The sequence below is a fragment of the Oncorhynchus kisutch genome, linkage group LG23 (assembly GCF_002021735.2).
Source record: "Oncorhynchus kisutch isolate 150728-3 linkage group LG23, Okis_V2, whole genome shotgun sequence".
NCBI lineage: Eukaryota > Metazoa > Chordata > Actinopteri > Salmoniformes > Salmonidae > Oncorhynchus > Oncorhynchus kisutch.
This window is the reverse complement of record NC_034196.2, coordinates 33,512,355-33,634,250: the sequence shown is the minus strand read 5'-3', so window position 1 is coordinate 33,634,250 and position 121,896 is coordinate 33,512,355. Positions and strand designations below refer to the sequence as shown.

At 44.0% G+C, this 121,896-nt stretch overlaps 3 protein-coding genes and 1 long non-coding RNA gene across 23 annotated transcripts in view; 2 read left to right on the top strand and 2 right to left on the bottom strand.

The window, feature by feature from the left end:
* Nucleotides 1-1,645: 1,645 nt before the first annotated feature.
* Nucleotides 1,646-22,673, top strand: pargl (poly (ADP-ribose) glycohydrolase, like). The gene is made up of 16 exons (XM_020457816.2): nucleotides 1,646-1,994; nucleotides 3,049-3,449; nucleotides 3,595-3,708; nucleotides 3,850-3,942; nucleotides 4,384-4,455; nucleotides 6,759-6,845; nucleotides 7,317-7,477; nucleotides 7,593-7,672; nucleotides 7,873-7,945; nucleotides 8,052-8,127; nucleotides 8,254-8,401; nucleotides 8,498-8,576; nucleotides 8,668-8,776; nucleotides 8,903-9,011; nucleotides 9,273-9,401; nucleotides 22,116-22,673. The coding sequence occupies exons 1-16, from the start codon at nucleotides 1,793-1,795 to the stop codon at nucleotides 22,226-22,228; spliced, it is 2,046 nt and encodes a 681-aa protein (XP_020313405.2). The 5' UTR covers nucleotides 1,646-1,792; the 3' UTR covers nucleotides 22,229-22,673.
* A 316-nt stretch (nucleotides 22,674-22,989) lies between these two features.
* On the top strand, nucleotides 22,990-25,696 carry LOC116356636 (uncharacterized). The gene is made up of 2 exons (XR_004205062.1): nucleotides 22,990-23,608; nucleotides 23,764-25,696. It is a non-coding gene; the product is annotated as an uncharacterized LOC116356636 (long non-coding RNA).
* Nucleotides 24,746-76,131, bottom strand: LOC109868250 (2-oxoglutarate dehydrogenase, mitochondrial). 7 transcript variants are annotated; one of them, XM_031803243.1, is made up of 23 exons: nucleotides 75,869-76,100; nucleotides 74,283-74,819; nucleotides 48,060-48,248; nucleotides 47,883-47,976; nucleotides 38,885-39,000; nucleotides 38,570-38,724; nucleotides 37,323-37,469; nucleotides 36,964-37,054; nucleotides 35,316-35,495; nucleotides 35,113-35,241; nucleotides 34,158-34,337; nucleotides 32,646-32,798; nucleotides 30,516-30,618; nucleotides 30,163-30,291; nucleotides 29,316-29,466; nucleotides 28,872-28,999; nucleotides 27,553-27,731; nucleotides 27,287-27,358; nucleotides 27,066-27,194; nucleotides 26,895-26,967; nucleotides 26,615-26,763; nucleotides 26,365-26,519; nucleotides 24,746-26,234 (listed from the first exon to the last, which is right to left on the bottom strand). In XM_031803243.1, the coding sequence occupies exons 2-23, from the start codon at nucleotides 74,514-74,516 to the stop codon at nucleotides 26,114-26,116; spliced, it is 3,057 nt and encodes a 1,018-aa protein (XP_031659103.1). In that variant the 5' UTR covers nucleotides 74,517-74,819; nucleotides 75,869-76,100; the 3' UTR covers nucleotides 24,746-26,113. The 7 variants fall into 7 exon arrangements, 4 of the variants coding, with proteins under 4 accessions (XP_031659103.1, XP_031659102.1, XP_031659104.1 ...); XM_031803242.1 differs by having other exon boundaries at nucleotides 26,600-26,763; nucleotides 75,869-76,093; XR_004205061.1 differs by lacking the exon at nucleotides 29,316-29,466 and having other exon boundaries at nucleotides 26,600-26,763; nucleotides 34,158-35,241; nucleotides 75,869-76,131.
* A 10,098-nt stretch (nucleotides 76,132-86,229) lies between these two features.
* The window catches only part of camk2b2 (calcium/calmodulin-dependent protein kinase (CaM kinase) II beta 2), a 62,563-nt gene continuing 26,896 nt past the window's right edge, over nucleotides 86,230-121,896 (bottom strand). Inside the window, exons 12-21 of one of the 14 annotated variants that reach the window (XM_031803230.1) lie at nucleotides 115,814-115,862; nucleotides 114,758-114,829; nucleotides 113,199-113,233; nucleotides 98,978-99,037; nucleotides 98,114-98,152; nucleotides 97,536-97,581; nucleotides 87,700-87,775; nucleotides 87,226-87,320; nucleotides 86,741-86,980; nucleotides 86,230-86,404 (exon numbers count right to left, since the gene is read on the bottom strand). In XM_031803230.1, coding sequence (XP_031659090.1) covers nucleotides 86,745-86,980; nucleotides 87,226-87,320; nucleotides 87,700-87,775; nucleotides 97,536-97,581; nucleotides 98,114-98,152; nucleotides 98,978-99,037; nucleotides 113,199-113,233; nucleotides 114,758-114,829; nucleotides 115,814-115,862 — 708 coding nt within the window. In that variant the 3' untranslated portion in view covers nucleotides 86,230-86,404; nucleotides 86,741-86,744. Of the gene's footprint in view, nucleotides 86,981-87,225; nucleotides 87,321-87,699; nucleotides 87,776-97,535; nucleotides 97,582-98,113; nucleotides 98,153-98,977; nucleotides 99,038-108,246; nucleotides 108,351-113,198; nucleotides 113,234-114,757; nucleotides 114,830-115,813; nucleotides 115,863-121,896 lie in introns of those variants that run through there. The other 13 variants (XM_031803229.1, XM_020457693.2, XR_004205058.1 and 10 more) reach the window with 13 other exon arrangements.

The window sequence follows — 121,896 nt, the reverse complement described above, 5'->3', positions numbered from 1 at the left end:
TTCATTTCCATTCACTTTAAGCTACAAGCGCCCGCACTGTTGATTCTGAAGGCCCGAGGGCAGATATTAGATCCCTGGCAACACATGATTGCTGAATATGATTGGATAAAAGATCTAACATAAAGACCAGCCTTCCAAATTGTTGGGACTAGTCTAGGTGTTTTTATGTCTATGGTTGCCTAGATTGGTTCTCAATCAGAGGCAGCTGTTTATTGTTGTCTCTGATTGGGGACCATATTTAGGTAGCCATATTCCTTGGGTATTTTGTGGGTTATTGTCTATGTATAGTTGCTTGTGTCAGCAACAGTCGTTATAGCGTCACGTTTGTTTTGTTTAAGTGGTCTTCCTTTAATAAAGAGGAATGTATTCTAGTCACGCTGCGCCTTGGTCTCCTCGTTACAACGAACGTGACAGTGTGTGTGTGCCGCATTAATTTACCACTTTATAGTGTAGGCAAGGCTAATCTCACCAGCACTGAAGTGGTAGCGTCCAATTGATCCACAGATTTAAGAAATAACCGTGTTCCCAGCCACACCAATATTTCATTTTTAATTTTCGAACAAATAAAGGTAAATTCGAAAATTTGAAAAACATTATAAAATCTAAATTTTAATGGGTTGAAAAATTCGACAGTTTCGACAAAATTCGAAAATTTCTATTATTCAATTTGAACGAGTAGTCAGAAAATTGAGAAATTGAAACTAATATTCTATTTAATTTCATCAAGTGTATTAGACCATTTGACTGATAAGCGTTACATGGAACTGAGTGCCATCTTCTGATGGTTATATTTATCAAAGTGTCAATGTGACAACATGATTATATACATTAGTCTGCGTTCATTTTGGTGTTATTTCAAAGACAAACAAACTAAATGGTCCATTTTCGTGGAACAGTAATTTCAATAATAACGTTTTAGTTTTTCAAAGTCATTGACTCGTGGTTAATTATAAAAATCTGAAGTAAAATGATAATGTAAAAGTAAAAATTCATCAAGAGCATTTGCCTCTGTCATGGACACATTGATACATTGTGGTCCATTAGTGGCTAAATAAATGAAAGCATAGAAGGCCATTGCAGCAGTATGCCTATAACTTCCATCATCAAATAAGTAAAAGGCCTAAAGCAGACAAATAAAAACAGTAGAAAATATGATACATTCATCTCTCTTCTCTGCCTGTCTGCCTCCCTTTCGGTCTGTTTTGACTTGAGCTATTGCTAGTGAAGTTCAACATTGTATCAAATCATCACATTATATCAACTAGGCTATTCCGGGCCCTCAAAGTTTCCTGTGTCAGTGAGCTTGGAACAGAAAGCTGTTTTTATGACGTTTCCACTGGATATATGGATATCAGATCATGATATTTTGCTCTATCACACCGAGGCTTGGTGATTATCATTTGCACTGGATATTAAAAAGACAGACCTTTTTGACTAACGTGAGGCGAATACATTTTTGAGGGGGTATGGTGCATTCTGAAAGTATTCAGACCCCTTTTCCCTCATTTTGTTACGTTACATCCTTATTCTAAAATGGATTGAATTGTTTGTTTTCCTCATCAATCTATGCACAATACCCCATAATGACAAAGATTTTTTTTGAAATAGAATTGTTAGTTTCTCCCATTCTTCTCTGCAGATCCTCTCAAGCTCTGTCAGGTTGGATGGGGAGAGTCGCTGCACAGCTATTTTCCGGTCTCTCCAGAGATGCTTGATCGTGTTCAAAGTCCGGGCTTTGGCTGGGCCACTCGAGGACATTGAGACTTGTCCCGAAGACAACGCAGGAGTGGCTATGTTCTTAGGGTCGTTGTCCTGTTGGAAGGTTAACCTTCGCCCCCAGTCTGAGGTCCTGAGCGCTTTGGATCAGGTTTTGATCAAGATCGCTTTGTACTTTGCTCCGTTCATCTTTCCCTTGATCCTGACTAGTCTCCCAGTCCCTGCCGCTGAAAAACATCCCCACAGCGTGATGCTGCCACCACCATGCTTCACCGTAGGTATGGTGCCAGTTTTCCTCCAGATGTCACGCATAGAGACAGAAAAATGGTTTCATTTGTTTATTGCAACAGCACAAATTCTTGCAGATTTTTTTATTGCTGCACCCCAACATCTTGAGGTTATGAGAAAGTGCAGTTGTCTTAGGTCTGATATCTTTTTAAAATTGTATTATTATTATTTTTTATTTTACCCCTTTTTTCTCCCCAATTTCATGGTATCCAATTGTTGTAGTGGCTACTATCTTGTCTCATCGCTACAACTCCCGTACGGGCTCGGGAGAGACGAAGGTTGAAAGTCATGCGTCCTCCGATACACAACCCAACCAGCCGTACTGCTTCTTAACACAGCGCTCATCCAACCCGGAAGCCAGCCGCACCAATGTGTCAGAGGGTACACCGTGCACCTGGCAACCTCGGTTAGCGCGCACTGCGCCCGGCCCGCCACAGGAGTCGCTGGTGCGCGATGAGACAAGGACATCCCTACCGACCAAGCCCTCCCTAACCCGGACGACGCTAGGCCAATTGTGCGTCGCCCCATGGACCTCCCGGTCGCGGCCGGTTACGACAGAGCCTGGGCGCGAACCCAGGGACTCTGATGGCACAGCTGGCGCTGCAGTACAGCGCCCTTAACCACTGCGCCACCCGGGAGGCCCTAGGTCTGATATCTGATTGGAGGTTAACTTTACAGTAATGCCATTGGTCATCAACTTAGATGTTGAATCCAAACAACTCAGATGTTATAAAATGGTCTCAGATTCATTGTCCTTTATCTTTGTTCCTGACCAGCTGTGGTCACACTCTCTCTCTCTCTCTCTCTCTCTCTCTCTCTCTCTCTCTCTCCTCCCCCCTTGAATGCCTTGTATGTAAATCCTTTCATTTTATAATGAGTCATAAACATTTTAGTAGACTTTGCATACAAATGACGTAGTCTTATCATAGGTCACGTGTGAGGTATATTTAATATAATCTACAGTATATGTTGATATGATAAATATCACCCAGCATCAGGAGCAGACAGTATAACTCCTACTCCTGTCTCTCTGTCTATCTCCAGGTATGGCCGTTCGTAACAACAGTTCCCAAATGAAAGCTGTCATGCAGCATGACGCCGCCATGCAGAACAATAACAGGGATCAGGGGGTTAAACGCAACCCAAACGGAGAGGTCCCTGTTGGAAACCTGGTCGACATTGACAAAACTTCGGTCACCAAATCACTGCACAGAGACAGTGAGAGAGAAAGGGATGGAGAAAGAGAGAAAGAGGGGGATGGAAAGGCGGGTGGAGGAGAGGACACAAATAGCGGGAAGGATAGAGGAAGGAAAAGAGACACAGAGGGAGCGAGGGGTGAGGAGGAGAAGAGGTCATGCTGCTCTCAGAAGCTGAAGAAAGTCCCTCAGTGTCACGTGGAACTGGGGCAGCTGTCCTTCAGCAGAACTCACAACGTCCTCATAGATGTAAGAGAGATAATTAAACCAGTGCAGATCAATAAAAAAGTTTGCATCTAAAGTAACAGAGTGAACTGGAACGTTTACACAAAACAATTACTACAAAGAGTGTCTCTCACTGTTCATTCATGTCTCTGTCTACCTCCCTATTCAGGTGAATGAGTTCCGCCATAAAAGGATATTAAAACCTCATTCTGGACGTCATGTGTGGCACAGTGACTTTGTTAAGATGCCCTGCTCACCAGAAAGCCTCATCAAGACTGGACGGGTGTGTTCATTGATTCATTAATTTACTGATGATCGATACATTATTTGTCAATTGATTGGTTCAATGAACATTTGGTTGATTGATTTATTTGTTTGTTGGCTAATTTATTGATTGGTAATTTGGTTGATTGACTTTTCCCAGGTAACCAGCTCTGAGCAAAGTCGGTGGAAGGTGGTCTCTAAACAGCTGCAGAGTCTGGCCAATAAGACCACTGCATCAGTGGGTGACGTAGAGGTACGACACACACACACACGCCTCCATTATCCTAACATTTCCTAACACCTCCATTATCATAACACCTCCATTATCATAACATTTCCTAACACCTCCATTATCCTAACACACCTAATTATCCTAACATTTCCTAACATGCCTCCATTATCCTAACATTTCCTAACACTCCTAATTATCCAAACATTTCCTAACATGAATCCATTATCCTAACATTTCCTAACATGAATCCATTATCCTAACATTTCCTAACATGAATCCATTATCCTAACATTTCCTAACATGCCTCCATTATCCTAACATTTCCTAACATGCCTCCATTATCCTAACATTTCCTAACATGCCCCCTCAGGTTAACCTGGGTTTGGGGTAACAGTTAAGGTAGGGGTTAGCATGTTTGACCAGTACTGTTTAACAATGATCTACATGTTTCTCTCCACTTAGAAAGCCATAAAGAAATACAACCCAAAGTATGAAGATCAATGGTCCTTTGATGCCCTGCATACCTTTGTTCAGGTCAGTTACCACTTCACTGTGAATGGTCAACTTGCCCTCCAAATACACCTCCGCTGTTTTCAATCAGGATCTCAGCGATCACTGCCTCACTGCCTGTATCCGCTATGGGTCCGCGGTCAAACGACCACCCCTCATCACTGTCAAACGCTCCCTAAAACACTTCTGCGAGCAGGCCTTTCTAATCGACCTGACCCGGGTATCCTGGAAGGATATTGACCTCATCCCGTCAGTCGAGGATGCCTGGTCATTCTTTAAAAGTAATTTCCTCACCAGCTTAGATAAGCATGCCTGTTAAAAAAATGCAGAACTAAGAACAGATAAAGCCCTTGGTTCACTCCAGACCTGACTGCCCTTGACCAGCACAAACATCATGTGGCAGACTCCAATAGCATCGAATAGTCCCCGCGATATGCAACTGTTCAGGGAAATCAGGAACCAATACACGCAGTCAGTCAGGAAAGCAAAGGCTAGCTTTTTCAAGCAGAAATTCGCATCCTGTAGCTCTAACTTCAAAAAGTTTTGGGACACTGTAAAGTTAGTACCTCAGCCACGCTCAAGGTACTAAACGATATCATAACCGCCATCGATAAAAGACAGTACTATGCAGCCGTCTTCATTGACCTGGACAAGGCTTTCAACTCTGTCAATCACCGTCTTCTTATCGGCAACTCAATAGCCTTGGTTTTTCTAATGACTGCCTCGCCTTGTTCACCAACTACTTTGCAGACAGAGTTCAGTGTGTCAAATCGGAGGGCATGTTGTCTGGACCTCTGGCAGTCTCTATGGGGGTACCACAGGGTTCAATTCTCGGGCCGACTCTTTTCTCTGTATATATCAATGATGTCGCTCTTGCTGCGGGCGATTCCCTGATCCACCTCTATGCAGACGACACCATTCTGTATACTTCTGGCCCTTCCTTGGACACTGTGCTAACTAACCTCCAAACGAGCTTCAATGCCATACATTACTCCTTCCGTGGCCTCCAACTGCTCTTAAACGTTAGTAAAACCAAATGCATGCTTTTCAACCGTTCGCTGCCCGCACCCACCCACCCACCCGACTAGCATCACCACTCTGTACAGTTCCGAGCTAGAATATGTGGACAACTATAAATACCTAGGTGTCTGGTTAGACTGTAAACTCTCCTTCCAGAGTCATATTAAACATCTCCAATCCAAAATCAAATCTAGAATCGGCTTCCTATTTCGCAACAAAGTCTCCTTTACTCACGCTGCCAAACTTACCCTTGTAAAACTGACTATCCTACCGATCCTCGATTTCAACGATGTCATCTACAAAATAGCTTCCAAAACTCTACTCAGCAAACTGGATGCAGTCTATCACAGTGCCATCTGTTTTTTTACCAAATCACCTTATACCACCCACCACTGCGTCCTGTATGCTCTAGTCGGCTGGCCCTCGCTACATATTCGTTGCCACACCCACTGGCTCCAGGTCATCTAAGTCTATGCTAGGTAAAGCTCCGCCTTATCTCAGTTCACTTGTCACGATAACAACACCCACCTGTAGCACACGTTCCAGTAGGTATATCTCACTGATCATCCACAAAGCCAACACCTAATTTGGCCGCCTTTCCTTCCAGTTCTCTGCTGCCAGTGACTGGAACGAATTGTAAAAATTGCTGAAGTTGGAGACTTTTATTTCCCTCACCAACTTTAAACATCAACTATCTGAGCAGCTAACCGATCACTGCAGCTGTACATAGTCCATCTGTAAATAGCCTACCCAATCTACCTACCTCATCCCCATACTGTTTTTATTTTATTTACTTTTCTGCTCTTTTGCACACCAGTATCTCTACTTACTTCATCACCTGCTCATTTATCACTCCAGTGTTAATCTACTAAATTGTATTTTTTTTATTTAATTTTTTTATTTTTTACCTTTATTTTACTAGGCAAGTCAGTTAAGAACAAATTCTTATTTTCAATGACGGCCTAGGAACAGTGGGTTAACTGCCTGTTCAGGGGCAGAACGACATAAATAGGCCATATTCGCTCCTATGGCCTATTTATTGCCTATCTCATACCTTTTGCACACAATGTATATAGACTTTATTTTTTCTACTGTGTCATGTACTTGTTTATTGTGTTGTCTTGTTTATTGTTTACTCCATGTGTAACTCGGTGTTGTTGTCTGTGTCACACTGCTTTGCTTTATCTTGGCCAGGTCACAGTTGTAAATGAGAACTTGTTCTCAACTAGCCTACCTGGATAAATAAAGGTGATTTTTTTTAAAATATTTTATTTTGTTACATATATTCTCCTTTCTCTCTTCTCTAGAAATCACCCAAAGAAGAGAAATACTACATGTCTGTTTTTCCTAAGATAGCAGAGCTGGCCTCCAGCCTGCCTCACGATATCAAGAAGGTAACAACATAGGAACTGAATGATGTACTATGGTACAGAGGTAGTGTACTATGTAGTGTGGCAGACCAGGTCGTTTGGTCAAGACGTTTACACAGATCAGACACGGACAGAGTAGGATTAGCTCGGTTTCAAGGGTGTTTATTTAAATAATGAATCAAATTAAGAAAAGGATAGGTCTCCCCCATGAGACCCTACAGCGGTAGTGGACTATGTAGGGCACAGAGTTAGTGGACTATGTAGGGCACAGAGTTAGTGGACTATGTAGGGCACAGAGTTAGTGGACTATGTAGGGCACAGAGTTAGTGGACTATGTAGGGCACAGAGGTAGTGGACTATGTAGGGCACAGAGGTAGTGGACTATGTAGGGTACAGATTGTAGAGGTACTGAATGTGTGTTCTCTACTCAGTCTGATAAATGTGTGTGTGTGTGTGTGTGTGTGTGTGTGTGTGTGTGTGTGTGTGTGTGTGTAGGCTATCCCTCTACTCAAGAAGGGCCAGACTCAGTCCATCACGTTGTCCCAGAGACAGATAGCTTGTCTGCTGGCCAACGCCTTCTACTGCACCTTCCCCCACCGCAACTCTCCCAACCCCAGAGCAGAGTACCACAACTACCCCACCATCAACTTTAACAGGTCAGAACACACACAACAAACTCCACTGAGGACCCACACACATAGAGACAAACACGAAGTATTCCAACTTCAACAGATGATAACATGTGACCACTCGATCTCTCTGTGTTGTCAGTCTGTTTGAAAAGTGGTCTGAGAGGAAGAGAGAGAAGCTGAGAGCCCTCCTTCATTACTTCCACACTGTCACAGACCCAGGTACGTTACTACCACACACTACTATAGTCACTATAATGACTGGAATACAAGTGCTGTAGTGTACTGTAGGGTACAGAATGCAGGTTACAGGAACCTATTTAAGACCGTCTGATGAGTGTCGATGAGGAATACCCTCTGATAATAGTTGCTGTGGGAACCAGGTTTACCTGTCTGAACTTTGACCCTTGTTGCCATGACAGCGACCAGGCTCAATGGACTGGTGACCTTTGAGAGGCGCTACATCAGAGACAAAGACATGCCCTACTGGGGGAGGTACACACACACACACTCACTCACTCACTCACTCACTCACTCACTCACTCACTCACTCACTCACTCACTCCTAATATGTCCCCTCTTGTCTTTCTCTGTGTGTCAGTTGTAAGGAAACTGTTCCTAAACTCCACGTCACCTCAGCAGGCTGCATAGAGGAACAGCGAGCAGGGATGTTACAGGTTGGTGACATCTAATGGCTTGTGTGTGTAACACTGTATAAGTGTGTGTGTGTGTGTAACACTGTATGTGTGTGTGTTTGTGAATTTTTGAGTGTGTAATGCTAAGAGTGTGTGTGTGTGTTGCAGGTGGACTTTGCCTGTAACATGATAGGAGGTGGAGTGTTGGGCTCAGGTCTGGTTCAGGAGGAGATTCTGTTCCTGATGAACCCTGAACTCATCGTATCTCGACTCTTCACTGAGAAACTAGGAGACAATGAGTGTCTCTTCATCACAGGTGTGTGTGTGCGTGTGTGATCACAGGTTATATCATCTCTCCTCCTCTCCCTTTCTCTCCGTTACATTTTCTCTCTCTCTCTCTCTCTCTCTGTAGGTTCTCAACAGTTCAGTCAGTACAGTGGCTACAGTGACACTTTTAAGTGGGAAGGGCCTCACAGAGACGACTTTGAGAGGTGAACACACACACTCACACACTCACTCACTCACTCACTCACACACAAACTCACACACTAAAGTCCCTGATTGCTCTGCCTGTGTTTGCAGGGATGAGTGGCAGAGGCTACACAGACAGATTGTGGCCATGGATGCTCTCCACTTCAGACACCAGAGAGAACAGTACAACATGAAACAGGTCACCAGGGAACTCAACAAGGTGAGAGCCAACCCTCCTCTCCTGTAGGGGCCAGATTACAGCTGATTAGTAGAATCAGGTGTGCTAGCTAGAGCAGGGCTGGAGATAAATCTGATGTCGGTGGTGTCCTGTAATATCCTCCCTCAGGCGTACTGTGGCTTTAAGGCAGGTGACAACACTTACCCAGACTTCCTTCCTGACATCGCCACGGGAAACTGGGGCTGCGGAGCCTTCAATGGAGACCCCAAACTTAAAGGTACCCCTAACTGTTAACCCCTTACTTAAAGGTACCCCTAACTGTTAACCCCTTACTTAAGTTAATGGTACCCCTAACTGTTAACCCCTTACTTAAAGGTACTGTTAACCCCAAACTTAAAGGTACCACTAACTGTTGACCCTGGCTCCTAACTCCCCAAACAATAACTCAACTCTACCCACAGGATATTCCACATAGACCCACTCTGAAAATTCACTGAAAATTATACTGTGATCTGATTGGTTGTTTTTCCCCTCCCAGCTCTGGTCCAGCTGATGGCTGCAGCCAGGGCCAAGAGGGGCGTGTCCTTCTTCACATTCAATAACTTCATCTTGGAGAGAGAGCTGCAGGACATGCACCACCTACTGGACACACACAGAACTACAGTGGGTGAGTTAGTATGCACAGAACTACAGTGGGTGAGTTAGTACACACAGAACTACAGTGGGTGAGTTAGTACACACATAACTACAGTGGGTGAGTTAGTACACACAGAACTACAGTGGGCGAGTTAGTACACACAGAACTACAGAGGGCGAGTTAGTACACACAGAACTACAGAGGGTGAGTTAGTACACACAGAACTACAGTGGGTGAGTTAGTACACACAGAACTACAGTGGGTGAGTTAGTACACACAGAACTACAGAGGGTGAGTTAGTACACACAGAACTACAGTGGGTGAGTTAGTACACACAGAACTACAGAGGGTGAGTTAGTACACACAGAACTACAGTGGGTGAGTTGGTACACACAGAACTACAGTGGGTGAGTTAGTACACACAGAACTACAGTGGGTGAGTTAGTACACACAGAACTACAGTGGGTGAGTTAGTACACACAGAACTACAGTGGGTGAGTTAGTACACACAGAATTACTACACTCCAGAGTATGTGATCTGAGTTGAGTGGTCAGGAATCGCGCTCATTGCTCCTGGAGCACTGCTCTGGCGTTCCACCTCCTTTCCAACCGCTCCGCTAAAAAAACACTCTGCACTCAAAAAATACAAATAAATGCCGCTCTTAATTCGCTCCATTCATTAAAATCACAATTGAACCAAAACCCATCTATTGTAACTACCTGGACCTACAGTACCATTTGGTTTTGAAGGATTGAAACCAAACCATTTGATTTGAATGAAAAGTATTTTAATACAAAGAAATACATTGTGAAGCATTTGCAAGTGCGACACAATTGGCAGGTAGGGACATAAAGTGTTCAACATTTAAACAACATTTTGATGTATTAAATCATTATAGTCTATACATTGCACATATAGGCTGTGACTTACTTACAATTAAATACAAATTAAACGAAAAATGCCTTATTAGTCTACAGTGCCTTTGAATTCATTTTTAGAAACACAAGTTTGGCCAGTCTGCGGCTTCAGGCTCATGTGATGGTGCCTGGAGTCCAGAAGCACAGAGTATCCTCGCTGCACTTGCAGAGCCGCTGGGGATGCTAACACCCTTTTGGCCACTCTTGCCATCCTGGGCAGAGATGCAGAGTTGTTGTTTTTTTCTCTCTCTAAGTAGTCCTAAAGGTTTTTAGGCAAGATAACCCAATCAAAAGGGAAGCTCTTTGAAATTGGGAATATGCCAGGCCTATTGGGCCAAAATCAATGATGGCCTATTGTATAGATAATAGAACAAAAATGACCTAAACTTTTAAGAGATCAGATTTTTTGTTTATAAATACTTCGCTACAATGACACAGTTATCTACGCACCTCTTTCTTTCTGCATTTGAGATGTGTCCTTAGAGATTCCACAATGATTATTTAGTTGTGGACACCACATCACTCCCTCTCTTGCTCTTGGTCCTCATCTTTGTAAGTCACCTTGATTTTGCACCTGTGTGTTTTATCAGTTTCTTTATGACAATATTTATTAGCTAAAGCAAGTGGCTCTAGCAGCACACAAGTAGACTACAAATGCATGCTGGGCCGGGGGCGTGCCCTGAGCTCCTGAAGTGAGCGAAATTGGAGCGGGCGAGAAGGCTGACGCTCCAGCCTTTGGGAATCTCGCTCCGTGCTCCAGTCAAATTGGGCAGCCTCCGCTCTTCACTCCGCTCCAGCTCCACTCTGCTCACTTACAGTTGAAGTTACACTTACAGTTACATACACCTTAGCCAAATACATTTAAACTCAGTTTTTCACAATTCCTGACATTTAATCAGAGTAAAAATTTGCTGTCTAAGGTCAGTTAGGATCACCACTTTATTTTAAGAATAAAGAATGTGAAATGTCAGAATAATAGTAGAGAGAATGATTTATTTCAGGTTTAATTTCTTTCATCACATTCCCAGTGGGTCAAAAGTTTACATACACTCAATTAGTATTTGGTATCATTGCCTTTAAATTGTTTAACTTGGTTCAAATGTTTCGAGTAGCCTTCAACAAGCTTCCAACAATAAGTTGGGTGAATTTTGGCCCATTCCTCCTGACAGTTGGTGAAACTGAGTCAGGTTTGTAGGCCTCCTTGATCGCACATGCTTTTGTAATGGCCACTCCAATAATTTGACTTTGTTGTCCTTAAGGCATTTTGCCACAACTTTGGAAATATGCTTGGGGTAATTGTCCATTTGGAAGACCCATTTGCGACAAAGCCTTAACTTCCTGACTGATGTCTTGAAATCTTGCTTCAATATATCCACATAATTTTCCTTCCTTGTGATGCTGTCTATTTTGTGAAGTGCACCAGTCCCTCCTGCAGCAAAGCACCCCCACAACATGATGCTGCCACCCTCGTGCTTCACGGTTGGGATGGTGTTCTTCGCTTGCAAGCCTCCCCCTTTTTCCTCCAAACATAATGGCCAAACAATTCGATTTTTGTTTCATCAGACGAGAGGATATTTCTTCAAAAAGTACAATCTTTGTCCCCATGTGCAGTTGCAAACTGTAGTCTGGCTTTTTTATGGCTGTTATGGAGCAGTGGCATCTTCCTTGCTGAGCGGCCTTTCAGGTTATGTCGATATAGGACTCATTTTACTGTGGATATAGTTACTTTTGTACCTGTTTTCTTCAGCATCTTCACAAGGTCCTTTGCTGTTGTTCTGGGATTGATTTGCACTTTTCGCACCAAAGTACGCTCATCTCTAGGAGACAGAACGCATCTCCTTCCTGAGCGGTATGACGGCTGCGTGGTCCCATGGTATTTATACTTGCATACTATTGTTTGTACAGATGAACGTGGTACCTTCAGGCGTGTGGAAATTGCTCCCAATGATGAACCAGACTTGTGGAGGTCTACACATTTTTTTCTGAGGTCTTGGCTGATTTCTTTTGATTTACCATGATGTCAAGCAAAGAGGAACTGAGTTTGAAGGTAGGCCTTGAAACACATCCACAGGTACAGGTACACCTCCAATTGACTCAAATGACTATCAGAAGCTTCTAAAGCCATGACATAATTTTCTGGAATTTTCCAAGCTGTTTAAAGGCACAGTCAACTTAGTGTATGTAAACGTTTGACCCACTGGATTTATGATACAGTGAAATAATCTGTCTGTAAACAATTGTTGGAAAAATTACTTGTGTCATGCAGAATGTAGATGTCCTAACCGACTTGCCAAAACTATAGTTTGTTAACAAGAAATTTGTGGAGTGGTTGAAAGGCGAGTTTTAATGACCCCAACATAAGTGTATGTAAACTTCCGACTTCAATAGTGCTCTGATACACACAGACCTACAGAGGGTGAGTTAGTACACACAGAACTACAGTGGGTGAGTTACCATAGTACAGACTCAGATCTACAGTAGGTGAGTTACCATAATACAGACTCAGATCTACAGTGGGTGAGTTACCATAGTACAGACTCAGATCTACAGTGGGTGAGTTACCATAGTACAGACTCAGATCTACAGTGGGTGAGTTACCATAGTACAGACTCAGATCTACAGTGGGTGAGTTCCCATAGTACAGACTCAGATCTACAGTGGGTGAGTTACCATAGTACAGACTCAGATCTACAGTGGGTGAGTTACCATAGTACAGACTCAGATCTACAGTGGGTGAGTTACCATAGTACAGACTCAGATCTACAGTGGGTGAGTTCCCATAGTACAGACTCAGATCTACAGTGGGTGAGTTACCATAGATAGTAGACACTAGGAACTACAGCGGGTGAGTAACTATAGTAACTACACTGAACAAAAATATAAACGATACATGCAACAATTTCAAAGATTTTACTAAGTCACAGTTCATAAAGTGAAATCAGTCAATTGAAATACATTCATTAGGCCCTAATCTATTGATTTCACATGACTGGGAATACAAATATGCATCTGTTGGTCTCAGATACAGTTGTGTACAGATCTTTGCGACATGGGGGGTGCATTATCATGCTGAAACATGAGGTGATGGCGGCACAACAATGGGCCTCAAGATCTCATCCGTGAATGGCTCACTTCTCCAGCGTGCCAGTGACCATCGAAGGTGAGCATTTGCCCACTGAAGTTGGTTACAACGCCGAACTGCAGTCAGGTCAAGACCCTGGTCAGGACAACGAGCACGCAGATGAGCTCCCCTGAGGCGGTTTCTGACAGGTTGTACAGATATTCTTCGGTTGTGCAAACCCAGAGTTTCATCAGCTGTCCGGGTGGCTGGTCTCAGACGATCCCGCTGGTGAAGAAGCCGGATGTGGAGGTCCTGGGCTGGCGTGGTTACATGTGGCCTGCGATATTGAGGCCTGTTGGACGTACTGCCAAATTCTCTAAAACGACGTTAGAGGCGGCTTATGGTTGAGAAATTACCATTAAATGATCTGGCAACAGCTCTGGTAGACATTCCTGCAGTCAGCATGCAATTGCACACTCCCTCAACTTGAGACATCTGTGGCATTGTGTTGTGTGACAAAACTGCACATTTTAGAGTTGGCTTTTATTGTCCTCAGCACAAGATGCACCTGTGTAATGATCATGCTGTTTAATCAGCTTCTTGATATCAAATCAAAATTAAATCAAATGTATTTGCCACATACACATGGTTAGCAGATGTTAATGCTAGTAAGGCTAGTTTCCTGAATTTCCTTTGCCTGTCACACTCAACAAACAACAAAACAAATTCTAACCATAACCCTAACCCTAACCCAAATGTTATTTGTCACATACACATGGTTAGCAGATGTTAATGCGAGTGTAGCGAAATGCTTGTGCTTCTAGTTCCGACAATGCAGTAATAACCAACGAGTAATCTAACCTAACAATTCCATAACTACTAACTTATACACACAAGTGTAAAGGGATAAAGAATATGTACATAAAGATATATGAATGAGTGATGGTACAGAACGGCATAGGCAAGATGCAGTAGATGGTATCGAGTACAGTATATACATATGAGATGAGTAATTTAGGGTATGTAAACAAAGTAGCATAGTTTAAAGTGGCTAGTGATACATGTATTACATAAAAATGCAGTTGATGATATAGGGTACAGTATATACATATACAGTGCCTTGCGAAAGTATTCGGCCCCTGTTACGGTTTTCTAGTGGTGAAGGAGAGTCAGTCCAAAATGCGGCGTGGCTATTGAGATTCATGTTTAATAAAAATAAAGTAAACACGAATCAATACAAAAACAATAAACGTAATGAAAACCGAAACAGCCTAAACTGGTGCAAACTAACACTAGACAGTTACAAGGACACTAAGGACAATCACCCACACCAAACTCAAAGAATATGGCTGCCTAAATATGGTTCCCAATCAGAGACAACGATAAACACCTGCCTCTGATTGAGAACCACTCCAGACAGCCATAGACTTAGCTAGATACCCCACTAAGCTACAATCCCAATACCAACACCAAAACCCCAAGACAAAACACACCACAATACAAAAACCCCATGCCACACCCTGGCCTGACCAAATACATAAAGATAAACACAAAATACTTCGACCAGGGCGTGACAGCCCCCTTGAACTTTGCGACCTTTTGCCACATTTCAGGCTTCAAACATAAAGATATAAAACTGTATTTTTTTTGTGAAGAATCAACAACAAGTGGGACACAATCATGAAGTGGAACGACATTTATTGGATATTTCAAACTTTTTTAACAAATCAAAAACTGAAAAATTGGGCGTGCAAAATTATTCAGCCCCCTTAAGTTAATACTTTATATCGCCACCTTTTGCTGCGATTACAGCTGTAAGTCACTTGGGGTATGTCTCTCAGTTTTGCACATCGAGAGACCGAATTTTTTTCCCATTCCTCCTTGCAAAACAGCTCGAGCTCAGTGAGGTTTGATGGAGAGCCTTTGTGAACAGCAGTTTTCAGTTCTTTCCACAGATTCTCGATTGGATTCAGGTCTGGACTTTGACTTGGCCATTCTAACACCTGGATATGTTTATTTTTGAACCATTCCATTGTAGATTTTGCTTTATGTTTTGGATCATTGTCTTGTTGGAAGACAAATCTCCGTCCCAGTCTCAGGTCTTTTGCAGACTCCATCAGGTTTTCTTCCAGAATGGTCCTGTATTTGGCTCCATCCATCTTCCCATCAATTTTAACCATCTTCCCTGTCCCTGCTGAAGAAAAGCAGGCCCAAACCATGATGCTGCCACCACCATGTTTGACAGTGGGGATGGTGTGTTCAGGGTGATGTGCTGTGTTGCTTTTACGCCAAACATAACGTTTTGCATTGTTGCCAAAAAGTTCAATTTTGGTTTCATCTGACCAGAGCACCTTCTTCCACATGTTTGGTGTGTCTCCCAGGTGGCTTGTGGCAAACTTTAAACAACACTTTTTATGGATATCTTTAAGAAATGGCTTTCTTCTTGCCACTCTTCCATAAAGGCCAGATTTGTGCAATATACGACTGATTGTTGTCCTATGGACAGAGTCTCCCACCTCAGCTGTAGATCTCTGCAGTTCATCCAGAGTGATCATGGGCCTCTTGGCTGCATCTCTGATCAGTATTCTCCTTGTATGAGCTGAAAGTTTAGAGGGACGGCCAGGTCTTGGTAGATTTGCAGTGGTCTGATACTCCTTCCATTTCAATATTATCGCTTGCACAGTGCTCCTTGGGATGTTTAAAGCTTGGGAAATCTTTTTGTATCCAAATCCGGCTTTAAACTTCTTCACAACAGTATCTCGTGCCTGCCTGGTGTGCTCCTTGTTCTTCATGATGCTCTCTGCGCTTTTAATGGACCTCTGAGACTATCACAGTGCAGGTGCATTTATACGGAGACTTGATTACACACAGGTGGATTGTATTTATCATCATTAGTCATTTAGGTCAACATTGGATCATTCAGAGATCCTCACTGAACTTCTGGAGAGAGTTTGCTGCACTGAAAGTAAAGGGGCTGAATAATTTTGCACACCCAATTTTTCAGTTTTTGATTTGTTAAAAAAGTTTGAAATATCCAATAAATGTCGTTCCACTTCATGATTGTGTCCCACTTGTTGTTGATTCTTCACAACAAAATACAGTTTTATATCTTAATGTTTGAAGCCTGAAATGTGGCAAAAGGTCGCAAAGTTCAAGGGGGCCGAATACTTTCGCAAGGCACTGTACATATGAGATGAGTAATGTAGGGTATGTAAACATTATATTAAGTAGCATTGTTTAAAGTGGCTAGTGATATATTTTTACGTCAATTTCCATCAATTCCCATTATTAAATGACTGGAGTTGAGTCAGTGTGTTGGCAGCAGCCACTCAATGTTAGTGATGGCTGTTTAACAGTCTGATGGCCTTGAGATAGAAGCTGTTTTTCAGTCTCTCGGTCCCTGCTTTGATGCACCTGTACTGACCTCGCCTTCTGGATGATAGCAGGGTGAACAGGCAGTGGCTCGGGTGGTTGTTGTCCTTGATGATCTTTATGGCCTTCCTGTGACATCTGGTAGGTCAACTGGAGGTGTCCTGGAGGGCAGGTAGTTTGTCCCCGGTGATGCGTTGTGCAGACCTCACTACCCTCTGGAGAGCCTTACGGTTGTGGGCGGAGCAGTTGCCGTACCAGGCGGTGATACAGCCCAACAGGATGCTCTCGATTGTGCATCTGTAGAAGTTTGTGAGTGCTTTTGGTGACAAGCCGAATTTCTTCAACCTCCTGAGGTTGAAGAGGCGCTGCTGCGCCTTCTTCACGACGCTGTCTGTGTGGGTGGACCAATTCAGTTTGTCCGTGATGTGTACGCCGAGGAACTTAAAACTTACTACCCTCTCCACTACTGTCCCATCGATGTGGATAGGGGGGTGCTCCCTCTGCTGTTTCCTGAAGTCCACAATCATCTCCTTTGTTTTGTTGACATTGAGTGTGAGGTTATTTTCCTGACACCACACTCCGAGGGCCCTCACCTCCTCCCTGTAGGCCGTCTCGTCGTTGTTGGTAATCAAGCTTACCACTGTAGTGTCGTCCGCAAACTTGATGATTGAGTTGGAGGCGTGCATGGCCACGCAGTCATGGGTGAACAGGGAGTACAGGAGTAGGCTCAGAACGCACCCTTGTGGGGCCCCAATGTTGAGGATCAGCGGGGTGGAGATGTTGTTACCTACCCTCACCACCTGGGGGCGGCCCGTCAGGAAGTCCAGGACCCAGTTGTACAGGGCGGGGTCGAGACTCAGGGTCTCGAGCTTGATGACGAGTTTGGAGGGTACTATGGTGTTAAATGCCGAGCTGTAGTCGATGAACAGCATTCTCACATAGGTATTCCTCTTGTCCAGATGGGTTAGGGCAGTGTGCAGTGTGGTTGAGATTGCGTCGTCTGTGGACCTATTTGGGCGGTAAGCAAATTGGAGTGGGTCTAGGGTGTCAGGTAGGGTGGAGGTGATATGGTCCTTGACTTGTCTCTCAAAGCACTTCATGATGACGGAAGTGAGTGCTATGGGGCGGTAGTCATTTAGCTCAGTTACCTTAGCTTTCTTGGGAAAAGGGACAATTCTGGCCCTCTTGATGCATGTGGGAACAACAGACTGGGATAAGGATTGATTGAATATGTCCGTAAACACACCAGCCAGCTGGTCTGCGCATGCTCTGAGGACGCGGCTGGGGATGACGTCTGGGCCTGCTGCCTTGCGAGGGTTAACACGTTTAAATGTTTTCCTCACGTCGGCTGCAGTGAAGGAGAGTCCGCAGGTTTTGGTTGCGGGCTGTGTCAGTGGCATTGTATTGTCCTCAAAGCGGGCAAAAAAGTTATTTAGTCTGCCTGGGAGCAGGCCGTGACGGGGCTGGTTTTCTTTTTGTAATCCGTTATTGACTGTAGACCCTGCCACATACCTCTTGTGTCTGAGCCGTTGAATTGTGACTCTACTTTGTCTCTATACTGACGCTTAGCTTGTTTGATTGCCTTGCGGGTGGAATAGCTACACTGTTTGTATTTGGTCATGTTTCCGGTCACCTTTCCCTGATTAAAAGCAGTGGTTCGCGCTTTCAGTTTCACGCGAATGCTGCCATCAATCCACGGTTTCTGGTTTGGGAATGTTTTAATTGTTGCTATGGGAACGACATCATCAATGCACTTTCTAATGAACTCGCTCACCGAATCAGCGTATTCGTCAATGTTGTTGTTGGACGCAATGCGGAACATATCCCAATCCACGTGATCGAAGCGGTTTTGAAGTGTGGAATCAGATTGGTCGGACCAGCGTTTAACAGACCTGAGCACGGGAGCTTCTTGTTTTAGTTTCTGTCTGTAGGCAGGAAGCAACCAAATTGAGTCGTGGTCAGCTTTTCCGAAAGGAGGGCGGGGGAGGGCCTTATATGCGTCGCGGAAGTTAGAATAGCAATGGTCTATGGTTTTACCAGCCCTAGTTGCGCAATCGATATGCTGATACAATTTAGGGAGTCTTGTTTTCAGATTAGCCTTGTTAAAATCCCCAGCTACAATGAATGCAGCCTCAGGATATGTGGTTACCAGTTTGCAAAGAGTCAAATAAAGTTAGTTCAGGGCCATCGATGTGTCTGCTTGGGGGGGAATATATACGGCTGTGATTATAATCGAAGAGAATTCCCTTGGTAGATAATGCAGACGACATTTGATTGAGGAATTCTATGTCAGGTGAACAGAGGGACTTGAGTTCCTGTATGTTGTTGTGGTCACACCACATCTCGTTAATCATAAGGCATACGCCCCCGCCCCTCTTCTTACCAGAAAGATGCTGTCGGCGCGATGCGTGAAGAAACCAGCTGGCTGCACTGACTCCGTTAGCGTGTCTCGAGTGAGCCATGTTTCCGTGAAGCAAATAACGTTAATAATGCTACCCTTGCTCGGATTTCATCAACCTTGTTGTCAAGAGACTGGACATTGGCGAGTAGTATGCTAGGGAGTGGTGCACGATGTGCCCATCTCCGGAGCCTGACCAGAAGACCGCTACGTTTCAATCTTTTACGACGTCTTTGTTTTGGGTCGCAGCCTGGGATCCATTCCGTTGTCCTGGGTGAAAGACAGAACACAGGATCCGCTTCGGGAAAGTCATATTCCTGGTCGTACTGATGGTGAGTTGACGTTGCTCTTATATTCAGTAGTTCTTCCCAACTGTATGTAATGAAACCTAAGATGACCTGGGGTACCAATGTAAGAAATAACACATAAAAAAAACAAAAAAGTGCATAGTTTCCTAGGAACGCGAAGCGAGGCGGACATCTCCGTCGGCGCCGGAAGCTGTCAGGTGGATGGATTATCTTGGCAAAGGAGAAATGCTCCCTAACAGGGATGTAAGCAAATTTGTGCACACAATTTGAGAGAACTAAGCTTTTTGTCCATATGAAACATTTCAGGGAGCTTTTATTTCAGCTCATGAAACATGGGACCAACACTTTACATGTTGCTTTTATATTTTTGTTCAGTGTATTCAAACCAAGGTGGCATTGACTTGCACTATGCTTTTTAGCTCTTGATGGTTGCTAGGCTGCACCCATTACTTCTATCCTCCTGGCAGTTGTAAACTTTGTGAGGCATGTCACTTCACTCATCTCTGCATATAGCCCACCACATGCACTGTTTTCTTAACCACAACACGATGGATCCATAAAGAATTACTGTGGGAATAAATAACGAAAATATGGGAATAAAGTAGGCTAATGCAATTGAAGGCATAAGATTGTTGCTTAATGAAACTCCAATAGCATGAGCCTACCTGTGTGTTGTCAACTATTTCAGCACTGTTTTCAGACAACGTGGAACTCTTGACAAATCAAGGTTGCCATCCAATTGGTGACAGATTTCCTTGTGAATATTCTAAAAACCGCATAAAGGAAATATGCACATTTTCCCACCAGTGTGTTTCCACCAAATGGACTTGTTGTGGAAAAGAAATCAGTCTTGATGACATAGTGCACACAAAAAGTAATGAATGTACCAAATTCAATGTGTACAACAGTGAGAATATATTTGTTTGTCAGACAGCAGTCACGCATCGATCATCATGTCACCAGAATAAGAGCCTCTAAATTTATTGGAAAGAAGCATCAAGATCATCACCGTGCACTTTCACCACACTGTGAAATTCATCATAACTTATTTCATCTGTAGCCTAATAAACTGCATGCTTTCCTGACGAGTTGTAGTGGGAGGACCACACATGTCATCGCGTGACTCCATGTTCATAGGATGGTTATTGTATCAATATTTGCGTATAAGCGTTTCCACCAACATTTCTCATGTAATTAATTTAATTAGACACAAAAATCTCCCACCTTGTCTAGTGTATTTTGTTTTGTCGACATTTGGAAAGTTAATGCTAATCCTTTACACATGAACGCTCACTCATTCGGGAACAATTGCAATCAATCAATATATTTACGCTCAGTGTGTCGTCTTGATCGCTGGTGTAAAGTTTGTCTTTCGTAGAATTCTCCGTCTCTCTCCCTCTCTCTCTCTGTCTTGGTTAGAGGGGATAGTTCAAAGTGACATGCATTATAGAATGGATGTTTCGGCGGTACTCGTTCAATGATACCGAATTCCTCGCTGTAGACTAGTAATTAGTATCAAAGACTTGTTCTCATTCTGTCGGTATCGATAGTCTAAGAGTTTAACCACGTGGTATGGTTAAAAGATTCAGCAATGGTCTACAACCTTTGTCCTCCCCTAATGGAGAAAAACATGGTGATAATTTCTCAAAGTTGGGTTTTATTCGGAATGGCAGAAAAGGGCTGTCCCAGGATGTCTGACCCTCACTGGGCTCAGGGGCGGTCCTCTGATTTAGTTAACTCCAATCCCCTTTTTGAGTTTTCCTTCATTAAACAGTCCAAAATCACATTGTAAAATTGTGTAAACAGTATCATACTCACTCATTCATCTTATACAACAATTAGATGTAAACATTATATCTGGGGCTATTATATAAACAACGTTATGGTAATGTGGCCACACCGTCTCCCATGACCTTCCCAAGTTGTGACAAACGGACCAGTTTGTAGCTGGATTCTTCACCGATCTTTTACACTTTCTCTGGAATATGAACTTTGTTCGTACCTCAAGTTCTGTAAGGTGGAAGGATTTCCTTTGTCTCCATGAAAAACTACTCTCTCTATACTGTGTGTCCATGAGTTCTTCTCAGGACTTTACGACCTCTGACCACAGCAGCCTAGTTGAAGGAGGAAAGGCGGAGGCAGGGAGAGGGGGATGGGGTTGCTATACTCAAAGAGGCCAACGTCATGACACCCTAGACAATACAAAAACTACACAAACCACCCTACACGTCCCACCCTGACCTAACCAAAATAATAAAGAAAACTAAGATAACTAAGGTCGGGGCGTGACATATTTGTTTTCTCATCTATCACTGATCAGAAACATTTGGCATTCAAGAATATAGCCTAAATCAAGAGTAGGTATATTATTTTGCTTGAGTGCGTATAGTCAACTCCAAAAGCTTGAGGAGGTTGTGATTTTTTAAAAATAGATTGTTATTATTTTCTATTGATATGATGAAGATTCTCTCAATGTAAGACCCTACACCTGCACCCTGTCAAAGCGGACTGAGGATAGAAAAAACATGGGCTTGCCTTGGACGAGGTTTTTTATATGACAGCGGTTCCACACGTTGCCGTGATGTAAAAAAGTCCTCCTTCCCTTCACTGTGTTTAGTCAAACATCATATCCTCCTGGTTGCCGTGTAAATCAAGTTTGATTGATTGATTCCTCTCCCCTGTCTCAGGTGAGCTGTATGAGTTGCTGGTTGACTACTGTGCTGTGATACAGTTGGCTCACACACATGCGGACCTGTTTGACTGGATCAGGAATACCCTGAAACACAGGAGTCAGCTGTGAGGACACATCTACATACTCTGAAGGAGCTTCCTTTCCTTGTCTCCTTTCCTTTTTTTCACATTATTGAGATGCACCCCAGAGATAGTGGCTCTATGAATGATCTGTGGATAGAAACATGGTACAATTCCAAGTAATGGTTGATTATGAATGTGTTTGTCTTTTCAATAGTTACACTGTTTCTAAATCAAACTGATACATTTGTAACTACTGCATACTGAACTATTTAGAAAACGACTAAATGTGATGATAAAACGAAGCTAATGAAATGATGTCAACAAAATCAGGGTTACTGCTTTTTGATTTGTCCCTTGATGATAGCCAACAACTTAACCATCACCAGACATATATATATATATATATATATATATACATGCAGTGTTCTGTAAAATACTCTAAAATTATAAAAAAAATTCTTTAAACATTTTGAATAAATTCCTCTTTATAATCTAGTGACTTCACTGTTTGTTTATTGGTAAAATGAGTATTGTGGCTGTATTGTGGCTGACAGACATACGCACCAGTGGCGGCTGGTGGGACGAGCTATAGGAGGACTGGCTCATTGCAATGGCTGGAACGGTGTAAATGGAACAGTATCAAACACATCAAACATGGAAAACACTTTTGACTGTGTTGCATTAATTCCATTCCAGTCATTACAATGAGCCAGTCCTCCTATAGCTCCTCCCACCAGTCTCCACTGACACACACGTCTCTCTCTTGTTTCTCTGTCTCTCTCACTCACACACACACACACACACACACCCTTTGGCAGAACCAGGAAGTCCCTCCCACAAACTCTCTTCGGTGGAAACTAACCTGATCCGAGTCTCTCTGTCGTCTGTCTGTGTGTGAGTGAACAACAACAGTCTAAATGGCTCAGCAGGGAGTTCTACTGGACCAGGACTAGTTATGTTGTTCTGTCTGTCTGGATCTACTAAAGGAGCCGGTGGCTATTCCTTGTTGACACAGTTACTGTAGAAGTTGTATTGAGGGCTACTGGGATCAGGACGAACAGGGCATCTACAGCTGTCCTCAGTGCAATCAGACCTTCACTCCAAGGCCTACTCTGAGGAAAAATAACATGTTGGCTGAGGTGGTGGAGACACTGAAGAAGACAGGACTCCAGGCTGCTCCCCCTCCTCTGTGCTATGCTGGACCTGGAGATGTGGCGTGTGATTTCTGCACTGGGACCAGAAAGCCCTCATGTCCTGTCTGGTGTCTTACTGTGAGACTCACCTCCAACCTCACTCCAGGACTAAAGAAACACAAGCTGGTCAACTGTGTGCTGTGGTGAATGTTTGGTAACAATCAACAACATAGTCCAGGAGAGAGAGAGAGAAGGTGCGGAAGGAGCACCAACAGGCTGTGGAGTCTCTTAAGGTGAGAGAGAGAGACTCTCCAGTCCCATTGTAGGAAACAGGCTGTCTGGGTTCCCAGTTAGAGTGGGAATATACGTTTTCACAAGGAGCCTCTCTCTCTCTCTCTCTCTCTCTCTCTCTCTCTCTCTCTCTCTCTCTCTCTCTCTCTCCTAACAGCGTTCTGCAAATGCAGCAGTGGATGACAGTGAGAGGATCTTTACTGAACTGATCCGCTCCATGGAGGAAAGACGCTCTGAGGTGAGGGAGCTGATCAGAGCTCAGGAGAAGGCTGAAGTGAGTCGTGCTGAAGGTCTACTGGAGCCACTGAAACAGGAGCTAGTTGATCTGAGGAGGAGAGATGCTGAGCTGGAGAAACTCACAAACAGGATCACATCCATTTCCTTCAGGCGACTATACTGTCTTGTTACATTATGAAATGTAATATCTTATTACAGGTTACACTGAATTAGAGCTAGAAGTGACCCTTCTTATAATCCAGTGATGAGCTAGAAGTGACCCTTCTTATAATCCAGTGATGAGCTAGAAGTGACCCTCCTTATAAATCAGTGATGAGCTAGAAGTGACCCTCCTTATAATTCAGTGATGAGCTAGAAGTGACCCTTCTTATAATCCAGTGATGAGCTAGAAGTGACCCTTCTTATAATCCAGTGATGAGCTAGAAGTGACCCTTCTTATAATCCAGTGATGAGCTAGAAGTGACCCTTTTTATAATCCAGTGATGAGCTAGAAGTGACCCTTCTTATAATCCAGTGATGAGCTAGAAGTGACCCTCCTTATAATTGAGTGATGAGCTAGAAGTGACCCTTCTTATAATCCAGTGATGAGCTAGAAGTGACCCTCCTTATAATTGAGTGATGAGCTAGAAGTGACCCTCCTTATAATCCAGTGATGAGCTAGAAGTGACCCTTCTTATAATCCAGTGATGAGCTAGAAGTGACCCTTCTTATAATCCAGTGATGAGCTAGAAGTGACCCTTCTTATAATCCAGTGATGTCAATCTTTGCTTATTGGTAAACTAAACTGAGCATTGTGGAGCCCTGTATTGTGGCTGAGCGCTGACACACACAAGATATGTTTTTAATACGTTATTAATAATATCAAATATTACATTAGATTCCTAAAAAGCATTCTCAGGCCCTCACGTTGAAAACAGACAATGTCATGTCTTTATTGAATGAATAAATTATAAAAGGACAAACATAAAACACTATACTAACATAAATAAATCCTTTATTTAGTTCCAAAGAGATCCCCACCAGACCAGTAGACATTTTCACCTCGTCTCTTCATAAGTTACTACTGTATCTTATACAATGTTTGATATAATATAATAATATAATAGTATAATAATGTAATAGTATAATAATATACTAGTCATTTCTCATCCAGTAATCTCTTAACAGCTTGTTTACATTTGGCACAGGAGGTGGAAGAGAGGGAGGAGAAGAGAGGAGGAGAAAACAGAGGGAGAGAGTGATTGGTCAAGAGGAGAGAAAAAAGAGAAGGGGATGAGTGGGGAGAATAAAGGAAGGAGGGTGAAAAGACCGATGAATAGAGGGATGGAGAAGAAAGAGAATGAGAAGGGAGAGATGGAGAGAGAGAAAAATGTACAAAAGTATTTGTATGGTTGATAAAATGGGTCCATTGTTTGTCTGACTCCATGGACATTTCCCCCATGATTCAACAGTTCAAGAGGACCTATGGTTAGTCAGTGTGCGTATCGCGGAAGTCTTCTATAGCAGACGATCCAGTGTATGCTGGTTTAGGGATAAGGGTTAGGGTGTAGGGTTTAAGTGAGTGTCACACCCTGACCTTAGAGAGACTTTTTTTATTTCTCTATTTGGTTAGGTCAGGGTGTGATTTGGGTGGGCATTCTAGTTTGTATATATCTTTGTTGGCCGGGTATGGTTCCCAATCAGAGGCAGCGGTCTATTGTTGTCTCTGATTGGGGATCATACTTAGGCAGCCCTTTTTCCCACCTTGTTGTGGGATCTTGTCTTTGTTTATGCATGACTAGCTTTACGTTCGGTTTGTGTGCATTGTTTTTTCCCGGTGTTATGTTTTCAAATAAAGAGAGAATGTACGCCTACCACGCTGCACCTTGGTCCGGTCATTTATCATCCGACGACGAGCGTAACGGTGAGCTAAAACTCAAGTGTATGCATCCAGGTGAACCTGACTAAAAAGCAGTGTAACTTCAGCAGAGTGAGGTAAGGGTAGGGTGTAGCCAGGGTCTAGGGATCAGGATATCCCTGTGTTAAGACTTTCAAGTATATGCATCTAGTTAAAAAGCGTATAACTCCAGCAGGTAGAGTGGAGTGGAGGCCTAGGGTATAAGGGTGTATTGAGTAGGGTGTAGTACATTGGGTGTAGGGTATCAGTCTTCTAAGACTTTCAAGTGTAAGTGTCCAGGTTAAAAGCTGTATCTAGGAAGTGTTGTAACTCCACCAGGTGAGGTAAGGTTAAGGTGTAGGGTATTGGGGTTAGGGTGTAGTGTATAAGTGTGTTAGGACTGTTCAGTAAATGCGTCCAGGTTAAAAGCTGTATCTAGGAAGCGTTGTAATTCCACCAGGTGAGCTGCTTTGTTCCCTGTAGCTGGAGCTGCTGCTGGCCCACGACCAGCATACCTACATATACACACAAAAGAATGAAGCACACAATTAATACAAAACACAAGTCTATTCCCCCTGCGTTTCATCAAATCATTCAATGATCTCTTTCCCAGAGCTGGTATGAGTGAAGGAGGGTGGGTTGTACCAAACGGGGCGGGTGCGGTCAACGGTGGTTCGTAGGCGGGGTTTGACATAGTCATAGTAACCCTGGTTCTTGTGTTCTTCCTGGCACCACACCAGGTCAGCATTAGGATAACGATCTGTCTCCACTTTCACCTGGTCAAACGGAAACGGAGAGAGCTGGAGGAAGAGAGAGAGATGGAGAGAGAGGTGAGATTGTGTGTGTGTGTGTGTGTGTGTGTGTGTGTGTGTGTGTGTACCTGCTCTATGCGCACAATGGCCACAGTATCATCATTGCCTCTGTTGTTGCGTTCTCGGGTCAGTTCATAGTAGACCTTCCCAGTACAGAACACAATCCTCTTCACCGCCTCTGGGTTCTCACACACAGGACCACTGTCTGGGATCAGACGCTGGAAGTGGGTACCTGAAACACACACGCGTCAGAGACACTGGGGCTCTTTCTCAAATCATCTTTCCTTGAGTCCTCACATCCTCTCGCCTCCTCAAAACCCAATGAGCCCCACTCTTCTCCCATTCCATCCCTCCATCCCTCACCTGGCAGCATGTCATCAAAGCTTGACTTGGCCTCTGGGTGGCGCAGCAGAGACTTGGGGGTAATGACTATCAGCTGGAGGACAGAGAGAATCAATAAAAAGAGGAGAGGTTAGAGTGTGTGTGTGTGTGTGTGTGTGTGTGTGTGTGTGTGTGTGTGTGTCTGACACTCACAGGCTTCCTGAAGGCCTGTAGTATTTGTCTACGGAGGACGTGGAAGTAGTTAGCCGGTGTAGAGCAGTTGACTATGATCCAGTTACAGTCATACAGCTGACGCACTGCAAACTCCTCAGCAGAGAATATCTGTGGACGGGACAGGTCATACACAAACAAGTTTAGAGACTCCCTCTCTCTCGCTGTCTCTCAGACATACACAAACACACACACACACTTACAGGGTAGGTATCTGGGTCTTCGTTACACATCTGCAGGAACCTCTCTGGTCGGGCCGAGGAGTGCTCTGGTCCCTGAGTGAAGAATCATTGGATACGTCGTTTATCGTCCATTTGTGTCAAAAGATATTTTCCCAAACGGACACCGACATTTAGAGAGACAGAGATAAAGCGATAGGAGCTGCAGTACTATTCTGTTCTCAGTGACTATGGCAGGCAGGCAGACAGACATGCAGACAGACAACGAACCCATATATAGTAGTCCCTACCATTCCCTCCATGCCGTGGGGCAGCAGCAGGACTATTCCGTTCTGTCTGCCCCACTTGGCCTGTCCTGGGCAGATGAACTGGTCTATAATACACTGGGCTGTGTTGTGGAAGTCTCCAAACTGGGCCTCCCATAGAACCAATGCATTGGGACTAGCCAAGGCAAAACCCAGCTCAAATCCTAGAGATTAAAGGGGGACAGAGGCAGAGTGAGGGACAGAGGCAGAGTGAGGGAGAGGGACAGAGGCAGAGTGAGGGAGAGGGACAGAGGCAGAGTGAGGGAGAGGGACAGAGGCAGAGTGAGGGAGAGGGACAGAGGCAGAGTGAGGGAGGGGGACAGAGGCAGAGAGGGGGGGGGGGGATGTTCAGGTCAGAAGGAATGAGGGTAGTAACTAACAAAAACAGACAAACCCCCATAATGCTGTGGCCAGACAACCCCCCATAATGCTGTGGCCAGACAACCCCCCCCCCCCATAATGCTGTGGCCAGACAACCCCCCCCATAATGCTGTGGCCAGACAACCGACCCAATAATGCTGTGGCCAGACAACCCCCCATAATGCTGTGGCCAGACAACCCCCCCATAATGCTGTGGCCAGACAACCCCCCCATAATGCTGTGGCCAGACAACCCCCCCATAATGCTGTGGCCAGACAACCCCCCATAATGCTGTTGCCAGACAACCCCCCCCATAATGCTGTGGCCAGACAACCCCCCCCCCATAATGCTGTGGCCAGACAACCCCCCCATAATGCTGTGGTGTAAAGCGCAAAATAATAGACTGCATCTGTATGTATATGAATGTGTGCATATACTGTATGTACGTACTGTGTGTGTACATGTTCCCATAAGAATAGTAAACAAAAATGTTTACTGAACACATTTTGCCAGTCTCCACAAGTAAAAAGTATATTTCTAGGGGTTATAGGGTTAGAATTAGTGTCAGGGTTAGAATAAGGGTTAAAGGTTAGAAGTTAGGGTTAGGTTTAAGGTTATAGGGTTAGGTTTAAGGTTAGGTTTAAGGTTATGGGGTTAGGGTAAGGTTTAGGGTTAGGGTTAGGTTTAAGATTATAGAGTTACGTTTAGGATTAAGGTTAGATTTAAGGTTATAGGGTTAGGTTGAAGGGTGAGGGTAAGGTTTAGGGTTAGGTTTAAGGTTATAGGGTAAGGGTTAGGTTGAAGGGTGAGGGTAAGGTTTAGGGAAAATAGGATTTTGAATCAGAATCAATTGTGTGCCCCCAGAAGGTTATTAAAACCAGACTGTGCGTGTGTCCGTGTGCGTGCATCCGTGCGTGTGTGCGTGCGTCCGTGTGCGTGCTAACCCAGTACGCCATACTCCGACAGAGAGCTGTTACAGACGGTGTATGGAGCCTGGTTAGGAGAGATGTGGTTCATGGGGATACAGATCCTCCTATCAATCTTCTGGTCATGCAGGACATGGTGCCTGTGACTGTGCAGAGAGGAGAGAGATGGAGGGAGAGAGAGAGAAAGGAAAGAAAGAAAGAGGCAAATATAGAGAGGGATGTGTAGAGAAAAAGAGAGGGAGAGGGATAAAGAGAAGTTAAAACACCACCATATTGTTACTGTATTGCTTGAGCTACATGTTGATTAAACTGACATAACATCCAGTTATGAACGTAACCCTGGTTTCCTGAAAGACACCTTCCTATAGAATACTCAAACTACACAACACTGTCAAGCAAGTGACTTACGCACGACATAGTCATAACAGTGACATAGACAGTCCTTAAGGGTGACATTAATACCTGAAGGTTCCTCTCTCTACATCCTGTCCACTGAGACGTATGTGTGTCCCCTCCTTGAGCAGCGAACCAAAGGCCATGTACTCTCCTAGAGCCCAGTCACACACACGCTGGCCTACCATCGCCGCACGACCCTTTAGTATACGACTCAGACCTAAACCACACACACACACACACACACACACACACACACACACACATAGATGGATGAGGATATGTACTCTCCTAGAGCCCAGTCACACACACGCTGGCCTACCATCGCCGCACGACCCTTTAGTATACTACTCAGACCTGAACCACACACACACACACACACACACACACACACACACACACACATAGATGGATGAGGATATGTACTCTCCTAGAGCCCAGTCACACACACGCTGGCCTACCATCGCCGCACGACCCTTTAGTATACGACTCAAACCTGAACCACACACACACACAGATGGATGAGGATATGTACTTGTCTTCCACAGGGTGTGTGTGTGTGTGTGTGTGTGTGTGTTTATCAGTACCACTGTGTATGGTGAAGTCTTCCATAGGTATTGTGTGTGTGTGTTTCAGTACCCCTGTGTATGGTGAAGTCTTCCACAGGTATTGTGTGTGTGTGTGTGTGTGTGTTTTATCAGTACCTCTGTGTATGGTGAAGTCTTCCACAGGTATTGTGTGTGTGTTTTATCAGTACCTCTGTGTATGGTGAAGTCTTCCACAGGTATTGTGTGTGTGCTTTATCAGTACCTCTGTGTATTGTGAAGTCTTCCACAGGTATTGTGTGTGTGTTTTATCAGTACCTCTGTGTATTGTGAAGTCTTCCACAGGTATTGTGTGTGTGTTTTATCAGTACCTCTGTGTATGGTGAAGTCTTCCACAGGGACAGATGAAGCGATGTATCCTATGTGTACCAGCTCCTCCTCAGGCAGGCCTGTAGACAGACTGGTCATACTCTTAGGCTGGCCGTCCACGTTGAAGAAACCTACACACACACACACACACACACACACACACACACACACACACACACACACACACACACACACACACACACACACAAAGATACATGTTGTCAGTGTCTGTCTACACGTTATAGATTTTAACATATATGCCCTTAACCTGTTTTACAATATATAGTTTCTATATAGTTTCTCACGCACAAAGGCATACAGACACGCACACACACACACACACACAGACACTGACCGGGCCAGGGAGAGTCCAGCCAGTGTTTGATGTGTAGAATCTTCTCGTCTTTAGAGCGAGCGTGAGCCTCCTCACAGATCTTGTCATACTTGGCTATCTCCTCCTACAGACGGGAAGAGTTCATATCTATTTAATGTTGAATGATGTTATACTCAACACCAGACGGGAAGGGTTCATATCTATTTAATGTTGAATGATGTTATACTCAACACCAGATGGGAAGGGTTCATATCTATTTAATGTTGAATGATGTTATACTCAACACCAGATGGGAAGGGTTCATATCTATTTAATGTTGAATGATGTTATACTCAACACCCCCTTGCCACCTCATGTCAATCAGCAAGTACATTCTATTTCATTCATTCAGGATAGTATTTTATGTAAAGACAGAGGGCAGAATAGGATATCTAAGTACAAGTTTGTACGGTTTGCAAGGGTTGTGTGACTCAGTTGGTAGAGCATGGCACTTGCAACGCCTAGGGTTTTGGGTTCGATTCCCAAAGGGGACCAGTACGAACAAATATGAAAATGTATGCACTCATTACTGTAAGTCGCTCTGGATAAGAGCGTCTGCTAAATGACCTAAATGCAACATGTTGTTTATGATTTATATGGCCATATACAGTGGGGCCAAAAAGTTTAGTCAGACACCAATTGTGCAAGTTCTCCCACTTAAAAAGATGAGAGAGGCCTGTAATTTTCATCAAAGGTACACTTCAACTATGACAGACAAAATGAGGGAAAAAAATCCAGAAAATCACATTGTAGGATTTTTAATGAATTTATTTGCAAATTATGGTGGAAAATAAGTATTTGGTCAATAACAAAAGTTTATCTCAATACTTTGTTATATACCCTTTGTTGGCAATGACAGAGGCCAAACTTTTTCTGTAAGTCTTCAAAAGGTTTTCACACACTGTTGCTGGTATTTTGGCCCATTCCTCCATGCAGATCTCCTCTAGAGCAGTGAGTGTGTTTGGGATCGGGCGGTGTGTTTGGGATCATTGTCATGCTGAAAGACCCAGCCACGTTTCATCTTCAATGCCCTTGCTGATGGAAGGAGGTTTTCACTCAAAATATCACGATACATGGCCCCATTCATTCTTTCCTTTACACGGATCAGTCGTCCTGGTCCCTTTGCAGAAAAACATCCCCAAAGCATGTTTCCACCCCCATGCTTCACAGTAGGTATGGTGTTCTTTGGATGCAACTCAGCATTCTTTGTCCTCCAAACACGACGAGTTGAGGTTTTACCAAAAAGTTATATTTTGGTTTCATCTGACCATATGACATTCTCCCAATCTTCTTCTGGATCATCCAAATGCTCTCTAGCAAACTTCAGACGGGCCTGGACATGTACTGGCTTAAGCAGGGGGACACGTCTGGCACTGCAGGATTTGAGTCCCTGGCGGCGTAGTGTGTTACTGATGGTAGGCTTTGTTACTTTGGTCCCAGCTCTCTGCAGGTCATTCACTAGGTCCCCCAGTGTGGTTCTGGGATTTCTGCTCACCGTTCTTGTGATCATTTTGACCCCACGGGGTGAGATCTTGCGTGGAGCCCCAGATCGAGGGAGATTATCAGTGGTCTTGTATGTCTTCCATTTCCTAATAATTGATCCCACAGTTGATTTCTTCAAACCAAGCTGCTTACCTATTGCAGATTCAGTCTTCCCAGCCTGGTGCAGGTCTACAATTTTGTTTCTGGTGTCCTTTGACAGCTCTTTGGTCTTAGAGTTTGGAGTGTGACTGTTTGAGGTTGTGGACAGGTGTCTTTTATACTGATAACAAGTTCAAACAGGTGCCATTAATACAGGTAACGAGTGGAGGACAGAGGAGCCTCTTAAAGAAGAAGTTACAGGTCTGTGAGAGCCAGAAATCTTGCTTGTTTGTAGGTGACCAAATACTTATTTTCCACCATAATTTGCAAATAAATTCATAAAAAATCCTACAATGTGATTTTCTGGATAAAAAAATAAAAAATGGTCTGTCATAGTTGAAGTGTACCTATGATGAAAATTACAGGCCTCTCATCTTTTTAAGTGGGAGAACTTGCACAATTGGTGGCTGACTAAATACTTTTTTGCCCCACTGTATATGGGTATATAGTATAAATGGCAGAATGTGTTACCTCATAGTCCTGTCTGCTGACTGCTCCCTCTGCTAGGAGTTTCTCAGAGTATTTCTGGAGGACTCCTTTCTGCTTCTTGATCTGCTTGTACATCAGAGGCTGAGTGAACAAGGGCTCGTCCATCTCATTGTGGCCGTTACGCCTGTAACACACCTGGAGGGTACACACACACACACACACACACATACATACATATATACACACACACACACACACACACATACATACATACATACATACACATATATATACATACACACACACACAGATTAGAAGGGTGTGTAAACATTGGCTCAGTCATCTGATTAAGACCATTACACTTTAGCAACACACCTTGGTGACGGTCAGTGGGGCACGAGACAGAAAACGTTATTTAGAGCTGACAGGCGTTTTGCATCAGTGGGGCACGAGACAGAAAACGTTATTTAGAGCTGACAGGCGTTTTGCACCGTTTCACTGTGGCTTTAGTCATCAACCAGCAAGAGGTCAATATTTTATTGACGTAGTAGTGTTTCCCCACCCAGAAAGCTATGATCTTTCACCTGGAATAGTTTATGTATGTCTGAGAGAACAACACTTTTCAACCCATACGATCTAGTACACAATAAAAGTAATAAAACTTATACAAATATGATCAAATAAAACATGTTTTGTGAATGAATGAGCCTTTTCATACTTTATGTCCATATATAGTTATCTGTTTTAGGGACATCTACCCAAAATATTTCACTTTCTTTATTACTTTACCAAACATATCATGACATTAGTGATAGTCAAAATCTGTTGCATTTGTGAACATCTAAGTCAACATTTGGGCCATTTAAACAGCTTGCATCCGTCCTATAGATGATTTAATACAAATGTGTCACTTTTACACAAAATTACTTATTTTACATTTAAGGAAGTGTGTAGGTTGCATTCTTTATCGTAGAGCTAGGAATGTTATGTATTTAGATCCACCTGCTCGAGACAAATTCATCTATTGTTTTGCCATGTCTGTGCTGTGAAGCAGTCGAGCTGGATAAATGGTTTTTCTAAGGAATGCAGCTGACCACCAGAGGGAGGCAATTTGACCAAGGATGTTTACATGGTCCTAGGAAGGTCTGGATTTTAATTTTTTTAAATTTAATTTTACCTTTATTTAACTAGGCATGTCAGTTAAGGTCCAATTCTTATTTTCAATGATGGCCTAGGAACAGTGGGTTAACTGCCTGTTCACAGGCAGAACGACATATTAGTACCATGTCAGCTCGGGGGTTTGAACTTGCAACCTTCCGGTTACTAGTCCAACACTCTAACCACTAGGCTACCCTGCCACCCCCTGCTGTTTTCTGACTTATAAAACGGTGGGAAATCAATCAAATAAGTAATGTAAACATATTGTTTTAAGTAATTCTATTGCCCCATTTCGGGGACTGTCAGCTTAAGAGGTAAACAAACAACGAAAATCGTGTTTGTCAGTGCTCTTCCGTTTGCCTAATGAACACCACCCTGATCAGGAAACACACTCACCAAGTCTACCACCACGTCCTTGTGAAAGGTGGCTCTCCACTCGGCGGCGACGTTACACACGTACATGACGGCCTCGGGGTCATCAGCGTTGACGTGGAAGATGGGGGCATTGACCACCTTGGCCACGTCTGTAGGGTAGGATGATGACCTCGCCACCCTGGGGTCGGTGGTGAAACCAACCTACAGGGAAAAGAGACAGGTGGTTAGAGGGTGTGTGGGTGCGGGGGTGTAACAGGGTTGTTCTTCTGTGAATGTGACAGTGATGTAGGAGGTTTTGTGTGTGTGTTTGTGTAGGGTATAGAGAACAACAGGCCATTCATGGGGCAGTTAAGGTGTGTTTGTTACCTGGTAGTTAATCTCAGAACCCAGAACCAAATGTTGTGTACACTAGCTAACTCTATTTACGGAAGTAAGCCCCTCTCCATGACAGAAACACCCCAAATTTCCAGTAAAACACCCCCCTCCACTTCAAGCATCACCTCCACAAAATCAGGATTTGTCAAAGAGTCAGTGACACGATACACCAAATGAAGATCATCAGAAGAACTTGGACAGTGGTGTGTTTGGTGTTGCAGGATGTGTTACCTGGTTGTTGACCACCACATGGACAGTGGTGTGTTTGGTGTTGCAGGATGTGTTACCTGGTTGTTGACCACCACATGGACAGTGGTGTGTTTGGTGTTGCAGGATGTGTTACCTGGTTGTTGACCACCACATGGACAGTGCCGTGGGTGGTGTTGCAGGATGTGTTACCTGGTTGTTGACCACCACATGGACAGTGGTGTGTTACCTGGTTGTTGACCACCACATGGACAGTGGTGTGTTTGGTGTTGCAGGATGTGTTACCTGGTTGTTGACCACCACATGGACAGTGGTGTGTTTGGTGTTGCAGGATGTGTTACCTGGTTGTTGACCACCACATGGACAGTGCCGTGGGTGGTGTAGGATGTGTTACCTGGTTGTTGACCACCACATGGACAGTGCCGTGGGTGGTGTAGGAGGGCAGGTCAGAGAGGTGGAAGGTCTCGTAGACAACCCCCTGGCCTGCAAACGCTGCATCACCATGAAGCAGGATGGACATCACCTGGAACACACACAGAGAAATATAAATGCACACACACACAGAAAAAAACGGTGTGCATTTGTGTGTGTACATACTCTTTTTCCCTCTGTGTCTCCACAGTAGAACTGCTCAGCCTTGGTCTTGCCCTGCACCACGGGGTCCACAGCCTCCAGATGGGAGGGGTTAGCCATGAGTGACAGCGTGATGTTCCTATCAGTGACCCGGTTGATCCTACGGTGCCACATCCCCAAATGGTACTTCACATCTCCAGAACCCTGATGGGGAGAGAGAGATAGAGGGGGAGGGATAAAGAAAGGGCATGTTCAGAAGTGAAATGGAGGTAAACATGAGGAAACATTTTTCATTTTCTTTTGCTTCTGATAGGACTTTTCCCATGTTATTCACTTTCCACCTTGTGTTACCGGGAGTTTCCAATGTGTTAGCAGGGGAGTTTCCACATTGTATTGCCAGGAGTTTCCAATGTGTTAGCAGGGGAGTTTCCACATTGTATTGCCAGGAGTTTCCAATGTGTTAGCAGGGGAGTTTCCACCTTGTGTTACCGGGAGTTTCCAATGTGTTAGCAGGGGAGTTTCCACCTTGTGTTACCGGGAGTTTCCAATGTGTTAGCAGGGGAGTTTCCACATTGTATTGCCAGGAGTTTCCAATGTGTTAGCAGGGGAGTTTCCACATTGTATTGCCAGGAGTTTCCAATGTGTTAGCAGGGGAGTTTCCACATTGTATTGCCAGGAGTTTCCAATGTGTTAGCAGGGGAGTTTCCACATTGTATTGCCAGGAGTTTCCAATGTGTTAGCAGGGGAGTTTCCACATTGTATTGCCAGGAGTTTCCAATGTGTTAGCAGGGGAGTTTCCACATTGTATTGCCAGGAGTTTCCAATGTGTTAGCAGGGGAGTTTCCACATTGTATTGCCAGGCGTTTCCAATGTGTTAGCAGGGGAGTTTCCACATTGTATTACCAGGAGGTTCCATTGTGTTACCAGGAGAGTTTCCACATTGTGTCACCAGGAGAGTTTCCACATTGTGTCACCAGGAGAGTTTCCACATTGTGTCACCAGGAGAGTTTCCACATTGTGTCACCAGGAGAGTTTCCACATTGTGTCACCAGGAGAGTTTCCAAATTGTGTCACCAGGAGAGTTTCCACATTGTGTCACCAGGAGAGTTTCCACATTGTGTCACCAGGAGAGTTTCCAAATTGTGTCACCAGGAGAGTTTCCACATTGTGTCACCAGGACTAACAGGTCTGTGAGAGCCGGAATTACTGGTTGGTTGGTGATCAAATACTTATGTCATCCAATAAAATGCAAATTAATTACTTAAAAATCATACGATGTGATTTTCTGGATTTTTGTTTTAGATTCCGTCTCTCACAGTTTAAGTGTAACTATGATAAAAAATTACAGACCTCTACATGCTTTGTAAGTAGGAAAACCTGCAAAATCGGCAGTGTATCAAATACTTGTTCTCCCCACTGTATATACTGTACTCTATACCATCTACTGCATCTTGCCTATGTCGTTCGGCCATCGCTCATTCATATATATTTATGTACATATTCTTATTCATTTACACTTGTGTGTAAGGTAGTTGTTGTGAAATTGTTATTTCTGCATGGTCGGAACTAGAAGCACAAGCATTTCGCTACACTCGCATTAACATCTGCTAACCATGTGTATGTGACAAATAAAATTTGATTTGATTTGCTCTCTACTGGCTGTATAATTTACCTCATCAGCAGCTTCCAGGTTGGAGTCAAACTGACAGAAGATCTGATCCAGCTCCTTATGGATCACATTGGCCAACACATTCAACCTCCCCCTGGGGAGAGAGAAACTACGATAGACTTTTAGCTTTCATGTACAGTATAGTAAATGTTACAGGTCTAATGAACAATCTATCTGGGTTTTCCAGTAAAGAACATGTTAAACAGCATGTAAGTACAGTAGTTGTAATGGAAACTGTGAATATTCCCGGGAACCTAGCAGCCAGGAGAGCTACAACAGTAGGTTGAGACCGGTGTCTAGTACTACCGTAGCGACGCTACGTGTGGGGCAGCCTGTGATTGGCATTTCCATGGTAACAGTACCTGTGGGGCATGCCCATGATGATGCTCTCTACTCCGTTCATGCTGGACTTGTCGATGATGGTCTTCAGGGCCGGGATGAGAGACTCACAGCCCTCCAGACCAAAACGCTTCTCTGATGACCACTTCCTCTGGAGGAACTCCTCGAACCTGACCAACAGGAAGTCATACAAGGTTAGGCCCCGCCCACTCCTCATTTTACCCAGTCCAGAATCCAGTCATAGAGTTATACAGTAAAGTCCAGAATGATTGGATCCCTTGACAAAGAGCAAAAAAGACTGTATAAAATAATACAAATACTGATCTATTTTGTATGTAAAAAAATAAAAAACATTAAAATTATATTATTTTATACTAATACAGAAAAATAGACAAATAATAATTTAAAAAATCTCAAAATGATGAAGGTGGATCCCCTGTTTTCAATACTCCATCACCCTCTTGCGAGGATAACGACACAGCCTTTTTCGAAAATGTTTTATGAAAAATGGTGAACATATTTGGAGTGATCTTAGGGGCTCCCGAGTGGTGCAGCAGCCTAAGTCTCAGTGCTAGAGGTATCATTACAGACCCTAGTTTGATTCCAGGCTGTATCACAACAGGCCGTGATTGGGAGTCCCACGGGGCTGCGCACAATTGGCCCAGCATCGCCCGGGATTGACCGGGGTAGGCCGTCATTGTAAATAACTATTCGTTCTTATCTGACTTGCCTAGTTAAATGAAGGTTACATAAAAAATTCAAAACAATAGACCATTCCTCCATACATAATCAATCCTTGATAACCTTTGTCTGCACTTATGGACTGCCCTCTTCAATTCAAACCATGGGTTTTCAATGGGGTTCAAGTCCAGAGACTGCAGAGATGGCCATTGCAAAATGTTGATTTTGTGGTTAAGTAACAATTTGTTTGTGGATGTTGATGTGTGTGGGGGGTTATTGTCTTGATGGAAGATCCACTTGCGGCCAAGTTTCAGCCTCCTGGTAGAGGCAATCAGGTTTCTGGCTAAAATGCCCTGCTACTGGGTAAAGCTCATGATGCTGTTGACCTTAACAAGGAGTTAAGTGGAAGCAAAATAGCCCCATAATATCAAAGATGTACCACCATATTTTACAGTAGGGAAGAGGTATTTTCTGCATTTGCATTGTTCTTTTGAAGGCCAAACCCACCACTGGTGTGCGTGGCCAAAGACCTCTATTTTTGTGTCATATGACCATACTTACAGACACACAGACAGACACACAGACATACTTGGTGGATCGAACCATTCTGGTCAGCAAGGTCCTCTTCTCCTCCAGGGTAAACTGCATGACACCTGGCCTCTCAAACTTCTGTCTGATCCACTGGCACTGCTCCAGGTCATTAATGAACATGAACTCTACCCCAATAGACTGACAGTATGCCATCTACAGGACAGGAAAAGAGAGGTGAGGTCAGTGTGTGTGTGTGTGTGTGTGTGTGTGTGTGTGTGTGTGTGTGTGTGTGTGTGTGTGTGTGTACTATTTTTGTTAGTAATGATTGTTACTACTAGTGTGTGTTGTATACGATGCGGCGGATCTACTTTACCTCGAGGCGGCTTATGATCTCTCTGAGGGGCAGAACGCTCTCGCTGCCCCCAATGAAGGTGGTGGTGGGGAGCCGGAACACCTTGTCCAGGTCAGACTCATCCAGACCATAAAACCCTGCCATCATCACCATGGAGACAGAGGATAGGGGTGAAGAAACAAAATATAATGTCAGGAGAGAGGAAGTGGTGATCCGAGGAAGAAAGAGGGAGGGAGAGTGAGGGGGGGCATGGAGATGGAAGACAAATATAAACATCAAACCTACTTGATATCTAGAGAAACAATTTATTCGAGTCTAAGTTAAACATACAGCCAAAAAACTCAGCATTGAGTGGTTAAAAGCTAATAGAGGCACAGCATTAGTTTGATGGACAAAAACAGGTTTATTGCATGACACAAGAGAGATGGGAGGGATAGGATCAGGTGACAGAGAGTGGAAGAGAAAGAGGGGGAAGAGACAATACCAATGTTAAAATGGAGAAAGGTGTTGGAGAGAGAGGTGACAAAAATGTAATTCCGCTTCTAGAATACTGTACCTTTTAGATTCTAGAAATTCTATTATAGAGTGGTATAGCAACAGGAGAGAGGGATGATGTCCTGTCTAGAATGAAAGGGTGAGTGATGATGCAAATACAAAATGGAGGCAGGCAATGGCGTGCACTTGATAGGATGTCCCAGAGAATCCTAACATATGGAATTGTTTTAAGATGGTCAAACTGAGGATCACTTAACTATTTGATTTAGAATTTTAGAACCCCTTTAAGTATAAAAAAAAGTATTTAAAAAAGTGTTTGATGAAACACTGAATTTGACATTTCTGCTATATATATATATATATATATATATATATATATTTTTTTTTTTAAATGGACACTAAACTATCTCCATATATACTTCCATTCGTTTTTTTTTTACTGGTACGGCTACCCTCAGACTAGTCTCGTGAGGCTTGTGGGCGTCCTAGAGAAAAACATCTCATCTTTCCATAGGGGCTCATATTAGTGTGTAGAACAAACTAATCAGATGCTACAGATGTTTTCGTGAGAAGACCGATTTTTGGGATGTCTCATGGTCTGACAAACACCGCTGTAGCTCGGCCACCTTCCACCGCAGATGTGGAAGGCTACATTTGGTGGATGCGGTGGATTGATACACAGCCCATGCAAAACAACATATCTCTAGTTTAAACAGACGTATTTTGTCATTCTTTTGTTACTGCTTATTAGATTTTCGTGGGGGCACGGACATCGCCTCTAGAGGTTTAAACAATATGGTCATTTTCAGATATACAGGGTAAAGTTGATAATTTCATAACGAGGACAGCAAACATTTTTGCAAGGCGCACTGCATGCCCGAAGCGGGAGGAGAAAACAAGAACTCCATAAAAACATCCAACATCCGATTTAGAGATGGGGGTGAAATCCTTTATAGTTGTGCTATATATTCATTGGCTATGTCATAGCTAAATGATAAATATTGATACATTAGTAGCTCAAACACTTAATCTGCAAAAATGACAAGTTCATTTGCGGGTGATGGTGATTTCAGAACCAAAGTGGAGGGACAAAAAACAGGCTGCATTGCCCCCTAATCTGATAGCGGTAATGAGATGGTAAATGCCTAGTCTCCTTTATGGGTCAACTCAGGTGCCTACATTGTTACGCTCGTCGTCGGATGATAAATGACCTGACCAAGGTGTAGCGTGGTAGGCGTACATTCTCTCTTTATTTGAAAACGTAATACCGGGGAAAAACAATGAACACAAACCGAACGTCATGCATAAAGCAACAAACAAAGACAAGATCCCACAAAACCCAAAAGGAAACTGACAATTTATATCTGATTCCCAATCAGAGACAACGATAGACAGCTGCCTCCGATTGGGAATCAAACACACCAACATAGAAACAGAAAACATAGAATGCCCACCCTAATCACACCCTGACCTAACCAAATAGAGAAATAAAAAGGCTCTCTAAGGTCAGGGCGTGACAGTACCCCCTGTAGCGTAACGTTATGACTGTAGCGTAATGTTATGACTGTAGAGTAGCGCTATTACTGTAGCGTAATGTTATGACTGAAGTGTAGAGCTATGACTGCAGCGTAATGCTATGACTGTAGTGTAGCGCTATTACTGTAGCGTAACGTTATGACTAGTGTAATTTTATGACTGTAGTGTAGCGCTATTACTGTAGCGTAACGTTATGACTGTAGCATTATGACCATAGTGTAGTGTTATGACTGCAGAGTAGCGCTTTTACTGTAGTGTAACATTGTGACTGTAGCGTAACGTTATGACTGTAGCGTACCTTTATGACTGTAGAGTAGCGTTATGACTGTAGCGTAGCGTTATGACTGTAGTGTAACGTTATGACTGTAGCGTACCTTTATGACTGTAGCGTAGCGTTATGACTGTAGCGTAACGTTATGACTGTAGCGTAGCGTTATGACTGTAGCGTAACGTTATGACTGTAGCGTACCTTTATGACTGTAGCGTAGCGTTATGACTGTAGCGTAGCGTTATGACTGTAGCGTAGCGTTAGGACTGTAGTGTAACGTTATGACTGTAGCGTACCTTTATGACTGTAGCGTAGCGTTATGACTGTAGCGTAACGTTATGACTGTAGCGTAGCCTTATGACTGTAGCGTAGCGTTATGACTGTAGCGTAGCGTTATGACTGTAGCTTAACGTTATGACTGTAGCGTAACGTTATGACTGTAGCTTAACGTTATGACTGTAGCGTAGCGTTATGACTGTAGCGTAGCGTTATGACTGTAGCATAACGTTATGACTGTAGCGTAATGTTATGACTGTAGCGTAATGTTATGATTGTAGTGTAATGTTATGACTGTAGAGTAGCGCTATGACTGCAGCGTAACGTTATGACTGTAGCGTAATGTTATGACTGTAGAGTAGCGCTATTACTGTAGCGTAATGTTATGACTGAAGTGTAGAGCTATGACTGCAGCGTAATGCTATGACTGTAGTGTAGCGCTATTACTGTAGCGTAACGTTATGACTAGTGTAATTTTATGACTGTAGTGTAGCGCTATTACTGTAGCGTAACGTTATGACTGTAGCATTATGACCATAGTGTAGTGTTATGACTGCAGAGTAGCGCTTTTACTGTAGTGTAACATTGTGACTGTAGCGTAACGTTATGACTGTAGCGTACCTTTATGACTGTAGAGTAGCGTTATGACTGTAGCGTAGCGTTATGACTGTAGTGTAACGTTATGACTGTAGCGTACCTTTATGACTGTAGCGTAGCGTTATGACTGTAGCGTAACGTTATGACTGTAGCGTAGCGTTATGACTGTAGCGTAACGTTATGACTGTAGCGTACCTTTATGACTGTAGCGTAGCGTTATGACTGTAGCGTAGCGTTATGACTGTAGCGTAGCGTTAGGACTGTAGTGTAACGTTATGACTGTAGCGTACCTTTATGACTGTAGCGTAGCGTTATGACTGTAGCGTAACGTTATGACTGTAGCGTAGCCTTATGACTGTAGCGTAGCGTTATGACTGTAGCGTAGCGTTATGACTGTAGCGTAGCGTTATGACTGTAGCGTAGCGTTATGACTGTAGCGTAACGTTATGACTGTAGCGTAGCGTTATGACTGTAGCGTAGTGATATGACTGTAGCGTAACGTTATGACTGTAGCGTAGCGTTATGACTGTAGCGTAATGTTATGACTGTAGCATAACGTTATGACTGTAGCGTAATGTTATGACTGTAGCGTAGCGTTATGACTGTAGCGTAATGTTACGACTGTAGCTTAACATTATGACTGTAGCGTAACGTTATGACTGTAGCGTAATGTAATGACTGTAGCGTACCTTTATGACTGGAGCGTTATGACTGTAGCGTACCTTTATGACTGTAGCGTAGCGTTATGACTGTAGCGTAGCGTTATGACTGTAGCGTAGCGTTATGACTGTAGCGTAACGTTATGACTGTAGCGTAGCGTTATGACTGTAGCGTAACGTTATGACTGTAGCGTAGCGTTATGACTGTAGCGTAGCGTTATGACTGTAGCGTAACGTTATGACTGTAGCGTAGCGTTATGACTGTAGCGTTATGACTGTAGCGTAACGTTATGACTGTAGCGTAGCGTTATGACTGTAGCGTAACGTTATGACTGTAGCGTAGCGTTATGACTGTAGCGTAACGTTATGACTGTAGCGTAGCGTTATGACTGTAGCATAACGTTATGACTGTAGTGTAGAGCTATGACTGTCGCGTAATGTTATGACTATAGGTTAGGGTTATGACTATAGCATAGCGTTATGACTATAGCGTAATGTTATGACTATAACTATGGTTCCCTAAAGGAGGGAAACGAGGTACAACATACTATGGGGAGCCGCACTATCGCAATCTACATTCACACTTGACAAGGTTAATAAAATCCCCACCTTGCTGGAAGCCCCGCCATCCACAGATGATAAGTGTGAGGCTCGGATTCATTCCTTCAATTTAATACCACTCTTCATCGAGCCCAGGACCTGGTGGTGCGGGGCCAAACAGGTGTTGTACCTCGTTCCCTCCTTCAGGGAACAGTAGTTATAGTCATAACGCTACGTTCCCTTTCAGTCAGTCAACTTCGGTATAACATACTATGGGGAAATATAATCACGCCCCAAGCCGACCCCAACGGATACTAAATGAAAACGTCCCATGACAGACTACCCAGTTCTGACCCCGCCAGATGCAGCTGTCTGGGTATTGTGCACACGGCACTCTGCTTAGTGACCTGTCCCAGCCGTAAGAATCCTGTGGGCCTCTCTATCTGAGAGTGTAGTCTTAGGGATACAGTCAACCAGTACGTAGGGAATTGGTGACAGTTTGGAATCAGGCTGCAGCAGTATGGGGGCTAGTGGAGCAAGAGGAATTATAGGATCCTGGGTATAGTAGTCTAGGAGGTGTGTCCACACCTCCAGCTGTGAGATCATACAGTCGCTCTTTTCCCCAGAGATGTCTGGGGGACACAGAGAGAGACACACACACATACGTGTTAGTGAAATGTACACACACATGGGTTAGTGACACACGTGCGCACATGCTCACACACAGACAAGACACATTCTGGTGCACACCCACAGATGTCTCTTAAACACACATACAAACCAGGATATTGCTTCAGATTTTCACATTAGCATTTTCTCAAAGGTGTTGAGTGTCCTGTCAGCTAAAAGTGACAGCCAGTCAACCAGCCAGTCAACCAGCCAGTCAAACAGTCCATCTACTGAAGCTCAACAATAACAGTTTTGAGCCACACAGAACCATAGGGCTGAAGAGAACTCGTTGACCCTAACACCACATAGGCTATCTATCTGTACATTCTATGTCATCACTCTTTTTTGAACTCTGTAACCCTTTCAGTGCACACTCACATGCACGCATACGCATATGCAGACAGTACACACACACACACACACACACACACACACACACACACACATTCACTGCCTTCCCTATCGTTTGTGTGAATGTCACTAGAATAGCGTGCTGACAATGACGGGTTGTTTTACGTGAAGGCCTTGTGAGAAAGCAAGGTGGCACAATAAGACCAGTCCCCAACGTCATCATGATATTGTCACACCTTTAAACCCCCAGTCCCCCATGCAGTTAACCCTACATGGGTTGTGGGGGTGGGGAAACACATTTCCATGTGGAACGTTCTGACAGATTGCATGATGGCATCAATGTGGGAATTCCAGAAGAGAATTCCAGAAAAGAACCCTTATGTTTGATTCTCTTATCTCTAGCATGTACATGGATACTATGGAATATTAGTATTTTACAAATGTGGGATCTTAATTTGATCACTCTTTTGTTGCTGAGAATTTACCTACGTAAATTTAGGTTAGATTATTGTATAATTTTGCACACCCAATCTTTCAGTTTTTGATTTGTTAAAAAAAGTTTGAAATATCCAATAAATGTCGTTCCACTTCATGATTGTGTCCCACTTGTTGTTGATTCTTCACAAAAAAATACAGTTTTATATCTTTATGTTTGAAGCCTGAAATGTGGCAAAAGGTCGCAAAGTTCAAGGGGGCCAAATACTTTCGCAAGGCACTGTATATATAGTTTGGCTAGCTGCTATAAGTAGCAGCATGTACAGTTGAAGTCGGAAGTTTACATACACTTAGGTTGGAGTCATTAAAACTAATTTTTCAACCACTCCACAAATGTCTTGTTAACAAACTATAGTTTTGGCAAGTCGGTTAGGATATCAACTTTGTGCATGACACAAGTCATTTTTCCAACAATTGTTTACAGACAGATTATTTAACTTATAATTCACTGTATCACCATTCCAGTGGGTCAGAAGTTTACATACACTAAGTTGACTGTGCCTTTAAACAGCTTGGAAAATTCCAGAAAATTATATCATGGCTTTAGAAACTTCTGATAGGCTAATTGACATCAATTGGAGGTGTACCTGTGGATGTATTTCAAGGCCTACCTTCAAACTCAGTGCCTCTTTGCTTGACATCATGGAAAAATCAAAAGAACTCAGCCAAGCCCTCAGAAAACAAATAGTAGACTTTCACAAGTCTGGTTCATCCTTGGGAGCAATTTCCAAACGCCTGAAGGTACCCCGTTCATCTGTACAAACAATAGTACGCAAGTATAAACACCATGGGACCACGCACCCGTCATACCACTCAGGAAGGAGACGCGTTCTCTAGAGATGAACGTACTTTGATGCGAAAAGTGCAAATCAATCTCAGAACAACAGCAAAGGACCTTGAGAAGATGCTGGAGGAAACAGGTACAAAAGTATCTATATCCACAGTAAAACTAGTCCTATATCGACATAACCTGAAAGGTCGCTCAACAAGGAAGAAGCCACTGCTCCAAAACCGCCATAAAAAATCCAGACTACAGTTTGCAACTGCACATGGGGACAAAGATCGTACTTTTTTGAGAAATGTCCTCTGGTCTGATGAAACAAAAATGGAACTGTTTGGCCATAATAACCATCGTTATGTTTGGAGGAAAAAGGGGGAGGCTTGCAAGCCGAAGAACACCATCCCATCCCAAGCACAGGGGTGGCAGCATCATGTTGTGTGGGTGCTTTGCTGCACTTCACAAAATAGATGGCAACATGAGGAGGCAAAATTATGTGGATATATTGAAGCAACATCTCAAGACATCAGCCAGGAAGTTAATGTAACGGCAGATTTCCTCCTCTTCGTCTGAAGAGGAGTAAGGATCGGACCAAGATGCGGCGTGGTAAGTGTTCATGACGATTTTAATAAGAAAAGCCTGAACACTGTGAAATACAAAACAATAAACAATAAACCAAACCGAAACAGTCCCGTGTGGCACAAACACTTACACAGGAAACAAACACCCACAAACCAACATTGAAACCCAGGCTACCTAAATATGGTTCTCAATCAGGGACAACGATAAACAGCTGCCTCTGATTGAGAACCATATCAGGCCAAACATAGAAATGGAAAAACATAGAAAAACACACATAGACTACCCACCCCAACTCACGCCCTGACCAAATAAATAAAGACAAACGTGGTCTGAACGTGACAGTTAAAGCTTGGTCGCAAATGGGTCTTCCAAATGGACAATGACCCCAAGCACATTTCCAAAGTTGTGGCAAAATGGCTTAAGGACAACAAAGTCAAGGTATTGGAGTGGCTATCACAAAGCCCTGACCTCAATCCTACAGAACATTTGTGGGCAGAACTGAAAAAGCATGTGCGATCAAGGAGGCCTACAAACCTACTCAGTTACACCAGCTCTGTCAGGAGGAATAGGCCATAATTCACCCAACATATTGTGGGAAGCTTGTGGAAGGCTACCAAAAACGTTTGACCCAAGTTGAACAATTTAAAGGCAATGCTACCAAATACTAATTGAGTGTATGTAAACTTCTGACCCACTGGGAATGTGATGAAATAAATAAAAGCTGAAATAAATCATTCTCTCTATTATTCTGACATTTCCCATTCTTAAAATAAAGTGGTGATCCTAACTGACCTAAGACAGGGAATTGTTATTAGGATTAAATGTCAGGAATTGTGAAAAACAGAGTTTAAATGTATTTGGCTAAGGTGTATGTAAAATGACGACTTCAACTGTATGCTATAGTAGAGGCTATTGTTGGGTGACAGGTGGATTTAACCATGTGGAGGGTGAGGATGGGAGTGTAGGGTTAGGGTTAGAGATGTGGTGACAGACCATATTTGAGGCCTAAATCCTGTAAGTCTCCATTACCCCCTTAACCCCTCCCCTCCTCTCCTCACCCAATTTGTCACTGGAGGTGATGATGTCAGAGGAGGGAGGACCAGCTAAGATGCCCAGAGGGTCCAGGGTAACGTCCGTCGTTAAATGAAGACCAAGGTGCAGGGTGGTAGGCGTACATTTTCTGTCATTTTAAATGTTCCACCAAAAAAACTATAAACAACTCAACTAACGTAAAGCTAGGAGTGCAACACATGCAACACACAAAGACAAGATCCCACAACTGAAGGTGGGAAAAAGGGCTGGCTAAGTATGATCCCCAATCAGAGACAACGATAGACAGCTGCCTCTAATTGGGAACCATACTCGACCAACAAAGAAATATAAAAATTGATTTCCCACCCTAGTCACAACCTGACCTACCAAACAGAGAATTTAAAGGATCTCTAAGGTCAGGATGTAACATCCGGCTGCGCCACGTGGTGACTCCGAATCTACAGGGGGCAGGAGGGGCAGGTCCGAGAGAAGGGGGGAGCAACAAATTGAATAAATAAATAAATAAACAAACAAAACAGAGAAAGAGAGCAGAGGGGAGGGAGGAAACAGAGAGGCGAAAGACAAAATATATAAACAAAGTAGAAGCAAAAAATATATATATTTTTTTTTAAGAAAGGAAGGGAGAAGACAGAGGAAGAAGAAAGAAAGACAATCATTCAGAAAGATGAATCAGAGTTGGCGCCACACAGCAGCGAGATGAGGCAGGCGCACATTTCTCACCAACTTTCTTCAAGCCCAGCATTACTGGGGACTCATCAAAGTCTATCACACCGATGTCCAGAGGGTCCAGCTTGGCTATGTGGTGCCCCCGCACCTAGACACATACAGGGCAACCACACTCAGTGTGTGTGTGTGTGTGTGTGTGTGTGTGTGTGTGTGTGTGTGTGTGTACAGTACCTGGTACGCTCGTACGAGTGACTGTACAGCCAGATGGTCCTCCACTAACTTCTCCATGTTAGGTTGAGCTCCAACCATCGCCTGGGCGTTGGCCAATCCCAGAGCAGCACCACCCAGAGAAGGAGGGCTCTGATAGGCTGCGCCTGGTGACACCCCAGCGTTGGCATTCCGGAAGATAATATCCCACGACTACAGAGAGAGAACAAATAGAAGAGGGAGGGCAGAGAGGGGGTGGAGGAGAAGGAGGGAGAAACATACTTCAGCTTGGTTAGAAATCTATCAATCCAGGTATGCCAGGTATTCACCAAGATATGACATGGTCAAATGGTATTTACACAGTAACCTATGAATTACTGTTGTTCCTTTTGGAATGAATTTAAAAACAAAACACCACTACAAGACACCATTTAGTACCAGGTAGTTAGTTAGTTAACAATTGCATTGCCTAATAATATCTACTAAACTTAGGTCACCAAAGTTAAAGTCATTTAGCCCTGTCAGTCACAGTGAGTGCTACAGAAAAGGTTTTGCAACATGTGGAAGTGTTGCTGAACAGTAGTGTTGAGGGGTTGGTTCTTAGCTCAGTAATCTATGTTAAGCGTTGGTTGACCAGATCAGGCATTACTAAATAAAAGAGGGCCAGCCAGGAGCTAGATAGATTATGGGTTGCAGTATCACACACCATGTCACATCTAGGGTTCTTGTGTTATATAAGCTAGAAAAAACTGTTAGAAAAGCTGTGATATGCACAACCATACACACACACACACACACACACACACACACACACACACACACACACACACACACACACACACACACACACACACACAAATTATACACATGCATGCAGGTAAAAACCATGCTTGCATGTGTGTGCACAACCACCGGCCTTCTTTGCTCACTTTGAGGACAATACAGTGCCACTGACACGACCCGCTACCAAAACCTGCAGGCTTTCCTTCACTGCAGCCAACGTGAGTAAAACATTTAAACGTGTTAACCCTCGCAAGGCTGCAGGCCCAGACGGCATCCCCAGCGTCCTCAGAGCATGCGCAGACCAGCTGGCTGATGTGTTTACGGACATATTCAATCAATCCTTATCCTAGTCTGCTGTTCAAGAGGGCCACCATTGTTCTTGTTCCCAAGAAAGCAAAGGTTACTGAGCTAAATGACTATCGCCCCGTAGCACTCACTTCCGTCATCATGATGTGCTTTGCGAGACTAGTCAAGGACCATATCACCTCCACCCTACCTGACACCCTAGACCCACTCCAATTTGCTTACCGCCCCAATAGGTCCACAGACGACGCAATCGCAATCACACTGCACACTGCCCTAACCCATCTGGACAAGAGGAATACCTATGTAAGAATGCTGTTCATCGACTACAGCTCAGCATTTAACACCATAGTACCCTCCAAACTCTTCATTACCCTGGGTCTCGACCCCGCCCTGTGCAAATGGGTCCTGGACTTCCTGACGGGACGCCCCCAGGTGGTGAGGGTAGGTAACAACATCTCCACCCCACTGATCCTCAACACTGGGGCCCCACAAGGGTACATTCTCAGCCCTCTCCTGTACTCCCTGTTCACCCACGACTGCGTGGCCATGCACACCTCCAACTCAATCATCATGTTTGCAGACGTCACTACAGTGGTAGGCTTGATTACCAACAACGACGAGACGGCCTACAGGGAGGAGAGGAGGGCCCTCGGAGTGTGGTGTCAGGAAAATAACCTCACACTCAACGTCAACAAAACAAAGGAGATGATTGTGGACTTCAGCTACTGCTCCGCCCACCACCGTAAGGCTCTCCAGAGGGTAGTGAGGTCTGCACAACGCATCCCCGGGGGCAAACTACCTGCCCTCCAGGACAACAACCACCCGAGCCACTACCTGTTCACCCCGCTATCATCCACAAGGCGAGGTCAGTACAGGTGCATCAAAGCGGGGACAGAGAGACTGAAAAACAGCTTCTATCTCAAGGCCATCAGACTGTTAAACAGATATCACTAACTGGCTGCTGCCAACATACTGACTCATCTCTAGCTACTTTCATAATGAAAAATGATGTAATACATGTAGCACTAGCCACTTTAAACTATGCCACTTTGTTTACATACCCTACATACTCATCTCATATGTATATACTGCACTCGATACCATCTACTGCATCTTGCCTATGCCGTTCCGTACCATCACTCATTCATATATCTTTATGTACATATTCTTTATCCCATTACACGTGTGTGTATAAGGTAGTAGTTTTGGAATTGTTAGGTTAGATTACCCGTTGGTTATTACTGCATTGTCGGAACTAGAAGCACAAGCATTTCGCTACACTCGCATTAACATCTGCTAACCATGTGTATGTGACAAATAACATTTGGGTTAGGGTTAGGGTTATGGTTAGGGTTAGAATTTGTTTTGTTGACGTTGAGTGTGACAGGCGGAAATTCAGGAAACTAGCCTTACTCGCAGAGAGGTTAATAGCTTCTACTCCCAGGCAAAAAGACTGCTGAACACTTAATAACATGGCTACCCGGCCTACTTGCCTTGATCCCCCCTGTTTTTACACTGCTGCTACTTGCTGTTTATTATCTATGCATAGTCACTTTACCCCTACCTACATGTACATATTACCTCAATTACCTCAACTAACCTGTTTATTATCTATGCATAGTCACTTTACCCCTACCTACATGTACATATTACCTCAATTACCTCAACTAACCTGTTTATTATCTTGCATTAGTCACTTTACCCCTACCTACATGTACATATTACCTCAATTACCTCAACTAACCTGTTTATTATCTTGCATTAGTCACTTTACCCCTACCTACATGTACATATTACGTCAATTACCTCAACTAACCTGTACTCCCGCATATTGACTTGGTACCGGTATCCCCTGTTTATAGCCTCGTTATTGTTATTTTATTGTGTTATACTTTTTACTTTATTTTATTTAGTAAATATTTTCTTAACACTTGTGTAGTCTTAACATTATGTATAATCTCCTTGTCCTAAGGGTAAAAAATGACCCACCTTACTAAACCCCTAAAATAAAGCAGCTTAATTGAGTTTTAAACCCAAAATCTATTTTGCATGAAGAAACAACCTGTCTTTCATCACAAACTTTGTGAATATCTGGGTTTTCCCTCTTCACAGTGCAGAAATACTGTATTTAATCAGTGGACACCACTCATTTTTATTATGACACACCTGTCATAATTGTTTTCTTTTACTAAAGTAGAGGTTTATTATTATTGTTATTATTATTGCTAACGGTACTGCATAGGTGTAAAAATATTTTTTAGCAAGAGATTACTTGTATAGACTAAGAAAGTGGCAGAAATGTGCAGAAAGTAGTTTTGAATTAATTTTATTGAAGGAAAACAATAACAGTCTTGGACTTTTTTGGCAACATAGTGATATATTCTTATGTACTGTACAATGAGGAATTCTACTACAAAATACTAGTCCTCCCATTTTTTAGCCATTGTCTCCACCCACAAGGTGTTTAAACAAACAACAATACATAATAATAAAATAAGATAATAGATACAAAACAAAAATGTGAAGAACATAAATCAATCAACTCTAATTAGCACATAGTATGCAAGTGTGTGTGCATGGACTTTGCAGATGGATTTCTCACATGTGCAGCACATAGTATTTGTTTTACAGTCCTTCTTTGGGGGGCATAATTGGCATCTCCTCCTCTTGCCTGCCCCAGCTACAGCCTCAGGTGGATCAGGACAAGATTCAGCCCCCTGAACAGCTTTCACAAGCGCTGCAGAGGCTGCTTTGCGGTGGATGCGCTCCCTTCTTTGAAAGTGCCTTTCCCAGCTGCTTCAGGAACCCCCTCCTATTGTTCCTCTTATCAGGCATCCATGTAGGGTTGATATTCTACAATATCACAAAGGCATTGTATGAGGACACATCAATGATGTTATGGAAGATAACCAGGGGCCAGCGGGCAGTCATCCTCCTGCAGCTGTAAGTTCCAATCACCTTGTTCATATTGTCCACGCCTCCTTTGTTGTGGTTGTAGTCCAGGATGATGGCTGGCTTCCTGTCCTCACGATCACTAATCTCAGCCATTTTGTGCAGTGTGCTTAGGAGGACCACATTCTTGTTCCTCTTTGGGAGGTAAGAAACTAGAATGGTGGTGGGGGTGAAGGCAAACTTTGATGAGAAGGCATCTCTCCCACTTGTTGCGAGGAGTGCAGGGGGAGCTCAAGCTTGTTCTTTCTGTGCCAACCATAGTGATCTTCCTCTTCAGGAGCTGCTGGCTAAGTTCATAAGAGGTGAAGAAATTGTCACATGTGACATTGTGCCCCCTCAGTCCATCTGTCACATCAGGCACAACCCGCGTCCCCTGGTTCTTCTCCGGGCCTACATCGGTAGGCTTCCCTGTGTATATTTGCATCTTCCAAGCGTAGCTGGATTGTGCGTCACAGGCCACCCATATCTTGATGCCATACTTTGCTGGGTTGCAGGGCTTATACTGCCGGAAAGGACAGCGAGCTGTTACTCAGGCCCAGGGATGTAGAGGTATGGCAGACGCCCCACCCACTTCTCCTAGACCTCTCTTATGGCTCCACCCACTTCTCCCAGACCTCTCTTACGGCCGCCAGTTTGTCTCTCACATGTCTTGCAGGTCTTGACTCACGGTTCTCAAACCGTAGCATTCTTGAGAAAGTGGAAAATACTTTTCAGTGGCATTGTGGCATATGGAAAATCGCCCTTTCACTCTCTGCATCCCACAGACTACATGTAGCCTCGCCTCGGGACCTATACACACCCGCTAAGATTAGTAGCCCTATATAGGCATGCAGGTCAATCTCATCCATCCTTTTACAGTTGTCTCCATATTTACAGAAACCCTCCAAATTTGTCATCTCCAGGAGGATTTTTTCGATGGCTGGTGTGATGAACATGTAGAATGTTGAGGAGATGTCCTGGGCATGGGAACTTCATGTCTTGTGGGCCCTGGGGTCATCCTTATGACATTTTGTGCTGCCATCCTGCCCTGGTTGTCATATGGTGACAAGGACCATGTTATTTTGCTGTTCTTTGGCAAAAATGTCTCTTTCAGTTTGGGGGATTTCTTCTTCATCTGAAGATGATGCATCGTGCTCTGGGTTGTATTCTTCTTCATCTGAAGATGATGCATCGTGCTCTGGGTTGTAATTCTTCTTCATCTGAAGATGATGCATCGTGCTCTGGGTTGTAATTCTTCTTCATCTGAAGATGATGCATCGTGCTCTGGGTTGTAATTCTTCTTCATCTGAAGATGATGCATCGTGCTCTGGGTTGTATTCTTCTTCATCTGAAGATGATGCATCGTGCTCTGGGTTGTAATTCTTCTTCATCTGAAGATGATGCATAGTGCTCTGGGTTGTATTCTTCTTCATCTGAAGATGATGCATCGTGCTCTGGGTTGTAAATTCTTCTTCATCTGAAGATGATGCATCGTGCTCTGGGTTGTATTCTTCTTCATCTGAAGATGATGCATCGTGCTCTGGGTTATATTCTTCTTCATCTGAAGATGATGCATCGTGCTCTGGGTTGTAATTCTTCTTCATCTGAAGATGATGCATCGTGCTCTGGGTTGTATTCTTCTTCATCTGAAGATGATGCATCGTGCTCTGGGTTGTAATTCTTCTTCATCTGAAGATGATGCATCGTGCTCTGGGTTGTAAATTCTTCTTCATCTGAAGATGATGCATCGTGCTCTGGGTTGTATTCTTCTTCATCTGAAGATGATGCATCGTGCTCTGGGTTATATTCTTCTTCATCTGAAGATGATGCATCGTGCTCTGGGTTGTAATTCTTCTTCATCTGAAGATGATGCATCGTGCTCTGGGTTGTATTCTTCTTCATCTGAAGATGATGCATCATGCTCTGGGTTGTATTCTTCTTCATCTGAAGATGATGCATCGTGCTCTGGGTTGTAATTCTTCTTCATCTGAAGATGATGCATCGTGCTCTGGGTTGTATTCTTCTTCATCTGAAGATGATGCATCGTGCTCTGGGTTGTATTCTTCCCCATCTTCTTCTTCAGATACCTCCTTCTCTTCTAAATCATCATTCTCTTGTTCCTCCTGGACATCTGAAAAAGTCAGATCTACGACCTGTTGGGCACTGAAACGTGCACTCATGGCTTCAGCAAAGAGAGAACTGGGGGGACTGTCATCTATAGCACCTTTATAACCTCTGACTGCATTCCTCATTAGTAAACAATGCTTTCAATAAATGTTTATTTTGTCTGAAATGTTGTTTACTATGTCTGTGAACTTGAGTCATGTGAGGTCGTGGAGGGGAGATGCTGCACCTGCACAATAAAGTTTTTTAGTTTTGTCTGAGTTCAATCAGTACCACACATAATCTACATTTCTCAGTGTGTGTGTGTGTTTGTGTGTGTCTTTATGGTTTTTGTGGTGTGTAAATTATTTTATAACTGCCGGGTGAAAAATGACCCTAAGACAATCTTTGTACCCTGCTGGTGTACAGCTTTCATGGAAACATGAACAAAGGCGATGTTTCACTTTTTCTATTGTTGGGGTCACTCTATGAAAAGTAATCCAATTTTAAGTTGAAAAAATATAATTTAGGGGCTTTTCTCTGTTAAACATAGTGGCGGGTCATTTTTTACCCTTAAGACAATACAAGGGTTAACTCTTGAAACTGTAATGTTGGTTAAGGGCTTGTAAGTAAGCATTTCACAGTAAGGTCTACTACACCTTTTTCAGCATGTGACAAATGCAATTTAATTAGATTTTAGACACCACAATGACTCCAATACTGTACCTCATTTTCAGTGTGTGTGTGTGTGTGTGTGTGTGTGTGTGTGTGTGTGTGTGTGTGTGTGTGTGTGTGTGTGAACCAATATTGCAACTCTCAACACACACTCACTATCTCTCTCTTACACACACACCAACAACAATGCCCTTTAACCAACAGACAATGGCTGGAGGGGAGGACTGGACATTCCAGATGAACGAGAGAGCGAGAGAAAGAATGAGGGAGAGAATGAGAGAGAAAATTAGAGTAAGCGTGATGGAGAGAGACAGAATAATGTGCTCAGAGGCAATGTTCCCTCTAAACTGTGTGCGTGCGGGACTGCCACACAGAAGAAATAACAGCCCACAGAGAGAAGCGCGAGATTGAACTTCACTCAACTTTCTAGAGCAGTGGTCACCAACTGGTCGATCGCAATGTACTGGTCGATCTCCAAACATTTCTGTAAAAAACCCACCTATAAAGCCTTTTTATTTGTCTCGGGCTGTTGGCGGTAAGTGTACCCCATTCAACTGCCCTGCGCACCATTTTGAACCATTTCATGTGTTTGAAGGTACAAACTCTGCTTTCCCTGCGGGCCCTGAGAACAAATCAAGTGCACTATAAGTTTACCGCTGGCCAATCGTATGGCTCATATTTCAGGGCACGTTCTAATAGCCTCAGCCAACGGTTCGATGGCGAGGGCAAAGAGGTAGGGGCTAATTGGGCAACCTTGTCTGTTCCCCCTATAAAGAGGGAAAGAGGAGGAAGTAATCCCATTGGTATCAATCCTAGCTTTAGGAGATTTGTAGAGTAATTTTATCACATTTACAAACACGTTACCTAAACCGAACTTTTCCAAGACGCGAAAGAGGTATGGCCATTCAACCCTATCAAAGGCCTTTTCAGCGTCGAGGGAGACTGCGACACTAGGAATTTTGTTTTTGTTAGCAAGGTGAATTATATCAAAGAACCTTCTGAGATTATTGGAGGACAATCTATTAATTATGAAGCCAGTCTGATCTGGGTTGACCAACAGGGGAAGACACCAGTCTCTTAGATAGCATCTTTGTGACCAGTTTACAATATGTGTTAAGGAGAGAGATTGGTCTATAGGAGGCGCACAAGTTTTTCCCTTTCTTGTGGATTACAGTAATCACTGCTTGAGAGGAGGACTCTGGAAAGCAGTTGTCTTCTCTGGCTTTTTTAAGTACCTCCATAAGGACCAACAGCTCCCTACAGGAGATTTATTAGAAGGTAAGGCTTTAATGGCTTCCAACAATTCAGGAACTGAGAAGTGTTCACTCAGGCGCTCGCTGTCTTCCCCTGTCAGGCATGGGAGGTTGAGAGAGGAGAGAAAGGAGTCGATCTCTGATAGATCATGGCTTGATTGGGAAGTGTAGAGGTCTTCATAGTATTTCTTAAAAGTATTATTAATTTCAGTAGGGTCGAAAGATCTCATTAGTAAGAGTTTCTATGGCATTAATTGTCCTCTTACTTTCCTCTGCTTTCAGTTGCCATGCCAATACTTTGTGAGCTTTCTCTCCAAGCTCGTAATAACGCTGTTTTGATTTAGTGATGGCCCTCTCAGCTTGATATGTGTTCAGAATATTATATTTAAGTTTTTTATTTACCAAAAGCCTGTATAGATCTTTAGTCGGGCCTCTTCAGAAGGTTTTCTCTACATCGGAGATTTCAGATTCAAGGGCACTCAGTTCCGCACCGTGTTTTCTCTTCAGCCCTTTAGTATAGGAAATAATCTGTACCCTCAGATAGGCCTTCAATGTGTCCCAAAGAATGAAGCTGTCAGGAGCAGAGGGTTTGTTTGTCAAAGTAAAAATATTGATCTGCTCTTTGATGAATGCACAAAATTCAGGTTGCTTTAGGAGTGTAGAATTTAGTCTCCATCTATATGCTCCATTTACCTTGGTAGGAATGGAGATTGATAATACCAGAGGAGAATGGTCACTAAGCAATCTGGGGAGATACTTGACATCTAACACTCTATGAAACAGTTGTGTCGAAAGTAAAAAGTTATCTATGCGTGTGTGTGTCTTGTGTGGGTGTGAATAAAAAGAGTAGTTTCTTGTAAAAACACAATGTCAGCCTTTAATTTCTTAAGGTATGTATAGACTCTTTTCCTTTTAATTGGGCTGTTAAGACCTTTTACGTTGAATGTGACATATTTTAGTGGATTAAGCATAGGTTGGGTTTCAAATATGTAATGGAATAGAAATCTATCATATGCAGATAATTAGGAAATGTTTGGTTTGAGCACAAACGTGACCTGTGTGCCTCTTTAGGAAGGAAACAATAAACATAGAAAAAAGGAAGAAAAAAATAATAAAAATCCCACCCACCCCGATTGTCAGACTAAAACAACAATCCCAACAATCAAACATGAATACACTTGTAGAGATACGTTGCTGCTCGCTTTCCATCTTGCTCTTACTAGCTAAACCTTGGCGGAAACTAAAACCTGCGAGCTCTCTAAGTTGAAAACAAACGTTGTAAATAGATATTTATGGCTGAATATTTACTGCCCACGGTAAGGGCTGCTTGAGTCTCTTTTCGAAAGATTTACATAAATGAGGGGGAAAGTGGCCTAAGCCCACTTATTGCTTCGCCCAGTAGATATGGACTAAACCAAAATATACTTTCCTGTAAATGTAATAGAACTCACCCCGGAAAGATACGGTTAGTTGAAAATGTACAAATCAATTATAGTGACCGGGAGATACCAGCAGTTCATTTAGCTTTAGTAAGAGAAAACAAACAAACTGCATTTTATCCCCCAGAGAGACCGTCCTGGCTCAGACGTTGCTCAGTTCTTTGAGAAAAGTGTGCACTTCTCCCGGTGTGTTGAAGAGATGGCTTCGGCCTTTGTACTGAACTTTCATCCGCGCAGGGTGGATGAGGTAGCCGGTGATGTTCTTCTCCTTCAGTGCTTTGGCGGCTGGTCTGAACTGCTTGCGACGTCTGGCGAGATCTGTGGGCGCGTTCGATTTCCAGCGGCTTGGTGAAGTGGATTATGCCTAGGACCTCCGGGATCCATTGAGTGAAGAAACGGACCGGGTCACGGCCCTCGCTGTCCTCTTTCAATCTCACCACACGGACATTACTACGTCTACTCTGGTTCTCCATCTGATCTACCTTGTTTTTGAGGTAGGCATTGTTCTTTTGCAGTTGTATCAAGACCTGGTCATGTCTAGCGATAGTATCTTCAACTGTGCTAATGCGCAACTCTGCCTCAGTCGTTCTCAAAAGGAGATCATTCATGGAGGATTTCAGGTCGTCAATGGAAGAATGGAGTTCAGACGATTTCTTATCAATTTTCATAGAAAGACCTCTGTTACCATCCTGAATTTCCCGGAGGAGAGTAACCAGCATGTCGGCAGGCTCGCAAGAGACTGCTGAGAGCAACAGTCTGGAACTGCCGTCTGAGTTATGAGGGCTAATGCTAATCTTGCTAGCTGTAGCATTATCGTTATCTTGGGAATCAACAACGTTTTGGTCGTCCTTCTTGCCTCTCGGTCGGAGGTCCATGGCTCTTTGGGAAGATTTATCAGCCGATGTTAGAATATTGTTTCAGGGGATCACGTGACCCTTGGACGAGATGGCCGCATGAACTAAGAGCTCCGCACAAGTAGTTTCCAATTCCTAATCTTACCTCCACTCCAAGTTCAAACTCATTTAGCTTTAGTAAGAAAAAGTCATGGCGGCTACAAAAGGCGACACTACAGGTGACATTTTTACCCGGACTCGAGTATTAGCGACGGAAAAAGCCTCCAAGAAGAAGCTAGCTTCAGAAAAAACTAGCGCCATTAGCCAGGAGCAAGAGAACCCGCTCCCCCACGAGGCACAACGAATGCCAACCTCGCACTCTGTCGAAGACATCCTTTCTGAGTTGAGATCCCAACGTACAGAACTAAACACTAAATTAGATGCCATTAACTCTCAGCTCAGTGCGATAGGGGGCAAGGTGACAATCCTGGAAAACGCTTTGCCTGACATCAACAACAAGATAACCATAAACGCGAGGAGCCTGGACGAGGCAGAGGGGCGAATCCTATCCATGGAAAACTTATTGACAGATGCCATGGAAACAATAGCATATGCTAAAAAGAAAATCGAGCATCTGGAAGAGAAAACAGAGGACCTGGAAAACAGGGGGCGAAGGAATAATTGTGTTCTATTCAATCTGGGCGAAAAAGTAGAGGGAAACATGCCACTGATCCGCTACCTGCAAGACAAACTTCCCGAGTGGCTCCACATGTCCACCGACAGGCCCATAGATCTCACCGAGCACTGAGGCCCCCACCAGCAGCCAGACAACCACCGCGCCCAATCACCATACGTTTCCTGAGATTCACCGACAAGGAACGAGTCCTACAGGCAGCGAAAAACAACACCATCACAGTGGGAAACGCCAAACTCACTTTACACCAGGACCTGTCAGCTGGAATACGCCGAAAGCGCCGAGAATTTGACGAAGTGAAGAAATACTCCAAACGAGCTCAGGATTCTTCACCAAGGAGCCTTGCGACACTTCAAAACTCCCGAAGAGGCAAAACGTTTTTTGAAAGACAATCCTGGCCAATGAGAAACAGACCAATGACTAAATGCGATTAATGCCATTACTAAAGGAGGTAAGACGACATATAGCCGATATCCAGAGACCCACCCCCTAAAGGTCATTATAGCCGTCCAATTTATATTTATTTTCCTTTAACTGAGAGGGATGGGCTGTATAGCCTAACCTAGGCCTACTAATGTTTCAGCCTACTTTTATTTCCCTGTTTTTGTTGTTGTTGCTATTATTACTTGGGGTTCTCTATGTCCCTTGGGGGAGGTATATGTAGGCTTGGCTATTGATTTTATTTTTCTCCCCTCTTTTACTGTGGTCTGGACGAGGGCAACTGTGTTATTTACTCAATGCGGGGTGGAGAGGATGAGGCATTTCTTTGGTGGGGAGAGGGAGACATTGTGCGTTGCTAACTGTTCCCGGTTTTTGTTTTATTCGGAACACAGTATTGAGACTGAGCGGGGGGTAATAGATCCAACGGGATGTGTCGAGTTGTTTGGGAACTCGGCTGGGGGGTTCAGAGATTATTATTTTATGTACACCATTTATTTTCCTTTTATGTGAACGCAGCTGTAACTACTATCCACTTTTACCCAGCGATGACTTGCACTAAAGTTCGATTACTGCTCGATGACGATGACTAGTACCTTAAATCTATTGACATGGAACTGCCATGGTCTAGGGCATGCAATAAAACGAAAAAAGATACTATGTGCTCTAAAAAAGGAAAAAGCAGACATCGCGCTATTACAAGAGACACACCTCTGTGATGCTAAACATGCCAAACTCTGTAGAGCTTGGGTGGGACAGGTGTATTTCTCATCTTTCAAATTAAACAGTAGAGGCACAGCCATACTTATCCATAAAAATGTTCCATTCATAATTGACAAAAACATATCTGATCCGGAGGGGAGATTTATTTTGATAACTGGGTCACTATATGGTCAACCAATTACTATATTAAACATATACAACCCTAACACAGATACTCCTGCCTTCATGTCAAAAATGATAACCCTGTTCAATGAGCATTGTGTCTCCTTTGGCGTGGTGGCCGGAGATTTTAATTGTACCCTTAACCCAACCCTAGACAAATCATCTCAAGTCCCCACCACAAATCCTAGATCTGCAAAGATGTTGAACTCTCTTACTAAAGAGATGGGACTGATAGATATCTGGAGAGAGACTAATAGCTCATCTATGGACTATACATACTACTCTAATGTCCATAACACCTACTCCCGTATAGATTACATTTTTATCCCAAAGAGTTATAAAAATAAATTCAGCCACTTGTACAATCGGACCCATAGCACTTTCAGATCACGCCTTTGTCCACCTCCGCTTTGACCTCTGCAAAAACATCCCGAGGTCAAAGAGCTGGAAATTCAACACCTCCATGCTATCAAACGAAGCGTTCTATACATTGGTAACTACATGGATAGACAACTACACACAAGACAATAAAGAGTCTCCTGTTTCTCTGGCCACAATGTGGGACGCTGCTAAAGCCACACTAAGAGGTCATCTAATTGCATATGCTTCCTCTAAGAAAAAAGCAATGGAAGCACACAGACTAGATCTTGAGAGGGAGCTGGAATGCTGTGAAAAAATACATAAACAATCCCTAGACAGCACCTCCTGGAGTCATCTTAAAGCAGCCAAAGCCAAACTGAATTTGGACTACACTCGGGAGATAAAAAAAAGAAGTTTTCTTTACTAAACAGAAATACCATGAGTATAGCAATAGGCCCAGTAGATTGCTTGCTTACCAATTAAAAAAGGAGCAGTCAGAGCGTACAATCCTGGCTATCCAAACAGCAGAGGACGAGGTCACATATGACCCAAAAATATCAATTTAACTTTTCATGATTTTTACTGCAAACTATATACCTCTGAGAGAAAACACACGGAGGCAGAACTCCACTCTTTCCTAGAGGGAATCTCGCTACCTAAACTATCAGAGACCGACCAAGAAGATCTCAACTCCCCCTTCACTCCTGAGGAGATCCTGGAGGCAATTACCTCCATGCCACCTAATAACTCCCCTGGCCCAGATGGATTCCCCAGAGAGTTCTACAAGGCTTTTTGGCCCCAGCTCCGCCCTATCTTCATGCCAATGCTGGAGGATTTTTGCAAAAACGGAGTTCTCCCAGACTCAATGCACACAGCCCGCATTACAGTGTTGCTAAAAAAGGACAAGGACCCCCTATCCTGCTCGTCCTTCCGGCCCATAAGCTTGTTGGATTTCGACTATAAAATAATTACCAAATTGCTCGCCAAAAGACTAAACACTCTTCTTCCCAAAATAATAAAAGCGGACCAAACTGGATTTATTAGAGACAGATACTCTTCTGATAACATTCGCCGTCTTTTTGATATTATTGATCAAGTAAACGCACAGAAGACCCCTGTCCTGCTGGCTTCACTGGATGCTGAGAAGGCGTTTGACAGGATGGAGTGGAGCTTTCTGTTTTCAGTCTTAGAAAAGTTCAATATGGGCCCAAATTTTATTAAATGGATCAAATCACTATACTCTCATCCAAATGCCATGGTGACTACTAATGGACTGAACTCTGACAGATTCCCTCTGGAAAGGGGCACAAGACAAGGGTGCTCGCTGTCCCCGCTGCTCTACTTGTTGGGGGCCTCTGGCAGAGCTGATAAGGAGCAATCCAAGTATTATGGGTGTTTCTGCAGGCGGCCTGCAGCACAAGATTTCGCTTTACGCGGATGATGTCTTGCTCTACATATCCAACCCTGAGAAATCCCTCCCTCTCATTTTAGACACAATTGCTCAGTATGGCAAGTTTTCAGGTTATAAGATCAATTTGAACAAATCCACTGTCTGCCCTCTCAATATTACACTCACCAGCTCTATGAAGACACTTTGTCCTTTCCAATGGAAAACACAGGGGTTTCAATACCTCGGGATCTTCATAACACCAGATCTGAATAGCCTTTTTAAGGAAAATTATCTTCCACTCCTGGATCGAATCAAGAACGATCTCCAAACCTGGATCTCCCTCACAATTAGCTTAGTAGGAAGAATTCATGTAATCCGTATGAACGTCCTCCCTAGACTGAACTACTTATTTCAGATGCTCCCATGCTATCTCCCAGTTTCCTTCTTCAAAACAACTAACCAAAGCATCACCAAATTTATATGGGGCAATACAAAACCTAGGATCAAGTTTTCCACTCTATCGAAACCTGAATCTAAGGGTGGTCTTGCCCTTCCCTCCCTTCAATTGTACTACTGGTCTGCCCAAATCCGCAACATGCTAACATGGATCACAAACAGACAAGAGTCAACGTGGATTCAGATAGAAGCCCAATCCTGTGGTTCATTGCCCTTAAGCTCAATTATATTCATTAATAACTTTAGTGAAGTGGGCAACATAGCCAAAACCTTTGTGATTTACAGCACCCTACTAGTGTGGAGGGACTGTAAGAAATACCTGGGCATTTCCTCCCAAATATGTTCTCACTCGCCTATGGTAGGCAACCCAGACTTGCCAAAAGCCCTGAGGGATGCCAACTTTAATCTTTGGCATACTCTAGGAATCAGGACCTTTTCAGACCTATCTCATCAGAAAACCACTACACTGAAATCCTTTCAAGAGCTCTGCAGTGAATTCGATGTGCCAAGATCCCATTTTTTTTATATCTTCAAATTAGACATGTAATTTCCTCATTTACCTCCAAGAGGCGGTTTAGAACTCAGTTGAATGAAGTTGAAACCCTTCTTGTCACAGCACAATCCATTAAAGGCTAAATATCTTACATCTATAGACTCCTTTCTGAGAAAGGAAGCTCCTCCTTTACTCCTTTGAAAATAATCTGGGAAAAGGACCTTAGTCTGACTATCAGTGATGAGTTATGGGCGGAGGTTTGCGACAGGGTATACTACTCCTCTACCAGTGTAAAAAGTTTTAATTACACATTTTTGTACAAATTTGATTATACTCCTTTGAGACTCCATAGAATGAAAACAGATATGTCTCCTAACTGTAAAAGATGTACCTCTGAAAGTGGAACCTATATGCATGTATTTTGGAGCTGTAGGGAGATTGCCAGATTCTAGCAATCTGTACATACTGCTGCACAGAAAATACTAGAGGTACAGTTTGATATGACCCCGTGTATCTATCTTCTTAATGCCCAGCAGGAATTTGTTCTTGATCCTGACAGAGAAAATTTGCTTATGACTATTACATACTTTGCTAAGAAATGTATTCTTCTATTGTGGGCCTCTAATACCCTGTGACAATACAGAGGCAGATGCAAGATGCAAGCAACGATGGTTTAATGAATACAGTTTACAGCAGCAACAGGACAGACTGACTGTACTCAGACGGAATCTGACCCAGGGACTAGGGCGCATCTTCCGATGATAGCGTGCTGAGAAATCCAGGGGAGTGTGTCCGGATGTGTAGGAGGGAGCACAGCAGATAATCCACACAAGGGCGGTGAGAGATGAGCACGGACACACGACACAAACTCAGAGAAGTAACAACGATCTGACAACAAGAAACACTGGTTACAGAACATATAAAGGGAAGATAAGTGATTCCAGCTGGCACAGACAATCAGGCCGAGATTGGGAACCACGCCCACACAAACACGGGAGAGAGAGAGAGAGAGAGAGAGAGAAAGTGGATTCATGAACCGTGACAATAGGCGAATTTACCTGTCGATTGAAATCATCGATAAGGGAGTGATCCAGAATGTCCCTAGCAGGTACCCAACTTCTCTCCTCCGGGCCGTAACCCTCCCAGTCCACCAGGTACTGGAATCCGCGTCCCCTCCTTCTAGAGTCCAAAATACGATTGACAGAAAAGGTGGGTTCCCCATCATCAAGTCGTGGCGGCGGGGGAACCGGGACCGGCGGGTTAATGCGTGCCTGAAACACAGGTTTTATTTTAGACACATGAAAGGTAGGATGAATTCTCCTATACGCCGGAGGAAGCTTGAGCCGGACCGCCACCGGACTAATGATCCTGGTGACTTTGAACGGGCCGATAAATTTGGGGGCAAGCTTGTTCGAAACGGATCGGAGTGGAATGTTCTTAGTAGAAAGCCACACTCTTTGGCCAACGACGTATACCGGAGGCTTCGACCGGTGGCGATCGGCCTTAGCCTTGGTGCGCGCCCCCACCCGGAGAAGAGTCTCACGGGCTCTGCTCCATGCGTGACGGCACCTCTGGATGAAAGCGTGAGCGGAGGGAACAGTGACCTCGGACTCCGTACTGGGAAAGATAGGTGGCTGGTAACCTAAACTACACTCAAACGGAGAGAGACCCGTGGCTGCCACTGGCAACGAATTGTGAGCGTACTCAACCATAGAGAGTTGTTGACTCCAGGAAGAGGGATTCTTAGAAACCAAACATCGCAACACTCTCTCCAAATCTTGGTTGGCCCTCTCCGTTTGACCGTTGCTCTGGGGATGAAACCCTGAAGACAGGCTGACACTCGCTCCCAGTAACCTACAAAACTCTTGCCAAAACTTGGACACAAATTGGGGCCCCCTGTCAGAAACTACGTCCATCAGCAGGCCATGTAAGCGAAAGACGTGATCCACGACAGCTACCGCTGTCTCCTTGGCAGATGGTAATTTAGGCAAGGGAATAAAATGAGCTGCCTTCGAGAACCGGTCCACCACGGTCAAAACAACCGTCTTGCCCTGGGAGGGCGGGAGGGCGGTAACAAAATCTAGCGCGATGTGGGACCAGGGTCTCGAAGGGACCGACAGCGGTTGGAGTAACCCATCTGGGGGTCGATTAGAAGTCTTCCCAGTGGCACAAACCGAGCAAGCCAAGACAAAACTGTGAATGTCACGAGCCATCAGTGGCCACCAAAAGCGTTGCTTAACCAAAAAGCTAGTGCGGCTGACTCCTGGATGACACGCTACGTTGGAGCAATGCCCCCACCGAATAACATCGGACCGACACCCCTCCGGCACAAACAACCGATTAGGCGGGCAACCGGGCGGAGGCGTTACCCCTTCTAAGGCCGTTTTGACCCTCGATTCAACCTCCCATGTGAGTGTGGAGACCACTAGGGTCCCGGGTAGGATGCACTCGGGAGTGGATGGGCGTTCGGAATGGTCAAAAATGCGAGAAAGGGAATCGGGTTTGACATTCTTGGAACCCGGGCGATACGAGAGAGAGAAGTCAAAACGTCCGAAAAAGAGTGCCCACCGCGCCTGCCTGGAGTTGAGTCGCTTGGCGGTTCTGATATATTCTAAATTCTTGTGATCGGTCCAAACTATAAAAGGTACCCCCGAACCCTCTAACCAATGGCGCCACTCCTCCAGTGCTAACTTCACTGCCAACAACTCTCTGTTGCCAATGTCGTAGTTGCGTTCCGCAGGTGATAACCGATGGGAAAGGAACGCGCAAGGGTGCATCTTGTCATCAGAAGAGGAACGTTGGGAAAGTACCGCACCTACCCCCACCTCTGAAGCGTCCACCTCCACCACGAACTGACGCGAGGGATCGGGAGCTATGAGGATGGGAGCCGGCTCTTGAGCGGCTCTTGAGTTTGGTGAATGCAGCCTCGGCTGTATCGGACCACCTGTACGTCACTCTGGGGGAGGTTAAGGCGGTAAGAGGAGCGACTATCTGGCTAAAGTTGCGAACGAAACGCCGGTAGAAATTGGCGAATCCCAGAAACCTCTGTAGGGCCTTACGGGAATCTGGGCTTGGCCAATCCACCACAGCCTTAACCTTGTCAGGATCCATGCGAATACCTTCAGTCGAGACGATGTAACCTAGGAATGGAACGGATTGTGCATGAAAAATGCATTTCTCCGCCTTGACAAAAAGTCCATTCTCCAACAACCTCTGAAGCACTCGTCTGACGTGCTGAACGTGTTCCTGGAGAGAAGAAGAAAAAATCAGTATGTCATCCAGGTAAACATATATGAACTGATCAATCATATCTCTCAGCACGTCATTGACGAGTGCCTGGAAAACCGCTGGGGAGTTGGATAGCCCAAAAGGCATGACCAAATATTCGAAGTGCCCTCTGGGGGTGTTAAACGCGGTCTTCCATTCGTCCCCCCCCCTTATGCGAACCAAATTATATGCATTCCGTAAATCCAACTTAGTGAACACGGATGCTCCCTGTAACCTTTCAAAGGCTGAGGACATCAACGGTAAGGGATAGGTATTCTTCACTGTGATGTTATTCAACCCACGGTAATCAATGCAAGGACGCAGAGAACCGTCCTTCTTCCCCACAAAGAAGAACCCCGCCCCCGCTGGAGAAGAGGAAGGACGAATGAATCCAGATGCCAGAGAATCAGAGATGTATCTCTCCATAGCCTCCCTCTCAGGAACAGAGAGTGAATATTACTTGCCTTTAGGCGGAGACTCACCTGGCAATAATTCTATTGCACAGTCATAGGGACGATGCGGAGGAAGAGAAGCAGCACGGGACTTACTGAACACCTCCTTCAGGTCGAGGTATTCAACGGGCACGTTAGACAAATCCACTGCCTCCTCTAGAAACACAGAATCAGACACAGACGAACAAGCAGACACCAAACAGGACTCAAGGCACTTGTTACTCCACATGGATATAGAGTTATGACCCCAGTCAACTCTGGGGTTGTGTTGGGTGAGCCAAGGGTGGCCGAGAACTAATGGTGCAAGGGGTGAGTCCATGAGTAGAAATGATAGTGTCTCAGTGTGATTGCCAGAAGTGATGAGTGTGATAGGTTCAGTGGTGTGAGAAATGTTGGGGAGTTCTTGACCATTGAGAGCGTTGACGGATATCTTGTGCGAGAGTGAGGTGATAGGAATCTGGAGTTTGTGAGCGAGCTTGAAGTCCATGAAATTACCCTCTGCTCCTGAGTCCAGTAAGGCTTGGGTGTCGTGCGTGTGGGTGGCCCATCTTAGTCTTACCGGGAGGAGAGTAGATGATGAGGTCTTCTCTGTGGTGACACCACCCGATAGTAGCCTCATGCTTACTACCGGGCCTGATCTTTTACCGGGCAGGAGTGGATAAAGTGGCCCGCTCTACCACAGTAGAGACAGAGTCCTTGGGATCTCCGCCTCTCCCTCTCTTCCCGGGAGAGGCGAGCTCTCCCCAGCTGCATGGGTTCGTGAGCGGAGGCTGAACTGGCCGTGTTCCCGCCGCTGGCATGCCAGCCCTCCGTGTCGTTATACGGTCTGTTAGGGCATGCTCGGCGGCCAATACGACTCAGACGAGCGTCGACCCTCAAGGCTAGTTCCACTAGTCCATTTAAATTCCTGGGAAGGTCCAGAACATAAATCTCCTTCTGGATCCGGTCCTCCAGCCCATGCAGGAACATGTCCCACTGCGCCTCCTCGTTCCACTGACACTCTGCGGCCAGAGTGCGGAATTGGATGGAGTATTCCGATACTGAACGGTCTCCTTGGCGAAGGTCAGCGAGTAGTCTGGCCGCCTCCCTACCCGCCACGGCCCGATCGAAGACCCTTCTCATCTCCTCGGAGAGTGTCTGGAAAGAGGTGCAGCATGGGTCCTGGTTCGCCCACACCGCCGTTCCCCAAAGAGCCGCTTTGCCTGATAGCAGTGTGAGTACGAATGCTACCTTAGACTGTTCACGGTTGAAGGTCCGTGGCTGCAACGAGAATTGCATGGAACATCTCGTAAGAAAAGCTCTGCAATAGTCAGGATCACCTGAATAACCCTCTGGTGTCGGTAGCCGTGGCTCTAGCTGGGAATCCGGCTCTGGCGGGGCGGGTTGAACTGCCGGTGTAGGTGGCGCAGCGAGACCCCTCAGATGTCGTAATTGTTGGGTCAGCTGGGATACCTGCGTCACAAGGGCTTGTACTGCCCGACCTGTGCTGGAGATGTTCTCCTCTTGTTGATCCATTCTCGTGATACTGCGGGAAATGAATTCGGTCAGACTCGTTGAACTCGCTGCATCCATGGTCTGGTCAGATCGTTCTGTGACAATACAGAGGCGGATGCAAGATGCAAGCAACGATGGTTTAATGAATACAGTTTACAGCAGCAACAGGACAGACTGACTGTACTCAGACGGAATCCGACCCAGGGACTAGGGCGCATCTTCCGATGATAGCGTGCTGAGAAATCCAGGGGCGTGTGTCCGGATGTGTAGGAGGGAGCACAGCAGATAATCCACACAAGGGCGGTGAGAGATGAGCACGGACACACGACACAAACTCAGAGAAGTAACAACGATCTGACAACAAGAAACACTGGTTACAGAACATATAAAGGGAAGATAAGTGATTCCAGCTGGCACAGACAATCAGGCCGAGATTGGGAACCACGCCCACACAAACACGGGAGAGAGAGAGAGAGAGAGAGAGAGAGAGAGAGAGAGAGAGAGAGAGAGAGAGAGAGAGAGAAAGAGAAAAAGAAAGAGAGAGGGAGGCAGTGGATTCATGAACCGTGACATACCCCTCCTACATTTAAAATGTGGATTGACCAGATTGTTGACTTTCTTCCTCTTGAAAAGCTCACTTATGACCTCCACAAGAGACAGCCCAAGTTTGATAGACTCTGGTCTCCACTATTCAACTATATTTCAAACTGGACAGAGTGAACGGGGTGACTAGGGAAATGCGCAGATACATGTTGTGTAAGGTACTATAAAACCTAAAAACGAATTATTGGCCCGTCGTCTCAGCGAATGCTTGAAATAGCTGATAAGAACCTTGATAGTGCTGCTGCAAGTGGTATATGTTTTTGTGTGTTTTTATTTTAATTTAGTTTTTGAGTACGTGTGCGTATGTACGTGTGTGTGTGTGTGTGTGTGTGTGTGTGTGAGTGTGTGTGTGTGTGTGTGTGTGTGTGTGTGTGTGTGTGTGTGTGTGTGTGTGTGTGTGTGTGTGTGTGTGTGTGTGTGTGTGTGTGTGTGTATGTATGTGTGTATGTATGTACGTATGTATGTATGTATGTATATATATATATATGCACCAAGGAAAATAAATAGATTAAGAAAAATAAATGCTTTTATTTGACTTTATCATTCATTTGAATTTTATTTTTATTTTTTCAAATGTATTATTATTTTTTGACTTTTTCTTTTTTTAAAGCCTGTCACATCTGTGAATGTGGAATGTGTTTTTAAAGCCTGTCACATCTGTGAATGTGGAATGTGTTTTTAAAGCCTGTCACATCTGTGAATGTGGAATGTGTTTTTAAAGCCTGTCACATCTGTGAATGTGGAATGTGTTTTTAAAGCCTGTCACATCTGTGAATGTGGAATGTGTTTTTAAAGCCTGTCACATCTGTGAATGTGGAATGTGTTTTTAAAGCCTGTCACATCTGTGAATGTGGAATGTGTTTTTAAAGCCTGTCACATCTGTGAATGTGGAATGTGTTTTTAAAGCCTGTCACATCTGTGAATGTGGAATGTGTTTTTAAAGCCTGTCACATCTGTGAATGTGGAATGTGTTTTTAAAGCCTGTCACATCTGTGAATGTGGAATGTGTTTTTAAAGCCTGTCACATCTGTGAATGTGGAATGTGTTTTTAAAGCCTGTCACATCTGTGAATGTGGAATGTGTTTTTTAAGCCTGTCACATCTGTGAATGTGGAATGTGTTTTTAAAGCCTGTCACATCTGTGAATGTGGAATGTGTTTTTAAAGCCTGTCACATCTGTGAATGTGGAATGTGTTTTTAAAGCCTGTCACATCTGTGAATGTGGAATGTGTTTTGTTGGTTGATTGAAAAACAAGAAAACTTAATAAAACTTTAAATTGAAAAAAAAGAATATTGTTTCAACGTTGTTATTTAGGTAAAAATAGAATAACTTTGAAGAGCGGTTTGTCAACGTCTGCTCAGCTCCGCGGCATCACGTGCTCCCCGTTCTCCATTGTGTTTGATGGTATGTCACTCTGGTAGGCCTACATCATGATCAAACAGCCACAGTAGTCTACTTGGCCACTGGTAAAACTGTAACTTAAAGTGGGTACATCCTCAGTGTTCATAGTAAACGCGCACTGGAAATTGCACAGAATTTTTGAGCCCCAGCTGTTAATCAAAAATAATATATATACAGTACCAGTCAAAAGTTTGGACACACCTACTCATTCAAGGGTTTTTCTTTATTTTTACTATTTTCTATATTGTAGAATAATAGTGAAGACATCAAAACTTTAACACATATGGAATCTTGTAGTAACCAAAAAAGTGTTTAGCAAATCAAAATATATTTCAGATTATTAAAAGTAGCCACCCTTTGCTTTGATGACAGCTTTGCACACTGTTGCCATTCTCTCAACCAGCTTCATGAGGTAGCCACCAGGAATGCATTTTAATTAACAGGTGTGTTTTGTTAAAAGTTAATTTGTTGAATGTATTTCCTTCTTAATGCATTTGAGCCAATCATTTGTGTTGTGACAAGGTAGGGGTGCTATACAGAAGATAGCCCTATTTGGTAAAAGATCAAGTCAATATTATGTCAAGAACAGCTAAAATAAGCAAAGAGAAACATCTTTGTGAGATGCAGAGTAGGTGAATGGATGATCTCTGCATGTGTGGTTCCCACCATGAAGCATTGAGGAGGAGGTGTGATGGTGTGGGGGTGCTTTGCTGGTGACACTGTCTGTAATATATTTAGAATTCATGGCACACTAAACCAGCATGGCTCCCACAACATTCTGCAGTGATACTCCATCCCATCTGGTTTGCGCTTAATGGGACTATCATTTGTTTTTCAACAGGACAATGACCCAACACACCTCCAGGCTGTGCACAGGCTATTTGACCAACAAGGAGAGTGATGGAGTGCTGCATCAGATGACCTGGCCTCAACAATCACCCGACCTCAACCATATTGAGATGGTTTGAGTTGGACAGCAGTGAAGGAAAAGCATCCAACAACTGCTCAGCATATGTGGGAACTCCTTCAAGACTGTTGGAAAAGCATTATAGGTGAAGCCGGTTGAGAGAATGCCAAGAGTGTGCAAAGCTGTCTTCAAGGCAAAGGGTGGCTACATTGAAGAATATAAAATATAAAATATATTTTCATTTGTTGAACACTTTTATGGTTACTACATGATTCCATACGTGTTATTTCATAGTTAAGATGTCTTCACTATTATTTTACAATGTAGAAAATAGTTTTTAAAACCCTTGAATGAGTAGGTGTGTCCAAACTTTGACTGGTACTGTATATATCCTCAACTGGCAGCTTCATTAAATAGTACCCGCAAAACACCAGTCTCAACGTCAACAGTGAAGAGCCGACTCCGGGATGCTGGCCTTCTAGGCAGAGTTTTCTGCCAGTTGAGGATTTGTGAAGTGTCTCAAACTAGACACTCGAGTGTACTTGTCCTCTTGCTCAGTTATGCACCAGGGCCTCCCACTCCTCTTTCTATTCTGTTTTGAGACAGCTTGCGCTGTTCTGTGAAGGGAGTAGTACACAGCGTTGTACAAGATCTTCAGTTTCATGGCAATTTCTCGCATGGAATAGCCTTCATTTCTCAGAACAAGAATAGACTAACGAGTGTCAGAAGAAAGTTATTTGTTTCAGGCCATTTTGAGCCAGTTGTCTTGAAACCACCATAAATCCAGAGAATTGCAGATTTTGATGACAAAGTTTCATGACAAAATGTTCCTACTGTCACGTCTACTCCCGCTCCCCCTCTCTGGTGCTAATTGTCTGCAGTTTTCTCATTATTACGCACACCTGTCACCATCATTACGCATACCTGCGCCTCATGAGACTCACCTGGACTTCGTTAACTTCCTGAATACCACCCCTATACCTGTCACTCCCTTTGGTTCTTTCCTCAGGCGTTATTGTGTCTGTTCATCTGTCTCATGTCTGTGCACTACTCGTGATTCTTGTTTTGTTTCATGTTCATTTATTTATTAATCCCCCCCCCCTGCAGTCGCTCCCGACTCCTACCGTACAAATGACAAAATAACAACGTCACCTAGGGATACAACAGGATTTAAAAAAAATATTTTACTGGTGAGGTTGGGTACATGGGCTGCTGCCGAAGCAAAAGGGGATGCCTCAGCTGGCTTGTCAGGCTTCCATGCCTCAGCCTGCTTGATAGATTCACAAGCCTCGGTTGGCTCGTCAGGCTTCCATTGCCGAAGCTACCGGGGATGCCCCAGCCATGTCGTCAGGCTTCCATTGCTGAAGCTAACGGGGATGCCTCAGCTAGCTCGTCAGGCTTCCATTGCTGAAGCTAATGGGGATGCCTCAGCTAGCTCGTCAGGCTTCCATTGCTGAAGCTAACGGGGATGCCTCAGCTAGCTCGTCAGGCTTCCATTGCTGAAGCTAATGGGGATGCCTCAGCTAGCTCGTCAGGCTTCCATTGCATTAGTTGACCTTTCTTTCATCTGTCACACTGGTGTGGTTGTTCCTGAGGACCTAGCAATAGTGGATCATATTAGGCTAACATATTACAAGTTGTGCAATCATTTGGGACATGTAGCCTATTGGAATCATTATGGAACGCAGACCATGCGTAGCAGTTTAAACCTGGAGGCAGGTGCACGGTTCATGACAACGGGACCGTTGTCATCACAGTTCCATGATTAATGAGGATTATTAGGGTTGATTTATACGATTACTGTTCAATTCCTATTGTACAATTTTCTCACTTTCCAATATTTCATGGATTGAACACAATTGTTCAAGCCATGAAATATTGGAAAGTGAGAAAAGTGAAAAAATATGACAACTTTCAGGATGAATCAAACGACTATGGTTTTGTTTCGCCAATATATTTAGTGCAGAAATACTTTCCTAACCCTAAATAATATACAGAGTATTTTTAAACCCTACCAATTGGTCCTATGTGCATTTAAGTATGCTCTCTCTCTCGCTCTCAGAGGATCTGAGCCCTAGGACCATGCCTCAGGTCATGTTATATCTACAGTAGCTTTGATTGGATTGGAATTTTAGCTAAGAAGCTAGCAGTCATCGTCATGAATCAAGTCGACAATCTACTGGAAAATACTTTTTAATCGTTGTCAGATGAAGAGAAATTACGAAGAGAAATTATAGATAAAACATATAGGTGCTCATTGGCCATAAACATTACTACACAAGAAGTTGGAAATCACAACTTGTTGTGGTTTGGAAGGAATCAGTGGCTAACTGCAAGCATTGCAAAGCAATCACTAGCCTGCTATTCAGTGGAGTGCCTACTGTTCTGAATTTGTGATGCACATATAGCCTATAGCCTGTTTTAGAGAAATGTCATCATCGAATATTGTAAGAGCTTTCATTGTCTGCTTATATGCCCCCTTTATTTATCCTACGGTTCTGACTTGGTGTACAGGGAGAATACTGTAAGAACGGCCCATGTTCTGAATTATGTCGTTGTACATTTGAAAAGTGCTGAGTAAATACTGTAGTTATATTGAGTACGTCCAAGCTAGCTCATTAATGTCTTAATCGAATTTACGGATTGCTTCTCATCCGCTTGTCGTCTACTTATGCCATAGTTTGTACATCTCAATTGTCAGTAGAAACCACACACAACCATTCACATGATCTTAGTAGCATCTCTAGCTTCCTGTATTACACAGGAATCTGATGGGAGAGGGGGAGCGGTATGTATGTATGTATGTATGTATGTATGTATGTATGTATGTATGTATGTATGTATGTGTGTGTGTGTGTGTGTGTGTGTGTGTGTGTGTGTGTGTGTGTGTGTGTGTGTGTGTGTGTGTGTGTGTGTGTGTGTGTGTGTGTGTGTGTGTGTGTGTGTGTACGCGCTCACATTTTTGCCCTGACCAGAGGTCGTGCAGGTGTATGCGTAACTCTTGTCCCACTGCGTTTTGAACATAAACAGGCCATAGTCCTGGGAAGCAGCTCACCTGCCTGCCCCCCACACTCTCTCTCCTACCTTGTGTACACTCCTAGGGTTCTCCAGCCATGCATAGTACATCTCTTCTACATAATTAGAACTGGTCCCATTCAGAAAAGGCTCGGCCGACACCGACGTAGTGTAACTCCTGATTGGTTCAAATGTCCTCAAAGCCCCTCCCACTGCCATCGGCCTGGCCTGTGATTGGCTCTTGACTGTCTGGGTGGCCGTAATAGGCCTTAGCCTAGCAACTGTAGTCCTTAAGCGCTGCATGGTAGCCTATTAGCTGTGGCTTCTACCCCTCTCGCTAAACGAGGAAGTAGATCAATAACAATTCCCGTCGCCAGGAAACACCAGGATTAGGAGAAAGTTATCCTCTAGATGCTGATCTTAGGTCAGTTGTGTGTTTCCCTCCTAATGTTTCAGGTAAGGACTGCTTTAGGAACAGCTGATCCTGGTTCTTTGGCCTACATGCAACTTCTTCCAGGAGCATGGGACATACAGAGCTTCTTCTTCCTCTCGTTTACTCTCGCTCGTTGTATCAGGTCTAATCCTGTAAATCGTTGTTTTCTCAGGCTGTGTAGAGAGAGATTACATAATTAACCAGAGGGTCAAGTCATACTTGTTGTATTCAGACCAGTGGTGGAAAAAGTACCCAATTGTCATACTTGAGTAAAAGTAAAGATACCTTAAAAGAAAATGACTCAATTAAAAGTGAAAGTCACCCAGTAAAATACTACTTGAGTAAAAGTCTAAAAGTATTTGTTTTTAAATATACTTAAGTATCAAAATTAAAAGTATAAATAATTTCAAATTCCTTATATTAAGCAACCCAGACTGCACGATGTTCTTGTTTTTTATATATATACAGATAGCCAGGGGCGCACTTCAACAGTCAGACATAATTTACAAACGAAGTATTTGTGATTCCTGAGTTTGTCAGATCAGAGGCAGTAAATATGACCAGGGATGTTCTCTTGATAAGTGCGTGAATTAGACAATTTTCCTGTCCTGCTAAGCATTCAAAATGTAACGAGTACTTTTGGGTGTCAGGGAAAATGTGAGGAGTAAAATGTACATTATTTTCTTCAGGAATGTAGTCGAGTAAAAGTAAAACTTGTCAAAAATATAAATAGTAAAGTAAACACACCCCCCAAAAAACTACTTAAGTAGTACTTTAAAGTATTTTTATTTTGGTATTTTACACCACTGATTCAGCCCCGTACAATTCTGTATTCTTCTGTAACTATCAATGAAGTAAGCATTAATGAGCCACGTATTACAACTCATAACCTAGACTAAGCCCATATATTATGTGCTAAACTGTGTAGAGCCAGCTGGTAGCTATATCTACAGTCCAAACGCATTGCGCTCCTTGCGTTATCTGTGCGTGTCAGGTAATGATAGCATTTGGTTGGACAAATATAACTAATACTTTAAGATTTGTATAATACAAAAAAGTACCCGATATATTCATATATTTATAACTAAGAAAACGGCAATATCTAATAGTTCGACAACATATAGTTATGGACTTAACGCTCTATCTTATGGCTGGCGCGTTTTATGCAAATAATGCAACAAACATTTTTTGGTAGCTATTAAAAATAGGCGTCTGTACTTACCTTCCGCGACTTTGAACACTTCGGGACTTTTAGTAGTAACTTATCTAGCTTGCTCGTGGCTTGCCGAGACTGTACTCTCGGTATGTCTCCTCTTTAAATTGGCAGGCAGGTTTTCTGATTGCACTGTCCGATGTGCTGATATGCGTCACGCTGCCGTTACGTCAGCCTGAGGAGAGGAGCGCGGTGCACACATGTTCTGCTTTCTGTGTACGAGATAAACGGTGTGCTCTATTCTACCCTACTAAGCAAAATAGCAGTAACTGCTCATAGGGTGAAACAGAAAAAATCCTTCAACGTTTAATTGTCAAACGAAATGAATTGTAGGCAGATCACTGGAGATGTGGTTGTCTGGTGTCTTGCCATTAGGTCATTTTTATTCATGTTGCCCCTAGACATCATTTACTGCCTTCTTGCTTGGTACACCCACTGAAATGCTTTCATAATGATTAATTGTTTTACACAATCTTGATTTGAATGTGTCATACAGTTGATAATTGTATCAGCAAAGAACAATCAATCATACCAATGTAAACCGTAGTAACCAAAGTCCAAAGAGCAGTGAAGCCCACATAAAAAACACTAGCTGATTCGAGGGATTGCAGTTACTGCTTTTTTCCTTAATTTCACTAACTTTTTCCACTTACTGCAAACATGACCCACCATTTTCTCCAAAACAACACAGTGGAGGCATGATATTTGTCCACATGATAAAGCATAAAAAAATGCAAAAACACATTATAATGAATAATGAATTAGTACAAAATAACTTTTTAAATACATGATTTTAAACCTTCAAATGCTTTCTTTGCAAATTCTCAAATTACAAATCATTAACAGGTATTTCACATTTTTATATTGACAAATATTCTTATATTCTTCAAAATCAACAGAATGCATATTTAATAAAAAATAAATAATGATCATTTAAAAAACAGGCAATGACCAATGTCCTCATTTTTCCATCACTGATCAAATTTCAGGTCTGCATAACGCAAGCACAAACTTGAACAGTGAAAATTCTGTGCATCTTCTGGTGTGCGTTTACTGTGAACAGAGGCTGTACCCGCTTTAAGTTACAGTTTCAACAGTAGCCAAGTAAACTACTGTAGCTATTTGATCATAATGTAGGCCTACCAGCATGGCCTACCATCAAAAACAATGAAGGAAAAAATCACATTCCATAACATTTTAACATGGAAATAGCTGTTCTGTCATTCAGCCTGCAGTATCAGACAATGTGTGGTGTTCAATGCCTACATTTCATGCCAGGTCGCAGTTGCAAATGAGAACTTGTTCTCAACTAGCCTACCTGGTTAAATAAAGGTGAAAAAAATAAATAAAAATGAGACTTTTGAAAAAAAACATGCAGGGCTTGACACAAACCTGTTTATAAACGTGTCCTTCAGACAGGGAGGTAACTGAAAATGTTGTGTTTGATGCCAAAAAACAAACACTTTACAAAATACAATTCATTATTATTCCCATTCCATTATTACAGAGAATCAGACAAATTATGCTACGCTCTGCCTATTGGCTACTTATCTTATTCAAGACCGTCTCAAAATATAACACTTCCCCTTTAAGACATAAAAAAGCTGTTTACCTGACTCGCATTTTCAAAGATGGCTAGAAATGCACTCGTTTTGTGCTCTTGTTGTCAGCAACCTCTCCCCCATTGTTGACTAGAAATGAGCAGTAACTGGACTAATAACTCACTAACTATACAGGTAGAACATAAAACCAGCAGGCTCCAGACCTTGTAGGGTAGGAGTTGAGTACCCCTGCCTTATACAGTCTTGAGGTAAGTTGATTTAACATGGTATTAAATGAATAATCCACTCAAAAACTCTATTTGTTTTCATTAGTCCACTGTTGATACAGTACCAAAATGTTTTGCATGTCAGCAATCAACTATTCAGCTTTGCATTTGGCATCATCATGATGATGTGGCATGTTGGGAGAAAGAAATGTTGGGAGAAAGAATATTAGCTTTTTGAAAGTCCTATAACTTGATTACTGACATGCAAAACATTTTGGGACTGTATCAACCGTGGACTAATGAAAATACTAACATATATTTTCAGTGGATTATTCCTTTAAATCCATGTTTTATTGAGTCCATGTTGTCTACTTATCTCATCTGAATCGGCCCCATGTGCTCAGTGTAATAAGGGTGGTTCTGCAAAACCATTTAGTCCTGAAGACTGGCAGAGTGCACTAAGGCAGAGTGCACCAAGGCAGAGTGCACCAAGGCAGTCTTTTGACAAGCAGGAGACCATTGTTCACATCCACCTTCTGTCCTGACATGAAAACAAGTGATGAAGGCCCACTTTACACATTACCTCTTGTTATCTTACATAGCCCTAAACATTCGGATTATAACATTATTTATGATGTCACAATGGGCCTGGCTTGTCACCGAAAACCCTCACTAACTTTTACAGGTGCACAATTGAGAGCATCCTGTCAGCCTGTATCACTGCCTGGTACGGCAACTGCACCGCCCACAACTGCAGGGCTCTCCAGAGGGTGGTGCGGTCTGCACAATGCATCACTGGGGGAAAACTATCTGCCCTCCAGGTCACCTACAACACCCAATGTCACAGGAAGGCAAAAAAGATCATCAAGGACAACAACCACCTAAGCCACTACCTGTTCACCCTGCTTCCATCCAGAAGGCAAGGTCAGTATAGGTGCAAAAAAGCTGGGACAGAGAGATTGAAAAACAGCTTCTATCTCAAGGCCATCAGATTGTTAAACAGCCACCACAAGCACAGAGAGGCGGCTGCCTACCTACAGACTTAAAATCATTGGCCACTTTAATAAATGGAACACCAGTCACTTTAATAATGCCACTTTAAGAATGTTTACATATCTCACATTTCTCATCTCATATATATATAATGTATACTGTATCCTTTACTATCCATTCTTTACTATCTATTGCATCTTAGCCGCTCTGTCACTGCTCATCCATATATTTTATACTTATATATTCTCATCCCATTCCTTTGCTAGATTGTGTGTATTAGGTTTTGTTGTGGAATTCGTTAGATATTAGGTTTCATTGTGGAATTGTTAGATATTACCTTGTAGATACTGCTACACTGTCGGATCTAGAACCACAAGCATTTCACTACACTCGCAATAACATCTGCATGTGACCAATAACATTTTACTTGATTTGTAGCCTATAATTAATGCAAAGTCTACCCTAGGAATTTTTTTAAATTACCAGTGTCTTCTTTCCAATATTAATCACAATATGGACAGAAAATCAGCATCAATCAATATTTATGTTATAAAGCATCTTATTGTTGGAGAGAGACAGTCTGCCAAAACATTATTTTTGTATTTTGATGATGTCTTTTACATGCACTGAAACACCAAAAAGTGTTTTCACAAACCTCTTAAAAACACAATGATTCAGAATGAAGAACCACTTTGGGTGTTTCAGAGTACTTCCATTCTGTTTTGAAATCCATTCAGTGAATCAGAACACGTCCATTGGGTTTACATTCAAACACCCTCCAAACACCAGATCTCAGCTTAGGTACACTACTTCTCATGGTTTCACTACGCAATGATGGTGTTTTGAGTCTTTCTATTTTAGTACCCTTTTACTGCAGTGGGCTAAATCAGGGTCACACAGAGTGTTTCTTTGTAGTCTTAAACAAATCTACTTTGAAACAAAACTATACACCTCACACACATGGTTGTGGGCTTAGAAAAAGAAGACACATGTACCATGTCAGATATACAGTTGAAATGTATAAAATGTTGAGTTTGCATCCCAATATTACACTTTATATACATCACAGAAGACTAAAATATAACAAACCTGTTTGACATAGCAGTTTTTAAAATAATGATTATTAATTATGAAACATATGAATACCATTCCACCCATGAAGCCACTAGGTCTTTTGACCGCAGGAAAGGGATACCAGCGTAGTGGTAATCAATTGGGCATGGTCAGGTTCCTCCCACTAAACTCTGGCTGGCATTCACTGTTCCATTCCAGTTAATGAGTCATGTGATATTACAAACCTATTAACACACACACACACACACACACACACAAACACACACACACACACACACACACACACACACACACACACACACACACACACACACACACACACACACACACACACACACACACACACACACACACACACACACACACACACACACACACACTCTCTCTGTGTGTAGTACACATAGAACACACATTGTGGTACGCTCATGCATGAACACACCCTCACACAAATGCACACACATGCGCATACCTCTCTCAGTGGTAGAGTGATAGTGTTAGAGAGGTTTACGGGGAACTTTGTCCCTGGTTGAGAAACTGTTAGAGGAATTTAGTTCCTATGTGTTCATTAACCAATTCAATTAAAACACTCTGTCCGTTTATAAGAATTTGTAAGGTTCTTATTTACATAAAATAGACAGAGACCAGTCATTAACCAATAGCATTTATTCTCGAGAGCTCTGCTCATAATACCATGTACATTGGTTTATATACCTCACATTTCATCATAAATGTCCCTCCTCCTCTCAGATACAATGGCAATATAGTTCACAAGCCTTCTCACATTGTCTGCCAACTGTTAATTAAACAATCTACTACAAGCCCAAGGTTTCTCCCCTCCTTGGGTGGGAACAGAATGTCCTGTAAGGAACACAGTATTCCAGCCGGTCTGACGATAGCTCCATTCATTTCTAACAAGGAACAGAAAGTCCTTGTTCTAATTCAGAACTAAAACTACACACATTCTATTCAGTGTTATGATTATAATAAGATCCATACAGTGACAGGGTAGTATTCTGTTTAGTTATAGTTCTACGTTAAATGTATACATCATTGAGTCATATAAGTCCCATAACAGAAACAAAGGCAGATGTTTCCTGGTCTGTCCTTATCTTATCCACTAATGATATACTGTATCTGTCAGCACACACAGTGACACACACCTGCTGATAAGCCTGGCCCTAGGTTGCAGCCAATTGTGCTTATTCTGCTCCCAATAGCAGTCAACTGTGTGTGTGTGTGTGTGTGTGTGTGTGTGTGTGTGTGTCAGCTGGAAGGAACAAGATATAATAGACATACAGAGAGACACAGCTGCATTGACAGGAGTTCTCTTTATTGGTAACATATTGATAACACCTCAACACTGTTACACAACACAAGGAATGCTCACTGGAAGAACAGAATTCATCGTCATATTGGATTCATGTTTACAAAGTCATCTTGTGAAAGTGCGGGAATATCCCAATGGATTTCTAGTCCATCGCCTTAGCCACTCGGCCACGACAACTAGTGTGTGTGAAAGTGAAAGTGGGTGATATGATGGCAAGCCCTGGTTGACTCTCAGAGGAGAGTTAAAATGAAGGTTAGGACTAACAGCAACCAGTGTGCTAAAATGAACACAAACACAGTCTTAATTTCACCAATGGCCGTGTGAGGTAATGCCACCTCTCTGAGTGACCTCATTCTGACGTTGTTAGCTGGCCTGATTAGCACTGATCCTGTTACTGAGACTACACAGGGGGAGGACTGCCAGGAATACATGCAGTGCATGACCCTGTGTGTGACTGAGGCCTGAAAAATATCATCTTTAGTTGAAACAAAGCGACACCCTGCCTCTGTTCCTTCTTCCTTTGTTTTAGTAAAATACTGAGGAATGGGCCTGTTCCTTCTGCCTTTGTTTTAGTAAAATACTGAGGGATGGGCCTGTTCCTTCTGCCTTTGTTTTAGTAAAATACTGAGGGATGGACCTGTTCCTTCTGCCTTTGTTTTAGTAAAATACTGAGGGATGGACCTGTTCCTTCTGCCTTTGTTTTAGTAAAATACTGAGGGATGGGCCTGTTCCTTCTGCCTTTGTTTTAGTAAAATACTGAGGGATGGGCCTGTTCCTTCTGCCTTTGTTTTAGTAAAATACTGAGGGATGGACCTGTTCCTTCTGCCTTTGTTTTAGTAAAATACTGAGGAATGGGCCTGTTCCTTCTGCCTTTGTTTTAGTAAAATACTGAGGAATGGGCCTGTTCCTTCTGCCTTTGTTTTAGTAAAATACTGAGGGATGGGCCTGTTCCTTCTGCCTTTGTTTTAGTAAAATACTGAGGGATGGGCCTGTTCCTTCTGCCTTTGTTTTAGTAAAATACTGAGGGATGGACCTGGAGAAATGTAACCACTCTCAAACTCACAGACAGAGACCTGGATGCAAGGACTGATCATCCACGATTTCAAAATGATAGTTTCGACCATGTTTTGAGGCTTTACATTGTTTGTTTACATTGATTACAAACATGGGAGTAAATCAAGCTTATATGTTGGGTTCTGATGGGGCACGACAGTTGAACTAAGCTCATGAGGCATTTATAAGTTATATTCTTCAACAATCAATGGGTTTAGATCATTTACGAATTTATAAGTCAAAAAATGGCTGTAAGAATTAAGGACTCTAGTTTTAAAGTGTGTGTATGCCAGGGCAAGTCTTAGGGACAAGCTCTAATTTTCAACCCAACATGTAAGGTGCTCAGCCCAAACTTTCCACCCAACATTGTAGATGGAAGGTACTCAGCCCAAATGTTCAACCCAACATTGTAGATGGACGATGCTCAGCCCTAATTTTCAACCCAACATTGTAGATGGAAGGTGCTCAGCCCTAATTTTCAACCCAACATTGTAGATGGAAGGTGCTCAGCCCTAATTTTCAACCCAACATTGTAGATGGACGATGCTCAGCCCAAATGTTCCACCCAACATTGTAGATGGAAGGTGCTCAGCCCTAATTTTCAACCCAACATTGTAGATGGACGATGCTCAGCCCAAATGTTCCACCCAACATTGTAGATGGAAGGTGCTCAGCCCTAATTTTCAACCCAACATTGTAGATGGAAGGTGCTCAGCCCTAATTTTCAACCTAACATTGTAGATGGACGATGCTCAGCCCTAATTTTCAACCCAACATTGTAGATGGAAGGTTCTCAGCCCTAATTTTCAACCCAACATTGTAGATGGAAGGTGCTCAGCCCTAATTTTCAACCCAACATTGTAGATGGACGATGCTCAGCCCAAATGTTCCACCCAACATTGTAGATGGAAGGTGCTCAGCCCTAATTTTCAACCCAACATTGTAGATGGAAGGTGCTCAGCCCTAATTTTCAACCCAACATTGTAGATGGACGATGCTCAGCCCAAATGTTCCACCCAACATTGTAGATGGAAGGTGCTCAGCCCTAATTTTCAACCCAACATTGTAGATGGACGATGCTCAGCCCAAATGTTCCACCCAACATTGTAGATGGAAGGTGCTCAGCCCTAATTTTCAACCCAACATGGAAGGTGCTCAGCCCTAATTTTCAACCCAACATGGAAGGTGCTCAGCCCTAATTTTCAACCCAACATGGAAGGTGCTGTGCTTCAGTGTGTATGGTGACTCCCCCTAGAGTTCAAGATATGTAACTTTTAAATGACAGAAATCATCACCGTATGATGTGTTTTGTATGATGATAAATGCATCATACGGTGATGATTTCTGTATTTTGAAAGTTACATATCTTGAAAACGTCATTGCTGACAAGCAAAACGTTTTGGGACGATGTCAACAATGGACTAATGACAGTTTTTGTGTGGAATTGTCTTTTAAGTGCACTGAGAGACAGCAAGGCAAGTCAACAGGGAGGGAGGGAGGGACACATAATACTGGTACACACCCTGTGGACCAGTGACCTCATTTATCAAATGTTCTTAGTTATTATATAACATTATTATAGAACATTTCTGTGATCATACAATTGTACAATCATTTCTTACAATATGATGACATTCTGTTTATATAATGTATACACTTATAAATAAAGTTGGTCACAAAAAAATATAAATATATATAATTCACAAAACTTCATGCAAAATCTATGTAAATTGCATATTTTTATCACATTGTTGATGTGGATTCTGTCATACGCGATTCACGATCAGATGTTTACATACAAACATTTTATAAATGAGGCCCCTGGATATATATAGGTACTATATCTGTTCACAATGAAATCCCATCAATAACCATATGAAACACTTTTAGTGACCTGCCCACTCTGCCTCAGCAGTAGAGCCTGTTCAAAAGCATGTTTTACAATCATCATCATCATCACCGTCATCATCATCATCATCATCATCATCAGTATACACTCTCCAGACAAAAATAATTTAATGCACATTCCAAAGTTAGGAAAAGTTAGTTGGACATAGGAGGCCATAGTTCACCAGCATTCAGTAAAAAATCCAGACAACGAACAATAACACCAATTTTATCGCCATGTTTTCATTTTCATGCAAATAAATGCAGTATAGTCACCACAATGAACCTGTAGTTGTACAACACAGTGTGTAATCATTTCAAATGTATTGTTGTATCATCAGTGACTATATGCAATGCTCAACACATAGAGAATCAAGTATAAGAACAACAATATACAACGGTCATGCTGTATCGACTTGGCTCATCTTCTCTCCCCGAAGGGGAAGGGGGAGGGTGGTGCATATAGTTCATCATCAGAGGGTAGGCTGTTTCCATATTTAAAACTGTAGCAAAAACGCACAACTGCACTAATCCTGTTGGTTTATACAATGTGTATTCAGTTCATACGCCAGGCAGGAAGCAGCCTTAAGCCTAACTTAAACTTTGCGCAAGTACGCAACTGGGAAAACAGACGTTACTTGCATAGCGAAAATGAAACAGAAATCAAAATGAATCCCCGTATTTTTAGTGAACATTTTGCTTCGTTAATTGTGTTATTGGGTTGCGTACGGTATGAATTAGACTTTACTGGAGGAGCACAACTCAACTAACACTCACTGGGAAATAACACTGGAGAAGTCATGCTTGTCTTTAACAAGAGGAACAAACCCCTTTAAAGAGAATCAACTGGACCATTAAAGACATTGTACACTTTCATTATAACAACAACAACTTACTTGCATCAATAATAATAATAATAACAACAACAACAATAGTAGTAGTAATAGTAATAATACAAACAATAACATAGTAATAAACTTGATTTAAACTGTAGATCCTATATGTATCTGCGCCAGGGGTGGGTCTACAGCAGAGGGAGAGTACTGGACTGAAGGTTTGAGTGTGTTGCCATTCGTATTGGATGATATGGTTGATAGTCGTTGCTGCAGCTTGTGTGTGTGTGTGTGTGTGTGTGTGTGTGTGTGTGTGTGTCCAGGAGGAGTTGAGGCTGTGTGTTGTTAAGTTGCAGTAGTGTGCACTGGTCAGTAAGAAGAGCTGTAGCAATAGAGGGAGGGGGGGCAGGCTCTCCATCTCCCCTCTCTCTCTCTCTCACTCTCCATCTCTCTCCATCCTCCCTCACCTCTCTCTCTCCATCTCTTTCTATCCCCCCTCAACTCTCTCTCTCTCCATCCTCCCTCACCTCTCTCTCTCTCACTCTCCATCCTCCCTCACCTCTCTCTCTCACTCTCCATCTCTCTCTATTCTCCCTCACCTCTCTCTCTCTCCATCCTCCCTCCCTCACCTCTCACTCTCCATCTCTCTCCATCCTCCCTCACCTCTCTCTCTCTCCATCCTCCTTTCCTCTCCTCTCTCCCCATCCTCCTTTCCTCTCTCTCTCTCATCCTCATTTCCTCTCTCTCTCTCCATCCTCCTTTCCTCTCTCTCTCTCTCCACCCTCCTTTCCTCTCTCTCTCTCCATAATATTTTCCTCTCTCTCTCACTCTCCATCTCTCTCCATCCTCCTTTCCTCTCTCTCTCACTCTCCATCCTCCTCTCCTCTCTCTCTCCATCCTCCTCTCCTCTCTCTCTCTCCATCTCTCTCTCTCCATCCCTCTCCCTCTCCTCTCTCCATCCCTCTCCCTCTCCTCTCTCCATCCCTCTCCCTCCCCCCTCTCTCTCTCCATCCCTCTCACTCTCCATCTCTCTCTCTCCATCCTCTTTTCCTCTCTCTTTCTCTCTCTCCATCCCTCTCCATCCCTCTCACTCCCCATCCTCCTTTCCTCTCTCTCACTCTCCAACTCTCTCTCTCCATCCTCCTTTCCTCTCTCCATCCTCCTCTCCTCTCTCTCTCTCCATCCTCCTTTCCTGTCTCTCTCTCTCTCTCTCTCTCTCATCCTCCTTTTCTCTCTCTCTCCATCCCTCTCCATCTCTCTCCCTCTCTCTCTCTCTCTCTCACTCTCCATCTCTCTCCATCCTCCCTCACCTCTCTCTCTCCATCTCTTTCTATCCCCCCTCACCTCTCTCTCTCGCCAACCTCCCTCACCTCTCTCTCTCTCACTCTCCATCCTCCCTCCCTCACCTCTCACTCTCCATCTCTCTCCATCATCCTTTTCTCTCTTCACCTCTTCTCTCCTCTTCCTCTCTTTCTCCTGTCCTGTTATCTCTCCATCATCCTTTTCTCTCCTCTCTCCCCATCCTCCTTTCCTCTTTTCCTCTCTCTCTCTCCATCCTCATTTCCTCTCTCTCTCTCTCTCTCTCTCTCTCTCTCTCTCTCACACTCCTCCTGGAAGACAAAAAAAAGCATTCTAGGTTTAACAGCAACTCTGGAAACAATAACTGTCAAGCTCTGAAGTGTGTGTGTGTGTGTGTGTGTGTGTGTGTGTGTAGCTGTGGGTGTGTGTGTGTGTGTGTGTGTAGCTGTGTGTGTTTGTGTGTGTGTAGCTGGGGGTGTGTGTGTGTGTGTGTGTGTGTGTGTGTGTGTGTGTGTGTGTGTGTGTGTGTGTGTGTGTGTGTGTAGCTGTGGGTGTGCGTGTGTGTGTGTGTGTAGCTGTGGGTGTGCGTGTGAATTAATGAGTGTGTGTGTTAGTAACAGTGAGTGCGTGCTGGTGTGTGTGTGTACCAGTTCACTGCTGCAGCGGTGCGGCCGGTGCTCCAGAGCAGTGGAAGTGAACATTCTGCCACTTGCTCTCTCGGCGATGCCACACCCTCGTCTCCTCTGATTGGCTGGAGCATGGGCGGCCAGTGCCGTCGACGAATTGCGTGAGGCGTATGTAGGCGATGCAGGCGGCGTCTTCACCAATCAGGTGGACGTGAGGGTTGAGGATTGTGGTATGGATGGGCTTACTGTTCTTAGACAGGACTGAGAAAGGAGAGAACAGATAGTTTATGGTTGTATAATAGTCGTGTAATGGTTATTTTAAGGTTGTGTAGTGGTTGTCTTAAGCCTGTGTTATAGTTGTGTAATGGTTGTTTAGTAGTCTTAAGATTGTGTTATAGTTGTGTAGTGGTTGTCTTAATGTTGTGCTATAGTTGTGTAATGGTTTTGTCGTGATTGTGTTAAAGTTGTGTAGTGATTTTCTTAACGTTGTGTAATGGTTGTCTTACGGTTGTCGAAGTAGAACCGGTGGAAGTCCATGCCCTCCACTAGGTTCCCCAGGGCCTCTGGCTCAAATGACGTCAGACATGGGTCACAAATCTTCCTGTTGAAAACAAAGAACACAACACTTTACAACATATTGTGTCACTACACAACAAACACAACAAGCTCAACACAACACATTGTTTCACAACACATCATCTGAGCTCAGACTAAAAGAGCAACCAAAGAATCTCAGTTTAGAACCTCCGTAGTTGTACCGAGATAGTGAGGTGCATGCTGGGAGTTGTAGTGTTATGGTGATTTGAGTTGCAGGCTATCATCCCTGCTACAATATTTAGAGTATAAAGGTGTTTTTTTGCAGAGGTCAGTGCAGTTTAGCAGAGGTCAAATGTCACCCATAGTTTTAGGGTAAAATTTGGGGCAGACTAGGAGTTTTAGTGTTATGGTGAGGGGCAGGCTGAGAGTTGTAGTGTACTCACGCATAGGCCTCAAAGTCTCCATTGTTGACAGCTTCAATCAGCTGCTCAGTGATCTTGATAATCTCCTGTTTTCGCACTGCAGGGGGAACCAATAACAGAGTGAACATGGGTTGGGAACAATAAAATGGTTTTGCCACAAATTCCGCAGAGCAAGATTCCCAAAGGCAGGAACGTCAACTCCAATTTTGCTGCAGCAGCTCTCACTTCAGGAGCTCAGGGCACGCCCCCGGCCCAGCATGCATTTGTAGTCTACTTGTGTGCTGCTAGAGCCACTTGCTTTAGCTAATAAATATTGTCATAAAGAAACTGATAAAAAACACAGGTGCAAAATCAAGGTGACTTACAAAGATGAGGACCAAGAGCAAGAGAGGGAGTGATGTGGTGTCCACAACTAAATAATCATTGTGGAATCTCTAAGGACACATCTCAAATGCATGACGGTGTACTTACTACGTGCACATGCTAAAAGAAGGGAACGAGGCTAACTGTGTCATTGTAGCAAAGTATTTATAAACCAAAAATCTGATCTCTTAAAACTTTCGTACATTCTTTTTCTATTATCTATACAATGGGCCGTAATTTATTTTGGCCCAATAGGCCTGGCATATTCCCACTTTTTCCCACAAACGTATAAGACTACCTATTGAAAAAAGTAAAATAAACAACTCTGCATCTCTGCCCAGCCTGGCAAGAGTGGCCCAAAGGGGGTTTAGAATCCCCAGCGGCTCTGCAAGTGCTGAAAGGATATTCTCTACTGCAGGCCTACTTTACAGGCACCATCGCATGAGCACGAAGCCCCAGACTTTGGCCAAACTCGTGTTTCAAAGGCCCTGTTGACTGAGCCAAATAAGGCATTTTACATTTCATTTGCTTTTAATTCTAAGTCAGTCGCAGACTACAGTATATAGACTTTAATGATTTAATACAACAAACTGTTGCTTAAATGCTAAGCACTTTATGTCCCTACCAGCCTAGTGCTTCACAATGTATTTCTTTGTAGGTGAACTATATTTCCATTATATCGGAGAGAAGGAGGAGCAGCATTCAAAACGCTAAGACAAAATGTGATATAAACCAATGTTCATTGTGTTATGATCAGTACTCTCGAGAATAAACACTAATAATTGATTTTGAGACTGGTCTCGGTCCATTTTATGCAAATAAGTATCTTACAAATACATATGTATAAAAAAAAATACAGGATATATTATATTTACATGTAGTTAAGGTCGGAAGTTTACATACACCTTAGACAAATACATTTAAACTCAGTTTTTCACAATTCCTGACATTTAATCCATGTAAAAATTCCATGTCTTAGGTCAGTTAGGATCACCACATTAATTTAAGAATGTGAAATTTCGGAATAATTGTAGAGAGAAATATTTATTTCAGCTTTTATTTCTTTCATCACATTCCCAGCGAGTTAGAAGTTTACATACACTCAATTAGTATTTGGTAGCATTGCCTTTAAATTGCTTAACTTGGGTCAAACGTTTCGGGTAACCTTCCACAAGCTTCCCACAATAAATTGGGTGAATTTTGGCCCATTCCTCATGACAGAGCTGGTGTAGCTGAGTCAGGTTTGTAGGCTTCCTTGCTCGCACACACTTTTTCAGTTCTGCGCACAAATGTTCTATGGGATTGAGGTCAGGGCTTTGTGATGGCCGCTCCAATACCATGACTTTGTTGTCCTTAAGCCATTTTGCAACAACTTTGGAAGCAAGCTTGGGGTCATTGTCCATTTGGAAGAACCATTTGCGACCAAGCTTTAACTTCCTGACTGATGTCTTGAGATGTTGCTTCAATATATCCACATAATTTTCCATTCCTCATGATGCCATCTATTTTGTGAAGTGCACCAGACCCTCCTGCAGCAAAGCACCCCCACGCTTCACGGTTGGGATGGTGTTCTTCGGCTTGCAAGCCTCCCCCCTTTTCCTCCAAACATACAGTGCCTTGCGAAAGTATTCGGCCCCCTTGAACTTTGCGACCTTTTGCCACATTTCAGGCTTCAAACATAAAGATATAAAACTGTATTTTTTTGTGAAGAATCAACAACAAGTGGGACACAATCATGAAGTGGAACGACATTTATTGGATATTTCAAACCTTTTTAACAAATCAAAAACTGATTATTATTCAGCCCCCTTAAGTTAATACTTTGTAGCGCCACCTTTTGCTGCGATTACAGCTGTAAGTCGCTTGGGGTATGTCTCTATCAGTTTTGCACATCGAGAGACTGACATTTTTTCCCATTCCTCCTTGCAAAACAGCTCGAGCTCAGTGAGGTTGGATGGAGAGCATTTGTGAACAGCAGTTTTCAGTTCTTTCCACAGATTCTCGATTGGATTCAGGTCTGGACTTTGACTTGGCCATTCTAACACCTGGATATGTTTATTTTTGAACCATTCCATTGTAGATTTTGCTTTATGTTTTGGATCATTGTCTTGTTGGAAGACAAATCTCCGTCCAAGTCTCAGGTCTTTTGCAGACTCCATCAGGTTTTCTTCCAGAATGGTCCTGTATTTGGCTACATCCATCTTCCCATTCATTTTAACCATCTTCCCTGTCCCTGCTGAAGAAAAGCAGGCCCAAACCATGATGCTGCCACCACCATGTTTGACAGTGGGGATGGTGTGTTCAGGGTGATGAGCTGTGTTGCTTTTACACCAAACATATCGTTTTGCATTGTTGCCAAAAAGTTCAATTTTGGTTTCATCTGACCAGAGCACCTTCTTCCACATGTTTGGTGTGTCTCCCAGGTGGCTAGTGGCAAACTTTAAACAACACTTTTTATGGATATCTTTAAGAAATGGCTTTCTTCTTGCCACTCTTCCATAAAGGCCAGATTTGTGCAATATACGACTGATTGTTGTCCTATGGACAGAGTCTCCCACCTCAGCTGTAGATCTCTGCAGTTCATCCAGAGTAATCATGGGCCTCTTGGCTGCATCTCTGATCAGTCTTCTCCTTGTATGAGCTGAAAGTTTAGAGGGACGGCCAGGTCTTGGTAGATTTGCAGTGGTCTGATACTCCTTCCATTTCAATATTATCGCTTGCACAGTGCTCCTTGGGATGTTTAAAGCTTGGGAAATCTTTTTGTATCCAAATCCGGCTTTAAACTTCTTCACAACAGTATCTCGGACCTGCCTGGTGTGTTCCTTGTTCTTCATGATGCTCTCTACACTTTTAACGGACCTCTGAGACTATCACAGTGCAGGTGCATTTATACGGAGACTTGATTACACACAGGTGGATTGTATTTATCATCATTAGTCATTTAGGTCAACATTGGATCATTCAGAGATCCTCAATGAAATTCTGGAGAGAGTTTGCTGCACTGAAAGTAAAAGGGCTGAATAATTTTGCACGCCCAATTTTTCTGTTTTTGATTTGTTAAAAAAGTTTGAAATATCCAATAAATGTCGTTCCACTTCATGATTGTGTCCCACTTGTTGTTGATTCTTCACAAAAAAATACAGTTTTATATCTTTATGTTTGAAGCCTGAAATGTGGCAAAAGGTCGCAAAGTTCAAGGGGGCCGAATACTTTCGCAAGGCACTGTAATGATGGTCATTATTGCCAAATATTTTTGTTTTATCAGACCAGAGGACATTTCTCCAAAAAGTATGATCTTTGTCCCCATGTGCAGTTGAAAACCGTAGTCTGGCTTTTTTTATGGCGGTTTTGGAGCAGTGGCTTCTCCTTGCTGAGCGGCCTTTCAGGTTATGTCGATATAGGATTCGTTTTACTGTGAATAAAAATACTTCTTTACCTGTTTCCTCCCGCATCTTCACAAGGCCCTTTGTTATTGTTCTGTGATTGATTTGCACTTTTCACACCAAAGTACATTCATCTCTAGGAGACACGTGTCCTTCCTGAGTGGTATGACAGCTGCGTAGTCCCATGGTGTTTATACTTGCATACTATTATTTATACAGATGAATGTGGTACCTTCAGGCTTTTGGAAATTGCTCCCAAGGATGAACCAGACTTGTGGAGGTCTACAATTTATTTTCTGAGGTCTTGGCTGATTTCTTTTGATTTTCCCATGAAGTCAAGCAAAGAGGCACTGAGTTTGAAGGTAGGCCTTGAAATACATCCACAGGTACACCTCCAATTGACTCAAATAATGTCAATTAGCCTATCAGAAGCTTCTAAAGCCATGACGTCATTTCCTGGAATTTTCCAAGCTGTTTAAATGTAACAGATGTGAAACAGCTAGCTTAGTTAGCGGTGCGCGCTAAATAGCGTTTCAATCGGTGACGTCACTTGCTCTGAGACCTTGAAGTAGTAGTTCCCCTTGCTCTGCAAGGGCCGCGGCTTTTGTGCAGCGATGGGTAACGATGCTTCGAGGGGTGACTGTTGTTGATGTGTGCAGAGGGTCCCTGGTTCGCGCCCAGGTATGGGCGAGGGGACGGCCTAAAGTTATGCTGTTACATAAAGGCACAGTCAACTTAGTGTTTGTAAACTTCTGACTCACTGGAATTCTGATACAGTGAATTATAAGTTAAATAATCTCTGTAAACAATTGTTGGAAAAATTCCTTGTATCATGCACAAAGTAGATGCCCTAACCCACTTGACAAAACTTGTGGAGTGGTTGAAAAACGAGTTTTAATGACACCAACCTAAGTGTATGTAAACTTCCGACTTCAACTGTAAGTATTCAGACCCTTTCCTCAGTACTTTGTTGCGATTACAGCCTCAAGTCTTCTTGGGTTTGACACCGCAAGCTTGGCACACCTGTATTTGGGGAATTTCTCCCATTCTTCTCTGCAGATCCTCTCAAGTTCTGTCAGGTTGAATGGCGAGTCTCGCTGCACAGCTTTTTTCAGGTCTCTCCAAAGATGTTTGATCGTGTTGAAGTCCGAGCTCTGGCTGGGCCACTCAATGACATTCAGAGACTTGTCCTGAAGCCACTCCTGAGGGGTCTTGGCTGTGTTATTAGGGTCGCTGTCCTGTTGAAAGGTGAACCTTCACCCCGGTCTGAGGTCCTGAGCGCTCTGGAGCAATTTTTCATCAATTGTGTCTCTGTACTTTCCTCCCTTCATCTTTCCCTCGATCCTGTCTAGTCTCCCCCCAGCTGAAAAACATTTCCACAGCATGATGCTGCCACAACCATTCTTCAGCGTAGGGATGATGCCAGGTGGTGTTTCCACCAGATGTGACGCTTGGCATTTAGGCCAAAGAGATCAATCTTGGTTTCATCAGACCAGAGAATCTTTTTGCTCATGGTCTGAGAGTCTTTAGGTGCGTTTTGGCAAACTACAAGCTGGCTGTCATGTGCCTTTTACTGAGGAGTGGCTTCCACCTGGCCACTCTACCATAAAGGCCTGATTGGTGGAGTGCTGCAGAGATGGTTGTCCTCCTGGAAGGTTCTCCCATCTCCACAGAGAAACTCTGGAGCTCTGTCAGAGTGACCATCGGGTTCTTGGTCACCTCCCTGACCAAGGCTCTTCGCCACCGATTGCTCAGTTTGGCCATGTGGCCAGCTCTAGGAAGAGTCTTGGTGCTTCCAAACTTCTTCCATTTAAGAATGATTGAGGCCACTGTGTTTCTGGGGACCTTCAATGATGCAGACATTTTTTGGTACCCTTCCCCAGATCTGTGCCTTGACATAATCCTGTCTCGGAGCTCTACGGACATTTCCTTCGACCTCATGGCTTGGTTTTTGCTCTGACATGCACTGGCAACTATGGGACATTATATGGACAGGTGTGTGCCTTTACAAATCATGTCCAATCAATTGAATTTACCACGAGTGGACTCATCTCAAGGATGATCAATGGAAACAGGATGCACCTGAACTCAAATTCTAGTCTCATAGCAAAGGGTCTAAATTCTTATGTAAATAAGGTATTTATGTTTTTATGTTTTCGCTTTGTCATGATGGAGTATTGCATGTAGATTGATGAAAATCATTTAATCCATTTTAGAATAAGGCTGTCATGTAACAAAATGTGGAAAAAGTTAAGGGGTCTGAATCATTTCCGAATGCACTGTAATACAGTATAGACTAAATAATAGATTTTTGTTACTTCTTAGGCTCCCTGTCAGGCTCCTGACCTATTTAGAGAGTTTATATGCTGTTTAATACGACATGTGGCCTATTTGAAATGATAAGCGCTTCTTACATTCACCTTTTCATTTTTATTCAAATACTTTTCATTCAAATCAAATGGTTTGGTTTCAATCCTTCAAAACCAAATGGTACTGTAGGTCCAGGTAGTTACAATAGATGGGTTTTGGTTCAATTGTGATTTTAATGAATGGAGCGAATTAAGAGCGGCATTTATTTGTATTTTTTGAGTGCAGAGCGGTTTTTAGCGGAGCGGTTGGAAAGGAGGTGGATGTTCTTGAGCGATGAACAGAATTTCTGACTGCTCAACTCTGCTCACATACTCTGGTAACTCTACAGACGGCCTGGTGGTAAATCCTCTCTTTCAATTCTCTCTTTTTATCTATCTCTCTCTTATCTCCCTCTCATCCTTTGAGCCTGGTATAAGTATACTTACACACACTCCTTCCTCTAGCATGGTACACACACTCACACATACCCATAATATACAGTCCTGCCACTCAGGTCTCCGTAGAGCTATGCAGGGCCATGGAGAATGAAAACCTCAACACCAGAAAGAACTACAGATATAGTTCACCTGGCTACAGTCACTAGGACTTATTTCTCCTTCTCACTCTCCTTCTCTCCTCTCCTTCTCTTCTCTCCTCTTTCCTCTCCTGTGTGAGGCATGTTGAGCTCATCCAGCTATTTCTGTCCCTAGATAAAACTTACTTCCTCCCTCTCCCTCTATCCATCCCTCCCTCTCCCTCCCTCTATCCCTCCCTCCCTCCCTCCCTCCCTCTCACTCTATCCCTCTCCCTCTATCACTCCCTCACTCTCCCTCTATCCCCCCCTCCCTCTATCCCTCCCTCCTCTCCCTCTATCCCTCCCTCCCTCTCCCTCTATCCCACCCACCCTCCCTCCATCCCTCCCTCTCCCTCTATCCCACCCTCCCTCCCTCTATCCCACCCTCCCTCCCTCTCACTCTATCCCTCTCCCTCTATCACTCCCTCACTCTCCCTCTATCCCCCCCTCCCTCTATCCCTCCCTCCTCTCCCTCTATCCCTCCCTCCCTCTCCCTCTATCCCACCCTCCCTCCCTCTATCCCACCCTCCCTCTCCCTCTATCCCTCCTTCCCTCTCCCTCTATCCCTCCCTGACTATCCCTCCCTCCCTCTCCCTCTATCCTTCCCTCTCCCTCTCTCTCCCTTCCTCTCCCTCTATCACTCCCTCCCTCCCTCTCCCTCAATCCCTCTATCACTCCCCTGTCTGCTTCCTCTCTTCGTCCTCTTTACTTCCTCCCCCCTTCATCTCTACTTCCCTTTTTTCCGTCCTATTTGTTTCCTCTCTCCTTCCTCTCTTCTTCTTCTCTACTTCCCTTCTTTCCTTCCTGTCTGTTTACTCTCTCCTTCTTCTCTCCTTCCTCTCTTCTTCCTCTTTACTCTCCCTCTTTTCTGCCTCTCCTTCCTCTCTCAACTTTGTTTGGTGTTCTCATGGTGTTCAACCATAGTGCTGAAAGCCCGAACCACTGCTTTTAATCAGGGCAAGGTGACTGGAAACATGACCGAATACAAACAGTGTAACTATTCCCTCCGCAAGGCAATCAAACAAGCTAAGCGTCAGTATAGAGACAAAGTAGAATCTCAATTCAATGGCTCAGACACAAGAGGTATGTGGCAGGGCCTACAGTCAATCACGGATTACAAAAAGAAAACCAGCCCAGTCACGGACCAGGATGTCTTGCTCCCAGGCAGACTAAATAACTTTTTTGCCCGCTTTGAGGACAATACAGTGCCACTGACACGGCTCGCAACTAAAACATGCGGACTCTCCTTCACTGCAGCCGACGTGAGGAAAACATTTAAACGTGTCAACCCTCGCAAGGTTGCAGGCCCAGACGGCATCCCCAGCCGTGCCCTCAGAGCATGTGCAGACCAGCTGGCTGGTGTGTTTACGGACATATTCAATCAATCCCTATCCCAGTCTGTTGTTCCCACATGCTTCAAGAGGGCCACCATTGTTCCTGTTCCCAAGAAAGCTAAGGTAACTGAGCTAAACGACTACCGCCCCGTAGCACTCACTTCCGTCATCATGAAGTGCTTTGAGAGACTAGTCAAGGACCATATCACCTCCACCCTACCTGACACCCTAGACCCACTCCAATTTGCTTACCGCCCAAATAGGTCCACAGACGATGCAATCTCAACCACACTGCACACTGCCCTAACCCATCTGGACAAGAGGAATACCTATGTGAGAATGCTGTTCATCGACTACAGCTCGGCATTTAACACCATAGTGCCCTCCAAGCTAGTCATCAAGCTCAAGACCCTGGGTCTCGACCCCACCCTGTGCAACTGGGTACTGGACTTCCTGACGGGCCGCCCCCAGGTGGTGAGGGTAGGCAACAACATCTCCACCCCGCGGATCCTCAACACTGGGGCCCCACAAGGGTGCGTTCTGAGCCCTCTCCTGTACTCCCTGTTCACCCACGACTGCGTTGCCACGCACGCCTCCAACTCAATCCTCAAGTTTGCGGACGACACAACAGTGGTAAGCTTGATTACCAACAACGACGAGACGGCCTACAGGGAGGAGGTGAGGGCCCTCGGAGTGTGGTGTCAGGAAAATAACCTCACACTCAACGTCAACAAAACAAAGGAGATGATTGTGGACTTCAGGAAACACCACCCCCCTATCCACATTGATGGAACAGTAGTGGAGAGGGTAGTAAGTTTTAAGTTCCTCGGCGTACACATCACAGACAAACTGAATTGGTCCACCAACACAGACAGCATCGTGAAGAAGGCGCAGCAGCGCCTCTTCAACCTCAGGAGGCTGAAGAAATTCGGCTTGTCACCAAAAGCACTCACAAACTTCTACAGATGCACAATCGAGAGCATCCTGTCGGGCTGTATCACCGCCTGGTACGGCAACTGCTCCGCCCACAACCGTAAGGCTCTCCAGAGGGTAGTGAGGTCTGCACAACGCATCACCGGGGGCAAACTACCTGCCCTCCAGGACACCTACACCACCTGATGTCACAGGAAGGCCATAAAGATCATCAAGGACAACAACCACCCGCCTGTTCACCCCGCTATCATCCAGAAGGCGAGGTCAGTACAGGTGCATCAACGCAGGGACCGAGAGACTGAAAAACAGCTTCTATCTCAAGGCCATCAGACTGTTAAACAGCCACCACTAACATTGAGTGGCTGCTGCCAACACACTGACTCAACTCCAGCCACTTTAATAGTGGGAATTGATGGGAAATGATGTAAATATATCACTAGCCACTTTAAACAATGCTACCTTATATAATGTTACTTACCCTACATTATTCATCTCATATGCATACGTAGATACTGTACTCTATATCATCGACTGCATCCTTATGTAATACATGTATCACTAGCCACTTTAACTATGCCACTTTATTTACATACACATCTCATATGTATATACTGCACTCAATACCATCTACTGTATCTTGCCTATGCCGCTCTGTACCATCACTCACTCATATATCTTTATGTACATATTATTTATCCCCTTACACTTGTGTCTATAAGGTAGTAGTTTTGGAATTGTTAGCTAGATTACTTGTTGGTTATTACTGCATTGTCGGAACTAGAAGCACAAGCACTTCGCTACACTCGCATTAACATCTGCTAACCATGTGTTTGTGACAAATAAAATTTGATTTGAATTGATTTGTATATGTGTCATGATAATAGTAGTGTGTGTGTGTGTGTGCGTGCGTGTGTGACTCACGTTTCACATCCTCATCCTCAATAGTGGTGTTGCTGTCAGATGAATCCTGCAGACACAGAGAGACATGTTAGTGACAGGTTAACCTAGATACACACACAGACACACACACACACACACGCACGCACTATTATCATGACACACACATACAGTGCTATGGTTAAACACCATGAGAACCCCAAACTTAGTTTCCCCCATTCAGTGTGCTGTCCCATACATGCAGTGGTCTATAGCAGTAGAAACCACCAGATGGCAAGACATAGAGCACACCCACAGAGCCCTGTTCCATTTAATTCCACAAGATGGCGGTGGTGGACAAAATATCTCCACATAATGTAGTGTGGGTAGTTTTGTGTCAGTGTGGTTATATTAAGCAGCTGTTCTCAGGTCCGTATGACTGCGGCATGCAGGCACTCCAGACCTACAACCCACACAAAACTCCTCAACCAGGAGTCATGCTAGACACACACACACTATAATACGCTAACACACCAGCTTGCCAAGGACAGAGCGAGATAAGATGAGGATGAGAGAACTGAAAGCAGGAGAGAAAAAGATGGGTGGATGGAAGAAGGATGTACCTTGTTCCTATCCACATGGATAACAGTGGTCTGAGGCTCCTATTCAGAGAAATAGAAAGAGAGGGGAGAAAGAAAGAGAGAGGGAGAGAGAAAACAACAGAGAGAGAGAGATGAAGAGGGATGACAGAGAGTTGTAGGTGTTAGAGAAAAGACAGAGAAAGAGATATGGAGGAAGAGAAAGAGAAGAAAATACAAGTTAAAATGAAGAAAGAGAGAGATTTCCCCCTGAGAAAGGGTTATCAAAGGGTTAATGGAAGGAAATAAATGGTTATTCAAAGAATTCCTCTAAGAAAATGATATCAGAAACAAAAAATACGAGTCTCACTCTGGCAAGAACCTAAAACGAACCCACATCAAACCTAAAGCCACCCTGCATATCTTCCTAAGGATTCACAGTTCGCAGCAGGCCAAACAGAACACAGATTAACATACACCTGAGTGACACACACCAACACTGTCACCCACAAATAGAAAAAAACGCCAAAGGAAGATGGCTTGTGACTGCACTTCTACCAGTAAGCCGCTGTCGCTACTCTATTATGGCACCTTATAGCTACAACCTGACGAACCATAACTAACAAGTCATGCAGCTTCATCATACTCACAGGCGCACACTCACAAACAGTCGCACACATGCACACACACAGAACGGCTTCTAATAAGTGGCTGGTGATGGGTGCAGCGTGCAGACAGACTAAGATAGAGAGAGATAGACACAGACAGACAGGCAGGCAGACAGACAGGCAGGCAGACAGACACAGAAGAACAGACAGACTGAGGACATAAAGACGGACAGAGAAAGGGAGAGAAAGAAGTTGAATAGAGACAGAGGGAGATGGAGTGATATTTAAAGGAGGAGTGTACCAGTGCAGCAGAGGGGGTTCCCTTGGGGCTGGTGACTGTGCTGTTTCTTGTGCTGTTAGGCTGCAGCAGTGCACAGAAAACAAGGGGTTAAAACACGACACAACAGAGAAGTGAGAGGAGGTGTGGATGTGGGTGAGGTTAGAAAGGAGGCTGGTCTAGTAGTTGTGTTGCCACCACCTGGTCACATGTTATGCCCCTGAAGGCAGCGTTTCATATCCCCATTCTGCTACTCACTTTCTGTGCTACACTTCTATCATTACAATCAAATTAAAACATTAGGGGTCTCCCCAGTGGTGCAGGGGCCTAAGGCCTTGCATCACAGTGCAGCTGTGCCTCTAGAGATTCTCGTAACTGGCCATGACCGGGAGACCCATGGGGTGGTGCACAATTGGCCCAGTGTCGTCCGGGTTAGGGGAGGGTTTTGCCGGCAGGGTTGTCCTTGTCCCATCGCGGTCTAGCAACTCCTGTGCCGGGCCGGGCGCAGTGCATGCTGACACGGTTGCCAGGTGTACGGTGTTTCCTGCGACACATTGGTGTGGATGGCTTCCGGGTTAAGTGGGCATTGTGTCAAGAAGCAGTGTGGCTTGGTTGGGTTGTGTTGCAGAGGACACACGGCTCTCGACCTTCGCCTCTCCCGAGTCAGTACGGGAGTTGCAGCGATGAGACAAGACTGTAACTACCAATTGTATACAACGAAATTGAGGAGAAAAAGGGGTAGGTAAAAAAATGATATATATATAACAAAAATCATTTAAAACAATAAAGAGTTGACCCTATACAGTGATTTAAGGTCAGTTTTTCAGGTTCCCCCCTAAAAATGTTCAAGGTTAGGATTTAGCTCGACTTAGGATAGCTGATCTTAGATCTGTGCCAACCTCTCAATAATAAACACGCCACTCTTTTTCCCCATCTCTGCAGTTAATATACTGTACGGTCTATATCAGATCCAAGTCTATGTAAGGTTCTTGTCTATATCTATCATGAGACGGACTCATTCAAACCCAAAGGACTGATATACAGGGCAGGATCAATATTGTGAGTCAGTCGGTGTGCAGCCAGCCTATCAGAGGACCTGGTTAGTGTGAAGGAGCGAATTAGAAGTGATCGAGCCTGTCAGGCGGAGCAGTTCTCCCAGGAGATGTAGCAGGTTGTGGACTGTGGGGGCAACACCACCTCACTGCACAGTAAGGCAGTGAAAACACAGCCCTAATGGAAGCTCATCTATCTAAAGGTAGACTGAAGGGTTTTACGGAGTTCCTTTTGGCACACTTCTACTAGAGAATAGGTGAAATTAGCAAGGTGCCAATGTACAGTTTCATGAGGGTTTGATGATGTTACAGGTAGAAATGATTTTGTGCAAATTCTTCCTATAGGCATATGAGATAAATACTGAATAAAGATATAAACACAACATGTAAAAAGTGTTGGTCCCATGTTTCATGAGATGAAATAAAAGATCCTAGAAATGTTCCATACGCTCAAAAAGCTTATTTCTTTGTGCATAAATTTGTTTACATCCTGTTAGGGAGCATTTCTCCTTTGCCAAGATAATCCATAAACCTGACAGGTGTGGCATATTTTATTATTTTATTTGATTTCACCTTTATTTAACCAGGTAGGCTAGTTGAGAGCAAGTTCTCATTTACAACTGTGACCTGGCCAAGATAAAGCATAGCAGTGTGAACAGACAACAACACAGAGTTACACATGGAGTAAACAATAGAAAAAAAAGAAAGAGTCTATATACATTGTGTGCAAATGGCACGAGGAGGTAGTCGAATAATTACAATTTAGCAGATTAACACTGGAGTGATAAATGATCAGATGGTCATGTGCAGGTAGAGAAACTGGTGTGCAAAAGAGCAGAAAAGTAAATAAATAAGAAGCTGATTAAACAGCATGATCATTACACAGGTTCACCTTGTGCTGGCGACAATAAAAGGCAACGCTAAAATGTGCAGTTTTGTCACACAACACAATGCCACAGATGTCTCAAGGTTTGAGGCAGCGTGCAAATGGCATGTTGACTGTAGGAATCTCCACCAGAGCTGTTGCAAGAGAATTTTATGTTAATTTCTCTACCATAAGCCGCCTCCAATGCTGTTTTAGAGAATTTGGCAGTACATCCAACCAGCCTCACAACCGCAGACCACGTGTAACCATGTCAGCCCAGGACCTCCAGATCTGGCTTCTTCACCTGCGGGATCATCTGAGATCAGCCACCAGGACAGCTGATGAAACTAAGGAGTATTCAGTCTGTAATAAAGCCCTTATGTGGGGAAAAACTCATTCTGATTAGCTGGGTCTATGTGGGTGGCCCTATGCCCTCCCAGGCCCACCCATGAATGCGCCCCTGCTCAGTCATGTGAAATCCATAGATTAGGGCCTAATGAATGTATTCCCAGTCATGTGAAATCCATAGATTAGGGCCTAATGAATGTATTCCCAGTCATGTGAAATCCATAGATTAGGCCCTAATGAATGTATTCCCAGTCATGTGAAATCCATAGATTAGGCCCTAATGAATGTATTCCCAGTCATGTGAAATCCATAGATTAGGCCCTAATGAATTTATTCCCAGTCATGTGAAATCCATAGATTAGGCCCTAATGAATGTATTCCCAGTCATGTGAAATCCATAGATTAGGCCCTAATGAATGTATTCCCAGTCATGTGAAATCCATAGATTAGGCCCTAATGAATGTATTCCCAGTCATGTGAAATCCATAGATTAGGCCCTAATGAATGTATTCCCAGTCATGTGAAATCCATAGATTAGGCCCTAATGAATTTATTCCCAGTCATGTGAAATCCATAGATTAGGCCCTAATGAATGTATTCCCAGTCATGTGAAATCCATAGATTAGGCCCTAATGAATTTATTCCCAGTCATGTGAAATCCATAGATTAGGCCCTAATGAATTTATTCCCAGTCATGTGAAATCCATAGATTAGGCCCTAATGAATTTATTCCCAGTCATGTGAAATCCATAGATTAGGCCCTAATGAATGTATTCCCAGTCATGTGAAATCCATAGATTAGGCCCTAATGAATTTATTCCCAGTCATGTGAAATCCATAGATTAGGCCCTAAGGAATTTATTTCAGTTGACTGATTTTCTTATATGAACTGTAACTCAGTAAAATTGTTCCATGTTGAGTTGATATTTTTGTTCAGAATAGATGCACCTTAGCTTGGAATCGGAAACACAATCATCAGAAAGTCTTTCTGGCAGAGTTGTTGATGTAACGTAGTCTGTACCACTAACCTTCCCAGACCACTAGGTATGGGACATGCAATACAAATGAAGTAATAGGATAAAATCCTCGTTTTGATTATCAGCACCACTAATCACCCCAAACCACTTTTTGATGGCCTTTTCCCAATTCTTTTTTTGTGTATAGTTTTCTACATAATAGTACTTCTTGATGTGTGTCGTTATTTGAATTCTAATGATAGTTCAATTTAGATCTAATTCTGATTTGACATCATGTAGGGCGAAGTAAATGCAATTATGATGACTACTGGACCTGGTTGTTTATTTTGACAGTAATTAGATTGCAACATTTAAGTCTCTCATGGAAGGAATCTCATGGTTTTTTTTTATCATTCAAATACATTACCTATAACTATTACATGTGTTGTTTATGATGGGAATTGCTCTTCAAATGTACACCTCTATAGACTGTTTGTTTTAAAGGGGAATGTTCCATGTTTTTTTGATAACTTGGGTAGTATACTTTTATTTGATTATTTATCCATTATTTGACCAGGTAAGTTGACTGAGAACACGTTCTCATTTTCAGGAACGACCTGGGGAATAGTTACAGGGGAGAGGAGGGGGATGATAGAGCCCCAGATTGGGAATTTAGCCAGGACACCGGGGTTAACACCCCTACTCTTACGATAAGTGCCATGGGATCTTTAATGACCTCAGAGAGTCAGCACACCCGTTTAATGTCCCATCCAAAAGACGGCACCCTACACAGGGCAGTGTCCACAATCACTGCCCTGGGGCATTGGGATATTTATTTTTTTAGACCAGAGGAAAGAGTGCCTCCTACTGGCCCTCCAACACCACTTCCGGCAGCATCTGGTCTCCCATCCAGGGACTGACCAGGACCAACCCTGCTTAGCTTCCAAAGCAAAGCAGCAGTGGTATGCAGGGTGGTATGCTGCTGGCACGACCTAGTCCGAAAATATGATTTGACATAAATACCCTCAAATGGGGTTGTAAAACCAGGTTTTTATTTTATCTTGGGGAATCAATCTTATTTAGTATTTTCATTGTTAATTTGATGCCTTTGGCCCCTTTCAATTTGTCATTTTTGATTACTGAAACTTTCAAGTAAGTTGTTATTTTCAAGTTTGTGTTTCTTTCTGAGGTGATTAAATGTTAGGATACAGTAGGTATCCATTTATTATATCCTTTAAACATTTGTTATAGCTTTTAAAGTATATTGTGCATGTACAGAAGACTGAACGGAGGACAATAAGGCAGGTAGCCTAGCGATTGGGCTAGTAACAGGAAGATTGCTGGTTCAAATTCCTGAGCCGACTAGGCCTAGGTACTTAACTCTAATCAAATCAAATCAAATTTATTTATATAGCCCTTCGTACATCAGCTGATATCTCAAAGTGCTGTACAGAAACCCAGCCTAAAACCCCAAACAGCAAGCAATGCAGGTGTAGAAGCACGGTGGCTAGGAAAAACTCCCTAGAAAGGCCAATACCTAGGAAGAAACCTAGAGAGGAACCAGGCTATGTGGGGTGGCCAGTCCTCTTCTGGCTGTGCCGGGTGGAGATTATAACAGAACATGGTCAAGATGTTCAATGTTCAATGTCTCTAATTGCTATTGTAAGTTGCTCTAGATAAGAGTGTCTGCTAAATGAGGTACATCTCAGAGCGTGTGGTTAGCGAGCAGCCAGCCTATCAGAGGACCATGTGAGAGGGTGAATTAGAAGTGACTGAGACAGCATATTTCAAGACATTGCATATGGGGGTGTAGCGAGATTCCTGATGGGTTGGACGATTCTCTATTCGTCTTAAGAAAATGTGGAAATCAAGCAATCCGCCATCATTAACACGATGGAAAAATCGAATGATTTAGTATTTAAATATTGAAAGTGCCTGGGCTACTGAGAGAAACAACATGATGCAGTTTCAGGCCATGTGGTGGAAAGTGATGCAGCGCTGGAGATGGGGGTGTGTGCTAGTGGGCCTGGGCAGGTGGAATATAGTTGATGTTTGTATGATGTTGTCGTTTGTATGTCTATGTTTGGTTTGGTTTATAAAAGATCAAACAAAATGTTGCAAAAAATAAGTGATTGAGCCTGTCAGAGGGTGTGGTTAGTGTGTGTGGGTGGGGTTAGAAGTGATTGAGCCTGTCAGAGGGTGTGGTTAGTGTGTGTGGGTGGGGTTAGAAGTTATTGAGTTTATCAGAGGGTCTGGTTAGTGTGTGTGGGTGGGGTTAGAAGTTATTGAGCCTATCAGAGGGTGTGGTTAGTGTGTGTGGGTGGGGTTAGAAGTTATTGAGTTAATCAGAGGGTCTGGTTAGTGTGTGTGGGTGGGGTTAAAAGTTATTGAGCCTATCAGAGGGTGTGGTTAGTGTGTGTGGGTGGGGTTAGAAGTTATTGAGTTTATCAGAGGGTCTGGTTAGTGTGTGTGGGTGGGGTTAGAAGTTATTGAGCCTATCAGAGGGTGTGGTTAGTGTGTGTGGGTGGGGTTAGAAGTTATTGAGTTTATCAGAGGGTCTGGTTAGTGTGTGTGGGTGGGGTTAGAAGTTATTGAGCCTATCAGAGGGTGTGGTTAGTGTGTGTGGGTGGGGTTAGAAGTTATTGAGTTTATCAGAGGGTGTGGTTAGTGTGTGTGGGTGGGTGGGGTTAAAAGTTATTGAGTTTATCAGAGGGTGTGGTTAGTGTGTGTGGGTGGGGTTAGAAGTTATTGAGTTTATCAGAGGGTGTGGTTAGTGTGTGTGGGTGGGTGGGGTTAGAAGTTATTGAGTTTATCAGAGGGTGTGGTTAGTGTGTGTGGGTGGGGTTAGAAGTTATTGAGTTTATCAGCGGGTCTGGTTAGTGTGTGTGGGTGGGGTTAGAAATAATTGAGCCAAGATAGATAGACCCCCTACAGCTCATTTACCCACAAGCCTGATCAACTGAACAGAACAGAACTAAGCAGATCAAATCAATCAAATGATTTCAAGAATTGGATTGGGTCCTCCTCTCTATCCCAGCCCCGTCATCCTACACACCCACAGAACATGTGTGAGATGTAGTGAGAGGCACTCCGATTCCATCAAAAACATCAAAGCTTATCAGGAATATTTTGGTAGAACGTGGTATATACACTGAGTGTACAAAACATTAAGAACATCCTGTGTGTATCAAGAATAGTCCACCACCCAAAGGACCTTGTAGAGAGTCCATGCCCCGACAAATGTAGGCTGAGAGGAGGGGCGGGCAACATATTAGGAAGGTGTTCCTGATGTTTGGTATACTCAGTGTATTTGACCAACACCAACAACATAAACCAGAACACAGACATTAGAGCAAGAGGAAAGGACGGACGGACGGACGGACGGACGGACGGACGGACGGACGGACGGACGGACGGACGGACGGACGGACGGACGGACGGACGGACGGACGGACGGACGGACAGACAGACAGACAGACAGACAGACAGACAGACAGACAGACAGACAGACAGACAGACAGACAGACAGACAGACAGACAGACAGAAAAATATGGCAGTTACACACAACCCCAGAATAACATGCCAACTACACACAACCCCAGAATAACATGCCAACTACACACAAACCCAGAATAACATGCCAACTACACACAACCCCAGAATAACATGCCAACTACACACAAACCCAGAATAACATGCCAACAACACACAAACCCAGAATAACATGCCAACAACACACAAACCCACAGTAGCATGCCAACTACACACAAACCCAGAATAACATGCCAACAACACACAAACCCAGAATAACATGCCAACAACACACAAACCCACAGTAGCATGCCAACTACACACAAACCCAGAATAACATGCCAACTACACACAACCCCAGAATAACATGCCAACTACACACAAACCCAGAATAACATGCCAACAACACACAAACCCAGAATAACATGCCAACAACACACAAACCCAGAATAACATGCCAACTTCACACAAACCCAGAATAACATGCCAACTACACACAAACCCAGAATAACATGCCAACTACACACAAACCCAGAATAACATGCCAACTACACACAACCCCAGAATAACATGCCAACTACACACAAACCCAGAATAACATGCCAACAACACACAAACCCAGAATAACATGCCAACTTCACACAAACCCAGAATAACATGCCAACTTCACACAAACCCAGAATAACATGCCAACTACACACAAACCCAGAATAACATGCCAACTACACACAAACCCAGAATAACATGCCAACAACACACAAACCCAGAATAACATGCCAACTACACACAACCCCAGAATAACATGCCAACTACACACAAACCCAGAATAGCATGCCAACTACACACAACCCCAGAATAACATGCCAACAACACACAAACCCACAGTAGCATGCCAACTACACACAACCCCAGAATAACATGCCAACTACACACAACCCCAGAATAACATGCCAACTACACACAAACCCAGAATAACATGCCAACAACACACAAACCCAGAATAACATGCCAACAACACACAACCCCAGAATAACATGCCAACTACACACAAACCCAGAATAACATGCCAACTACACACAAACCCAGAATAACATGCCAACTACACACAAACCCAGAATAACATGCCAACTACACACAAACCCAGAATAACATGCCAACTTCACACAAACCCAGAATAACATGCCAACTACACACAAACCCAGAATAACATGCCAACTTCACACAAACCCAGAATAACATGCCAACTACACACAACCCCAGAATAACATGCCAACTACACACAACCCCAGAATAACATGCCAACAACACACGACACGTGACCAGCCCACCAGCTACTGAACAACATATCAATTACACACAAGTGGCATGGAAATACAGTACAAACACACACACACATACACAAACAAACTGATTATGTGTTTGGGAAAATGACCAGCCCTTCATTCAAGGTCTGATAATAGTTTGTCACGGTGAAACTGCAACCGTAACAATGCAACATTAGCATATCTGTCTCTCTCTTTCTCTCTCGGGTGGAATGACTGACAGGTGACTCATCAGTAGAGACCACTGAAAGAGTATGATAGAGAGGAGAGGGGAAAGAGAGAGGAGAACAGGAGGAATATAAGAGATAAGGAGGGGAGAGTGGAGAGGGGAGGAGAGGGGATAGGAGGGAAGAGAGAGGAGAGGGGAGGAGAGGGGATAGGAGGGGAAGAGAGAAAAGGAGGATAGAGAGAGAACAGGACAGGATAAAGAGAGGAAGAGGAGAGAAGAGGTGAAGAGAGAAAAGGATGATGGAGAGAGAACAGGACAGGAGAAAGAGAGAAAGAGGAGAGAAGAGGTGAAGAGAGAAAAGGAGGATGGAGAGAGAGAACAGGACAGGAGGAAGAGAGGAAGAGGAGAGAAGAGGTGATGAGAGAAATGGGGGATGGAGAGAGAACAGGACAGGAGAAAGAGAGGAAGAGGAGAGAAGAGGTGAAGAGAGAAAAGGAGGATGGAGAGAGAACAGGACAGGAGAAAGAGAGGAAGAGGAGAGAAGAGAGAAAAGGATGATGGAGAGATAACAGGACAGGAGAAAGAGAGGAAGAGGAGAGAAGAGGTGAAGAGAGAAAAGGATGATGGAGAGAGAACAGGACAGGAGAAAGAGGAGAGAAGAGGTGAAGAGAGAAAAGGAGGATAGAGAGAGAACAGGACAGGAGAAAGAGAGGAAGATGAGAGAAGAGAGAAAAGGATGATGGAGAGATAACAGGACAGGAGAAAGAGAGGAAGAGGAGAGAAGAGGTGAAGAGAGAAAAGGATGATGGAGAGAGAACAGGACAGTAGAAAGAGAGGAAGAGGAGGGAAGAGGTGAAGAGAGAAGAAGAGGAAAGAAAAAGGAGAGGAGGTGAAGAGAGAGAAGAAGAGGAGGGAAGAGGAAAAAGAGGAGAGAAGATGAGGAAAGAAAGAGGAAGAGGAGAGAAGAGGAGAGGTGGAGAGAAAGGAGAAAAGGGGATGAGAGAAGAGAAGAGAAGACGGGGGTGAGAGGGATACAATGATATCCTCACCAGGATCTGAACCTTGGGACTGGATTTCCATCTCTGGTTGTAGTGATGGAATGGATGATGAGATGGAGAGAGTGAGATGAACACCATGAAGGGTATGAAGAATGCTGAAAATGAGTGTGGATTGTATGTAAAAAAAAAAAATGGTTTACACAAATTATCATATAACAAAAAATAAACAATGAATGAATCCAACAAGTAATCATTCAAATATGGCATGTACAATAAACTTTGATTCTGCTCCTTTATGGACGTAGATGGAATAGATATATAACGGATGTGGATTACTGCCTAAAGAGAAAGAATATGAGAAAAATACCTTAAAATATGTGTGTGTGTGTGTGTGTGTGTGTATTGAGATGGTTGCTAAGCGATGCCAGTGGTGCAGCTGATGGTACTGTAGCTTCTATTTCGGTCTTCCTGGTTCCCAAAGTTCAGAAACACAGCGAGAGTAGTCTTCCCATCCGACAGAACACACACACACACACACACACAAACCGGCGTAGGTAAACTCATCTCATCTCAAAGTGGTACTGTTAGTGATGAAGAGGGTGAAACCAATGATATTTAGTACTGTTGTGAGTAGGCAAAGATAAGGAGATTGTGCTCTGGTAAGAGAGACACGAGAGAATTATCCAATGTTGTGTGTCCATAAACTGTGTTAGTTATTGCATTCCTCTCCACAGCTGAGGTTGGCGAGCAGAACTTGGGAAGAATTGACACTCAGAGCTCGTGCTAGCTGTGACATAATCAGTCACTCTTAAAGGGATGTGCTTTCTTACACAGCCACCCCTAATGTATGTAAAGACATTCTAAACAGGGAGAAAGTCTGTTCTGCGTAGCAGGATCACCTGCGTCTTTGTTGCAAGGACTTTGGGGGTGTACCAGCCGGCGGGCTACTGGCCGACCTTTGACCTAGATGGCAGCAGTCATGATGCATCCATCAGCTCCAGGGTAGGTAGGTATGTGTCACCTTCCCACCAGGGTCCACGATGAGGAACGCTTCACTGGGTGAACTGGAGAATGAATCGGACGCCACGTGTAAGGATCATGTTGTTGCCTGCACAAAGATTTTCCATGTGGCAAGCCTGCTGATGTCTGGGAGCTGAGGACTGAAACGAATGGACAAAGGTCCACAGAAAGTTATTTGTATCCGGTACTTCTTGGAGAGTTCGAGCAGAAGGGAAATATCAAAGGTAACAGGCATCTTGGCAAATAGCTCTGAGGGTGAGAGTCAGTAGTGAGGTTGAGGTGCTGCACAGCCATCTGCTCTGAGCCATCAGTTTCTACGTCATCAAGCTCGATGGCGGGGGATTTCAGGATGGTGGCTAGCTTACACTGGACGAGATGGGGGGCTGACCGTACTTATCCTGCGGGGCTGACCGTACTTATCCTGCGGGGCTGACCGTACTTATCCTGCGGGGCTGACCGTACTTATCCTGTGGGGCTGACTGTACTTATCCTGCGGCGCTGACCGTACTTATCCTGCGGGGCTGACCGTACTTATCCTGCGATGCTGACCGTACTTATCCTGCGGTGCTGGCCGTACTTATCCTGCGGGGTTGACTGTACTTATCCTGTGGGGCTGACTGTACTTATCCTGCAGGGCTTGTAAGGCAGCAGTATAAGGTCTTGGGTCATGCATGTAGGCCTTGGCGAGCTGGAGAGCACTTGGAAGTTTCAGGTGTCCAAGAAACACTTGATACTTATACCGCTCATTCAGGTGCCTGTGATTGTTCATCATGTCGTCCAGAGGGCGAAGTCACTCTCTTTGCCACTCTCGAAATGGGGCAACGATGGCTTGAGATGATGAGGCAATCAGCTGTTACTTGCCAAGTGGCAAAGCAGGTGCAGGACAGGGTGCAATCTGGTCAGGAGCAGGGTATGGTGCTGCTGGATTGGGATAGGGCACACCTAAACCCGGAGAGAAGTAGGGTTCTCCTGGAACGGTGTAACCCGGAGAGAAGTAGTGTTCTCCTGGAACAGGGTAACCCGGAGAGAAGTAGGGTGCTACTGGAACGGGGTAACCCGGAGAGAAGAAGTGTTCTCCTGGAACGGGGTAACCCGGAGAGAAGTAGTGTTCTCCTGGAACGGGGTAACCCGGAGAGAAGTAGGGTGCTACTGGAACGGGGTAACCCGGAGAGAAGTAGTGTTCTCCTGGAACAGTGTAACCCGGAGAGAAGTAGGGTGCTACTGGAACTGGGTAAACCGAAGGGAAGTAGGGTGCTACAGGAACTGGGTAAACCGAAGGGAAGTAGGGTGCTACAGGAACTGGGTAAACCGGGGGGAAGTAGGGTGCTACAGGAACTGGGTAAACCGGGGGGAAGTAGGGTGCTACTGGAACTGGGTAAACCGAAGGGAAGTAGGGTGCTACAGGAACTGGGTAAACCGGGGGGAAGTAGGGTGCTACAGGAACTGGGTAAACCGGGGGGAAGTAGGGTGCTACAGGAACTGGGTAAACCGGGGGGAAGTAGGGTGCTACAGGAACTGGGTAAACCGGAGGGAAGTAGGGTGCTACAGGAACTGGGTAAACCGGGAGGAAGTAGGGTGCTACAGGAACTGGGTAAACCGGGGGGAAGTAGGGTGCTACAGGAACTGGGTAACCCGGAGGGAAGTAGGGTTCTACTTGTTTTGTCTTCTGTGTTGGACTCCATCCATCATCATGTTATACATCATCCTCGGCCTACGACTGAAGTCATACAGTTTAACCACTGTGTGTATGTGCATATACATAGGTTTTGCAGGTACCCCAGGCTACCTATCTCCAGAGGTACTGAGGAAGGAGGCTTATGGTAAACCTGTAGACATCTGGGCTTGTGGTGAGTATAGAGCACTACAGTAACACTATATTATATATGTATCTGTCTCATCCCTTTCTCCATCTCTCTCTCTCTCTCTCTCAACAGTATCTCCTCTCCTCTCCTTCTCTCACCACTCAACACACGTGTGTGTGTGTGTGTGTGTGTGCGTGTGTGCTTGTGTGCTTGTGTTTTGAACCAAAATAGCTCCAGTGTTGTTTGCAAAGTGCAGACAGGAGAGGAACAGAGAGAGAGGGGGGGGGGGTTGGAGGGTTGTGCAGAGTGAGATTACGTAACGACAGATTAATCATGTGGAGAGAAATAATCTGAGATTAACACCGTGCCAGCCAGAGAGAGAGAGGGATGGACGATGGAAGAAGGGTACAGAAAGAGGGAAAGATGAAGGGAGGAGAAATAGAGGGAGGAAGATGGAGATGAAAACCTCTGTTAGGCATAAACAACTAAACCTTATCATAAACAACCAAACTTTACCATAACAACCAAACCTTACCATAAACAACCAAATCTTACCGTAAACAACCAAACCTTACCGTAAACAACCAAACCTTACCGTAAACAACCAAACCTTACCGCAAACAACCAAACCTTACCGCAAACAACCAAACCTTACCGTAAACAACCAAACCTTACCGCAAACAACCAAACCTTACCGCAAACAACCAAACCTTACCGCAAACAACCAAACCTTACCGCAAACAACCAAACCTTACCATAAACAACCAAACCTTACCGCAAACAACCAAACCTTACTGCAAACAATCCAACCTTATTATAAACAACCAAACTTTACCATAAACAACCAAACCTTACCATAAACAACCAAACCTTACCATAAACAACCAAACCTTACCGCAAACAACCAAACCTTACTGCAAACAATCCAACCTTATTATAAACAACCAAACCTTACCATAAACAACCAAACCTTACCATAAACAACCAAACCTTACCATAAACAACCAAACCTTACTATAAACAACCAAACCTTAACATAAACAACCAAACCTTACCATAAACAACCAAACCTTACCATAAACAACCAAACCTTACCATAAACAACCAAACCTTACCATAAACAACCAAACCTTACCATAAACAACCAAACCTTACCGCAAACAACCAAACGTTACGGCAAACAATCCAACCTTATTATAAACAACCAAACCTTAACATAAACAACCAAACCTTACCATAAAACCTTACTATAAACAACCAAACCTTATTATAAACAACCAAACCTTACCATAAACAACCAAACCTTACCATAAACAACCAAACCTTACCATAAACAACCAAACCTTATTATAGACAACCAAACCTTACCATAAACAACCAAACCTTACCATAAACAACAAAACCTTACCATAAAACCTTATTATAACAACCAAACCTTACCATAAACAACAAAACCGTACTATAAACAATCACATTTTGCCATAAACAACCAAACCTTACCATAAACAACCAAACCCTACCATAAACAACCAAACCCTACCATAAACATGACTATTGGAGTCTACTGTACACATCCATTGCTGTCCTGAGAGTTTGACCCATAGAGGTCTATAGAACAGCGTATGTTATATCTATGGTGGGTTTGACCGCTGACAGTGCACATGAATAGAACATTTTAACTACATAGCTAAAGTAACTGAAGCTACAGTGCATCAGACTACGCTGGATAGTCAGACTAATAGGCTACACACACACAAACAGCTGACACAGACAGCACGCAGTGTACACAACGAGCAGTAATAAACACACACTCACACCCAAACAGCATGCCCACAAAACACAATACAACACCACATAACACTGCCAATTGTAGGAGGTGGGAGAGAAAGAGAGAGAAGAGAGAGGAGAAGAGCGAGATGAGAAGAGAGGAGAGGAGAAGATAGGAGAAGAGAGATGAGAAGAGAGAGGAGAGGAGAGGAGAAGAGAGAGGATACGAGAGATGAAAAGAGAGATGAGGAGAAGAGAGGAGAAGAGAGAGGAGCAGAGAGAGGAGCAGAGAGAGGAGCAGAGAGAGGAGAAGAGAGCTGAGAAGAGAAGAGAGATGAAAAGAGAGATGAGAAGAGAGAGGAGAAGAGAGGAGAGGGGAGGAGAGGGGAGGATACACGTGTTTATGTATCTTACCTTGACGTCAGCCTTCTTGTTGAGGAGACTCTTGGCTGCCAAGGAGATTGAGAAGACAGTCTCAGAGGGTAGAGTAGTCATCCTATACACTCTATTGCTAAAACACACCTCACACACACACGCACAAGTGTCGACACCTAGCTATCCCCAAGCTAGCTAACACACACACTAAACTAACTAAACCCTCTCTCACACACACAGAACTCTCGAAAGCGAACACACTGAAAAGCCAAACTCTAAACAGTGCCAACACACCCACTAAAGCTCATACACACACAAACTACTGTAAACCCCTACAAATGAGCACACTAAAACATTTAGAATCGCACACACACACACATTCTCACTGAGACAACAGTGATCTACTTTGTACTGTAACTATCTCTCATAAACCCCCCCCCACCCCCACCACACACACACACACACACACACAAGCACACACATTCATACACACACATGCACAAAAACCTCTATCCAACTGACACTCATTAACCCTGAACCTGAACCACTGCCCAAAGCAAGGGATCAGCACAGTCCATCAGGGATAGCACACACACGCACACACACACACGCACACACACACATACACAAACACACACAGGGGATTAGAGGTAAAAGTGTAGTGGAATATGAAATGGAGAAGCAGGTGTATAATAATGGTTTTGTTCATCTCTGAGGCAGGTGGGATTCATTCAGATTAACATTAGGGGATTCCTCACCAGGAAAATAATACAGGGATATAATTCAGTAAGGAGAGCCATGCAAATGATGATACACAAACACTTTACATTACAATATAAACTGATCATAAACACACACACTCATAAATGCTTGCAGGAAGGTTTATGAATCTTTCTGTATTCTGTATTAATAACCAGAGGCGGCGGGTGGGGGGGGGGGGGGGGGGGGGGGGCTGAGAGAGAGAGAGAGAGAGAGAGAGAGAGAGAGAGTGAGTGAGTGAGTGAGCAAGTGAGCGAGATAGAGAGGTGAGAACACAGGAAGCTCTGGTGCTGACACTGATTAATCACCATAGCAACACATAACTGTTGAGTGGGAGGAGAATCCTGAGCTTTGGCCTGGAAGAGTCTGAACACAGAAAGAACTCTATCTCTCCACAGCTTGTATCTCACACACATCAAAGACACCTCACACACACCTCACATACTGCTCATGAGGGACAAAACACAGGCAGAGAATGTTAAACAAAAAAGGACTCCAGCCCAAAGATACAAAAGACTAAAGCATGTTAGAGGGAGGGAGGGAGGGAGGGAGGGAGGGAGGGAGGGAGGGAGGGAGGGAGGGAGGGAGGGAGGGAGGGAGGGAGGGAGGGAGGGAGGGAGGGAGGGAGGGAGGGAGGGAGGGAGGGAGGGAGGGAGGGAGGGAGGGAGGGAGGGAGGGAGGGAGGATAGAGAGGTGGTGCAGGAGAGGAAGGACAAAAGGAGTGCAAAAGGGAAGGATGAGGAAGGAAGTGCGAGGGAGAGGAGATAAGAAGAAGAGAGGAGAGACGGTATAATTGTGTAACAGGAGGAGGTATAGAAGCGAGGGATGGAAGAAGATACCTTGCTCCACTATCCCAGCAGCAGTTGCAGGAACAGTAGTGATTGACGCAGGAGATGTAGACTGTCTACCGACTGACACAGAGAGAGCGAGAGAGAGAGAGAAAGACAGAGAGCAAGTGAAAGCAAAGGACAGAAAAGGGGAAGGAGTGAGGGAAGAGAAGAGAGGAGAGTGTCAGTGTGAAGAGTATGTCAGATTGAAGTCATATTACCCAAGTCCCAGTTAAGTTTCATCAAAGTGAGTCAAGGGCAAAAACATTTCAACATAAAACAAATCTATGTGATGATGTTGAATCAAAGTGTAAAAAGTAATCAACGTCAGGGAATTTCATATTTTTTTCCCCCATCTTTTAACCTAAATCCAATGACATGGTGACATCTGTTTCCATTGAGAAGTCTCTCACCCCTCTTACCTTGGTCGGCAGACACCGTGTTCGTCCAGAGGAACAGGGACATGTTATGAACCATGCAGCTTACCATTGTAATCAAACTTAGTAAAGTCCTTCATAATGGGAGACTAAAGTCTTCCGATCAGTTTGTGATAATGACAACATCTCATGACATTTCTTTTTGTGCTTGTGGAGAGAGAAAGAGAGCAAGTGCATGTGTCTCTGTGTGTGTGTGTCTGTGTGTGTGTGTGCATGTGTCTCTGTGTGTGTGTGTCTGTGTGTGTGTGTGCATGTGTCTCTGTGTGTGTGTCTGTGTGTGTGTGTGTGTGTGTGTGTGTGTGTGTGTGTGTGTCTCTGTGTGTGTGTGCGTGTGTCTCTGTGTGTGTGTGCGTGTGTCTCTGTGTGTGTGTCTCTGTGTGTGTGTGCATGTGTCTCTGTGTGTGTGTGCATGTGTCTCTGTGTGTGTGTGCATGTGTCTCTGTGTGTGTGTGCATGTGTCTCTGTGTGTGTGTGTGCATGTGTCTCTGTGTGTGTGTGCATGTGTCTCTGTGTGTGTGTGCGTGTGTGTTTGTGTGTGTGTGCGTGTGTGTTTGTGTGCACACGTGGTTGTCTGTGGCGTGCATGCATGCGTGTGTGTGCATGCGTGTAAGTGTTTATGTATGACACACACATTTACCAGAGAAATTCCTCGTCACCAGCATAGCAGTTAGGACGGCTCCCTATGGACAGAAGAGAGAGAGAGAGAGTATTGAATTGAGAGAGGACTATTACAGACCCTTTCCATTCACCAGGAAGACTTATAACCCACTCATACTATTATAGTTGAAGATTTTATCAATGAACATTAAAGAGATTCTTCGGTAGTTTTGCATACTTTTTAGCCAGTAGTCTCAATGTAATCCCCACTAACCAAAAGTGGTCCCCGACAATGTGCAGTTATGTGCACCACGCCATTGCTCTATCGTGCTAGCTTTTTATTTATTTGTATTTATTTAACCTTTATTTAACTAGCTAGCTGTTAAAATGGTGAGAAGCTGAAGTCCATTGCCTGAAACTCGAATTGCTAGGGGGCTGGCCCACTAGGGATGGGGGTCTGAAATAATTGTACTATTCGAATAGTGCCATGAAGTTTTGTTGGATATCCTAGCTAGGCTAATTGTCGCTAGTTAGGCTAATAGTAGCGAGCTAGGCTAATTGTAACTAGCTATGCTAATTGTGGCTACATGCTGCACTTTCCCAATCCCATTCAGAGAAAACAACAGCATACCTGTTGGTTGCTCGTTGTAGCCTACTCCTTCTCATTTCGCAAACTGTTAATTCCGTAATTTTGTATTGCATTAGATTAAATCTCACTCCACTCACTACACGTTGAGCCTCTTTGCCTCTTTAATTGGCCAACATTAACAATAAGCAACCGTGCACGTCATATAAACTACATTGAAAAGTTTGTTGTGTTATTAAATGAATAATTTCAAATGACGTGGTATATCCTTGTATGTAACAACGTCACATGGATATTTTTACTTTATTTAAAAAAAGCTTTTTTAATGTTAATAGGCCTGTAATATATATTTTTCATGACAAAAACTATTCAAATCCTAATGTCAGTTCTAATATTTGAATAACTGTGCACATCCCTATGGCCCATGTGTGGGTAAATGTAGGGGAAATGGCACCACACAGCATCCATAAAACAGTTGATTTCAAACTTGGAATTTTGTGGCTAATTTAAGTTCTATTATGCATGTATGAACTACACATTAACACATCCAGCCCAAGGCGGGAGGTTTAAAACATACTTAGTAGAAGATCCGTAACATGTCTTTAACCAACTAAGAGCATGTGTGATCATGGTAGAAGATCCGTAACATGTCTTTAACTAACTATGAGCATGTGTGATCATGATAGAAGATCCGTAACATGTCTTTAACCAACTAAGAGCATGTGTGATCATGGTAGAAGATCCGTAACATGTCTTTAACTAACTATGAGCATGTGTGATCATGATAGAAGATCCGTAACATGTCTTTAACCAACTAAGAGCATGTGTGATCATGGTAGAAGATCCGTAACATGTCTTTAACTAACTATGAGCATGTGTGATCATGGTAGAAGATCCGTAACATGTCTTTAACTAACTATGAGCATGTGTGATCATGGTAGAAGATCCGTAACATGTCTTTAACTAACTATGAGCATGTGTGATCATGGTAGAAGATCCGTAACATGTCTTTAACTAACTAAGAGCATGTGTGATCATGGTAGAAGATCCGTAACATGTCTTTAACTAACTAAGAGCATGTGTGATCACGTGGACACCATACAATAAGAATGGCTAGCCTGTGTACACACATACACTAACAGGCTGTGTTTCTTGTGTGTGTGTTCCTTCCTTTCCAGATGCAGCAGTATTATCGATCCACTCCTCATGACATATAGCCTTGGTCTCAAACACACATTCCCCGCCTTCCAAATGGCAACCTATTCCCTATATAGTACGTACACTACGGACCCTATAGACCCTGGGAAAAAGTAGTGCACTATATAGGGAATATGGCACCATTTATTCCCAGTGTAACATACATGAACCAGTCTGTTCCAGCTCATCTAAACATACTAGCAGAATCCATATGTCTGGCCACATCATCCAGACATCATCCTCTATGAATGGAGAAAGGCACCAATCCATCTATCATGGCATGGGAGATATGGAGGGAGAGAGAGATGGAGGGGAGGGACAGAGAGATAGGGAGGAGGGAGAGAGAGATGGATGGGAGGGAGAGAGAGATAGGGAGGAGGGAGAGACATGGATGGGAGGGAGGAAGAGAGATATGGAGGGAGAGAGAGATGGAGGGGAGGGACAGAGAGATAGGGAGAGGAGGGAGAGAGAGATGGATGGGAGGGAGAGAGAGATAGGGAGGAGGGAGAGATATGGATGGGAGGGAGGAAGAGAGATATGGAGGGAGAGAGAGATGGAGGGGAGGGACAGAGAGATAGGGAGAGGAGGGAGAGAGAGATGGATGGGAGGGAGAGAGAGATAGGGAGGAGGGAGAGATATGGATGGGAGGGAGGAAGAGAGAGATGGAGGGGAGGGAGGGAGAGGGAGAGATGGAGGGGGAGAGAGAGATGGAAGGGAGGGAAAGAGAGTTTTGCAAGGGAGGGAGAGAGAGATATGGAAGGGAGGGAGAGAGAGTGATGGAGGGGAGTGAGAGAGAAATAGAGAGGAGTGAGAGAGAGAGCAAGGGAGGGGAGGGAGAGAGAGAGAGAGAGAGGGGAGGGAGAGAGAGAGATAGGTGGAAGGGAGGGAGAGAGAGAGATAGGTGGAAGGGAGGGAGAGAGCGATGGAGGGGAGGGAGAGAGAGAGATAGAGAGGAGGGAGAGAGAGAGATAGAGAGAGGAGGGAGAGAGAGAGAGAGAGGAGGGAGAGAGAGATGTAGGGGAGGGAGAGAGAGATGGAGGGGAGGGAGAGAGAGAGATATGGAGGTGAGGGAGAGAGAGAGGGGGAGAAGGGAGGAGAGAGAGATATTGAGGGGAGGGAGAGAGAGGGAGAAGGGAGGAGAGAGCGAGATGTACGGGGTGAGAGAGACAGAGAGAGAGAGAGCTACAGAGAAAGAGAGAGAGAGAGCTATAGAGAGAGCTATAGAGAGAAAGAGGTCATGAGCAGATAAGCTCCTGCATTTTTCAGCATGTTCTTTAAAGGATAGATTTAGAGTTGGATAAACTTAGATTTGTTGGTAGGGACATTACAGGATTCCACCCTCCAGAACATAACCTTCACTCCAAATCAAAACTCAAAACCTACAACCTGATTTTGGACAGAATTACCTAGAAGGCTTACAACTACCAAAAATTATTATTATTATTGTTCCCTTTTTGCTGACTGTTGTGAAATTGGGAACATAAGCAACCTTATCTTCCACGCAGACCATCCCCTGGCATTCCACAGTGCTATATCATATATCATGAGTTACCGACGGGTGGAAACTCATGATACTAGACAACGAGGACTCTGAGTCAGCTAATATAAATCTCTATAAGTCTGGAACAGTAATGGTACAGGGAAACCGCAAACAGTTTCAGCTGGACATTCACCTAATCAAAGAAATAGCTCAGGAGAAGCTCTCCGTTGAGAAAGATACCCCCACCCCGAGCGGGTCAGACCAGCCCTCTTCATTACATAAACCCACAGATGAGCAACCCCAAGTGGAAAGTCAACCTCCCTTCACAGAGTACTACTCCCTCATTGAAATAAGGGATACATTAACCCAGCTTGAGGTAAGGCAAGTGGAGCTGGAACAGCAGGTGATTACACTCCAGTCAGCACACACCCAGACACCAGTCCAGCACAACAACAACCCCTTAACCAGACCCAGAATGCTGGAGGTGGAGAGGGACATATCTGCACTCTGGACTGTGGTTAGACAACATCTACAGGAGAAAGAGCAGGAGAACAGAGCACTAGAGGAGAGGATCAGACTGCTGGAGGAGAGGGTTAGGGGGTGGCGTGTGACAGAGAACAACCCATTAGAGAGGTGGCCACCCCCGCAGAGAAGCCAGCAGAACAGCCCACCTCAGCTCCCGAACAAAAGTTGCGACACCACAGCAGAACAGTCCACCCCAGACCCTGACCACGTTGACATCACAGCAGAACAGTCCACCCCAGACCCTGACCATGTCGACATCACAGCAGAACAGTCCCCCCCCAGACCCTGACCACGTTAACATCACAGCAGAACAGTCCCCCCCAGACCCTGACCACGTTGACATCACAGCAGAACAGTCCCCCCCAGACCCTGACCACGTTGACATCACAGCAGAACAGTCCCCCCCAGACCCTGACCACGTTAACATCACAGCAGAACAGTCCCCCCCAGACCCTGACCACGTTGACATCACAGCAGAACAGTCCACCCCAGACCCTGACCACGTTGACATCACAGCAGAACAGTCTACCCCAGACCCTGACCACGTCGACATCACAGCAGAACAGTCCCCCCCAGACCCTGACCACGTTGACATCACAGCAGAACAGTCCCCCCCAGACCCTGACCACGTTAACATCACAGCAGAACAGTCCCCCCCAGACCCTGACCACGTTAACATCACAGCAGAACAGTCCCCCCCAGACCCTGACCACGTTAACATCACAGCAGAACAGTCCCCCCCAGACCCTGACCACGTTAACATCACAGCAGAACAGTCCCCCCCAGACCCTGACCACGTTAACATCACAGCAGAACAGTCTACCCCAGACCCTGACCACATTGACATCACAGCAGAACAGTCCCCCCCAGACCCTGACCACGTTGACATCACAGCAGAACAGTCCCCCCAGACCCTGACCACGTTAACATCACAGGAGAACAGTCCCCCCCAGACCCTGACCACGTTGACATCACAGCGGGACAGACAAATGAAGAATCCCAACAAATGAAGAACCCCAAGCCCAGAGGATCCCACCCCCGCTGAGCAACCCCCATCAGCAACCCTGATAGCCCTCCTGACAACCCACCCCCCACACACACACCAACTGAGGACAAACACAAGACACAGATTGTTCTCCTTATGGACTCAAACAGGAAATATATACAAGAAAAAATGTCTGGTGTCCAAACACAGGGTGTCTAAACTCTGGTGTCCAAACACAGGGTGTCTAAACTCTGGTGTCCAAACACAGGGTGTCTAAACTCTGGTGTCCAAACACAGGGTGTCTAAACTCTGGTGTCCAAACACAGGGTGTCTAAACTCTGGTGTCCAAACACAGGGTGTCTAAACTCTGGTGTCCAAACACAGTGTGTCTAAACTCTGGTGTCCAAACTCTGGTGTCCAAACACAGGGTGTCTAAACTCTGGTGTCCAAACACAGGGTGTCTAAACTCTGGTGTCCAAACACAGGGTGTCTAAACTCTGGTGTCCAAACACAGTGTGTCTAAAGTCTGGTGTCCAAACACAGGGTGTCTAAACTCTGGTGTCCAAACACAGGGTGTCTAAACTCTGGTGTCCAAACACAGGGTGTCTAAACTCTGGTGTCCAAACACAGGGTGTCTAAACTCTGGTGTCCAAACACAGGGTGTCTAAACTCTGGTGTCCAAACACAGGGTGTCTAAACTCTGGTGTCCAAACACAGGGTGTCTAAACTCTGGTGTCCAAACACAGGGTGTCTAAACTCTGGTGTCCAAACACAGGGTGTCTAAACTCTGGTGTCCAAACACAGGGTGTCTAAACTCTGGTGTCCAAACACAGGGTGTCTAAACTCTGGTGTCCAAACACACAGCGCGCCCTAGACCTTCTGTCTGAGGACCAACTAGGGTCACCCAGCCACATAATAATACCCCCAGCACGCCCTAGACCTTCTGTCTGAGGACTAACTAGGGTCACCCAGCCACATAATAATACCCCCAGCACGCCCTAGACCTTCTGTCTGAGGACTAACTAGGTTCACCCAGCCACATAATAATACACCCAGCACGCCCTAGACCTTCTGTCTGAGGACTAACTAGGGTCACCCAGCCACATAATAATACACCCAGCACGCCCTAGACCTTCTGTCTGAGGACTAACTAGGGTCACCCAGCCACATAATAATACCCCCAGCACGCCCCAGACCTTCTGTCTGAGGACTAACTAGGGTCACCCAGCCACATAATAATACACCCAGCACGCCCTAGACCTTCTGTCTGAGGACTAACTAGGGTCACCCAGCCACATAATAATACCCCCAGCACGCCCTAGACCTTCTGTCTGAGGACTAACT

Excerpts from the sequence above, each read along its gene's own strand:
- pargl (XM_020457816.2), top strand. The coding sequence starts at position 1,793 with ATGTTCTTAGGGTCGTTGTCCTGTTGGAAGGTTAACCTTCGCCCCCAG. Across the intron at positions 7,478-7,592 it reads CCCACCATCAACTTTAACAG|TCTGTTTGAAAAGTGGTCTG; the intron begins GTCAGAACACAC and ends CTGTGTTGTCAG. Across the intron at positions 9,402-22,115 it reads CACACACAGAACTACAGTGG|GTGAGCTGTATGAGTTGCTG; the intron begins GTGAGTTAGTAT and ends CCCCTGTCTCAG.
- LOC109868250 (XM_031803242.1), bottom strand. The coding sequence starts at position 74,516 with ATGCAGCGCTTAAGGACTACAGTTGCTAGGCTAAGGCCTATTACGGCC. Across the intron at positions 47,977-48,059 it reads CACTCGTACGAGCGTACCAG|GTGCGGGGGCACCACATAGC; the intron begins GTACTGTACACA and ends GTATGTGTCTAG. Across the intron at positions 26,520-26,599 it reads CCATTGTGCGCATAGAGCAG|CTCTCTCCGTTTCCGTTTGA; the intron begins GTACACACACAC and ends CTCTTCCTCCAG.